Source organism: Micromys minutus (genome assembly GCF_963924665.1).
Source record: "Micromys minutus genome assembly, chromosome: 31".
NCBI classification, from domain to species: domain Eukaryota; kingdom Metazoa; phylum Chordata; class Mammalia; order Rodentia; family Muridae; genus Micromys; species Micromys minutus.
The window spans coordinates 2,401,727-2,532,723 of record NC_137966.1 but is presented as its reverse complement, the minus strand read 5'-3'; the positions used below and the strand labels follow the sequence as shown (position 1 = coordinate 2,532,723).

Here is a 130,997-nt window from a genome sequence, read left to right as displayed (position 1 = left end):
CCACAACCAGCTAAAATAACAAGATTTTTAAAAGAAGGTGAAGGAAGAAGAGGAGAAGGAAGAAAAGAGGGGGAAGAAGAAAAGAACAAGCAGAAGGAGGAGGAGGGGGAGGAGGAAGAGAAGATGAAGAGGACTACTGAATTGTAATATCTTCCCTGAAGGGATATTAGTAAGAATTATGCCAGTGAACTTTTCTATTGATTTAAAATGTTCTTCTGTCTGTCTGTCCATCTTTCTGTCCCTCCCTCCCTCTCCCTCTCTCTCTCCTTCCGTCCCTCCCACCCTCCCTCTCTCTCTCTCTCCTTCCCTCTCTCCCTCTGCTTCTCTCCTTTTTTCCCTCCCTTTTCCCATTTCTCCCTCTCTCTTTCTTCCTTCCCTTATCCTTTCCAGCCTATGTACTCCAGATTGGCTTCACACTTGCTATGGAGGTTAGGATGGCTTCGAACCCCTGATCTGCCTGCCTCCACTGATCAAGTGCTAAAATTACAGACATGGACCACTTTCTATAGGTGTCTAGCATTTCTATAAATACCTTACTGTATCATCCCAACCCCCTTACCACATGGTCTATTAGGTACTTAATTCAGCTGTCTATGCTGGGGCTTTCAGGGCATTTGCTTAAAAGATACTCTGTCCAGGTTCTAAGAGGACACATGCATGTGCCACTGCACACACAAAGGACAACCTTGGGTATTAAGCTTTTTTTGACACCAGGTTTGAGACATGTTCTTATTGTTTGCTATAGACTAGGCTATCTGACCCGTGAGCCTCCAGGAATTCTACTTCTGAACTCTATCTTGAGTCAAGTGAGCAGGTGAGGCAGGTGGACACGTGTTATCCATATCCATTTTCACATAAGTTCTTGGGATGCAAACTCTGGTCTTTGTGTTTACACAGCAAGCCTCATACACAATGAGCCATTTCCCAGCTCTTTTATTTTCTTACCTTGGGAAATTTTGCAAAGGGGTAACTATAACAAATTATTTTTTGTCATTCTTCATAATTAATAGCCCTTTAGATATTGTTTTTTTTTTGTTATCACTGTGTGTGTGTGTGTGTGTGTGTGTGTGTGTGTGTGTGTGTGTACATGTGCATGCCATGAGGAGTGTGTGTAGAAAAGAAGACATCTTGGAGACACTGGCTCTCTCCTACCATGAAGGTCCTGGAAACTGACTTCAGATCATGAGAGTTACCCGAAAACTCCATTGCCTGCTGAGACATCTCATCAGCTGGCCCATTAGATCTGTAGAGCTCAGGCCTGGGGGTGCATTTCTTACAAATCTCCACTCTGAGTGGCCCCTAGAAAGGGCAAGAAGAAATCGAAATGTATTTGGACTCTTGGGTCATTTCTGCCACACCTGATTTTCACAGGAACCAACTCCATCGGCATCCTCCTCCTGCAGGAGGAACAGACCAGCAGTGTGAGTCAATATCTGGAAACACTCTTTCTGGAGCATTCTCTCACCTCGGGAGCATGAAGCAGAAGCTGAGAGGTTGTGGCATCCACTCTCTTGGAATCCTTTTTGTGATGGAGTCACCTCAAAGTCCAGATTTTTCCTCAAAATCAGCACAAAAGTTCTTGGAGCTGAAGCCAGCTCCTCCCTCTCAGTGATGATTTCCAGACCACGGGCCTCTTTTTGGATCACCATGATGGTGACATAGTGACAGAGCTAGGAGTCTTAGCCAAAACTCCATCCACAGAATATAACTTTTGCAATCTTGAGGGCTCCAGCTCCTGTTTTCAACTCCTGGGAAGTAACCCCAGTAACACTCTGCTTAGTAACAGTGTAGCGTCCTCAGACTTCCCAGTCAGCTTTCCCACAGCAGGGCCTTTCCTGTCCCTACTGCCCTCTGCTACTTAATTATGTCTCATCAGTTTTCCATTGAGTACAATTTATTTCTTTATTTGAATTCTGAAGTTAGGTCTAGCTGGGTAGCCCACACTGGCCTAGAGTTCACTTATAGCCCAGGCTGGCCTTAAATGATCCTCTCATCTTAACCTCTCAAATACAAGGATTATAGGCAAGCCAATAGCCTCCTCTGGCCCCTTCACTCACATGCACCTATGACTCTAGCTTTGGAGATTCACACCTTGTTGAGGTAGGGTTTACATGCGAGCGTGCATGCGTGCACACACACACACACACACACACACACACACACACAGTTAGCCTTTTCTCTATTCACCAAATCAATACGGATATCTTTCTGCACATCTGGACCACCGCCAAGCTTCTGACCTTTGTAATGTCCACGTACAATCTTAACTTCACCATCCTTCGGAAGGTGCACAGATTGAACATGATGCTTCTATCTCAGCGTTTTGGGAAGAGGGGAAGACATGATCTTCCTCCCAATGTGAGAAAATGCGTTGAAATGTCCTACATAATTCTTGCTTGTCAAGGGGGTCAGACATCTGGGCAGCTGTTGCTCCATTGATGGACGCTAGGAAAAAAAACCTGTTTTTCTTTTTAAATTAAAAGTACATAGGTAAGTGGTGATAAACAGCATCAGCCAAAAATAGAGGTATTAATAAATTACACTTTGTTGGAATTAAATATTCCTGCATTTTAAAGGTCACAATTAAGGAATTCAAATACACGGTATCAGCTAAGAGAAAAGAATGTATACATAAAAGGAATTGCATGTTATGTAAATAAAAGGAAAACTTAAAACACGATTGGAAAAAAAAGACAAAAAAATTGGATGTGTGTGTGTGTGTGTGTGTGTGTGTGTGTATCCACAATTCATGGCATTATTAGACTCAGGAAAACTACTTTTCCAGAAAAATAACCAACCCTGAATAATATTTGGAGGGTTCCTAGGCTCGTTGAAGCCAACACACAGATTTCAGGTTAAGTACCCTTAACCTAGAATTCCAGAACATTCCCCAATTGAGAGCCAGGGGAAGGGCCTGCAGAGGAGATCCAGGCTGAACTGCGAAGCAACGTTTTTTTTTCATTCGCGTGGTTTTTTCGAATTGGACAGCAGGTGGCGCGCCCGCCTGCCCGAACGCCCGGCTGTTTGCACTCTAAGAACCGGCTGGCGCGCGAGGGGGCGTGGCGCAGTACCGGGCCACCTCCTCGTTCAAGAACCAGCTTTCCAGTGTCGCATGCTCCTAGGAAGGACCCCAGATTGCAGGTGGCTAGGAGCAGCCCCAAGAGGTCCTCCGTATTTCTTCCTAGCGTTGAGCTGTAGATGTGGCGTAGCCTGCTGAGCGCCGTGGAGAGAAGCTCGCAGCCGGGCGCGCAGGGTGCTTGGATTGCGGTGTGCAAGCTGAGCTCCGGGCAATAGCACAAACCACAGAAACCTGACTGCAAATACTTCCACATGCAAAGGAGGAAACCGAAACCTTCCTGCGTCATTTAAAAGGCACGAAATCTGGACATGCAGTTCAGTGGTAAACTGACTAGTGTGTGAGGACTAGGTTCAGTTCCCTGTACTGGCAAATTCAAATAAAATAAAGCAAAAAGAAAAGCATCAAAACAACTACGGTTTGGTTTTTTGGAAACCCTCATTTTCTTACAGAACGATCTTTCGCCTGCACACCACACTTTTCCCTCATTGTGGGCAATGAGGTACGTGTAAACTAACTGCGAGGCCTTTGTAGGGCTTCTCAGACACAATCCTTGACTCTTCAAAGCCGGAGGCTAGAAGTTAGAGCCTGAAAGGCAGCGAAGCTCAGCCTGGGGAGAGGAGAGACCCCTCCAACACAGTACTGGGGAAAGCGAGTACCAGAAGGCAGTAGGCATTGTAAGGATGAGAGTGTCTGGGGCAGGCCAAATAGTGCTTTGTAACAGGATTAGGGTTTCCAAAAGCCAAACACCAGTTGTTTTTATGGGAGCGCAACGCAACCCAGCCCCGCTCCAGCAGAGGTTCTCAACCTGTGTGCCGCCACCTCACCACGAGTTTGACTGACGTTTTTCCACAAGGGTTGAATATCCAGCTATCTTGCACATCAGATACTTACATCACGATTCAGAACAGCAGCAAAACTGCAGTTCTGAAGTAGCAACAAAAATAATTTTATGGTTGGGGTCATCGTAACATGAAAAACTGTACCAAAGGGTCACAGCATCAGGAAGGTTGAGGAACACCACTATAGTGCAAGCCTGTGATTTCAGCAGCAGGGAGGCAGACGCAGGAGGACCAGCCGGCGTTCAAGGCTAGCCTGGGGTGAGTTCCAGGTTCACTTGTGCAAAGGTGTGATACCTTGTTTCTGTCAGGGAAAATAATTATTTTTTGGGGGGGGGGGCTCATGATCAACCGAGCTGAAGAATAAAGATATGCAAACTACCTGCCTGGGTCTTCCATTTGCTAACCCAGTTGGGAAGAATGGGAGGTGGGATATGTCTCTCACATTCTGAATAATCCTTCCACTCTCCCCGTTTTTGCTTATTGTTTTGTTTGAGGCAGGGTCTTGCTATGTAGCTCAACTGACCTGGAACTCACCATGAAAGCCATGCTGGCCTTGGACCTCTGTCTGATTCTCCCATCTCCCACGGGCTGCCACAGTGGGTCTGTACCACTACACCTGGAAACGTGGCGTCGGAGAACAATGGATTTTGGTAGTTTAGATCAAAGAGCCAGGTTCCAAGTGCACAACTCCTTGAAAAGTTGATTTTCTGCTACAAATGGCTACTTGTGATCCTGTAATCCTGGCATTTGGGAGGCTGAAGCAGGGGGGCTTTTGTGAGCTGGAGGCTAACATGGGCCATATAGTAAGTACCAGACCTTTGCCCAAGGTGGCTCAGTCACCACACTTGATGGTTTAAATTCCATCTCTGTGACCTACATGGCAGAAGAAGAGAGCCAATTCTTATGGTGGCATATGGGATGTTCCCCTAGATTTAAATAAATAAATAAATAAATAAATAAATAAATAAATAAATAAAGTACAAAAATCACAAATAAAGAAAAAAAAAAAAAAAAAAAAAGAAAGAAAACAAAACAGGGCCAGGATTGGCTACGTTAGTAGAGAGGTTGCTAGTAAGTATGAAGCCCTGGGTTCTGTCTCAGTCCTAAATAAACCAGACCTGGTGGTATTAACCTCTAATTTTGGGAAGGGGGAGACAGAAAAATCAGTAGTCCAAGGGCTTTTTCCATTACACAGTGAGTACCAAGCCAGCCTGGGTTACTTGAAAACGTGTCTCAACACCCCTGTCGCCATGTTGTTACTGTTGATAGCACTGACCTATCTTAATAACATCAGCTGTGTGTTTCTTATATGTCTCATATCTCTCTATTTCCTGCATTGGCTCCTTGACCCTTCTTGTCAATGGCGTATAGGCGATTCTAATTTTATCTGAGAGGCATCAGGGGCTCAGGAGCATCAAACCTCAACAGAAGCCAAAGCCAAAATCAGCTAGCCAGCCATACCAGAAACCACTGAGACCTGGGAAGGCTATCCTGTCTAGATTTGCGACTTAAAAGCTTTGAAAGATAGGTGCACGTATAGCATGGGGAATCTTTTAGTCACCTTCCTCTTCACGGTGACCTGATGTTCGGTAGAAGCAACTTAGGGGAGGGGCATTTCTCTTGGCTTATGGGTTCAGAGGTTAGTTCATGGCTTCATGTACTCAGTCAGAAGCCACTGTGGTATGGGTGTGTATTGAGGCTGCTATTCACTCCCGATAAACGGGAAGTAGCGAAAAGGGAAGCCAGGGAGAACCTGAGTCAAGATGCAGCCCCTCCTCACATGCCCCCAGTGATCTAGGTCCTGCCTCCTAATACTCACTACATTTTTTTTTTTTTATCCATCCATTTATTTCTGACAGTGTTGGGAAAGGAACCCAGGGTCACACCTAGTGAACGAGTGCTCTCTGAGTCATACCTCAGTCCGCAGCTGCATTCAAAGCAGACATCTGTCCTTATATGCATGGGTGCACCTGTTCTAAGAGTTGTCAGGTAAGTCCATAAAGTTCACTGGTCACTGTACCTGTTGCTAGCCAGAAAAGCTGCTGGCAGGACAGTGGGAAGATGCTTTCACCAATGCTGTTCCAGGTGGTACCTGTGCCCCAAGGATCACCCCAAGGTCTGTTTGGAGAACACCATACTGGACATTGGCATTTTAGAACAACTCTGGGCCAAGCAAAGGACATATGGGTGAGAAAGTACTTCCAGCTCAGTGGCTTTAAGAAAATCCTCAATGGGCAGTTGCTGTGCTGGCCAGATTGCTTTGCGGCAGGCTGAACGCCCTTAGCCTGGATCCCTTAGATCCAGCAGAGCTTATCCCCTTATCTACAAGAGAAGACGCTTCCAGCTCCTAAGTGCCCTAGCTGAAACCAGCTATGCTCATTGTTAAGTGGTAGTACAGGTGGTCAGCAGACATAAACTCTGCAGCGCACTCATCCAATCCAGTGATGCTCTCCTTCCTCTGAACCTGCACGGGACTTCTCCCAGTACCTGCCCAGTCTACAACAACACACAGGTGCAGGGCCAGGCCCTGGTAGTCTAGGAGGATGTTCTAGCAGCTCACATGTCACAGGCCCACAGCCATGGGTCTGAGAAAGCTCACCAAAGACAGAGTCCCTGCTGTGCAGATCTGACAGGCCTCATAACCCCATCCCACTGCCCCGGACTGAGGAGTCTCTGCAGGATGGGTGGTGGCGATAGCAGTTGGATGGTGCTAAGCATACTCGCTGCAGTGGTGTGGAGTGGCAGCTGGGGCACGCCGGTCTGCAGCAATGCTCTCCCATTCCCATTTTACCATGATGTAAAGCCTCATCGCTGCCTGGGCATCCTGCACTGAACAATGCTCTGCCTGCTGGACCTTGATCCCCAGAATTTTCTCAGAAAGTTGTTTCAGAGATGGTCGTCCGCTCTTTACTTGACCCCTGAATGGCTTGAATTTTTGGGTGTCCCTGATTTTCTTTTTTGGATGGTCAAGGAACAGAACCTTTAAATCATTGTGTAGCGCATGCCCCACCAGGATTCTGCCCTTCAACATTTCTGCCACTTCCTTCTTTACAACTTCAAACTCTTCTCCCTGCTTCAGGTTCTCAGGCCGGATCCCACTGACGGCTGTCCTGTAGTCAGTCACTGGCTCAGTTGGCTTGACGTACTTGTCATAAACACACTTCCCATACTGGTTCACGATCGACACGCGGGCTGCGATGCTCTCTTCCCCTTTGGGACCCACGCCTACCATCTCACAATCCAGGGCCAAGGCTTTTGTCAGGCCGCCAAAAGCCTGTTCCTTCACCAGGGAGACAGTACTCTTGCTCTGTCCCAGTCTCTTCCGTACCAGCATGGCTGCCTCTGGGCCTATGGCAGCCTCAATATCATCTGGATCCACATCATCAAACCAGATGTCTTCCTCAGTGGGCGTGGGCTGATCCAAGATGACAGCTGCCTCCTTAGCTTTCCACTTATGCTTGGTGTCTCTTTGATGAGAAGGGATGTCACTGTATGTCCTCTTCTTGGCTCCTTTCTTCTGCTCTGTTCCAGAGGTATTTGTGGAAGGTACTAGTATCTGCCTATCCTTCTTAGGTTCTGATGTAACAGAACCCCTAGCGGTCTTGTCTTTTTCTGTCCTCTTGACGTCCTCTGACTTATCTGAGGTTTTTTTCCTGTTCTCCTGGATGATTTGGGGATGTATTTTGTCATCCATCTTAGAGATGAGAGGTTTTTCTGGGGCCTGTGACTTTTGTTTCAGCAACTCTTGCAGCGCCTTCCAATTTTGAGAAAAGTTCTCTGGGGCCTTCGGTGGTTGGCCTGCGACAGCTACCCGGCGGCTTCCCGGAGTCCCACTTCCTCCCAGAGCTTTGCTCTTTCTGAACTTCTTCTTGACTTTCTTCCTAGCGAGTTTCCTGACAGGCCCAGGTTGGGGCACCGGCGCGGTGGCTTTCGTCTTCATCTTCTGGCTCTCCACAGCATGAGCCAGGTCGAGCCAGCAAGGATGAGAATCTCTACATCTTTTTTTAAATTAGATAGTCTCTGTATTTACATTTGAAATGTTATCCCCTTCCCCCACCCTGATCTATTTCCCATCCCCCTCCACTTGTCTTCAGGAAGGTGCACTAGCTCCCAATCACCCTCTCCACCCCACTGCCTTGGCATTTCCCCACACTGGAAAAACGTGCCCTCCCTGGACCAAAGACCTTTTCTCTCATTGACACCAGACACTGCTATCTTCAGCTGCATATGCAACTGAAGCTATAGGTCTCTAAGATCAAAAACTCAGATGACAGCCGATGCTGGCAAGGATGTAGAGAAAGAGGAACACTTCATCATTGTTGCTGGCATTGCAAGCTGGTACAACCACTCTGGAAATCAGTCTGGAGGTTCCTCAGAAAGTTGGACATAGTACTACCTGAAGACCCAGGTATTTCATTTCTGAGTATGTACCCCAGAGATGCTCCAGCATACAACAAGGACACATGCTCCACCATGTTCATAGCAGCCTTATTTATAATAGCCAGAAGCTGGAAAGAACCCAGATGTCCTTCAACAGAGGAATGGGTACAGAAAATGTGGTGCAGTTACACAATGGAGCACTACTCAGCTATTAAAAAAATGATTTCATGAAATTCCTAGGGAAATGGATGGAACTAGAGACTATTCACTACATCTTAACACTGCCATGTATTAAGAATCTATCAAAGGATGAAACCACCTACTATGGCAGAATCCTTATGGTCTAATTGTCCTGGGATGCCAGAGATGTGTCTCTAATCTTTTAATTGTTTCTTAGTTTCCATAACCCCTGTATAAAGGTGCAAATTCTTCCTAACCCCCAGCAATGGGGCCAGTCCTCTCTCAGAGCCCACAGTACTGCACCGTCTCCAGCTCTGATGGAAGATGGTGCTTGATGCTGAGGCTTAATCCACAGAGAATGGTAGTGGACGGAGTACCTGCCCCTCCCCTACAATTGGTGTATGTTCCAGTCAGACAGACTTCCCTGCACAAGGACCTTGGTCTTCCTCTGTATTGTTATTTTCACATCTGATATTTGAAAACCTCCAATCCATCACTTCTATTGCCCGCCTTCGTAGACTTAGCTTCTTCTGTATTGTGATGGAATTATATTTGCTGAGAAATATATGAGCTGATCTTCACGTGTTTCTGTCAAAAGATTTTACACAAAACTAGGATTATTTTTCATTAGCTGTCATGAGACTTTAAAGTCAAATCTTTTTTAGATTTATTGATTTTATCTGTATGAAAGTTTTGCTTGCATTACACATGTGTATCATGTATGTATGTGAATCACATACATTCCTGGTGCTCTTGGAAGTCAAAAGAGAGGGCTATATCAGATAGGCTGGAGTTTGGGATGGTTGAGAGCGATGGTGTAGATTCTAGGAAATGAACCAGGTTCTCTAAAAGAGCCACAAGTGCTCTTAACTATGGAGCCATCTCTCTAGCTCTATTGAATTATTTTTTTAAAATAATATTTACTTATTATTTATTATTTTCAGCGTATGTGCATATGCATGTGTGTGTATGTTCTTATTCAGGGTTTCTATTCCTGCACAAACATCATGACCAAGAAGCAAGTTGGGGAGGAAAGGGTTTATTCAGCTCACACTTCCACATCACTGTTCATCACCAAAGGAAGTCAGGACTAGAACCCAAGCAGGTCAGGAAGCAGGATCTGATGCAGAGGCCATGGAAGGATGTAACTTACTGGCTTGCTTCCCCTGGCTTGCTCAGCCTGCTTTCTTATAGAACCAGGTCTACCAGCCCAGGGATGGCTCCACCCACAATGGGCGGGGCCCTCCCCCCTTATCACTAGTTGAGAAAATGCCTTACAGCTGGATCTCATGGAGGCATTTCCTCAACTGAGGCTCCTTTTTCTATAATAACTCCAGTTTGTGTCAAGTTGACACAAAACCAGCTAGTACAGTGTATAAAGGTACATATATAAAAGCCAGAAAACATTTTTTGGAAGACGATTCTATTCTCCCACTGTAAATTTAGGAGACTGAATTCATGTAATCAGGCTTGTATAGAAACCGTATGTACTATCTGCTGGCACATCTTTTGAGATAAGAGGCCAAGCAGCTCAGGCTGGTTTTGAACGCCTGATCTTTCTGTCTACAGATCCTAAGTGCTAGGATCAGCCTGTGCCGCCATGCCTAGATAAGTCACCAGCTAATTAAAGAAGATGGTGATCCTGGAAATATTGAAAATGTCTGGCTGGAGGGCATGGGGGTACATGCATGTAATTCCATCACGTGAGAGACTGAGGCAGAGGGATTGTTGTGAATTTGAGGTTCATTTCGGGTACATAAGTAAGTTCAAGGCAACTTGGATATGTAGTAAACCTCTGTCTCCCAAACCAAACCAAACCAAACCAAACAAGATAGTGTGGATCTGTGCAAACTTCTTCATGGTTTCTGTTACTTATTCCTCATCTTTACCTTAGAAGGTCAGTACTAAACAGGTCCTCTGCTCACATGCAAGACTTTCAAGCCCAGCGCATGAGGTGCCTGGTCTGGGTAGGAACACTGACTTGAAGGCCAAGTTCAGACTTGCAGCTGTTCTGTGCCTTGTCTCTAGCTCCTCAGTCAGAGAATGTGCTGTCTGAGACACCATATGTTTTCTTTTCCCAATCATAGTCTATTGTGTGTGCGTGTATGTGTGTGTATGTGTATGTATGCACATATGTGAGCAGCCGTGCTCATCTGATATGTGTTCATGTGGAGGCCAATGCCAACTCGGGCATCTTCTCAATCATTCCCTACTTTGTTTGTTGAGACATGATCTCACAATGGAGCCATAGGTTGTGGTTTTGGCCTGGCTGACCGGCCAGTGAGCCCCAGGATCTACCTGTCTCCGTTTCTCCAGTGCGGGGGCTACGGATGAGCAGTATCATGCTTGGCTTCAAAATCTGTGTGCTATTTATGTCTTTCCCACCCATCTCTCTCCATCCACCCAACTCCTCCAGTATTCCTTTTTCTCACTCATGTTTCAAACCCATGACCTTTTCTATAATTATTGTGTCAGTCTGTCTGTCTGTCTGTCCCACTGTCTGTCTATGTCTCTCTCTTTCCCATTTAGTGTTGCTCTGGCATGTGTGTGCTTAGGGCTGAGCACGTAGGCTTAGATAGTGTGTCAGGGGCTTGATCCCTAGAGACGATGGATTACCACCCTCTCAGCAGCCATGGGTTGACTGTAGCTCTTGATCTAGGGGTGGGACCTTGTGAACTCCCCCTTGAGTTGGCATGTGGGCCAGTGTTACCACTATGCAGGCCTTATTCAGGTGACCACACGGTTGAGAGTCCGTGGGTACAGCATCCCTGTCTGGTGTAGAAGACATTGCATAGCAGCAGGCATCCTGGTCCTCTGGCTCCTGCGGTCACTCCACATCCTCTTCTTTGAGGTCCCCTGAGCCTTAGGTATAGGCTTGCACTGTAGATATGGATTGAGAATGGTGTTCTGCTTCCTATATGGGCGTGCGAGAAAAGCACTTTATCCATCGAGACACCTCTTCAGTCCACTTGCAGTGCTTTATTAACTTAAAAAGACAGATTATCTTGAGAAAGGGTCTTATGTAGCCCAGGGTTGCAGAGGCTGGCCTTGAACTCCCGATCCTCATTCTTCACCTCCGGAATGCTTAGAGGGATTACAGGTGTGCTATACTAGTCCAGTGTTTATTACTCTCCTAAAACCTTGTTTTTCTTTTGGCCCGGTCTCTTTAGTAATCTTTCTTTGGGCTTCGGGAAGCCATATTCTTTTCTGACTTGTCTTATGACAGGATCACACTCAGAGCTCAGGCTGGCCTGAAACTGGCCCAGTCTGGCCTTAAGCCAGCCTCAACCTCCTGAAGCTGCAGAGAGAAGGTACCGGTTCTGACCCGCAGCATTCTGTGACTCTGTGATGAAACTGTGCCTTTCTTTTTAAACATGAACTCTGGCAAGGCATGGTGACACATTACCTATATACTTGGTGAACACTCGGGAGGTTGAGGCAGGAGGATACTCCTGGACTTATGACAAGACTTATCTCAAGAAAGAAGCAAGCCAAAGGAACCCCTGGAGAGAAGTGAATCCTGAGGCCCAAGGCCCTGAATTCTATGAGCAACTTGAAGCCCCTTTGGTCTACATATTCAGATTTTCTAAATTTCATATATCCATGTAGATGACTGAATAATGGATGCCTCTGTCTATAGCTGCTATTTGCCGACTGTTTATCAGTGTCTGGCATGGTGGCCTTCTACATTATGCCAACCTTCAACCCTCACCGTCTCCTTCCATCTTCTCAGTGTTAAAAGCACACACTATGATTCATCGTCCATTTTTCATAGTACGAGAAATTGAGGTTAGACTTGCGCGACGAAAGCTGCTGAAGGTGACAAGCTGCTGCGCGGCGGCAGCGGGATTTGATCCCGGGTCTGGAGGGGGAGCCATCGATTCAGCTTGTCAAGCCACTTGCTTCTTTACTTGGGTTGACAGAGTTACTCTGCTGCATGTCTGAGCAGTGAGTGACAGATGATCCGACAAGCGTCTGGATGGCTGGAGGGGGTAGTGTGGCCCTGCTCTGTGCTAGGCTGGAGTTCACATCAGACAGACCTGCCTATCTCCAGAGCTCTGGTAAACCCTGCCTTCCCTGGGCCTGGACACAGCGAGGGACACGGAGAGGTCAGTATCATGCTGGCTTGGGCTTGTGGCTGATCTGGAGCCCAGTACTCTCTGGGGTGGGGGTGGAGGGGCAGGGTGCTAGCTACTACTTGGCCAATGCTCACTCTGGAAGGAGGCGGGCAGCTGCCACCACTCCCCAACAGCTCCCCCCAAAACTCCCAGCCCTGGGTGACCTCCAGATACCGGAGACTGATGAACTAACTATGTCCAAGCAGAACAGGAAATGCCTTTGGTGCCTGTGGTTTCAGATTTCCAAGATCAGAATTGTGAGTCTAATCTGTCCAGACACTTGAATGCCAGTGATTGCACTGGGGAACAACCTCAGAGAACCTTGCTCACTCTTGGTGGGCTGCAGGGAGAGTTCTATTTGTGAGGTGACAAACAAGGTCAGAGGCAGCAACATGAAGTGCCCAAGGCCATGCAGAGCTTGGCCCCAGACCCTGCTGCTTCAAATTGCTTTCCCTCTACCGTGAGGGCCCAGGGTGACTGGGACAGGCCCGGGGAACGAACTGAAGGGAGGAAGAAGACAGCCACCCTCTGTCCTCTCTGTGTGCTGTCTTGTACTAGGATTCTGTAGAAGAACAATTTTAAACAAGGTTTGCATTGCCAATCAAGTAATTTTGGAGGGCCAAGTTACTTCTTCTTCCCTGGGAATAAGGTCTAAGCATCCCCCGCAGGTCCCAATTGGGTCTCCTGGTCTATGTAGGAACAAGAAGAGGCATTTGGGAGAATGTTGTCAGGACTGAAACACGCAGTCCTGGAGGCACAGGCAAAAAAGGTGGTGCTGTAACGACACTTTGCCAAGTTCTTTAAAAAAAAAACTTTGTTATTATATTGGTGTATGTGTCTGTGTGTTTGTGCGTGTCTGTGTGTGTGTCTGTGTGCATGTGTGTATGTGTGTGTCTGTGTGTGTGTGTCTGTGTGCATGTGTGTATGTGTGTGTCTGTGTGTTTGTGTGTGCACATAAGCCGTGTGGCATAGTGCATGGGAGGAGGTCAGAGGCTAACTTGCCAGAGTCAGTCCTCTGCTTTATCTTGTGTGTCCCAGAGATCGAAGTCAGGTCCTCAGGCTTGGCAGTGAACACCTTCACCTGCTCAGTGGTCTTGCTGGCCCTGGCCAAATTCTTAACCTCAGTCACCCATCTATAAAAACAATTAAGGGTTCTAAATTGTCTGCAAATGATGGTGTGTGTGTGTGTGTGTGTGTGTGTGTGTGTGTGTGTGTACCTTTTGGAATGGCCTTGTCTATAGTTTTGTGGTATTGACTCCTGCAAGTTGTCCTTTGGCTTCCACATTGGTTGTGGCACCTGCTCACCTCTTTATAAGTACATTAGATATATAATAATAAATATATAAAATAAAGTAATAAATATTGTAATAATAAATATTATAATAACAACAATGCCACTAATAATAATAGTCTACCCTCCCCCTGTCTGCCCCAAAAGAAAAGTCCTAGGAGATTTGGTCAGACCCGAAGGAAGAGGAAGCACAAGGCTCTCCTACACAGATCACTCGAAGTCGTACAGGAGAAATGATCTTTAATATCGGACTTTTTTTCCGACCCTATCAAAGTGTCAGCATTGACCAGAGAACAGGGAGGGGCTTGAGAGGTACAAAGTCAAAAGACAAACAACACAACTGAATATCACCAGGGGGCACACTCGCTCTGCCCCCGGCACGCGCGTGCGGGCAGGCCTCACACACGCACCCATGCAGCCCACGCGTACACCGAACAGACACACGTACGTGTACCCACAGATAAATACGAATAGAGAAACCCATTTTATGTATATACAGAGAGAGAAGAGAGAGAGACTTAAGTCCCGGCGTGGGGGGGGGGGGGCAGGCTCTCAGCATGCTCAGCCCAGCTCTTCGCTGTACCTGGCACCCATGCCCCTGCCAGAAAAGCAGCTGCCCCTCTCCCCGCCCCCCTCCCCATTGTCCCCTTGCGACCCTGTGTCTACCTAGGGCTGACATTCCCCCCATTCGCCCTCCCGCCCCCACGATGGTGTTCTCCCTCCCATGATGTGTGTGTGTTTTGGGGGGGCGTTGATGGAAAGGGACCCTAAAGGTGCCCGGGCGCCAGGGGCATGTTGCTCTTGAAGCCCGGCTGCCCGTTGGCCAGGTCAGTCGTGGTGTCGCAGCCCCCGTTGCTGGTGTCGCCTTCGGTGCCCGGGCTCTCAGGCTCCCCCAGGAGCTTGAAGGTGAAGAGTGGCCCAGAGTCGAGGCGGCCTCGGCGGCCAGGAGGCTCTGGCAGGCTGAGCAGCGCCCCGGGTTTCCACTCGGGGAAGGCGCACAGCTCCACGGATGGCTGCGTTCCTCGACCCAGATAGCCCGGGCTGGGCGACGCCGAGGGCAGGGTCCGCTGGCTGCCGCTCATGCAGCTGCCGCTGTCATCCAGAGAGTCCTTCCGCGACTGCGACCTCTCCAGCGAGCCGCCGCGGGTCCAGGGCCGGTAGGTGTAAGCGCAGCCGCCTAGACGGCGACGGCGGCGGCGGCGGCGGCCACCGCGGCACTGGCACCCAAGGATCCGCATGAAGGCGCGCTTGAACTCCTTGCTGGAGCACGGGTAGATGATGGGGTTGAGGCAGCTATTGAAGTAGCCCAGCCAGAACACCACCTTGAACACGGCGTCCGGGGGCTTTAGGGTGGAGAACAGGGAGCCTGCAGGGGTGCAGACAGAAAGACAGCGGTTGGTTAGTACCGTCTCTGCTCAGTGGCTCTCCTAAGCTGTGCGCAATGGTAGCTTTTCCTCTGGGCCCAGTCCCAGGTGATTTTGAAACGAGTGAATTACTCATGGGTTGCGAGGTCTTGCGGCTTTATTGCAAAGACCAGAGTTTGGATCCCAGCATTCCCATGGAGAAATTCCCAATTTTCCGCATCTCCAGCTCTAATGGAGCTGACATCCTCTTCTGGCCTCTTTGAGCACTACACATACACGAGCACATACACTCACACATAGACACACATTTAAAAAAAATAGATGAACCAGGTATGTTCACTTTTAATACCAGCATTTGGGAGACAGAGGTTATGTGGATCTCTGTGAGTTCGAGACTAGCCTGGTCCTATAGTGAGTTTCAGATTTACCAACAAACACACAAATAAGCGAATGAAAGAAAAAATGAATGAATTCCAACTCAGTAACTTCCCTCTCTATACGAAATATCTCCTGATTTAGATAAACAGCCACCGCAGCCCTGACTGTTAGGTTTCATCCCTTAGCATTCACTCCTTCGCCCCATGAGATCTTAACAAAATTAATACCACACGCCTTTAGTCTAGGCTGCCCGTGTGAGGTGCTTTACCTATACAGTGTCTTATCTTTCTCAAAAGCTTGGGAAACAGGCACCAATTTGTTCCCTTGGCAAGTAGGAGCCACGTTAAAGACCAAAACGCAAACAGGCCTTTAACAAGAAATGAAAACGACTTAAAAGACTTTAAGAAAATCTTGGAATGAAGAAAAATGACTCAGTGCCCAGGCAACAATAAGAGAGGTTATTTATTTTCTCTCAAACAGCTTAAAGGTTATTTAGAATATTAGAAATGCTCGAACAGGAAAGAAAGGGGTGAACATATATCTTAGTAGTGGAGTCATTGTGTTCGAGGCCTTGGGTTCATTTCACTAAGCCAAGCAACGTAAGTCTGAGTCTTGGAACGGACCTGGTGAAAGGAGACATTGAATTCCTAGTGTGACCTCTGACCTCCATGTCTGCAATACCTCAAATAAATTAAAAAACATTAAGTAAAGTTAAAATATCTATATGGTGTCTCATACCTATAATCCGAGTGCTCAGGGGGCTGAGGCAGGAGGATTGCTAGAAATCTGAGGTTGTGCTGGAGTACATATTTTTAGTCCAGCTTGGGTTTTACAGTCAGGTACAAAATGAGAGTCTGTCTAAAAGCAAGCAGATAAACAATGCCCTTCCACCCCCCAAAAACCAACCACAAAAATCTCCCAATCAACCAGGTAACCAGTCAAAGGAGCAAAACATCTCCCCCACCTCAAAACCGAAACAAAATAAGAAATCAAGAAGAACACAGAATTCCCAGTAGCGTATACTCAGGGGGAAGAAGTGGATAAAGAAAATAGGCAATTCACGTGAATGAAGACAAGATGCTCAAAGTGCCAGGCAGTCAAATACACTGAAGTGGAAGTCATAAAGAGACAAGCCGTGGCTTCTAAGATGATGGAAAACATTAGAAAGCTGCCAAGAAAGGCTGTGGGGACAGGAGGAGGCCCTGGCTTTGGCTGCTAAGGGCATAGGCTGTTGAGACATTTAGAAGACACTGGCACTGTGTGTGCACAGTTGAGCTGGGCCATTTTGTTCCAGGCCAAACCACTCAAAGGATTTCACATAGGACCATAAGGTGTCACACAGGGGGATGCTTTTGGTAGCGTTGCTTGTGGTCACAGAGAATAGGAGAAAGCACGGGGTAAAGGAGGAAGAAGGCATATGTAATTCTGGATAAGGGTAGCCCTTATGTCCCAGGGTATCAAACCTTTTGGCAACTTGGAAAGAGTCTAGGTACAGAATTTCTTTCCATGGAAAAACATGGAAAACAGGAGTGAGATTTATGAATGATTTTATTTAAGTAATCCGCCAAACAACCATATGTGTTTTGCAGAAACATTTTCAAAAAAAAAAAAAAAAAAAAAAAAAAAGCCACGTCAGAAAATGATATGAGACGCTCAGTGTTTGCCTAGGGGTGAAGGCAGACACACACAGACGAGGAGCTGGGAACAGAAGGACATAAATCAGGAGAACAAGAGATCACTTGGCAGGGACAATGACGGCGAGATGCCATGATCTGTACACTTGATTAACTCGCCCTCTGAATGTGAGACCCTAAATCATTTCACGGCAATACCAAACTAAAACAATTTCTAATTTAAATATTAGGGAACTGAGACCTGGATCGGGTTAGTGTGTTGTCCCTGGCCACACAGCACACCTGTAATTTAGCAGGCATGGAACCTACATTTAACCTAAACCCACGCCATATTCTTAAATAAAAAAGATGCTATCACTAACGCTCCTTTTAGAAGAATGAGAAGATATTTTTAAAAAGACAAGAAAAGCTTAAGTATTAAAAAAAAACAAGCAAACCCTTATAATGCAGAAAAAAATCACACTTAAAATTATTTTTGAGACAGGATCTTGGAATATAGTCAGGCTGGATTCAAACTTGTAATCCGCATTGCTGTCCATTTCCAGGATTTTCTATTGCATTTATTTATCGAAAGCGACATAGCCATAGTTTGCAGACCATTTTGCACTTTCAGTGTGCACTAACCCCACTGCCCAGCCTGTGGTATATCATCTTTCATGTTCTGTCTTCGGTGCCCAGCCACACTGTGAGCCCGACCTCTGGGTAATCTAGTAATCTTTATATTTGATAAAGATATATGGATAGAGTACTTTCTAGTGGTGTGGATGCTTCTAGAATTCCCGCTCTTGGGCTGGTGAGATTGCTCAGTAGGTAAGGCTGTTTGCTACCAAGTCTTAGAACGTGACTTTCTTCTTTAGGGATAAAGGAGAGGACCAACTCCTGAAAATTGTTCTCTGGCCTCCATTTGCATGCTGGGCACTGCTACTCAAACAAAATGTAGTTTAAAAAAAAATCCCATCTTTAAGGTTGGGTTATGCTTGCATTCCTTCTGGGGACACTTCACCTTCTTGGTCATTTGATGCGGAAGTAACTCTTACTCTCCTGTACTAATTGTCTCTGGGGCTTGGTCCCTCAGCCTGTTAACTTAGGCCTAACTCCTGGAAGCTTCCAGCCTCCGAACAATCTTATCTAGCCTAGACTATCTTCAGCTTCTGAGATTTGCTGCTGAATAAATCCCCCGCCCCTTCCTAGTTCTTTTTGAACTCTGGCTGGCTGATTCGGCTCAGCTGTTCTAGCTCCAACTCCTCTCCAAGCTGACTGATTCAATTGAACTTCTCTCTCAGCTCCTGACTGAATTGCTCTGTCACCTCAAACACACTCTAGCAATCTGTTCTCATTTTCTGGCTCATCCTGTCTTCACCCGTGATGAGCTTTTTCACTCTTCAACCTGTCTCTGTAAAACTCCCAGTAAAAACTGCCTCCTGCCGCTCTCCCTTTGGGCTGCTTCCTCTTACATTGCCTGTCTTTCTAGTCTTGCGAGAGTTGGGCGTATCCATTCTGTCAAATCTTTCTCTGATTCGTCACTTCGTCTGCCACTCAATTAGACATCCCCCTTCAAGCACGGGTGCTTCCTTCTCCAACTTCACCTTCATTGTTTTGGGATCAAAGGTGTGTACTAAGAATGTGTCTGTATCCCAGGCAGAGGGATTAAAGTTGTGTGCTAAGTCACACCACAACTAGAAGCAGTTTTATTTTTTTTTTCCCCAGTAAATAACACAATCCCAGGGTTCAAATATCATGCAACAATTTGAAGTTCACCCTTTGTTGTGGGGGATTCCAATATTTCTCTGTTCAGCAAATCAGTAGTGCTGGCTGCTGTGGGATTAGTTGGGCTTCTGGAGCAGGACTAAGCCAGCCAGGAGTTTCTACTTGGAAAGAGTGCTCGGCATACCTGTGTGTCAATGCTGACTGACATCTTCTTTAAACTCAGGGGAAACATGGAAGTAGGCTACATTCTAGCTATGTGGTACTAAAACCAACAAAGTGCTACTTCATGTTTTTTTTTAAAAATTATTTTTAAAGACTTGTTTATTATATACACTGTAGCTGTCTTCAGACACACCAGAAGAGGGCATTAGATCTCATTACAGATGTTTGTGAGCTGCCATGTGGTTGCTGAGACTTGAACTCAGGACCTCTGGAAGAGCAGCCAGTGCTCTTAACCACTGCGCCGTCTCTCCAGCCTGCTACTTCATGTTTTAATTCTGACAAATATTACACCAAAAAGGCTTGTGTCCCATCACTTAATCTAAAGATAGGACTTTGGATTAAGACTCTGTACACAGGGCTCCTAGTGAAATGTAGCTTATAGTAAGTGAACAGGAAGCATCCTGGCAGAATGAACTTAGGCTGTGGGCTCCTTTCCTGGTGTGAGGGGTCTAGGAAACAGGTCTTGACTGAGTAGGAAGAGGAACAAGAACGGTGAATATCGGTGGCCCATGTTCTCCCCTGGGAGGGATGTGCTGATGAGGACAAAGACAGGCAACATACCTTGTTGCATGGGGACATATAGAGACACGTGTGGTGGCTGTGGACACAATGTGACCTACGATGGGAAGGACCGAGAGCAACACAGTCTAACTTCTGAGGATGGACACACAACCTTGCCTGGCGTCAAGCCTGTAGAACGGCGCTGAACGGAGCAGTAAACAGATTGTTCTTTTTAAGGTCTGCACAGAGCACACTAACGCCAAAGGCTAGTGTTTGTCATCTGCACTGTGAGCACTGTGTCCAAGGCCCCGTGCCGACACTTCATTACAAAGCACCCGCCTACGGCCATGGCCTTGTACAGTCTAGGCCAGGACCTGAGGATGGGTTTTTCTCACGCAGATCTGTAGTCTTGGGCTATTCATTCCTGTGAGTGGAGAGCATTCTTTCCTCTGCAGACAGTTCGGCAGTGTGAGAGGTTGACAGGAAGGCTGAATTCAAATGACCTGGCCTGGTGTTAGAAACTGGCTGCTGGATTCTAGAAGGGTTAATGAACCCTCAGTTTCTCATTTATAAAATGGGGACAGTAACTGTTTCACAGTTTTGTCTTGTTTGTTGGTTGTTTTGGCTACATGAGAGTATGTATGTACACTGGGTGTGGTGTGGTGGCACACACTGAAAACTGAGTAGGGGCTCAAGGTCATTGTGAGCTACAGATTCAGTTTCAAAGCCAGCCTGGGCCACAGGAAGCCCTGTTTCAAAACAATTACAACAGCAACATCATTATCAACAACAACATAATAATAATAATACATAATGATAAAAAGGAAGAAATACACGAGAAAGAGAAGAAAAGAAAGTAGCCATGTATAAAGTCTTTAATATACCACCTGGTACTTTAAACTAATAACAAATGTCGGGGCCTTTTGAATGCACAAACAACTCATGTCAGCAGGAGGCGAGTTTCAGTGCCTGCAAATATACAAATCTGTGGCTTTATGCTTCTATAAGGAGGCTCGAGATTTGCATGTGACCTTTCTGTAGCCCTGCGCCATGCATTTTGTAGCACCCTTAGGTGACTGATAACCAATCAATAACTTAGAATATCTAGTGTGATCTAAGTGAACCTAAGTGGCTGTTATGCCGCACAGTGTTTCGGGAGCAGCAAGGGGGAAAGAGCCACACGTCTCGGGAGCGGTTCTAGTGTTTCCTCTCAAATATCTGTGCACATTTATTATGTATGTATGTATTTATTTATTTACTTACTTATTTTTGTGGTAGGGGCCACATGCCAAGGAGTAGCTATACAGTTCAAAGGACACCTTTGAGGAGTCAGCTCTCTCCTTCTATGCATATCTGGGGACTGAACTCCTGTAATCATGCTTGGCGGCAACCCCCTGTGCCTGCTGATCCATCTTCCTGCTCTAGCTCTTGGTGCTTTTAATTTGGAGTTGGTTAAACCCTTGGGTGCAGAACTGGAAGACACAGAGGGCCAACACAGCCTGCCTAGTCTTCAGTCTCTACCAGGAACTCTGCTCTGGTCTGCCCCGCCAAGTGTGGCTTCTTTACCCTGCGCCCTGCAGAGCACATACAGGTAGGTCCCATTTTGACACTTAGTTGCTTGTTAATATTAAGCCATGTCCCAGGGCTAGATCGTAAATTCCTCCTTCGTAGGAAACATTATTTTCATTTCCCCTCAAAATTTATATATTTTATTATAAAAATGATAACGCAGAGGTAAAAATGACCGATCACAAGAATAAATGTATAAAGGAATTAAAAAAAAAAATCTTTCTCCGGCCAAGTACGGAGGAGCAGGTTTAACAGCTGCGGTTTTCTTCTGGGAATTTTTAAATGGGGTCCTACTCCATGTCTCTTTCCCTAAATTGCTTTGCTCAGCCACTTCTTCTCTGTCTGGGTCTATACCATTACTTTACCCCCTCTACTGCCACACCACATTCCGATCTGAATGCATAGTAATTCATTTAACTTGTTCCCTGGTGCCGGTCAAGCTGGTGATTGATTTCCAATATTTACCTGCTCCAGCCTGTGGTGATTAAAAAGCCTTAGGCACTTGCTCTCCCCACATCTGTTTCTGTAGGCTAACCTTCCCTGGGAGGAACTGGAGGAACCGCTGGTCCAACAGCACTGTAAGCGCTGACAGCTAGCTGAATTGGCTTCTTAAGGGCTGTCCCCAGTTTCCCTTCCGCTGGACTGTGTGGTGTGGCATCCTCTATACAGGGATACTCCAGGTACCGGTAGCCATTCTGGTTCTTCTTGTCCTATTTGTACTGAGTACTGTTTTATTTTCTCTTCCTTCAGACCTTAGCAGGCTACCACCCTGATTCTGAGACAGAGCCTTCACTATTCGACTCTGGCTGTCCTCCAGCTTGCTAGGAAGCACACAGACCGGCTTGAAATACACCGTCCTTAGTCTCCACAGTGGAGATGTACAGGCGTTCGCCAGCATGCTTGAGTCCTGTAGTAATTGCTTTTGTTGTTTGTTAAGCAGTGAATGCAGTCTCATGTAGCCTAAGCTCATTATGCAACTGAGGGTGACCTTTCTGGATCCTTCTGTGTTTACCTCTCAAGTGCTGGGGTTGCAGGTATGTGCCACCTGTGTGTCCCGTGTGTGTGTGTGTGTGTGTGTGTGTGTGTGTGTGTGTGGTAGGACCCTGAATATCATGCTTGATAGGTCAACTTTTCACACCGTCCCTAGGAACCTCAAGCTCTCACCAGTAAGATGGAGCTAGTAGCAGCAGCTGTACCCAGTGTTGTTTAGGATTAAACCAGATGCAACTTGTTAAGTCTGTAGGGGTTACACTGTAAACCAGGTCTCTGCCCCACAATCATCTTCACAGTAATAGTCATTTGCCACATGGTAATTATTCCTGCATGGAGTGCATGGGTCTAAGAATTTCACCAAAAACAAACAAACAAACAAACAATAAATAAAAACCCCTTGGAACCTATGTTTGATATCGTTACAGATAATTTTGGCTTGATTATTTTCCCATCTGGAGCTTCAATTTTTTTCTTCGATTTAGTAGCTTTAGCTGAGTCCTTAGCATCCTCGAAGTTCAGCATCTCTGAGGGCACATACTACTAATCCTTCTTGGGGTTGGGGTGGGTATGGGCTTCCCTTGGCCCACCACAAGGGGGCACTGTGAGTCTGGGACTGCTTGGACCCTGGAACAGATTCCAGGAATATTTTGACTGCTTCCCTCATAATATTCACCCCCAAGCCCTGCACCCCACCTCTACCCTAACACCCAGGAGGACTAAGGCTCTATTTAGTGGGGCAGCCCGTGTCCTGGTAGGATGCAGAAAACCATAGTTAATTGGAGAAGGTGCTAAGCCTCTTTGGCACGAGAGAAGATGGGCCATGTGGTTCTCTTCCTCTGGCCACCCAAACAGATCCTTCCCCGGAATAGACTGCCAGGAGACAGGAATAAACACATCAGGAGAAGTAGGTTCCTGGAAGGCGGGTGCCGTGTGCTGTGGGTCAGGCTGCAGAGGGTTCTCTGACAATGTCGCCAACTCCCTGTGAACGTCCCCTGCTCTCTGAGCCTGGCTCTTCTGCTTCTCCTGCTCGTGAAGGGGTTCCCGTGCTCCAGGCTCTGCACCTTAGCTTGCTGCGCCTTGGCAAGTCCGCTAAGTATGTCTTCTAAGGGAAGGAGAGTGGCTCACTCGAGGCCACGCAGCCCACGCAGCTTGGTGAACAGCAGATAGCCACTAGAACCTGCCCCCGTTGATTGAATCCAAGACATGTTTAGGAAGCAGCGGAGTCAGGGATTTGAGGTTCTTTTCCGAGGTCTGCATCCTCAGGAAGGGGTGAGAGGAGCTCCCTGAGAGTGAGCTGGAAAATGGGAGTTGCTTTCTGCAGGGATACGTCACTTAATATTTGCTGCGGGCCGGGTGCACTGAAAGCTCTCCATTAAGTTCCACTCTCATGGATGCTGTGAGCACACTGACACACAGTTTTCATTCTGATATTAGGCTGCCACCAGGAAGGTGACAGTGGTCGCAGTCCACAGGCAAGGCTTCTCACCATACTGCTTTTACAAACTTAGGCTCAAGGCTGGGTTCGTGTGATCTCTGACCTGCACGAAAACTTCCTGAATTTTTCTCAGAAAACAGTCTGTGGCTGACATGGTAGTTGTAAAAGGACCAGGCACTCTCCAAAGCCAAAGACTCCTGACCTCAAGACTAGGTTTACTAATTAATGTCAGTCTGAGCTACCACTTACATAATACGTTTCTTTAAACCCATTCACTTTTGGTACCCAAACTACAGGGTACAAGAAGAAGGCTGGAAGATTAATTTAAAAACAACAACAGCAACAAGGAAATCTATTATTTTATAGAATAATTAAAAAAATATATAGTCTAATAGGTGCATGCCACAGATATGTTTGAGTAAACATTTGTAAGTGCTTAATTGTTACTCTAATGAGACATAAATTCGTAAACTCTGCTTTTGTGTTTGTGCTGTGTGTACTCTATGTGTCTCACTGTGGATGCCTGTGAAGGCTAGTGGGGGGCGTGTGCTATCCTCATTGTTCACTTTATACCTTATTCTATCAAGACAACATTCCGCGGAGAACCCGGGACTAGGCCGGTGACCAGTAAGCCCCAGGAAATTTGTCTCTGCCCTTCTCATCAAGAAGAGGGGTTAAAGGTGTGTGGGACCATGGTTGGACTTGTTCCATGGCTGCTGGGGATTTGAACTCAGGTCTTCATGCTTGCACGACAAACACTCTTACCCACTGAACCATCTCCCCAGCTCAGAACTAGATTCTCGAGAGAAGCTTTAATTGCTAGTTGAAAACGGGATTCATTTGCTATAAATAGAAAGCCATAGTTAGAAAAAATAAGATAGAAACACAGCACTCTTAGTACCCTTTGGATTGCTCCAGACTGGCAGGCCTCAGGCCTGCTCTCCCTCAGAAAGCAGAGGTTAGTACAGGTAGAGATGAGTTGACATTTTGACCTTAAAGCGAGAGGCATTCCTTTTTGAGGGACCTAAAGTATTGAAAGATGTGAACTGAGAATCCCTTTCTCCTTGGGGAGCTCAGTCCCTAGCACATAGTAGATGTTTCATAAATATTTGATCAGTGACTGAATATGTAATTCAGAGGTTCTTGTGCCATTTATAGCTGTAATTTGAAGCCATCACATAAAGCACACAAACCTACATTCGATTTGATTTGACCAGCAGCAGAGATGTCCCTGGGAAGCACTGTGTTAGTGACCCCACGACCCACACTGATTTACTTGTCAGTCTTAGGATCAGGCTTATTAAAAAGATCTAATGAGACAGCCTTCTAAAAGGGCTGAGGGTTGAGACCTTACCACTTGTGTGAGGCATTTCTATTATTTTCCTCTACCTTCTGTTGGGTGCTAGGAGGAGGAGGTGAGGCTTAGATAAGAAGGGATAAAGTTAGGGAACAGATGTTATAGTAAACCCACCAACGTCAATAGGCTCTTAAGGGGCTTTGAGTGATTTAGGGGGCTTGTGAAGTGTAAGGATCAGAGGCTAACACCCAACAGGGCCAGGACAGAGAGAAGCATTTGTTGGTTGGACATGTTCCAAGGAGGTCATCCTGTAGGGTCTATTCCACAACTCTGAAGAGTAAACATTGAACATTCAATTTGCTGTGAGCCAACAACACTCACCACAGCCACAGGGCATCCTTGTAGAATCACAGCTACTCTTTAACAAAATTCTCTTTGTACCAATCACTGGGCTAAAATGCATGGCCCCTTTTTGCCTGTGTGGTGGTTAGTTTTAATTGTCAGCTTGATGCAATCAATGAGGGGACTGTGTAGAGAAGGTTGCTCTATTGGCGTCTGCACAGTCTGTGCAGGATTGTCTTGATTACGTTAGTTGAGGTAGGCCCACTGTGAGTGTCACCATTCCCTTGGTAGAGGCGTGTGAACATTGTAAGAGTGGAGAAAGCAGCTGAGCCCAAGTGTGCATGTGTTCATTATCTCTCTACTTTTGACTGTGAGTGTGGATAGCTGCTTCATGTTCCTGCTGCTTTGGCTTCCCCTGCAATGATGGATTGATTTTATGGAGCTCGGAACTGTGAGCTGAAATAAACCTCTCTTTCCATTAAGTTACTTTTGTCAATGTAATTTTCCATGGCAACTGGATAAGAACCTAGAATAGATTTCCTGTACCTGTTCTTAGGACAGCTCCACTTATCTTTGTGATGATAAACCCCAAAGGGCATTATTTATGTTAATGTATAATTCTCCAGCCTGTGTTTCTGGCCTAGAGATCATGATTGTTCCATGCTGACAGACAGAAGCCCAGATTCTACAAATAAGTTAGTTCACAAAGGTAACAGGGCAGGTGGGAAGTAGAGTATAGAAGGTGAATCTTTGAATCGAGGTGCCCTCAAGTAAAGGACTCGGAACCAGCCGTGCAGCACAGGGAAACAGAATGGATATATTGATATATAAAGATGGGAAGAATGGACGATGAGCGCCTGTCAACACCGCTTACCTCAGGCAGGGGGATTGTGGGTAAACTTTCCTCTTGGTGCTTTTTGGTGTTTTCCAATTCCTCCCCCATACAAACCAATTACGGACTTGGTTAAAATTCAGAAAAAAAAAAACCAAACAGGGCCAGGAAATATGACGTTAAACCACACACTAGCCAGTTTAAAAAAAAAATCTTACCCTGTGCAATTCCCATGTTAGCTTGATGATCAAGCTGGATTTGTTGCCGTGTTAAAGATAGTGTCACAGATGTAGTGCTTTACCTTTGGAGCCTGTAGGAGATTCGCAGGTGAGGGACAGAGACACTGAAAGGAAGTCTTTCACTGATGACACCAGAAACCTTCTCTGTTCATCCCAATGTGCCTCTAGCCTGCTGACCTCACACTATCACTGTGGGGATAAAGGGGGTGTCTTTCTCATTCTCCCCACACTGCTCGCTGTGCACACCCCATAAGCCTTTACTTTACACTGATACAAAAAGAATCAGCAAGCATGCTTGCAGACTGCTATGAGGAGCCATCAGAGCCTGTGAATTCATGTGTTTGGTGCTCGGAGCACCAATATTGAGCTCTGGTTTGTAGCATCCCACTAGGCTGTGACATTCAGAGGCTCTTAGATTATAGATTCAGATTTGACTTATTTCACAGTTATTATTGGGTAAAACCTCGATCTCAGGGGAGCCAGTGGGTGGTGAGACCAGTTTGATCAACTTGTAAATGGAGTGGGGCTCTTCCTTCTCCCCCATCACCATCCTCTTATTGGCAGTGTGTGGCTACACTTTCAGCCAAACTGAGTCTCCCTAGCAGAAAAGGTCCGGCCCAAATAAAAGCTAGAAAACTATAAAAGCACTTGCTAATTCTTTCGGCACTGGCTCTGTCAAAGGAAGCCCTCCTGGATTTGGAAAGCCCTTGTGCAGTTTTTTCCCATCTCCATTTTCGGAGATCATAAACTCGTCCGGCAAATATAACATCTTCGGGGCCAACAGACTCACGTTAAAGTTTTAAAGCAAACTGGAGATACATAGCTGTTTACAGTAACTGGTTCCTAAAGCAACCGTTGACTACCATGTTCACAGACATCCTCTGTGGAGATCCCTCTGATGGCTCAGCATTTCATTCGTGCCTGCTTCTGTTCCAGTTCTTAAATACTACATGGGTCCCCTTTAACCAAAAATTCTTTACCACCCAAGTGCTCTTTTTGTACCTACGATATGTCCTCTGTCCCTCTCCCCTGCCATTGCAGTTTTCTGGTCTATGCCTCATCTTTTTCTCTAATTAGAAAGTGAATTTCTAGAAAAAAGAGTTTGGGCTTGACTCTTCTGTCTCTGTCCAGAGCCTAATATAGGGCCCGACAGGTTACGATAGGCACTTAGCCTATACATACACCACACAGATAATAGTCGAGATTAAACATAATGATATAGAAGCATGTTAGCCCTTAGCTATTGAATGAAGTGAAATTTCTGGATGAGCAACACCCAGGCCTGTGTTAGACGTGAATATCTGGCCAGGTGGAGGTGGCGCACACCTTTAATCACAGCCCTCAGAGGCAGAGGCAAATAAACACTGTCTCAAAACAACCAAAACCAAAAGCACAATGTACTGGCTGGTTTTGTGTCAACTTGACACAAACTGGAGTTATCACAGAGAAAGGAGCCTCAGTTGAGGAAATGCCTCCATGAGATCCAGCTGTAAGGCATTTTCTCAACTAGTGATCAAGGGGGGAGGGCCCAGCCCATTGTGGGTGGTGCCATCCCTGGGCTGGTAGACCTGGTTCTATAAGAAAGCAGGCTGAGCAAGCCAAGGGGAGCAAGCCAGTAAGTAACATCCCTCCATGGCCTCTGCATCAGCTCCTGCTTCCTGACCTGCTTGGGTTCCAGTCCTGACTTCCTTTGGTGATGAACAGCGATATGGAAGTGTAAGCTGAACAAACCCTTTCCTAGTCAGACTAGCCATGAGTAAGCTAATGGTTTGGTCACGTTACGTTACACCACCTCAATGAGTAAATCAGAAGAGTGATGGAGATTAATTCCCAGCATCAATCTTGTGTCTCTATATGTTCTTGTACACACATGTATGCATTCTCACATACATGCCCATGCCCACCTGCCCACATACTCTTGCACGTACAAATACACACATACTCACACAACACGCACACACATACACACACATGCCTGCATGTGTGCTTGTACACATACTCTCACACATACAAATACATACATACATACACACACAATGACATAATACATACATACATACATACATACATACACACACGGGAACAAACCCAAAACATAGAATCTTTGATCCAGTGCCTCAGATCTGCTTCTGAGCAAGACTCTGAGGTGAGAAATATCGCCCCATGCCACAATGATGTGGTCATTTAATTGTGCGAGTACACACAGGAACTCAGTTGTTAAGAGCAATAGGTGCTGTTCATAGGGGTCATCCATTTACTTTTTTGTGATCAGATCTCTCACTGGGACCTGCCTCTCGACTAGACTGTCCACCAGCCAGTGGGCTCCAGGGATCCTTCTCTCCCCACCTCCCCAGCAAGCACACACAACCACACCTGACTCTTTAGCGTGTGTGATGGGCCTCACACTAAGCTCCTTATGCTTGTATAGCCAGCGCACTGCTGGCTGAGGCATTCCTCTGCATGTATTGTATTTCATTTTAAAGACACAGTCTCACGCAGTCCAGGCTGGCTGTAAACTCAATTTGTAAACCAGAGCTTGAGGAAGGACATGAAGCTGGGAAGAAGTTTGAGAAGGGGTCGGGGAGGTTAGAAAGCAGTAGATGGATATGATCAATACATATATAAATGTATAAAATGACAAAACATAACATTATTTCAACAGTAATAGCAACATCCACACCCCACCTTCAGTATGTAGCTAAGGATGGCCTTGAACTTTTGACCCCTCCATTCTCACCTTCTGAATCCTAGGATTATAGGTAGGCAGGCCACACCCGTGTGTCCAGATGGAACTGGTATTTTCCTGCATACCCGGCAAGCACTCTGCCAACTGGGATATAGCCCCAGGCATACAAATTTATTTTTAAAATTTGTTGTCTTGAGCCTCTTGGTTCTCAGGGACAAGCGTGGGGTTGGTTCCCTTGTATTCGGTTCTCTTATGGCCCCTGCCATTAGTAGGATAAAGTTCAAACTGCTTGGGCTGGAATTTACGACCCATTGAACTTGGCTGCAGCATTCCCTGGCCTCTTTCCTTCTACTGACGCCTGCTGCCCTGCTGTCCGCTGGCCTGAGATGGCGCTCCTTTCCCGCCCCTCCTTTCCAGACCTGGCTCTGATGGATTCCTCCTCCTTACAACTACTTTCTTCTGGGGAGTGTAAACAGAGGAGGAAACTAGCACAGAGAAACTCTGCTAAGATCTGGGTGGTACCGGCAGCATCCGGCAGCAGTCAGACAGGAGGGATGGCTCTGTCGTCTCAACTTACACAGATACATATTGGGCTCTGGGTGTATGGGACTCACTCCTAACTGATGGAACTAAGACTCCATTTCGAGCATCTCTGGCCACAAAGCTGGACACACTTCCGTAACCCATAATAGTTATTTTTCTACTGTAACACTTTTCTGGGATAAGGGAAAGCCAATATTGGTTACTTATGTCTTTGTTTGTTTGTTTTGTTTTACTCTTTTTTAAAACTTGGGTCTTTTTAATGTTGTATTCATTATACCTCTTCTGTTCAGCTATTAAAACCTTTGCATGTACCTGGAAACTAAGAGGGTTCTTCTTAGCTGGCAATACTGGTTAAGCAGAGAACTTAGCATCATACTGTTTCAGAGACCCACAGGCCTACCAAGTCTCCTCCTTGGCTACTCAAAAAACACGGAGTCCCCAGATTAAATATATCTGCTGCTTCTGCAAGAATACTTGAGTGCAAGTACTCTTGGGGGGCAGAGGCATCAGATACCCTAAAGCTGGAGTTAGAGCTCACTGTGAGGCACTGTAAAGGTACTGGGAATTGGACCTGGGTCCTCTGGAAGAGCTGCAATTGCTCTCAACCACTAAGTAATCTCTCTAGCCCCACCTATGTTTGCTTGTTTGTTTGAGTCTTGAGCTTACTCTGGGATATCTTGGCTGTTACTACATAGCTCAGGTTGTCCTTAAACTCATGGCAGCTTGCCTGCCACAGCCTCTTGAATGCTGGAGTCATAGTCAGGCTCCATCAGATCTATCTTTATTTCTCTTCTTTACTTCTCCAACAAGATCCACTTACTTACCTAACTGAACCCAGCTCATCTCTGCCTCGAGAGCTTTCCTGACTGCTCCAGATTCTCACAAGGAGAGCCCATAGTGCACAGGCCAAAGCAAGACTATTGTTTATAGGTGATACGTCCGATCTCTTTAGGCATCTTAGAGACTCTTTATAAGATGGGGGTCTGTGTTTTACACCACTACCACGGGGCTGGACAAACAGTCAATTCCTATTGATTAACTGTTGATTAATTGATGTGCCTATTCCAATGTCCAAGGGTGATTTTCGTGATGGCATCACCCCAAAGTAGGGAGTAAGCAGGCAGAGTGTCACAACAGCATGGAAGGGGGACCCTTTCATATCCTGTGAAGGTTCTACGCTTTGGCTTCATGGGAAATCGAGATCTGCCTGGCAGAGGCTTTCATAGACCGAGCATTGGTGAGATTTATAGGGAGGCAGCTATAAAACTTTATAAAGGGGTATAAAAAGAAGACATGTATAAATGGTGAGACATAGCTTGCTTTTGAACAGAAGTCCCTATCCATTATCAATCCATTTCTCCCCAGATTCTTCTGAAGGTCCAAAACAACCTTATTAAAACCCCAACAAGTTTTTTTCCCCCCTGGGGAGAGGTAGTTTTTTTTTTAATTCAAAATGAAATATATGCATAATTATGAAATATAAGAGAATAATTATGAGAAGATGTCCAGGAAATTTGAAAAATAAAACTGATGGGGTGACTATAGAGGAGATGAGTTAGCTCGTCGCCTGTGTATATTAATTAATACTGTCCATGAAACAATAGGGCAGGAAATAGGGAAAAGATAGAAAGTTCCATAAAGTTACATAGTTTAGGTAAAGAACCAAACACCAGTGAAATTTTATGTCATCTCAATGCTTTCAGGAAAAATAGGTTATTTGTAAACAATGTTGGGGCAGTTAGAAAGAAATGAAGTCGGATCCTTCATCCATTTCTTAAGCATGAACTTGTAACAACTTTAAGGTTGTAAGTCTTCAAGAACACCATTGACATACTAGAGGAGAGCTGGGCCTGCAGCCATAGATCTGCCATGCTGAGCACTACGGAGGCAGAGGAATTAGGAGTCGGGTCACAAGTTGTAGGTTTACCTGGGCCTGTGGAGGGAACTTAATTATAATTCTAGCTTAGGCAACTTAGCCCCTGTTTCAAAATCATCATCATTGTCAGCAGCAACAGCAACAATAGCAGCAACAACAAAAACCACAACAACAGAAAAGGAAAACTGAGCTTGGGACTGACAATTTAACTCAGAGGTAGTATGCATGAGGCCCTAGGGTGATGGTTGGTATATGCTCTGCTCAGGGAGTTGCACTATGAGAAAGCGTGGCCTTGTTAGAGTAGGTGTGGACTTGTTGGAGTAGGTGTGTCACTGTGGGTGTGTGCAGTGCCTGGAAGTGAGTATTCTGCTAGCAGCCTTCAGATAAAGATGTAGAACTCTCAGTTCTGCCAGCCTGGACACTGCCTTGATCCCACCTTGGTGATAATGGCCTGAACCTCTGAACCTGTAAGCCAGTCCCAATTAAATGTTGTCCTTTATAAGACTTGCATTGGTCGTGGTGTCTGTTCACAGCAGTTATACCCTAGGACACCTAGTTTAGTCCTCAGTACTGAAACAAGAAATAAGAGAATATGCATAAATATTTTAATGGTTTGGAGAAAAGAAAGATTTTCAGGTGTGGCAGATTCAGGACTGCTAAGGAAGAAATGTAGATGATGAATTAGTTGAGGTATGTTTATAAAGTCCCAGATTTGTCTTTTTGCTTTCTTACTTTGAGGGACAAGATATGGCTTTGAACTTGTGTCTAGCCAATGATGGCCTTGAACTTCCCTTCCCATGTTTCCATCTCTCTGAGTGCTTTAGATTATAGGCACACACGACCACATATGGTCTAAGTGGTACAAGGGGAAGAGCCAGGACTTCATGCTTTCTAGGCAAGCAGTCTATCAACTATCAACTGAATGATATCTCTATTCCATAGGCTGCAAACCCTGAAACCAAAGATGTAAGAAGAATTGAGAGAAATACTAATTTAGTTTTTCTCTTTGAGTTGCGGGGGTTGAACCCAGGGCCTTGCACATGTGAGTCAAATATTCTACCACTGAGCTACATTTTGGGCCCAAGAGAAATATCTGTAACTTCAGTGACAGCAGAAAGGAATGGCATCCTCTCTTTGAAATCGACCATAGAAAACACCTAATCAGCAGAACGCCAAGCAAATCAGACGGATAAACGGATCAGGACAGCGGTCAGCTCAGGAGTTTGTGAAAAGTAAAATCCTTCTTCGAATCAACAATATGAAATGTTTGAGCACTGACAGCTAAGATGAGAGCTTAAAGAGCACTAGGGGAGGGGGAGGGGAGGAAAAAGGGGAGGGGGTTGGAGTGGTGACTTGGATAGTAGAGCATTTACTGTCCTTGTAGAGGACCAGAGTCAACTGATACTCCAGGGGATCTATTGCCCTCTTCTCAACTCATATGGTACACACACACACACACACACACACACACACACACACACGGTCACACGCAAATCTTACTGGGAAAAATCGCCAATGTTTAGTTTGCCTAGGGCATAGGAGAGAAGACATCTTTTTGTGCTCCGGTGGAGAGAGCGACTTTGGGGCAGAAAGGTGGCATTACCTAATCAACATGATCAAATGACCACGGTGTTTGACTTACGTATGACACCCAGGAACTTGTCCCCTAGAAGTGTTCTTGAAAGAGAGCAAGATGAAAAGAGTAGGGAACCAAAGCAGTGTTCCTCCAAACTGAGAAATAACCTAGATTCCCAACAATAGGGGACTGTAAAACAAACCATTCAGCACCCATGCCGTGAAGAACCCCATATTTACCAAAATGGCAAGCTTAGTCTAAAGGCACTTACGTAACTGTTAAAAAGAAAGAAGTAGCAAGTTCCAGGAGATCAGCCTACAACCTACTTTTTAAAAGGTTTATCTATTTTATATTTTATTTTATGCGTGCGACAGTTTTGTGTGCGTGTATGTGTGTTGCCCTGTGTTCTTGCCTGGTGCTACCAAGGACAGAAGATGGTGTCGGCTCCCCTAGAATTGGAGTTAGAGAAGTTAATAGGCAACCAAGGGGATTCGAGGAGTAGAACTTGGATCCTCCATAAGGATGACAAGCGTTCTTCATGGCTGAGCTATCTCTCCACCCCCATCTGATTTCTATATAAAAACTCTCCCCTTCTCTCTCTTCCCCCTCTCTCTTGTGCATACAGTGTTAGAGTTATAACAAAGACAATCCGAGTGAATAAATGCTGAATTGTTGATAGTGTTTACTTCTGAAAGATGGGTTGTATGAAAATTTTCACTGTTCATCTATTTCTTTTTTTAAAAAATATACTGCTTTGCTGGAGTGTAAGAGATAGGTTGAAAACATAGTGTGTGTGTGTGTGTGTGTGTGTGTGTGTCTGTTGAAGTCTACACAGAAAGAGCACAGAGTGGACACCAAAGCCTGACCTTGCTTATGGGGTATAAAGGGGTTGATAAACTCCCAGGGTCTCTTCTCACTCTGACTCTGAGCCTCAAGCCCACCATTTTGAAATGGGTCTGGAGTTAGGGGAGAAAGTCTCTTTGGCCCGAGTTTCTTTGAGCCCAGAACAAACAGGCCACCCAGCACGTGATTCTTCCTTACAAGGTGGTAGATGAGCCTGTCGGCGGGCTGAAAGGCCCACGCGTCTCTGATGAAAGGCTCCACGACAGAACAGGGGCAATTACTGGCCTTGGGGAGCCAGATGGGAAACCAGCCAGATTGGACCACTTAGACCATTAGGCTCCACAAGATGTCTTTCATCCCGTCTCCCAGCAGCTGTTGGCTCATTTGAGTTTTCTTTCTGACTCATCCCTTTGTTCCATCATTTGGCTGGTGGAATCTAACTTTTCCTATCTCCAAACTAGCCTTCCATGTTTAGCTTGGCTCTGGACCCCCACGCGGCGCTGCAGATCTCCTTCTCACCTGTTTGGCACCATCTGGGACACACTGTTCCCTCAGGGGCTATGTCTGGGGACTGGGATGACTTTTTCATCTGGAGCCCGCTGTGGTCTTTGACTGCGGTGTGGGTGATGCCAGCCCCAGCTCCAGGGTGCCCGTCTTCTCTCCAGAGCCCCCTCTCGTCTTCCCATGTCCCTAGAGCCAAGCACGTCGCTTGGTGTTGTGAAATTTTCTGTGATGAAATGACTGTTTTTGGTTGTTGACTGACAGTCACTCTCATGGTTCTAGAGAGAAAGAGCTCACTCTGGCTCTTAGGCTAAGTCTGCGAGCACGCCCTAAAATGACTCTGGATACTGTGTCAGTGAGAGAGGGCCAAGAAGTTCTGGGTGCTGCTTCACGGCTGTGGATGACTAGAATGCACGGTGCATTTCAAAAACCTGGAAGAAAGGGGTTTTTGAAAGTTTTTACGGAAAAAAAAAGAAATGATGGAAATCATAGACGATGGTTTGTGCTTGTGACTTTGGTGCTCTGACGACAGAGGTGGGTAGATTTGTGAGTTCTAGGCTGGGGTGGGGTACTTAGTGAGTTTCTATGCAAAAATGGAAGATCTCAGGGGAGGGAGAGGTGACACATCAGTGGAAAGCACTTGCTGCTCTTGCAAAGGACCCAGGTTCTGATTCCGGCACCCATAGGTTATAAAAATAAATTATAAAAATATGCAAGTGAGGAGAGAGAGAAAGACAGACAGAGAGAGAGAGAGAGAGAGAGAGAGAGAGAGAGAGAGAGAGAGAGAGGGCTAATTCTGTCTTCGAGGAGATAAACATGTTCACTACAATTTAGAGATTATGTGATGTATTAGTGTGTCAAAGAATCACATTGTATCTCAGACTTTATGCTTTTGTTTCATTAAAAAAAAATCAATTAAAAAGCTCCTGAAATTTCTGATTTTTATCATGGTTGAGGTTGCTCACAGATGGGCAGTGTTCTGGAGGGAGGAGGCTGGGAAACAATTCCTTGCTCAGCTGGCAGATGCCCTGTAGGATAGATGCAGAGGTGGGTGGGTTTGCTATGGCCACCCGAGAAGACTTTCTGAGGGTTTCAATGAGAAATCTGAATGTGTTCCACTTGTGTTATAAATAAATGTGTTATTTATAAATGTGTCACTCAGACATCAGCAGGGGGCGCTCCTCTTGAAAAGTAGGTGAGATTGTCTCCTAGGTCCCTTCTCCAGTCTTTCAATTTAAACCCTGCCCCCGCCCCCTTCCCCAACCATTGCTATTCCATTGGAGTATCAGGATTCCTGGGGGTTGTCTGACTTCAAACCTTAGCCTGACCTTTCCTGCCTCTTTGTTTCCAGTTTCTTGATGATTTTTCTTGCTTATATCCCATGTGGCAATGATCCCTTGAGGGAGGAATCTCTTACACCCTGTTCAGTGTATGAATCCTGAACTTAATATCTTACAGCTATGACTCTTGGTGTGATGGAATTTAGAGGTGGGGTCTTTGTGGATGCAGTCTTGAAGGTGGAACCCTCAAAAAATAGGAATAATATCTTTAAAAAAAAGACTCTAGAGGGGGCAGGAAAGTGCTTGCTTAGTATATAAAACAGCCTGGTTTCTATCACAAGCATATCAAAAACCATCGGGTGCTCCAGAGAACTCTCCATATGAGAAGAGAACAGTCAACCTGTTATCTGGAGGAGGCCAATAGAAAGAACTGAACAGTACTGATGAAATGAAAACCAGAAACTAGAGAGATGGCTCAGTGGTCAAGAGCACTTGCTGCTCTTGTAGAGGACCCAAGTGTAGTATGCATGTGGTAGCTCATAACCTTCTGTAACTCTAGTTCCAAGGGATCTGATGCCCTCTTCGTACCCCATGGGCAACGGACATGCATGTGATGTAAGTATATATGTACATGCAGGCAAAACACACATAAGATGAAATAAATAATCAAAAAGAGAAACAGAAACCCATCTTTACTAAAGATAGATCAACCTAACAGTTCTGGCCTATGGTTCTTTCTTGGAGCAGCCTCAGGGGACTAAAACACCAAACATACAGAGAAGATGCTGGATGCTGGACTCCCTGACCTGCTCAGTTCATCCCCTCCCGTCTCTGTTCCTCTGTTGTCTCTGGAAGAGTTGAATTATTATTATTTTTTGAGACAGGGTTCTTTGTAGCTCAGGCTGGCCCCAAACTTACTGTATGGCTAAGAATGGCCTTGAACTCCTGATCCTCCTTCCCCGCCCCTATAAGCACTGGAATTCTATTCTCAAATGAGCTTTTGGATGTTGTCTTTCGGACCGTCATTGTCAGCAGGAAGTCCCCAAGCTTTGCCCCACTTTGCAGTGAGCCTCAATCGAACATCTCCTTGATGCCTGCAGCTGGTTGAGCATTTAATCAGGGAGATTAGTATTGATCCTGGAATCAAGGAGACTTGGCTGATTATTTCTGTTCAGCATTCCCAGGCTTAGGAGGAGGGCACCATAATTAAGTGTAGTTTACATATTAACAACAACAACAATAGAAAACATCAGCTCAGCTCTTAAGCAAGTTGTTCAAAACTGCACAGTGGCAAACATTAGCTTCAGTTCTAGGTATGACCCCTTCTACCCTTGTCTCCTTTAGTTGAGAGCAGTAGTTTCCAACCTTCCTCACGCTTTGATCCTTTAAAACAGTTCCTCAAGTTGTGGTGATGCCCAACTATAAATCCTTTTTTTTTTTTTTTTTTTTTTTTTTTTTTTTTTTTTTTTTTTTGCTGCTACTTCAGAACTGTAAATTTGCTACTTTTACAAAACACAATGTAGATAGATATCTATGCATTATATTGATACTTGACCTCCGTGAAAGGGTTGTTCAACGCCCAAAGGAGTTGTGACCCACAGGTTGAGATCCACTGCTCTAGAGAATTGTATGCCCCATGGAACATCTGGTATGGGGGTGTCTGGGAGAAAACCAGAGGTACTGGTTACTCATAGGGAAGGAGAGACTTACGGAAGATTGTTTGGGAGTGAGGCATTATTTGATACTATTGCTTTCAAAACCCGTTCAGTCTTTGAAAATGTTGTCGAGATGGGTTGGAACAGTAGGGCAGAGTACCTGCTTCACCTGAGGAGGTGTAAGAGCAACTGAGTAAGGGTGTTTCAGTCAAGCCTATAGAGCAGGAAGGCTATTTAGCTCCTGAGAGGAGTCTGAGTTCCTGATTTCAGAGGCAGAGAACAGATACAGACTCTCACACTACTTAGAAATGGACTCATTCTTTGTGATGGTTAATGTTGCTTATCAACCTGACAGAGGAAATTGGTCTCTGGGCATGCCTGAATGGGGTCATCTGGACTGCTAACTGGTGAGAATACCCACCCTAACTGGCGGCAACACTATTCTTGGATTTTGGGCCGAGTGAGATGGAGAAAAGGAAGCTGAGCAACAATACCCATCACTCTCTGCTTCCTGCCTGTGGATGCAGTGTGACTAAGCTGCCCCAAGATACCTGGCACCGTGAGTCAGAACAAACCACCCCAACATCCAGTTGCTTTTGTCAGGTGTGTTGTCATAGCAACGTTTGTCAGGTGTGTTGTCATAGCAACATTTGTCAGGTGTGTTGTCATAGCAACGGGACAAGTAACTGGTACAGTTTTCATGATGAGAAGGCGCTGCTCTGATCCAAATAACAATAAGACAACAATAAAATCAGCTACCATCGACTGTTAGCAGGCAGGTGGCAGGTGCTCTAACTCACCCCGTTGTGCATTACCCTGTTCAGTGCTCAAAAAGCTGTATGTGGGAGCTACCATTAATTGCCCCATGTCACAGATTTTTTTTGTTGGTTTCTTTGTGATATGAGGAAGTGGACTTAGGGATTCATACACTCTTCTTGACTGGCAGAGATTTACAGGCCTATGTGACCAGGCTCAGCCCATTTCACAGATGTGAAAAGCTGAGGTCTAGTAGAGAGGTAATTTCTGCAGACCGAACCAAACAATCTTCGGTTCCTGTCTTCTGTGGTTTCAGTGTATGGTTCGAGTACTAAGGTATCAGGTTCCCCAAAGAAGTTTTAAGAAGTAGTGTGAATTGGTGTAAGCACTGTAGGAGTCAGTGTGAAGATTCCTCAAAGCACTAGAAATAGGTGAATCACACGACTGAGCTATACCTCTTGTGGTGGTTTGCATATACTTGGCCAAGGGAGTGACTCTGTTAGAAGAAGGTTTGGCCCTGTTGGAGTAGGTGTGTCACTGTGAGTGTGGGCTTAAGACCCTCATCCTAGCTGCCTGGAAGCCAGTATTCTTCCAGAAGCCTTCAGCTGAAGATGCAGAACTCTCAGCTCCTGTACCATGCCTGCCTGGATGCTGCCTTGCTCCTGCCTTGATTATAATGGGCTGCACCTCTGAACCTGTAAGCCAGCCCCAATGAAATGTTGTCTTTACAAGAGTTGGCTTGGTCATGGTGTCTGTTTGCAGCAGTAAAACCCTGACTAAGGTACCTCTCTTGGGCATAGACCTAAAGGACTCTATTTTTCTGATACAGAGAAACATGTTCATTCATGTTCATAGCCTGTTTCATAATATCTAGGACATGAAAACAGCCTAGACATCCAGCAGCTGAAGAACAGAAAATAGTGAAATCATATTCAGCTGCAAAAATACAAATAAGTAAAGTTGTGGAACTTGTAGGTAAATGAACAGAACGGGGAGACATTATACTGTGTGAGTTCATCCAGACCCAGAAAGACAAACATCCCATGCTCTCGAACTCATGTGAGCATCCTAGTGTGGGATCTTTAGATTGTGTGTTTGGCTCGGGGTGTGCGTTGAACCAAAGGGGATGAGAGATGAGAGAGAGAGAGAGAGCTTAAGGGAGGTGGGGGATGGTAGGACACGTGGAAGGAGGGAGGTTTAAGTAGGGAGAGTGATGGAGGGTAGGATACAGAAAAGGGGACTAGGGAGGGGTAACTCACACTAGGGATGTCTTAAAAAGCCAGACAGAAACCTCCTATTTTAAAAGCTGGCTGCCCTCTTCCTTTCCAAATATTCAGATTTGCACAAAAGAGTTGAAATGGAGTGACCCTACTCAAAGGACACTACTCCTTCCGGAGGTGTAGGGTGACAAATAGAAAGCCCACCACCAAGTGCGGAATGGCATCCCTTGAGCTGTGGTTAGGAGGGTCCTGGAGAACATGCCCCCACCCCCCAAAACACAACAACCATATAGACAATTAGCACGGCTCTTGGCTGCCCACTGGAACGCTATGGTGAAACTCTATGTTGAAGAGTCACACACTTTGCACTTGTAGAGAGCACAGTGGGCAAAGAGGAAGGAGAGAGAACAGGGCGGACATGGGAGGTGGAAGCAGGAGGGTTAGGAGCTGGAGGCTTTCAAAAAAACCCAAAACAAAATGTAGAATAGAACCCACAAGGGAGTGTATATAAAGAAGTGGGGGGCATGTTAGGGTACGACTCCGTTAGTTTTCAGCTAACCTTTCTTCTCAAGCAAGTCGGGAGACACTATTTAGAACTGAAAAGTCATCTTTCCCCCTGTCTGGACCTCACAGACTGAGGTGTATGAGAAGGTAGAGAGATGAGGGAGATAAAGGATGCTTACGTCACAGATTTTCCTGCAGAATGTGGCAAATGCCATGAAAGAGAACCAGAGGATAGCATGGGGTGTGTGGGTAGGATGGAGAAACCAAAGACAGAAATAAAGTCAGAACTAAGGTGGTGTTAAAAAGGCCCCCAAACCTTTGTTCCCATCACTTTCTTCTCATATTTTTTGACTCAGATGAAAGGGTCTTGAGTACAATGAGACCTGAATGATGGCTGTGGTTGTGTGGTGAAGCCAGGCCATTTTGGATTTCAGGCTGAGAAGTTACTGTACCATTTGCTGGTGGTCCTTCCTGTTCAAATGTAGCATAACTCTGCTTTAGGTCACCCCAAAGGGCTTACTGTGGCTAATTCTTCTGTCTGCTTCCTTCCTTGCAGCTTCAACCTGATGCTCAACCCCAAACCTGGCAGTGTCATAGAACCTCCATGGCTCATTCTGAAAAATGGCCCTATTTCTTCCAGAGGTGCATGCTTACAATGAGGGCACACAGAAAATGCACCCGGCTGAGTAGCAGTGAGGACAGGTGGCTGGCTGACTTCTGGTCTTCATTTTTCCTTGTGCCTCTATTCCATGTTCTAACCCATGGACCATCCTAGAAGAGTGGATGCAGTCTCTGATGGCTTGAGGTTTTGCAAATGCCAAAAGAGTAGATTGTGAGGAGGGGCCAGCTAAAAGTCCAGCCTGTGAGCAAACAAGTTTGGCAAGAACGCCTCAGATTCATTCTTCCGAGGTGGCTGACACACATGAGTGGGGGCAGGCTAGCCCATCTGCTCTGAGCTCTGGCTGGCTTAGGAGAGGACAGTATGACCTTAGGAAAAATCCTTGACCTGGCCACCTGCCTCTGCATGGCTAGCGCTCTTTTACAGAGCCAGGCACTTTATTCTAGTCTCTTTTGATCTGTATCTTTACCCTATGGACTTGTTAAAAGAAAAGGACAGTCCAGCAAACCCAGCATTTGAAGATCGGGTTTATTAGCCCCACTTTCTGTGATGTTAATGCATCAAGCCTCCAAAAACAGTGTCTATGAACCACTGAGAAAAAAGCGTCACCAGATGCTCGGATGTACAATTTCTTTGCAACTGTTTTATATCTTCTAAAGAGCCCTGTACTAAAAAAAGAAAGGGGGGGGGGTAAGGACCATCGATTTAAAGAAAATCACTGTTTCAATCAAGAGCCAGGTTGTCCACACGCAGGAGGACCATGCTCTAAGAAGCCTGGTTTCCATTTCTCTAACGACTAATTCGGAGTTAATAGTGTTGGTTAGGATGCGGGTGAAGGTGATTATTCTGCCCTGATTGTCAGAGTATAAATCGGTTCATGATTTCTGGAGGGAAATTGCGTGATGGCTGAAAAGCTTTCAACTATGATGTATTTGAGTTCTCTGGAATGGAGGTTCTGAGATCCCATCTTAGCGGCTACTGTTGTTAATTCTGGAATCAGACTGACAGGTTGAAATTTAGAGTTATTGTCTCTATCTCTGTAGGGGACTCAGTCCCTCTAAGCTACAGATTACTCATCTGTGGAATGGAGATATTATCTATTTGTAGAGTTCTTTGGAGGGTTAAGTGAAAACATACATGTGAAACATGTCATATGCATCTGAAGTATGAAAACCTAACAAATAAAAACCCATGTAAAGGCACTTGTGACCAAGCCTGGTGACCTCAGTTCAATATCTGGGACCCACGCAATGAAGGAGAGACTCAATAAGTATTAATTACTATTTGCATACAGTGATTTGATTGCCATATTGCTTATAATGACTGAAGTTAGAACCAACCTCAAGTATGTAACATGAGTAATTGGCCTAAAGATATATGGCATTTAACCAGTTAAGATTAATGAAGTGAGTATAAGAAAAGTGTTTGCATATTTGTAAGCTTTCTACATATGCACACACACAAATATATACATATGCATATGTATGAATATACTCATACAGAGGGAAATTTCCTCAGCAAGTTGCTAAACAAGAGCCTAGTGCCAGGCGTGAGATACCTTGTCTTAAGTTGTTTGTGAAGATATCCTGGAGACCCTCCAAACAGTCTAGGCACTGGTCTTGGTTGCCAACTAGAACCTGATGATAAAATCCTATTGCTGAAGACACCACATGCATTGTTCACTGGGCACAGAAGAATGAAGTCATTATTAACAAGGAAGCTTTCTATTTGCTGGCGAGCTATCGTTGACTGAAAGGTTCTATCTAGGCAGTTGTGGGGAAAAGTTACCAACAGTTGTGTCCCTCTCTGAACCCTGGGGACTGCAGCGATGACCAGGGTGTCATGAGCACACAAGTGGCACAGATGTTAAGGAGGTGACCAACTGCTTTCTGAATCGAAGTCCATTCCACCGGAGGACATTGTGCGTGGTGCTGTAAATCTGGCCAGATCCCATGGAGAAGGCGCTAACAGGCCTTAGCAGTGAGCCTTCTATTTTCTTAACTACATATTCCAAACTGATTCCTACAGTTATATTTCTGTACTCATGAATAAATGCAGCCCCCAGACCTCATTAGAGGAATTTCTTTGTTCGGGGAGGTGATTAGTACAGAAACACACAGTTGATCAAAGTTCGGAGAGCAAATGTGAGTGTCGTACACAACCACAAATGGGACTTCTCCTACCACAAAAGTTCAGGGACTGTTGTGTAAGAGGTAGGAAGAAAGATTGTAGGAGCCAGAGGTCAGGGAGGACTGGAGTTAAACAGTGTCTTCTGTATATGAACTCAACAGCTGTTGTTGCTTGCACATGACTAGCACAAGATCGAGCCAGTCATCCCTATAGCACGGAGCAGGAGGGGCTCATGAACTGTTCCCCTATCGAGGGACTATTGGTTCAGCTTCTAGAGGAGGAAATTCAGTTTTCTTGAAGGGCATGGCCCTGTCGGATCAACAACACGTTCGTGAGTATGTGGGGAACTGGTGGGTTATTAAAGATAAATTATAAAAAGGGTCGTGAAATCAGGAGTTGGTAGTGAGGTGGGGTGGATATGAGGGGGAGTTAGAGGAAGAATTCAGGGGTGCATATAGTAAAAATACGATGTATGAAATTCTCAAAGACTTGGTAAATATATTGTATTAAAATGTTTGCAGTGCGGGAAGACACTAGGGAGGTTACAAAACCATCTGGGTTGTGAGCCCATGCACTGTGGAGTCCGAGCTAGCTGGACTTTGAAAAGGTGCCCCCAGCCCTGGGCTAGAGAGCCGTCGGAATGACTCTAGGGGACTTCCTATGGGCTGAAGATGTCAGGGACTGGCCTGCAGTCGGGATTCCAAGTTTAATCTCTGCGAAAGTGATGCAGGAGCGTGGCTATGCTTGCTAATTAAACAGCAGCGGGATAATTGATCAAACCGGTTCCTTTCATGACGCAAAGCCAGAGAACTCAGAAACAGCTTGCGCCAGCTTCCAGATAACCACCAAGCAGGACTCCTCCCTGAGAAGATGCTGTGGCCGGTCTTGCTAACTGCTGGCTCCTTCCTCAGGGACAGACAACACGGTGCTTTTGCATGCCTCTCTCACGTGGTCCAGCTCCAGGCTCGGACCATTTAAATAGCTCTCGTTCATTCCTTTCCTGGATTTATGGCAAGCATTAAACTTCATCAGTTTTAAAGAGCCATTGCACTCGGAAAGGAAGCGCTGGGGTTCCCTACTGCATTTATGAACGGCTCTGCAGTTAATTAGAAAGCCAACGTGTAGAAAAGAGAGCAAAGATGGAAAACACCGGAGAATGTTCTTATCACGGAAGCCAAGCATCAGAACCTGCGTTGCTTGTCTGGTTTTTGGGCAGCTCAAAGGAAGAAATGCACAAGAGGGGGCTTTGGTTGAGTTACGTGAGGCATGTATTCGGGGGACCCAGAAGCTGGCTGCATGCTCAGCCTTGTTTGTGAGCCCCGAGAACCCAGGGCCATGACCTTACCTGTTAGAACGTTGGTTTTCTTATAGGTAGAACAGAGAGTTAAATCAACCTCTAATGTTGCGGAGACCAGTAAGATAACAGAGAAACAGCCAGCTCACACCTCAGGATGTCGTTAGGGCTCTGTATATTAGCTTTCCACCCAAGTCTTGCCCTCCGAAGACAGCCCTGCAATCCTGTCTTCATTCTGAGTTACAGGCTCATGGTTCACTGCCCACACTGTTGGAGTTCCTGGTTTTTGGTTATTCCTCTACAAGGGTCCACATTTATGTGAGCTCTGACTTTTTCCTTTGAAACGTGGTCTCATGGGGTATCTGAGTCTGGCCTTCAACTTCCTGGACAGCCCAAGCTAGACTTGAACTCACAAACCTACCTATTTGGTTTCCTTAGTGATGGGATTCTGGTATGTTCCACCCACCAGGATGAGTTCTGAATCTTAGGACAGGGTTAAGCAGAATCATGGAGTAGGATCGCGTGCAAGGTTTGAGAATAGCATAATACTTGGTATTTTTAATAAGACAGTATATATGTCTCTGTGTGTGTGTGTGTGTGTGTGTGTGTGTGTGTGTGTGTGTGAATGCAAAGTTAAAATGCTTTTGGATGGCAGTACATGAGAATCCCTCCAGGAAAGGCAAGTTAGTTTTCATTGTAGAATGGGGGGCATGGGGATGGGTTAAGCAAGGTGAACAGAACAAGTTTGCAGAAAGTTCTTGGAACCTTGTGCAGACGCGGTAATGCTAGAGATTGGCCTGAGGAGGACACTGTTGGGTACTGACACCCTTTTCTGTCTCATTTTGGGTGTTATTTCCAGGGATGTGTTCACTTGGTAAAAGTGATAACCTATGATCAATATACTTTCCTGCAGGCATTCCCACTGCAATATGTTAACCTAAGGGGTAGGGGGAGGTTGGAATGTCTCACAAATCCTGGATCATACTTTCTCCTTAGTGACCCAGATTTTTCTATTCGAGCACAACAGGCCACCTTACGCTGCCATCTCTTCTGCTTGGACCATGTCTACAGCTTTTCCTCATCTGCTCTGAAGCCTCTACCACCCAATTCTCCGCTATCCTGTGAGAAAAGTTTGTGGTCCCTCCTCTCCCTCCACCCCCTTAGCTTTCATAGCTCAGACTGGTCAAACTCATGCAGGCTAGATTGATGTTTGGTTTCTCATTCTCCTGCTTCTATGTCTTGAGTGCTAGATTTATAGATGTGCACCAACACATCTGGTTTATGTATGTCACCAACACATATGGTTTATGTATATCAGAGATCAGACTTGAGGGTCTGTGTATCCTAGACAGACACTCCATCACTAACCCGGTTACATTCCTAGTCACCACATGTTAATGGTTTTTGATAGCAGGTCTGTATTGTAGTTCCAGTGTAAAATGTCCCTCGTATGCACACGTGTCTGAACACTTGTGCATTAGCTAGTGTTACTGTTTTGGAAGACTGTGGAACTGTTAGGAGGTGGAGAGTTATCAGAGGAAGTGGGCCAATGAGGGTAGGCCTTAAGGTTTGATACTCATCATCACTTCCTTTGATACCAAGAGGTGAGAAGGTGGGGAGTCCTGGTAGCACATTCCTGTCACCTTGGAGATACCTGTCACCATGCCTTTCTCTCCATTAGGGAATGTATTACCTCAAACTTGTAAACTAAAGAAAGCCCTCTCTCTTTCCTTCCTCCTCCTTCCCTCCCTCCCTCCTTCCTTTCCTCTAGTCTCTTTTTGTTAAATATTTACTCACACTAATGATAGAAGTAACTCACACAGCACCTCATATAGCCCAGGCTATAATTTATGATCTTCCTGCCTCTACCTCCCGAATGCTGGGACTAGGCACTAGCCATCCCCAGCTCAACGAGGTCTTTATGAATAGAAGCCAGATCACATTGTTTTGCCTTTCAAGAACAACTTCGTTTCCAGCAACTTTTCTCATTTCCTTAGACAAAGACGGTTAGGCATTGTGAGATGTCCCTGGCACCTGCCTGTCTGACTCAATCTGTCCTCTTTCTCTGTCTCTCTCCTCTCCCACTCTGCTGCGATTTTATATGACAGCCACCTGGAACACAAACTCCTTTTTGGACTTTTGTATCAGTGGTGTGGTGTCTGATGCCTGGGATACTGTCCCCTAGGTCCCCGCACAACAGCTCTTTGTCACCCCCCACTCTGCCCCTCTGCGTTTTCTTACTTAGGTTTTCAGCATTCGGCTCTCCTCTGGCTCATCAGTTCATTCTTTGTTTGTTTGTTTTTCTAGACAGGGTTTCTCTATGTAGCCCTGGCTGTTCTGGAACTCTTCTGTCGATCAGGCTGGCCTTGAACTCAGAGATATGCCTGCTTCTGCCTCCTGAGTGCTGAGATCAAAGGAGTGAACTACCAGTGCCCAGCTTCCCTTTTGAGTTTTTCAAGTCAGGTCTCAGAATGTATATAACCCAGCATGACAAGGAACTCAGTATTTCTTTTTCTTTTGGTTGCTTTCTCTTTGTCTCATATCACCAAGGCTTTGACCTGCTGATCCTCCTTTTTCCACCTCACCAATGCCTTTTGATTTATTTGTTTCACAGTTGTTTTTGAGGCAGGGTCAGCTCAGGCTAACTTTGCACTTACGGAGTAGTCTTGTTCTTTCCTCACTAAGGCTTATGGGCACCCAATATGTGTCTGTCTGAATCTTCACTAGATCAAAGTGGGGGAGGGAAAGGGGCTGTGATTCTTCTGTTCATCCCAACTCTATAGCACCTCAACATCTCGATAGAGCTCTGACTGTGAGGTCCTCAACACTTCTCACTCTCTGAACTTCAGCTTCCACATCTGGAAAATAAGGCTGGCGAAAAGCCTCTCCCATGCCCCCTGGAGTCTTATGAACTTTAAAGACAATGAAGTAGATGTGCTCCTCAGCCCAGGACGTGGCCAGGTGCCTTCAGTGTTAACACTGAGCCCACATCCACTGGATACCTCTCTAATTCAGCTGTCACAGGCTCAGAATCACCTGCAATTAAGGGCATTGTGACAAAATGGTAACAGGACCCATGGAGAGACAAGATTTATCAGCATTATCCTCACATTTCTTTGGCTAGGCATCAGGCACAGTGCGGTACTGTGTGATGTGTAACTGTTGATGGATAAGAGGCCTCTGCTACTTGGGGTCATCGTTTGGAAGATAGGGGATCTGGATGTGGGATAAGCAGCCCTGGAGCACTGCACGGTGGACGTGTGTGTGTGTGTGTGTGTGTGTGTGTGTGTGTGTGTGTGTGGTATTAGCATAACACAAGCTTCTGTCCAGGAGATGGAATGAAGACCCAGCCCCCTGACCAGGAGATGTCAATCACAAGGAGGCACAGAGATAGAGCTGTAAAAATAAAAATGGGGCTGCTTGTTCCTGGGGCATCCTAAATAAATTGTTATCTATAGAAATGTCCTACTAACCAAAAGAAAACAGGACCCATCTCCTACACAAATAGGAGTTTGCAAAGGTAAAAGCATATACCAAGAGATGCCAAAGCAAACCAGCAAGTCTTGGACAAAGACTTGACTCAAGGACCTCAGGATTGGCTCAGTAGTAAGGGAGCTACCAAGCCTGAAGAAGAGCAATGATTCCTGAGAGTTGTCCTCTGACTCATGCGTGCATGGGATGCATGTACACACACACACATACATACACATACATACACACACATACACACACATACACATACATACACACACATACACACACATACACACACATACACATACATACACACACATACACACACATACACATACATACACACACATACACACATACACACACATACACACATACACACACATACACACATACACACACATACACACACATACACACACACACACACACACACACACACACACACACACACACACACAGAGAGAGAGAGAGAGAGAGAGAGAGAGAGAGAGAGAGAGAGAGATATGGGGAGTCTGAGTAGTACCCTCCTGCTACCTGTTACTGTGTCTTCTCCATGATGAATGTAGCTCTTAACACTGTAAGCCAAAGTAAGACATCCTTCTTTTCCTTCTTGTCCTTCCTGTCTCCCTCCTTCCCTCCCCTTCCCTCCCCCTCTCCATTTCTGAATGCCTTTTTTTGGTTAGGTATTTAGTTCATTAATGAGAGAAGTAGTTGACAGTGTGTCTCATAGTAGTTGGGATGTTAGTTACTTAAGATGCCCAGGAACAAACAGTCCTATGTTAAGAAGGGGAGGGGAGGGGTCGAGGGCATACAGATGTAGCCAGCTGTGGTAGTCATTCAGTTGTTCATGATGGAAGAAAACCATCATGGAACTTCAGCTACATGAGAAAGTTGTCTGCTGTGTTCGTTTAAAAATATTCCTTTCTTCCCTTATAACAGAATAAAAAACCGAGGGGTAAAAGAAGCTGCTGACAAATCAGAAGACAGACAAAGCTCTTCCCAGGCATGAAAAAGAGAAAGTCTTTCCTAAGTATGTCACATGATAGACCCTCAATCCTCTTTGAGTTCAAGGTGCCAGAAACACAAACAAATTGGAGCAGGTGCTCCAAGGGTAGGGAAAGGTGACAGCCGGCCACACGGACAGGAAACCAAAGCCCAACTCACCACCTAGAATGTCCGGAGTTAGGGCTTTAGAGCGGTTTGGGTCTGGACTCCTTCGGCAGAGAGCTGACCCTCCCTATGAGTATGTTTTCAGCTCTAGAGAATTCTAGGCTAAGTGAAATTTAAGAGATAAGTCTGAAACCAGGTACAGTGGTTCATGCGTGGAATCACTGCAGTTGGGAGGCAGAGGCAGGAGAATTGCTACTTCTTGCCAGCCTGGGCTACAAAATGAGTTCAGGGCTGACATGGGCTATTTTTGGGCCATTGAGGGAAATCCTCAGCTAACAACCGTTAGTTGTGCTTAGGTACTTTTGTTCTTTGAAATATTTCTTTATTATATTTCTGCACCAGAGGTGATCTAATGTATATTCTTACTCTAATAAGAATTCTTTAAATGTTATTAATTATAATGCAATAAATCAATTCTTCCTTTAAAATGAAGATGGGAGGTACCTTGTAACTTGTATTCTTAATTCCACAGCAGTAGTTCCTGTTTTAGATGACACACTACTGATGCTCCTGTTTGTAAGACTTGTATTCACTAAAGAGGTCATCATGACTGACATGGAGGGAGGGATTGGTCACCAGCTTTCCTGCATGAACTTCCAGCTAAAAAGAAGCTTTTGTCACAGATGGCACAGGAAATAAAACCAAAGAGCGCTAGGCCTCCAGCCGGAGCTGCACCGCAGTCAGATTCAGGGACTCCTGCATCAGCAGAGGTATGTTTGGCAAAGTTGTCAAGCGATGTAGCTCTCTCAAGCCTACCTGTTTATTCTCCTCGAAGGCATTTATTTTTATTATTGTATGCATGTGGATGGTGTGTGTGTGTGTGTGTGTGTGTGTGTGTGTGAGTGTGTGAGTTTGTGTGTGTGTGTGTGTGTGTGAGTTTGTGTGTGTGTGTGTGTGTGTGAGTGTGTGAGTTTGTGTGTGTGTGTGTGTGTGAGTGTGTGTGTGTGTGAGTGTGTGTGTGTGTGTGTGTGTGAGTGTGTGTGAGTTTGTGTGTGTGTGTGTGTGTGTGTGTGTGTGTGTGTATGCACGTGCCACAGGACACATGGAGAAGTCAGAGGTCAATTCTGCAGAGTCTGCTCTCTCCTTCCAGGTTTTAGATAGACAGGTTCCTCAGGTCACAGACTTGCATGGCCTTTACTGGCTGAGGCATTGTGCTGGCCCTAGCTTACCTTCTTAAATAACCATCTTTGCTGTTTTGTTTCTTATGATCAAAACAATATACATGTTTGACCGAGAAGCATGAAAGGAGAATAAGGACTATAGATGCTTGTAGCCATGGTCATACATGTTGTATACCCATGTATATATTATTCCATAATTAGAGAGTTGGGGGGGCAAGCTTTGGAGAGGGGCTTGGAGGAGAGGAGGGAGGGGAACCTGCAGTTGGGATACTAACAAAAATAAATAAATAAAGAGATTGCAAGAGCCAGAAGACCAGCACACCTGCTTGAGGTCGGGTCTTCCAGACTTGGCAAATAAGCTGCACCTGTGAAATCTCAACACTATGGTTGCTTAAAGACCTGCCTAAATGACATCATCCGCTGACATGCCATGTGGATGGAATGAAGTTCTCAAGTCCCCACTCCTAAATGAAGGCAATTAATGGCGAGAGAGAGAGAGAGAGAGAGAGAGAGAGAGAGAGAGAGAGAGAGAGAGAGAGAATCAGTTTCCTAAGGACAAGCTCCATGACAGGTTATTCAATAGTAAGTGGTTATCCTTAAGCACTTGCGTGTGTGTGTGTGTGTGTGTGTGTGTGTGTGTGTGTGTGTGTGTGTGTGTAGCAATAACAATTAAATAAGAAGAGGTTGGGCTGGAGAGATGGCTCAGTGGTTAAGAGCACTGATTGCTCTTCCAAAGGCACTGAGTTCAATTCCCAGGCAACCACATGGTGACTCACAACCATCTGTAATGAGATCTGATGCCCTCTTCTGGTGTTTCTGAAAACAGCTACAGTTTCACTCACATATATGAAATAAATCCTTTTTTTTCTTTTTTAAAGAAGAGGTCATAAATTTTAGAGGAAGCAGAAGAAGGCATGGGAGGAGTTGAAGAGGGAGAGAAAAAGTTGTAAATTATGAACATTAAATTATTATTAAATCACCACTAAATCATTAATCATACATTTATTAAACATTTAGTCACATACATTAAATTATCAAAACAATAAAAATGAAACAAAATGAATATAATTCAACGGTATTGTTAAAGCCTGAGGGGAACAGGAATGGCTGCCTTAGGATTTCGAGGTGGGGAGAGACATGGTTCTACTTCAAACACAGCATGGGAGTACATAGCCAGGGTGAGGTCCGTGGGAGGGGGACTGAAAGGAAGTCATCAGGAGGAAATGTCAGGCGGATGGAGTGGTGCTGCACTAGCCTATATAAGACTCTTGTTGAAGTCAGACCAGAGTAATGGCGTCCCCGGAGCTGGTGGAGGATGGATGTCCGGTTAGGCAGATACAGAGACTTGTGTAGAGTTTGCTTTTTCACTGATTATCTAGATTCTTGCTATAAGTGCCAAGGTCAGTCTAAGAGAAGGTCTAGGAGAGACTGAGTGAAATTTGATCCAGTACGAAATCTGTCAAAATACTCTGTGCATCTACACTGCAGCTGTCTCGAAGGCTGGGCAGATGACCAAACTGGTCTTGCCTCTTCCTTACAGCTCTTTTGATTTCCTTCCTTTTATGTCATGAGTCCTTACAGTGGGCTTCTGTGAGGTGAGACCCTGTCTCCTAAGAAAGATGGACATTAGAGCTGATCTAAGCCCTGAATGTGTCACTGGGCAGAGAAAGCACAGGGGAGATAGAGACCCCTCCATGGGGCATTGTGGCAGCCTTGCAAAGGAGAATCCCCATTTGAGCTGCAGGAAGTCAGAGTGCAGGGCTGGGTGTGGAGGTGCATGCTTGCAATCCCAGCTTACGGGAGGCGGAGGCAGAGGGATCGGGAGGCTCAGGCCAAATCAAGAGCAAACAAAAATAGAATGTATAGCAGAGAGGGAGAAGGGTGTTATGTGCCCCAGGTGTAGAAGATTAGGGGATACCACTGCTCCTCTGGATGGACGGGTGTAAGTGTAAGCCATTCATAGGTTACCTGACTTAAAATCTTCTAAATTCTCTTATTGACACAGTGAGGTAAGTAAAGTGCCACCCCATTGATAGGCAAGGAGTGGAAGCTAAGAGAGATGAAGTAATGTGCCCGAGGGGCCCAGGAGGGACCAAAAACAATGGACTCTAACAGTACGGACAGCAAGGGACAAAGCACAAGGGCTGGAGACACAAGGTAGGTGTGAGGCTTAATTTTGTCAATTTGATAGGCTCTAGAATCACTGAGAAGATAAGCGATTTTCTGGACTACATTAGCTGACGTGAGAAGATGCATGGCACGTGTGGGCGGTACAGTGGCTGCAGCCCTAGGCGGAAAGCAACGGGGAAGGCCGGTGGGCCGCACCGTTCGTCTGTTTCCTGTCTGCGGACACCTCAAGCTGGGAGTCAAAATAAGTCTTCCTTAGCTCAACTCACTTTACTCGGTCTTTAAAAAAATCACAGCAACGAGAAAAAATAAGTGATATCGTAGGTTAGACCCCAAATGTGGACAGATGCTCCTACAAGCACAGGACTTCGGCAGTCACCTGTGAGAGCACAGCAGGGCACTAGCCAGACTACAGTTATGTCCCAGGAAGGATGTGGTGGCCTCAGTGAGCAGACTGCTTCAAAGCAACTCAGCAGTGTATCTTGTGCAAAGACTACATGACACATGTAAGCACATACACATACAGAGACATAGTCTTATTTTCTCTCTCTCTCCAACCAACCAATCACTAACCAACCAACCAACCAACCAACCAACAACCCACCCACCCACCCACCCTCCCACCTACCCACCAACCAGCCAGCCAGAGCCTCTGAGAATCCATCCCTTCTTGTTTTACTCTCATTTCTCAAGTGGAGGTCAGCATGGGAGTCCCTGCTCTGTCCTAGTTCCAGAAGACAGGACAGAAGGATATTCTCATTTCACAAGAGTCCAGTTTTCTCATCTACTAGTGGAGCCCTGGCATTTTTCTTTAACTGTCTTTACAATCAGTTCTACAGAGGATTAGGCTCACTCTGGTCTAGCAGCATGATTTTCTGGGAGCCGCTCGAAGCGTGGTTGTTCCAAAATGCATGGCCTCTCTGTGTGTCTCTTTACTCATTCGCTTCGAAGGAGGGTCTCATACAACAGAGGAGGGCTTCAAATTTCCACATAGCTGAGGATGGCCATGAACTTCCTTTCTAATTTTTCTGCCTTCATCTCCAGAGTGCTAGGATTATACACATGTACCACTATGCCCAGTTTATGCAGTATTAGGGATTTAACCCAGGACCTCATGCATGCTGGGCAAGCAATCTACCAGTGGAGCCACATTCCCAGCCAATAATGGCTTCCTCACTGTTTCTTACACAGCCTGATGCCCAGCTTCCCAAGCATCACTGAAGGCACAACACAGCCATCTTTTCTCTTCAGGCGCAGCCAATGGCAGCAAATAACCTAATTAGGCCAGCACAAGCAGCTTGCCCAGTGAAAGCTAATTTAATTAGGGTCTTATTAGTTGTTATAACTACTTTTTAATGAAGTCTTATTACATCCAACTCCACAGATCTCAAGCAATTGTACTAAACGCTGGCAAATGACCCATCAGTCTTTGATTTCAATCTGGTGTTGTTCACACCTATCCTGAGACTCAGATGCCTGAGGTTCTTCTTATCACATTTTTTTTTTTTTTAAAATAGTCACTCGCAGCTTTAAAGGCATATTCCCTTTCTTGTCTAGTTGCTAATTCCTGGGGATTCTCTCACTCTGACTCTGGCAACCTAATGGCTAATGATTAGAAGTGGGGGACAGTCTCTCTGTGCAGAAGAGTCTTTTTGAATTGGCCCCTCCTTTTATTCCCATCCTTAATCATGCCTTAATGGTAAAACTGTAAGGCCTCAGGTTGTGAGGCAAATGGTATTTTCGAGGCTAAAACAGAAAGTCATTATCATAAATTCACAAGTCTGTGAGGATTAACTCATCATATTAGCTAATTGGCCAATAAACAGGACTCCCAGAGAATCAACCCTGGACGGGGTAGTTTTGATAGTGGAGGAGAAAGAAGAAAACCAACAGCCCATTAGTCTTTACTGTGCTCTAGGGACTGGGTTAGAGATGTTTGTCTTTGGTATCCTGATTAACTCTCACAACAAGCTTCATATGAACGCATCATTATTATTGGCTTACAGGTAAGAAATGGTAGCCCAGGAATGTCCAAGGAACACTAAATGATAACAAGACTCACAGTTTGGCCCCTGGGGAGTGCTGGTTTATTGATTCGTGCTCCCCCATCTCTGTTACAGGGCAACTTGCAAGACTCAGTTCTCTCCTTCTACCATGTGGGTCATGAGGACTGAACTCAGGCCATCAGAGTTGATGGTAGGTGCCATTACCCAATGAGGCATCTCACTGCCTCGCTCTGTTGTCTAGTTTTATGTCAATTGGAGACATACTGGTGTCATCAGAGAGGAAGGAGAGAGCCTCAATTGAGAAGATGCCTCCATAAGACTGGGCTGTGGGCAAGCTTATAGAGTTTTCTTTATTAGTGATCTGATGTGAGAGCAGATGGTACCTCCATGAGCTGGCAATCCTATGGTTCCTTAAGAAAGCTGGTTGAGCAAGGCATGAGGAGCAAGTCACTAAGTAGCATCCCTCCATGTCTTCCAAATCAGTTCCCACCTACAGTTTACTACTTTTATTTTTTTTTTAAATGATGATGAGCAATGATATGAAAGTATAAGTCAAATAAATCCTTTTTTTTCCCCAACTTAGTTTTGGGCATGGCTTCATCACTGAAATAATAACCCGAACGAGGACATTCACTTTTTGTGTTTTCTACCATTACCGATGTTATTATTAAGAGGTGGAATTCAGTATCAGGCTGGTGCAATTCAAGCTTTGCTCCCAGTCATTTTCTGTAGTGATGACACAGGGAACATGGTTTAAATGCTAAACAACGTTTTCCTCATCTTATGAAGAACTTAATATTCATGTTGGAACAATAAAGGAGTATGGGTCAACTGCAGTAATGCCAATATGATCCCTCAGCTTCTGGACTGTGTTGGATGGCTGTGAGCAGGAGAAGATTCAGGGGGTGTAGTCTAACCATATTCCGCCGTTGGTTCTTGAGCCTGTATCAATATAGCCTGGAAGGTGAGGAACTCAGATATTATTGGCTGCACCTGCAGTTCTGACTCAGTTTCTTTGGAGCGGGCCTCAGCAACCAGCACAGGAACAAGTTACTGGCGATGCTGTTGAATCTCAGAGGAGATTGCTCAAGGCTAGAATTCCTGGGACAGCCAGAGGCCGACTATTCTGGGTCCTGCTAAGCCTGGAGTGATACAGAGAGGCCGAGTTTTTTCTTCTTCACTCTCCCCCATTTTCTACCTCACTGCTCTGACTTCCTAAGTTGTTGGAAGCCAGGCCTTGAAATCAGGAGTCAAGAAGTTGACTTAATTAAAATACCTTATTTATTTACACACCACCATGCCTGACCCTGGGCTCGTTCGAGTTGGAGGAATATTTGTGGCTTAAGTGAACCAGTTCTGAGGGTGAAAATGATGATACAATTACTTTTGTACAAAGAGTAAGAAGCAGACAGATGCTGAGGGGGAAGTTTCCTGTTAATTTATTAGCCTGCAATTCGATGTTTCTAGGAGAGGATTATTCTTTGATTTAACAAATAGAATATACCTTAGACATGAGGAAGAAATGGCACCAGACTTCTGCCATTCTTTGCCAAGAAGGATCACCTGGCTGATACCATTGAAATAATATGTGTGAAACATCTCAGACAGATTAGACTAATTTATGGCACTAAGGGTTTTCTTTTGCTGTAATATCAATTAATTAGTTTAATGTGTGTGTGTGCACACATGAGGATGTGCACACACACATAAGTACAAACATGGAGATTAGAGGGCACCTTGCAGTAGTAGGTCCCCTCCCCCGCACCCATGTAGGCTCTACGGATCCAACTTGGTACCTTTACCTGCTGAACCTCTAGTGTTGAGACTATGGGTTTGAAACACCACCATTTACCCCCCTTTTTGTCAAAAGATGTCTTCCTTTTATAGGATCCATGGTGGTCACAGCAACATGGACGGGTTGTGACCATCTTTCCTAGGACTGAGGCTATTTACTAGTGCTTGTGGCCTGACTGAATCCTGCCTGTATATTTCTCACCAATTCCTCACAGCACTCCTACAAGGGGGATGATTCAGTCTCCTCCAATAGATGAACTAGTCAAGGTTCAGTGAGATCGGGCGGAGCCAGGCCTAAAGACCTGGATTTGTTTGACTTTAGCACTCTGGCTTCAATACTACTCTAAGCAACCAGGGACCTTGAAGAACCTGAGCGGCTGTCTCTGAGGAGGGGGCACTGCCCCCTTCACCAAGACTAGGAGTGTCAGGACAGCAATGGTGACAATGACAAGACTGGCTTCCCAGTTTGGGTCTGAGTCTCCATTGACTGAGCTCTTGCTTGAAATCCTGGTTTTGTGGAAGTGTGTCAAAGTTTACCTCTTCCCGGTCCGTCTCGCAGCTGGTCCTAACAACTCCAGATTTAGTACAAGCTGAAAATAACTCAGCCTCTCTTTCCAGACCAGCAGTTCAAGGTCAAGATCAAATTATGCCCTTGCCCAGCCAGAGCCCACCCACTTCTTGAAAAGCCCCCCTTTCAGGGAGCAGAGCTGTGTTTTAAGTGAGTGTCCAGCACATGAGGCTGAGCTCTTCAGGGGACAGTTTATCTACTGAGACTGAAATGTGGAGTGCATGTCATCCTCCTGCCTTAATATAGACAATCCACCACCTTCCAGCCGCTCTAAGTCTTTTCTTACTGACACAGCCCTATGATACCTGGGGCTACAAATACAGCATTTTCTTATTCTGGGCTCTCTAGAACCAGCCTCAAACTCCCTGTGTAGTTGACTGATTTCTTTGCCCCTACCTCCCTGGTATTAGCATTAGAGACATGAACTACTACTCTTGGGCCATTTGGTACTGGGACAGAACTCAGGGCTTTGTGCATATGAGGCAAACACTCTGCTAACTCAGGAAGAGCATCAACCCAGGACCATACCTTTTTTTTTTTTTTTTTTTTAATTTCTTCATGTTATTAAAATGGGACACCACTCTCGGAGACCACCGGTGTGGACCATGATGGACTTGGTGTGCCAAGTGGACGATTGAATCTGATTTATGCCATAGGCAGCTGCTTTCCCCCTCCCAGCTTTTGGGTGAAATACACACACCCCAGGCCTCTGATTCCCTGGCAGATGGTTGCTGCATTCCAAGAGGGCGGCACCAAGTCCTGCTTAAACTCTGGGAAGCTGTCCTGACTTAGCTGGAGGGATTTGAGGCATTTTAGCTGTCTGGGATCCTCAGTGAGGATGCTGACTCGTTACTTTGACACCTGAAATTTTCTGGGCCCCAGAGCAGCAAGGAAGTTCAGTTTCATATCAAGTTCAAGGTCAGCCTGGACTTCGAGAGATCCTTTCTCACTTCTGCCCCCCTCCCTAAATATTTCCATTTCCACGTGAAGAATTTTATAGTATACAGACTTACCAAGGTAGAAGATGGGAAGTATGTGTGGAACTAAGAGTATGATTTTGTATAGGCACCGAAATGCCTTTCTGCAGGGATCTACTGGAAGAAAAAGAGGGTCGTGCGCAGCAACGAGCAAGGCTGTTCTGGTTATACTAGAGTGGAAAGATCTGCCTCATATTCTGTTCCGTGAAGAAAGCAGGTGTGACATAGTGCTTATAGAATGCTATTCCCATGGGGAGGAACATATGAATACATTTTATGCATATACATAGAATAATTCTGAAAAGATAGACCAGAGACCATGACAGTAGTTGTCTCCAAGGAGGAAAGGGATGATCGGGGCCAGGGATGTGAGAAGGGTGTGAGAGGGACATCTGCTTACTGTACACGAGTACCTTGTGAGTGAGTAGCCTGTGTGTACATTGCTTATTTATTTAAATGGTCTGTTTATGTAATCACGATGGCTAGGCACATTGTGGTATCTTTTGTTATCTGACCCGTTGGCACACTGAAAAGATGAGGAAAAACAAAAGGAAAGAAAACTGAGGATTTATTGGTATAGAGAGAAGTCTGTTTGATGAGTGTTGAAAAAAGCCTGGGGTGATGCAATTTGTGTCACATACATGCAGACACACATGGACACACATACATAGACACATATACATGGACTCACACATACATACACACGGACACACACATGAACACACACATGGACACACACACATACATGGACACACACATACAGACACACATGGATACACAGAGATACACACAAACACACACACATGGGCAAACACACATATTAACACATACACACACATAGACACACACATATTAACACACACACACATGAACACACACATACAGACACACACATACAGACACACATATACAGAGACACACATACAGACACACATATATAGACACACACATACACACACATATTAACACAGACACACCCATACACACATATTAACACATACACACACATACAGACACACACATACACACACAGACACATATTAACACACAGACACACACATATTAACACACACATATTAACACACAGACACACAGATACAAACACAGATACACACACACATATTAACACACAGACACACAGATACAAACACAGATACACACACACACATTAACACACAGACACACACACACACACACAGGAGCACACAATCCTGGAAAGTCCATATAAAAATATGATACTGCAGTCTGGATGGTGAGTTCTGCTATTTTCATATTTGCATGTTAAAAGCTCCTGTCAGTAACACTGGGAGGGGTGGCTGGGAAGAGCAGGTCACAGGAACAAAGCCTTTATGGCTAGGATTAGTCTCCTCATGGAAGAGGCCTGGGGGAGCTCCCTGGTGCTCTACCTCATGGAAGTTGCTATCTGTGAGGACTGGGAGTGAATCCACAGTAATCTTGACCTTGGACTCTCCCAGCCCCTAAAACCATGAGCAAGAAATTCCCATTGTTTATTAATGACCAAAGGTTGAACCATTTTATGAGAAAGTCTACTTTTCTTGTCTTTTTTACTTATGGTATTATGTATGAATGAATGGCTACTTGCTGTTGAGAATAATAAAAAGAATTCTTATTTTGAAAAGAATACAAGAGGGAAAACAAAAATCGAAACAATCTGGCGTGTTTTTGAAAGGAAGAGTGGACAGGTTTGTAGCAGCCTCAGGAAGAATCAGGAGAATTTGTGAGTGTTCCCAGGGCTGAGAATCAGGGAGCAGGATATGAGCAAAATTATAGTAAAAAGGATGAGCTAATGTTTGCTGTCCAAGGATCTGAGTTCAAATCCGCAGTACCCATATCAAGGTGGCTGAGCCATCTATGAGCTGTTATCACAGGGATCCTCCGACAAGATAGGAGATGGAGAGGAAATCCTCAGACACTTGGAGGACCAGCAGCCTGAGTACACAACTGTGAACAAGATCAACCCAGTCTCAAATGAGGTGAAGTGTGAACACACACATGCTTGTGATTAAACAAACAGCCAAGGATAGATAGATACCTTCTCTTTTGATGTTTTTTCCCCCCTGAACTCATTAAACAGCATGGAAGTCTAAACAATAACTCTATGAAAACCCCGATTTCCATTCTGTTAATGTCGTTAATCTGATGTCATTAATTACAAATGGAGTGTTTCCTTTTCGCAGTATGTGGACTCGTAAGAGACTAGAAAAAGTTAATAATCTACTCCTACTCCTCTTTGAAGTGGTCCCTGGAAGTGAGTAAGCGAAAGCCTTAATTTTTGTTTCTCGGGTGTGTATGTGTGCATGTTCATGACTGAGTGACTGAGTGAATGAGTGTGTGTCTGTGTGTCTGTGTGTGTGTGTGTAGGTCTGAAAACAACCTCCGGCATGGTCCTCTCCCTCCACATCTTGTTTGAGGCAGGGTCTCTTGCTAAGTACTGTGTACCCCAGGCTAGCCCGCCTATGATTCTTGTGCCCCCACTGCCTACCTTACTGCACAAGCAATGGATGATAGGCAAGAAGTACGGAGTCTGGCTTCATATGGGTTCTAGGCTCCTAAACCCACATTCTCACTCTTCCTCAGCAAGCACTTCACCCACTGAGTCATCCCCACAGACCTCCACAGACCAGTTCATTGCTTTTGAAAGTGGGATTGCTGGTTGACCAGATGGCTCAGTGGGTAAAGTGCCTTCTGCAAGGGCTGATCCCTGCCGCCCGAGTGGTGGAAGGAATTAACTGACAACTGTGGTTGACCTGTAACCTCTGCTCCCTAGCCCATATATGCAATCCCCTCTCACACACAAAATAAGTAAAATTTAACAAAAATAAAAGTGAGGTTGCATATTAATCAAAGGCTTGCCTTTCTTGTTCAGGTATCATGTCCTATACCGTCATAGATGAATGGACCTATATTTAACCAACTTTGTTCATAACATCACATTATATTTTCCTATGCTTTAAATTGATTGCTTAATAAAACCGAACCTATCAAAGGCTAAATACCTGTAGTAAATTTACCGGTGACTTCACCACAGAGGGGAGAGTGTATGTGAACTCTTGCATTGGAAAAAGCTGATTTCGTTCTTTTTTTTCATTTCTTTCTTTTTTTTCTGACTTAATTAAAATTAAGAGCAGCCAATGAAATCATTGCTAATGATATTCTGCTGTACTGATGGACCAGAGCCTAGCATGATTGTCATCAGAGAGGCTTCATTCAGTAGTTGATAGGAACAGATGCAGAGATCCACAGCCAAACACTAGCCAGAGATTAGGAATCATGAAGAAGAGGGGAAGGAAGGATTATAGGAGCCAGAGGGGGTCAAGGATATCTAAGGACAAGGTTCACAGAATCAACTAAATAGTGCTTAGAGAACCAACAACCACAGAGCCTGTCTGGGTTTGACCTTGGTCCTCTCTCTCTATATTATGGTTGGGTAGCTTGGTGTTCCTGACAGTGGGAATAGGGGCTGTCTCTGACTTTTTTTACCTGAGCTTGGAACCCCTTTCCTCCTCCTGGGTTACCCTTGCTCTAATGGTTTGTGCCTAGCCTTATTCAACCTTGTTGTGCCCTGCTTAGTTGGTATTTCTGGGGGTGTCCTGCTCTTTTCTGAAGGGAAATAAAGCAGGAGAGACTGAGAGGAATGGAGTGAGGGGAAACTGTGGTCAGGATGTAGTATATGTAATGTATGAGAGAAAAAGATTAGCCTATCAAATCAATTGCCAAAAATCATACAACAGAAAGTGCAATGACACAGCCTAAATTGTCTGTGGTCCACATCTACAACATCTACATCAACACCTACATCTACAACATCTACATCAATACCTACATCAACATCTATATCAACACCTACATCAACATCTACATCAACACCCACATCAACACCTACATTTATAACAACATCTACAACAACATCTATGTCAACATCTACATCAATATCTACATCAACAGCATCTACATCAACATGTACATCAACATCTACAACATCTACACCAACATCTACATCAATACCTACATCTACAACAACATCTACATTAACATCTATATCAATATCAAAGCATACACACACACACACACACACACACACACACACACACACACACACACACAAGGAATGCAGGTCAGGGGCCACAGACAACTCTTGAGATGTTGTCACCAAAAGAAGTCAGGTCTACACCATCCTGTTCTATTTGCTGCAGAGCTCATGAAATGTTTCCACTTGTCACCACTTCAAAATTACAGGCCTTGCTTATTTGACTGGCTGCCAGACCTTGTTTATTTAATATGCTAAGGAGCACCTTTCCTACTCAACAATCAATTTGCTTTTCAACATAATAATAACTGCATTTCAGAATAATCGGTTAGCTTTGACTTCCTACCCACGTGCCTGCTTTGAGGAAGGGTTTTGTTTGATTGCCAAACCTGGCCAATGGAAGGATGAAACCCTTAAGAACACTTGCGTTCAGGTAAATTCTGGAGAGATGAATTTTTTTCCCCTAAAACCTAGGAAGAAACCTCGGGGACCTGAGACCATTATGTGGTTTTCCAAAGTGAGGCCTGTTAACAGAGATCAGCAGAGACCCCTCTACATCCATGCTGATTTGCTGAGTGGTATTTTTTGCTGCTTTGCCTTTCCTTTTGCAGGTGTTGCTGAAAGGGCCATTAGACTCTGGGGTTGGGCTACATTCTGTTCCGTTGAGATTCTCCTCACTCCGTGTATGTACTTCATAGCCTTTCCTTCTGCGTAGCTAGGTCATCACTAGTCAGTTGCTGTGGAACACAATGTCTAGAAATACCCCTGTCCACAATTCCAGCTTGCCTGGCTGTGACATCAAGGGAACGGCATAGGATGACCTGTGATGGGGAAGTGTCCTGCAGTGCAGGCACCATTTGAAAATGGATGGAGGTGGTGAATCCAGTCTCAAAGGTAAAGAAGCCAGAAACAACACTGGGGAAACGTTTTCTAAATATGTCTTTTCTAAAAGTTGCTAGAAATCTGATCACATGTGCTTGTCATTAGCAGCAATAAGTCATGAAGTTAAAAAGTCTTCCAAAAGTGTCAACAGTAAAAAAGATGTTTCAGTTCATCTTGCCAGGAAACTACCCAATTATTTTTATGATCTTTATATCTTTGTGAGGTTGTGACCAGTGGCCACCTGCCCTTTCTTTCCTCCTTCTAAGAATAGAGGTTTCTGTGTTTTTGTCATACAATTCCATCCAACATCTCATCTTTAATGAGAACCCCATCTGATGACTTGGATTTGGATTCATGGTCAGCCACTTGTCTGAAGCAAAGCTCCCCCATCTGTCTTAAGTTCGCATCCCTAACTGCAATAACAAAAGTATCACAAGCTACCTCACAAACCCATGGAGAGAGGACAGAGCAGAGGCTGTGGGGTAGCCATCCCTGCCAGCCACCAAGTGGCAAGGTCTGATGTATGGGAGTCAGGCTATCATCTGAGGTGGTCAGGGAGCACAATGACTGAAGACAAGACCTGCAGATATGGGAGAAAGCAATTTCCAGATGGAGGCTGGCAGCTATCTGTGATTTTTACAGCTTCACACATACTCACACAAAGCTTTCATGAGGCCCTGGGGGACCCTCTGGTACCAGGTGTGGTCCTCTGTGTCCCAGCAGACTTGGCCACCTCCACCATTGGCTCCTGTCCACCAGTGTACCTGGCCTATTCTCATGCACAGGCTTTTCCTCTTTCCTGGCTCCTCTGTCCCAGCCCACTTGGTTTCTTTGGAAGGCTGAAGTTGGCTTGTTTCTCCAGCCCTCCTTTCTTTCTCCCTTCTTTCCCTTGTTTCCCTCCATTAATCTTTATGTATTGTCTGTGTCTCCAAAATCTTAGGAAATTCAAATTTCAGATATATTTTTTAGAGGCAACTGACAAAGGGTCGCTATTTTTTAAAAAAAATGTTATCAAACAGGACATTACCATACACACACACACACACACACACACACACACACACACACACACACACTAACACACAACTATTACCATTCATTATCATCATTCCATCTAAAAATGCTATTTTGGTGTCTTAAAATAGAAAGGATATAGTCTTCAGATTGAAAGGACAGTCATTTAGATTGAATGCATTTCAGTTTTGAAAGAACAGAATGTTTTTCTCATTTTGTCATGAGCCAGTGGAAACTTTGGGCATCGGATCTCTGACAAATTTGGAGGAAGCAGTATACCAACAATAGGGCGAGCACAATGAGTGTGTACTGATTACCAGTGCAGAGTCTGATGGATTCTACCACTTACTAGGTATGTGACCTTGGGCAAGTTATTGAGCCTCTCTGAACTTGGTGTTTTCATCTGTGGACACAAGGATGAGAGGGCTCTACATGCTATGCACCAATGACACGGCTCTACATGCTATGCACCGATGACACAGCTCTACATGCTATGCACCGATGACACGGCTCTACATGCTATGCCCTGTGTGGTGAGGACGCTTCCTTAGTGATCATTCTGTTTCCATAGTCAGGGGGCTCCGGTTCAAAGACACCACCGTTCCTCCTGCCTTTCCTCCTCCCCATGGGTTGGACCAGAGGCCTGGGTAGGACTGAGAATACTTCTGGTGATACAATGGAAGTTTAACCATGATTTCTTGGATTTCCATTTCTGATCCAAGGCTGCTTAGGCATAAGGAGGAGTAGGTTGTGCTGCCTGCATGAGAATTCACCCAGGAAAACTTATTAAGGTTAAAGATTCTTGGCCTCACAAGAGATTCTGGTAAGATGTGTTTGTGCTGGGACCCGAAGGCTTGGGCTGTCAAAAGTCTTCCTGTCAGATGCCCCTTATGGGTATCTGGAGCTACTTACAGGGAGTCCTTAGGTCATAAGTGTTCTTCCCAAATCATAATAAGATCCTGCCCACTGTGATGCTTTATGAAGCCTGGAGGATGTCTGAGAAAGACCCTGGAAGAAATCCCAGCCCTTCCCACTGCCCACATTCCACAGCTTAACAAGCGATGCCCAGGTGGCTCTCTGCCAACATCCAGGTTATTTTGGACGTACTTTTCCCATTAACCTTCCTGTGCTATCCCAAACCGAGTCCTCAAATCTGTCTGCTTCTTGCTACTTCCATTGCCATCAGCAAGGTCTAAACCACTGTTTCCGTTCACAGTATGTTCGAGACCTTCTACTGGTTGCAATTCAGTCTGCTTTATATGTTGGTCAGAGTGACCATTTCCAAAACCTTTGCATGTGCACGCGCGTGTGCACACATACACCCCCCCCACACACATGTAGATGCTCATGAAGCCAGAAGCACATCAGATCACCCGGCTGGAATTATATGTAGTTTGAGCTGCTCCATGTGAGTCAGTGCTGGGACTCAAACTATGGTCCTGTGTAAGAGCAGCAAGTGCTCTTAACTGCGGAACCATCTCTTCAGCCCTGCAGTATTCAGATAGAGTCTCTGTATGCTTCAACCCCTCCCATACTGGCCAACACAGTTAAGACAAAATCTAGGGCTGAAGATGTAGCTCCGTTAGTGCCTGCCTGGTGTTCGCAAAGCCCCAGGTTTCATCCCAAGCAGTGTACAAGCCAGGCATGGTGGTGCATGTCTATAACATCAGCATTTGGGAAATGAAGGCAGGAAGATCAAGAGTTCAAGGTCATCCTCAGCTACATGGCCAGGTTTTGGCCAGAATGGGCTACCTGAGATGCTGTTTCATAGAACAAACCAAAAACAAACAAACAAACACAACCAACTAATACAAAAATCCCAAGTTTAAATTCTATCATATGGCCCAAAAGTCCCATCATGGCCAGTGTCCATGTCTGTAGTCTTCTTATCCTAAACTCTGGGAATTCACCATCATTCCCTACCCCAAAAATTCCTGCTGCATTGTTGATCTCTCTCCTACCATCATTACCAAAGTAGCTACTCTAAGCTGTGCTGTTAGCCGTCTGTCTCCATGTAACTCCCCTGGGACCTCATGATGGACTGATCCCTATTAGAAAATTCTAGTCTCTCACACAGATGTGTTTGTGTTTCTTTTGTGCATTTTTAAAAAATACCTGTTTACCTCATTATAAGTAAGTTCCTGGTGCTTAATTGTCTTCCTTACCATAGTTTCTCTAGAACAATTGTGGACACTGTAGCCATGCGGTACATTCATATTTACTTGGTGGATGCATGCATTAAAAATGATACCCACAGACCTAGAAGGAAGGCAGGTTTCCTCCCACCTTTTCCTCCAGCTTAGCTGAATGATGGGTAAGAGCCTTGTTCTTAGGGATACTCAACACCCACAGTGCAGTAGGCTCGGAGAAAAATCTAGCTCTTAACTTTGAACATGGATGGTCTGCTCTGACACTTCATCAGTTGGATTTTTTTTCTTTCCCTCATCAGGGATGGGCAGGATTTTACAATGACATTTTCCTTCCTATTTTCTGACAGGGTGGTTTACAGTTTCCTGGAGAACATTTACTATGAGGGCCAGTTGCCACCGGTGAACAGAAAGGGCCAGGTGCAGTGTATGAGGTATGGTCTTTCCTGACAGAGCTGGAATCAGTCCTTGGACCTATCACTGACGTGCTGTGTGACCCTGGGTAAGAATCTAACAGTATTGAGCTTTAGTGTATTCATCTAGGAAGAGGCAGCAGTTACCACACACTGCATCTCTGCCAGGGTTATTGGGGGTAATGTCATAGGATGCCCAGTAGAATGACTATACAAAGTATGTACTCAACCATATGTTGAGTAGGCACATAGAGTTCGTGTTTAGTTTTAATTTGACAATCCAGCTTCTAGTACAGAATCAAGGACACAGCAGGTACTTTAAGAAGTCTTTGGTTAAATATTCAATACATGGCCAAAAGTATGTTACTTCAGTAATATTTCCTCCTGTTGGGAAGGATTCTGCTTTTAATGTTTTTCTCCTCACCAAGTTCTCAAAGCAATTGTTTTCCTTGAAGGAATCTCAAAGGCTGAATTGGAGGACCCACACACAATTGTGGGGGTGACTCTGTCCTAGGCTTGAGACCCTCATTGTCACTTGCACTCATAATGGGTGGAAATCCCCCAGCTCCCATTTGAATGGGAAGAGAACCCAATCAGGGGCTATTTGGTCAGTACTGTACAGAGCACAACCATTTCTTTGAAACTGACCTTCATTTATTTAGAGGGGAGAGCAGTTAGTTCAATAATGGCTTCCTAGTGCCTTTCAGCATTTTTAAGAGGCGGAAGAAAAATTTGGAGCAAGGCAAGTTTCCAGTGTTTTCTAAACAGCTCACCAGTCCCAGCCGCTTGTTGGCTGCCTGGCACTTCCGACCGCCTTGCCTCACATCCCGAAATATACACTCCCTCAAGCATCCTGCCACTTTGTCAGACCTTGACCAGGCGGTTTCCCCTCTGCTGGGAGCTGGTCTTTGTCATCATCCCAAGCAGTTAGGGGGGGGGGGTCTCATGGCCTATGAGATAAAAATCCTTCTATATTCTAGTCCAGATTCTCTGTCACTCCCTGGCTCATTTCCAGGGGCCAAAGAAAGAGGTTCTTGTTTGGTGACATGCATCTCTGATCCTGAATAAGTGAGCACAGGTCTCTGGTGCAACTTAGTCTGAAGCCACGGGGAGAGGGTGGAGAGAGACGAGGGGGTAGTGCACGTGGAGAGGGCTCCACAGGAGTCTTTGCTGCAGGTGGTCCAGCACTGCTCCCAAAAATAAAAATAAGGGAGGAAGAAAAACAATAGGGCCTCAGAGCAGGGTCCTGTAGGGCCACATCTATTTTCCCTTCTTCTAGAAGGAATCCCAACCCTTCTCTCCTATGGAGAAAACAAACACAGCTATGGAAATCTCAGGGCACCCAGGCACCTGAGAGTCTAGCTGGATTGGAAGATACTCCTACCTAGACTTCCCAGCTTGTTGAGCCTAGCCTTCTGCAATCTGCTTCTGACTTCTCTGAGTAAAAAGCCCTTGATGGAAAATTTAGAATTTGGAGTCATCTTCAGATGCCAATAACAACACAAAAAGCTCCTATTGCCTAACATACTGCTACTCACAGGATGTTGTTACCTGGAGGAACTACAGCTCCATCTTGCTGTGGTGTTCTTAAATTATTAAGAAAGCAAGCACTGACTGTGTACCTTCTGACTGAGTTTTTGGTTACCTGTCTGCCACCATTGTAAACCCACAGCTCACCTACATGGCTCACCTCATCTGTTGGCTTTCGTGGAAGAAGGATGCTCACTGGGCGCATTCAGGGACGGCATATTGGATGGTTCCCAGGGGATCATGGCGTAGATGATCAGAGTTTCCAATGGTAGGAGAGGAGCCCTGAGAACACCATGGGCTGGGGACATGGATGGCCTCTCACTGCCATTGCATGGACATGAAGAACCCCAGAGCCTAGGAGGGCAGGGTCTTAAAAGGCTTGAGCAGAAAGCCAAGGAAGGCCCTGATGACAGGCTTAGCAACTTGCAGCATACTTGAAGAGAGAAGTCATGCTATCTCACACCACTGGTAGCTGGGGAAGATCCAAACTAACAACATTTAAGGATGCTGGCTCTAAAGGGGGCTGAGAGATGCTCTGACCAATGACTTTCAAAGTTTCAGTTGTGATCCACCTCTTCAGAATCTCCAGGGGTCTGATTAAACATGTAGGTTTTGGGTCCATCCGATTTACTGAATCAGAGCCTGTGTAGGTTGGACCCAGGGGGCTCAGTTACTAAGGAGTTTCTCGGGTGCTCATTGTATTCAGTTTGTCTCCCTATTCATCTCATTTAACCATCTGTACATGATATCTGAAGCCCAGAGAAGCACAGCAACAAGCCCAGGGTCACAAAGCTAACCGATAGCCAAGATCAAAGATGAACTTAGTAGCCTGTGCTACCCGAGTCTCTTCTTTCCAACCTGTTGGGAGCTTTTTATTTCCCTTGGGTCTCAGAGCCAAGGATTGTGACAGTGATGGTTTCTGAGGAAGACTGGGCTATTTTTCTTCTTAAACACTCTCTGGACATAGCCTCTGTATGTTGGTGGGCAGATCTGAGAGGAAGTTAACAGGTGCTGGACTGGCAAGAGTAAACACAGGAAACTCACGACTGCTTCCGATAGAGTGGGGCTTGGCTTAGAGTACTCATACCTCATCTTGATTAAATGCTTACTGTGGCTCAGACTCTACACTGTCTTCTCCTCGCATCAGCACAACTCCTTGGAGTGAATACTAATTAGTCCCCTTTGTAGATGAAGAAACCGAGGCTCACACAGGAGCAATACTTACTTCAAGGTCATATGGCTGATAAGAGACCAAATCACACTGCCACAGGGCTATGATCTCTGTGATGGTCTGGCACAGTGCAAACTGTCACCCATTGTTAACAGAACAAGACTGCCAAAGGTCCCAAGACCTGGAGATGGCAAATCATTCTCCTCTGCAGTGGGATGCAGGCACTGCTAGGACAGAATTTTAAGCTCTTTCTATCTAACAACACTGAAAACAATTTTTTTTTTCTGAATGGCAGTAGTCTGCCAGACTTCCTTAGAAAAGATCACACAGACAGTATGTTGGATAGATTTTTTTTCCTTAAAAAAAAAAAAAAAAAAAAAAAGGAAACTCTTGGTAAACATTTACTTCCTTTTCATTCATCTTTTTTTTTTCTCTCAGAAGCAGTGTGACTTTGGAGTCTAGATGCTGGAGGGGTTTGGCCTCCTCTGAGACCCTGCAGGCATGACTGATACATGAGGTCTGAGGTATTCAATAGTGCCCCCTCTTCTGATAGAATGCCCTGAGCACATCCCTCCATTCATTTCTCTCCAGTTCTCATCAGGGATAGGAGAAGAAATCAAAGCAGATCAATGCACCAGAGAAGGAACAAGGATTTCCCAAGCCATGTGAACAGCATGTTACCGCACCTTTCTCTCTGTTTACCATTTAGCCAGACCTTGTTTTTCCCTCCCTAGCAGGAATCAAACAGCCGTTTGAACAATTCAGTTATCAGGACCACCAAGCCAAATCAGATGGACATGTTTTTGTAGATGGGGGTGGGAGGGGGGCAGAAAGCACTGAGTTCCATCTTGCCTGGGTTTGGCATCTTATCGCTGAAGGTGAGGGTCAGCTATAATTAAATTCTGAACATTTCATAAATCGCCAGAGTTCGGGAGCATTTTGGAGGTGAAAACTGAGAATGCTTCTCTTTGAAATCCCAAGCTTCAGAAACTTAAAAGGCCTTTTGGAAGCTGTGTGGCTGTAAGGTGCTCCTGTTAGCCGGTGAGACCGGCGCAAAGGGGAGAGCCAGCAGGGAGGGAGGAGGGAGAGACCGCAGCCTCTGCAAGGCTGAGAAACGTGGTCCCTGCAAATACTGAATGGACACTGTGTCTCTGTAGGAGCCGCCTCCCTGCTTCCCCAACGCCGCGTCTGCAGTAACTACAAACTATTTGGTATGCCGCGTTAGTGACGCTGCCTTCTCAGACACATCGTTACTACCGAAATAACACCGGCGTGATGTTGGAGCCCAGTGTCCTTTTTAATTATTAAACTGAGACCAGTGACTGAGTCATCCCACATTCCAGATTCTCCTGTGCTTCTATTTCAAGTGCCTAGTATCTTGGCTTTTATGTTCACCAACACCTGAGTTGGTTCTTAGCCAGTTCCCCAATCTGCAGAGCCCTTGCAGAACAAATAGTATTATCCAGTCTCCAAACACACACCGATGGCATTAAAAATAACCACCCCCCCCATAAAAAAACTTTAGGGTGAGATCATCAGGGAAATCAAGATAGGAAAAGGTCTATCTCCCCTCTGCTAGCCCCCGACTTACCAAGCGGGAGGGCGATGAAGAAGGGAAGCCAACACAAGATGAACATTCCGACCACAATGCCCAAGGTTTTGGCTGCTTTCTTTTCCCTGGAGAACTTAAAAAGTTTGACAGCTATGGAACTCCTGGGGTTGTGGCCCTTGGCCTTGGTGCTGCTGAGGGTGTCCTCATGAAAGTTCTTGGAGTGGATCCTCAGGGTCAGCTCCTTGGAGTTGGACATTTCCTTCATGACTCCCGCCTCCAGATTCTTGGTGGTCCTCTTGGCCACGATGTAGACCCGGCAATACATAACGAGGATGACCGCCAGTGGGATGTAGAAGGAGCCCAGGGAAGAAAAGAGGGCGTAGAAGGGTTCTTCCGTGACCCCGCATTCTTTGTCGTCATTGGGCGCAGGTTCTTTCCATCCAAGCAGAGGCCCGATGGAGATGACCGTGGACAAGACCCACACACTGAGGAGCGCCAAGATGGCCTTCCTGCGGGTGACCAGAGTGGGGTACTGCAGAGAGTATCGCACCCCAATGTAGCGATCAATGGAGATGGCACATAGGCTCAGGATGGAGGCCGTGCAGCACAGGACATCCACCGCTGCCCAGATGTCACAGAAGATGCGCCCCAGCACCCAGTAGCCGAGCACTTCTAGGGTAGCGGAGAAGGGCAGAACTGTGAAGCTCAACAGCAGGTCAGCAATGGCCAGGTTGACGATGAAGTAGTTGGTGGGCGTCCGCAGGTGCCGGTTGCAGGCCACCGACAGGATGACCAAGATGTTGCCCACGATGGCAAAGAGGATGAAGGCGCCCAGCACCAGGCCCACAGAGATGGCCCTGGTGACGTCCAGCTGGGGCAGCGTGGAGTTGCTCGAGGTCTGGTTGGGGCCAGTGAAGTTGGCATCTTTCAACTCTCCCCAGTGGGCAGGTGCTGATGTGTTGTGGCCGGTGTCCAGATCGGGATTCATTTTAAAGTCCGCCCTCCATAGCCAGGGAGGAGATTGGGCTCGGAAGGGCTGCGACCAAGGCTCCTCAGCTACCCTGAAACTTTGCTCCCTCCGTGGTCTTCTTTCCAGAGGCGTCCTCCTGGCGAGAAGTCATCTCCCCCGGGCAGCTTAGCCCGGCAGCACGTCGCCTGCCTGCACCCAGCGGCTCGCTCGCCTGTCAGAGGGAGGAGGAGGAAAGAGGGGACGAGGCGGCAGCTCCAAGTTTAATGGTCCACGTCAGGCGCGCCTGGCCGGGCTGGCGCGGGAGCGCGGGGAGGAGCGGGCGCGGGGCCGGGGGGTGCCCGGCTGTGCCCGGCCCGCTGCGGGTCTGCGGACCGCGGTGCCTTCTCCGCCCAGCGATCTCGAGGAGGGTCTGCTTTCAATGAGCCGCCTCTGGGCTGACTGCACGGTGGTGACATCAGGCGGGGAAGCCCGGGCGCCCTGACTCTGTGCGGCACTAGGGGGCAATGCGGGTCCAGCCAAGGCGCGCAGCCCCGACGCCAGCGCCAGCCGGGTCGGCCTGGAGACCAGCCGCGCCCGGCACCGCTCCCTCTGCGGGGATGGGGCAGGGAGCCGAGCAGGGGATCCGGGTGTGGGCATCCCGGTTTATACACCCATGGGGCCCGCTGGGATTATTTTCCCTCCTGTTCACGCTTCAGTTAAAAGGTAGGGCGGGGATGCTTACCTCTAATGGGGGCTCCTGGAATCAAGCCATGGGTTCAGAGAGATGTGCAACTTCTATATAACTGGCTTCTACAAAAGGAAGAAAATCCCTGAGTTAGGCAGGTGGCAGAGATTTGAGTCACATCTGAGACCTGAGATACACTTTAGTTCCTCCTTGCAACCTCTTTGGCCTTGAGAAAACCTAGAAACTTCTGTTTGCTCCTTCATTCATTCATTCATTCTGTTGTTCATTTATTCACTGCACACGTTCCGTTAGTGGGTTGTTCATGTCTACTTCCAGACAGCCGCTCCGCTCTAGGCACTGTTCTCCAGCAGTTGGAGGGGTAGCCAGATTCCTTACCTGCAAATGAGTGCTTACCAAACACGCAAAATCTGAAGCATGGCATCTACGGCAGGAGTTAAGGGGAAGACGAATTGAGGACAGGGAAATGCAGACAGGGTATGGAGGACTATGGATTGGATTTTTTTTTTTTTTTTTAAACGACAGAGTATGATGTAGCTCAGGCTGCCCTCCAGGTCACTGGGCAGCATGAGGATAATCTTGAACTCTTGATTTTCCTGTGGCCACCTCGCAAGTGCTGGAATGACAGGCACGTACCGCCATTGCTGGTTTAGTTAATACTGGGGTTGGAACTCAGGGCTTCACGCATTCTAGACAAACACATCCTCCACCAACTGTGCAGTGTCTCCCGAACCTGACCTTTTAAGTAGGGGCCTGGGGTGTCACTAAAGGGCTAGCTGAGGGTGGGAAGGAGGGAGGGAAAGGGGAGAGGGAGTTAGTTGGCCCTCTGGGAGTAGAAACTGAGGGTAAACAGATTACCAAACCCCGGGGAAGGGGCTTGGGAGATCTTGTCTCTTGCCTCCTTTCTTGTATTGCCTGTGTTCACGTAGAATATTATGCTACAAGACCTATTTCCAGAGGTGGGTAATGTTAGGTAATTATAAAAAGGACAAAAAAACTTGTTAAGCCAGGGAAGAATTTTTTGATAGTTTTTTTTTTTTTTGTTGTTGTTGTTGTTTTGTTTTTGGAACAAGGTCTTCAGGTTGGTTTCTAACTCGAGATTCTCTGTCTCCTAATGCTTAGATACTAGACCATGTGCTAAGTTCATGTTGTCTTTTCTCATGACTCGATGAGAGAAGTCTCATTTTGATTTCTGTTTTGAGGATGGGACCCAGGTTACAAGGGAAGTTGAACCCCTTTTCAAGTACATCTGGCTATTGAGGGAAGGAACTGTGAGTTGGAGTTGAACCCTGTTAGTGGGTCTCCCAATTCCAGCACCGAGTACTGAGCTATAGAAGAGTTGGGGTTTCTACGGGAGCAAAATAGGGGTCAGGGTGGATGTTATAGGTGGGGAATCTTTTTACATTACTGCTCCTGGGAAGGGACCCACATTTGCTGAGCTCCTGATGATAGTCAAACATTTACTTATTTCCTTCCCCCCCCCTTCTTTTCTCTTCCTGACTGGGTTTTGCTGTGTAGCTCACACTGGCCTTGAGCTCACTATGTGGACCAAGCCTGCCCTAAACTCTAAATCCTCTGGCCCTGCCTCCTTAAGGCTGCTTGGATTACAGGCATACAACACCATACCCGGCTTGCCCATTTTCTTTTATTCCTCGGCAGGTCTTTGAGAGAGACATAACTGCTCCCCGTGGACACACGAGAAAATAGTGGATTAGAGTTAGTCATATGCTGGTGACATGAGGCAGGGGACAGAGCAGTGGCTGCCGAATTAGACACCTGATACCCATCTTTCCCAGTCCACAAGGTATGACCTAGGCTTCTCATTTCTGCTCCTGATCATCACTGTAGTTTGATTAAGGGGTGAGAAAGCTGGAGCCACGCATGGCGGTTCCTTTGCAGGTTCTTCAACCTAAAGTTGTTTTCCTTTCTTTCTTTCTTCCTTCCTTCCTTCCTTCCTTCCTTCCTTCCTTCCTTCCTTTCTTTCTTTCTACTTTTGGAGAAGATTAAGGTTTTTGTTTATTTTTCTAAATTGTATTATTATTATTATTATTATTATTATTATTATTATTATTATTATTATTATTATTATTATTATTTTGTATGTGTGAGTACTTTTGACACATGCACACCTGTGTGTTACATTCATGCCCACTGCCTGTGAAGGTCAAGAGATAGCATGGGGTCCTCTAGAGCCACCATTTGGGTGGTAGGAACTGGCATTGAGTCCAAATGCTCTTAACTACTAAGTCAATTCTCCAGCCTCTGATTGCTTGTTTGAGAGCTGATCTTACTGGTGGCCCAGGCTGACCTAGAATGTCTTGTTAGCCCAGGCTGGTCCCCAAATCATGGTAATCTTCTCCTCACCTCAGCCTCTTAAGTGTTGCTGTTACAAGCAGGTATCACCCACTATAGGTTTAAGGTCTTAATCTCCTACAGAGATGCACAGGCTCTCCAGTTGCACAACATATACGATTTAAAGGCGTTTCTTTGAGACAACAAATAGTGACACAGACAGCCCTGAAAACAGTCCCTGCCTCCATTTCAATTACCTGACCTAAGCTGCCTTTAGACTGAAAAATAACAGATGTCTATTTTTAAGGTTTGTGGTAGTGTAGACCTGTAGGAGCTCCTGGTACCTTAACTCCTTGATTTTGCCATCAAAGAGATGGCACTGGGCAGCTGCCACAGGTAGTTAGGCCATTGACCCCTTTTTTTCTGGCCCACAGAATGGGCCTTCTTCTGGTGTAGGAAAGAAAAAAACCACCAACACGGCCACTACTGACTTACACAGTGCGGTGTGGACCAGGTCAGTGCTTGCCTACAGCCATCTGCCAAAGATTGTGATAGGAAGGAGAACCTATCCTAGGTTTCAGAGTCCTCTCATACATGGAGATAGAAGCCGGTCCAGATGACATTTTGAGACAGCCTCGAGTGCCAACTGGTTAGACTAGCCCCCAAATGCTCTCTGGTGCTCTCCCTTTAGAGCATCTTCCATGCTGGGGTGTGGCAGTAGGAGAGCATCCCGTTTCCTACACAACTCGAGGGCTAGGAGGATGGTGCTTTCCTGGAGGGCCTTCCTCTCAGGGATGGTATGTGGCAAGAGGAGAACACAGATGAACTTCGGGGAAACTGATGGTTTGTACAGATTCAGGGATGTGGAGACAGGAAGTGAGAGGCAGAAGGAAGAACAAGCTCCCGGTCCGTGTGCTGAGTTTGTTGGCCCTTCTCTCACTTCCTTGGGCATTAATTAACAGCCAACAGCACATCACAGAATCCGAGGCTGTGTCCACATAGTCACAGACAGTGTCTGCAATGTGAAAGCCTGCTATATCCAGTATCTTTTTTTCTTAGGAAGGAAAAGGGCCAAAGGGAAGAAACACACACACACACACACACACAGTGTGTGTGTGCATGCACGCATGGGTCATAAAGAGCAAATCTGAGGTTCAAAGTTGGTTTATCTTTGTTACCAAAGAGAATAATTTGAGAAACTGTGTCTCCACTCGGGTGTCAGGATGTGGAAGAACTTATTGAGGTACTGAAGGAAGTCAAAGATCCTTGCAGATTTCTGACATGCTCTCATTTGCCTGCATCTTTCACACAGGCAAACAAACACGTCCCACCACAAAGCAGACAGGTAGCTGCCTTAATAGCAGCCACGAGGCATGGCCTCCCACTAATCAAGCCCTGCTCTTGGCTACTTCTTTGCTTCCCTCTGTCCCTAACCTCACTGAAGATGCCTGTTTGCCCTTCTAGCTGAGTTTGGACCCATAGAATTGTTTAGGTGTCATGAGGATACAGACAATATTTCATTTTCTCGGTACTCCCTGGGGCAAAGCCAAGCACAGAGCTCTGACTCACTTGAGGCTTGGAGAAGAAGAATCTTTTCATTACCCATCTTATTACATTAGAAACCTCTGATGTTGCAGACTTCCATTTATGTGAGCCCTCTGGGAGAAGCTGCCACTGAATCTGAACAGAGGGGAAACTGAGGCTGGCAGTGATTTTTTTTACTTAGGACATTTATGGGAGGTGATCTCTTTTCTGGAATTATACATTCTACCCATCTATCATCTATCTATCTATCATCTATCTATCTATCTATCTATCTATCTATCTATCTATCTATCTATCTATCTATCTATTGATCTATCTATTATCTCTCTCTATCATCCATCTCTCTCAATCATCTATCTATCATATTATCTATCTATCTATCTATCTATCTATCTATCTATCTATCAATCATCTTTCTTTCTTTCTTCCTTTCTTTCTTTCTTTCTTTCTTCCTTCCTTCCTTTCTAGTTTACTCTGTCTAGCTCTTTCCAGTTGCAATCCAAACAGATATTGCCTGGTGTAACTGTTTCATGAGGGGAACCACATTAAGTGCTGTGGGTTATCAGAGATCAAATCAAATAAAACAATTAAAGATCAGCTAACTAAGCCACTGATAACCTGGAACTCACCATCCGCTGAGCATAAGGGAAGAAGGAAAATACCTTTTAGAGAGAACCTTCCATGTGTCAGACACTTCTCATCAAATGAGGAAGCTAAGGCTCAGAGAGTTTCTGGATATGAACAAGGCTATGCAGTGTGCAGTTGGCCTCTGTATTCACAACATTATCATCTGCTTTGAAAGCTGCAGTGCGACCTTTTCTCTTCATTAGGCTAAAATTGGGGGGGGGGGGAGAAGTAGCCACAGGCTCCATGTTAACCTGGAGGAAATTACAGCAGAAACTAGAATGTGACCAGGGTTGTGAGTAAGCAGAGGTCAGGGAGGTGGGAAGACAGAATCATTTCCCCCAGGAGGTTTTGCAGAGGCAGTCCTCAGGCCAGCCTGCCCAGGAGTCGGTCTGCAAGGGAGTCCAGGGCTGGCTGGGATTCATTATAGTCCCACTCTATCCTTTAAGAGAAACTACTGTTGCCTTGGGTAGGGAGATGAAGTATGAAGAGCCAGAAGCTTGGCATCCCATGACCTGGGTTTCTGACCTACTTTCATAGATTATGATCTTGGGCAAATCACATAACCACTTTGGGCTTCCAGCTTCCCTACCAGTGAGAGGAAGGTCAGCACAGTTCCTGCTTCACAAGGCCACGGTTAAGATTATGATATCACGTGAGAAGTGCCAAATGCTGGATGATAGTGACCATCTATCAGCCAGGGATTGCAAGGCATGTAGGAAGTACTCGGCATGGGGCCAAAATGCTCCACACACTAGATCTTATTTAATCTTGATTAGGCAGGTGCTGCTGTTGTAGAAATTAGATAGATAGGGAAACTGAAGTTTAGTGTTTAAATGACCTGCCCAAGGCAATAGGACTAGCATAGACAGTCTGCAAAGCACCCCATAAACGAAGCTAAAAAGAAACAGGTGCTGATGGTGTGAGGAGTTTAGTCTACTAGGCAGCCAGGGGCTGTGGACCCTCAAAGGAGAATTTTTGTTCCTTTGTACCTCTAGGTCAGAGGGCCAAATACTGTCCGGTCTTTTCTTCTGGGTGGGGGATGCTGGCTGTTGCAAGAATACCTGCTACTTCTAAAGACAGCGTGAATGTCAAAGACTCCCAAGAATGAGGAATCTTGGGACCCCCTGTGCAGAACTGCTTTTGTCTATGATAAGCTTTGGTGAGTTTAGATTCCCCTAATCCGGCACAGGCATCCAGTCCTGGTAAGCTGGGAGGGCTCTTTAGCAACTCGCAGCATCTATCAGATGAAGATTAACTGCCAAGTCACCCAGGGGATAAATTCACACCCCACGTTGGGAGAGAGTCTGGGAGCCCAGGGTGTAAGCCTAAGAGGGTGTGTGTATGTGAGATGACAGTTCTTTCTGTATGTTTGAAGAACATGCCCATTTTCTTTTATGCCAACTAGCTACTGTGCTAGAAAACAAGCCAGGGTCACTCAAACAAAATGTGCTGCAGACTTATATCAAAGATGAAGGCAACAGGCTCCTTACAGCTGCCTCTTCATTGCCCTGAATGAAGCTCTCTGAGCTCTACCTCTCTGAGCTCTACCACCACAATCCAAGACCAGGAACTTCTAAAATGTCACAACAACAACAACAACAACCCTAAACAAAACAAAACATTAAACTATGCAAACTATAGCCTGTGGATTACATTAACCTTTTGTGCCTGTGTTTTATTTGATTTTACCTTTATAATAAAGCTTCATTGCAATCCAGCCAATGTCTGTTTTGTTTGTGTGGCAGTTTCCCTACTATAGTGGGGAAGCCAAGTTGTTACAACATTTGGGTCATCTGGTCTATACAGCCTTAAGTATTTACTTTGTGAAATTTTGTAGGAAACCTTTAATCTAGTCTGACTTTCTATTTTACGTGTGGGGACACAAAGGCCCTGGAAGAGCGTGGTGCTTGCCTGAGGCAGAGCCAGTGTCGGTAACCAAGAGAACTGACTTCTTGTTCATAACTCTTTTGCCATGGATGTCATGTTCCTGCATCCTGCCACAGGCTCCGAGTTTGAATCCCAGTTTTAGTCGCTCAGCTGGGTGACCTTTGGATAAGCTATGTAAGTCGTTTCCTTCCTTTAACTCACTTAGTGCCCTAGAAATAATACTTTCTATTTCCCGAGACAACGCACATCCAAGGTGGTCGCACAGATGCAAGAGGCTATGGTCTGTAATGTTTAGGCTGAAAGCTGGCTGCACCCCTCCCCCAACAAAAGGCTGCCACTGCTATTACATTAATTTTCTCCATATTTTTATATCTATAATCTAAGTATGCATGTATGTATTCTAACATGTTCACCTATGCATCTGTGTACTTACCATTTGTCTGTCAATTACCTATCACGTGTGTCTGTATGTATGCCATTATCTACAGATCATATATGTATGTATGCGTGTATGGATGTATGTGTCTATTTATCTACTGCTTTGTCCTATGATTTTCTTTAACCTATAATGTTTCTTCCCTCACCTACCCTCGACCCCCCGGGAACTGTTTCTCTCTGTGGCCCTGGCTGTCCTGAACTCAATTCTTTAGAGCTGGTTGGCCTCAAACTTAAGGATCCACCTGCCTCTGCCTCCCAAGTGCTGGGATTAAAGGCGTGTGCCACCACTACCTGGCTCCTTAATTCTTTATTGTGGCTTCCTCAGGGTCAGATTCTTGTTAGGACCCTCGACCAATATTTTTATCCTATTACTTATGACTGTGAGTCTCTCCTAGTCTCTGTCTCTGTTTCCTTTCCTTTTCTCTCTCTTACTTTGGGGCATCAGAATGAGTCCACTGTTTTACTATTACAATTTCCCACAGAACACAGCTTGCACTGAATCAAGTGAAGGGACACCAGCCTCCCTTGTCTTTTCGGACTTTGCCATCTGAGATGAACAATGAGGATGCAGAGGATTTCGCCTGACACCGAACAAGGGTGTGAGTTCAAGAAGGAAAGAAAGAAATACAGAATAAGAGGCTCAAATTTCTCTATCTTTCCTCTTCTTCCTCTTTTGTACTTTCTGATCCAAACCACACAAGCCTTTGGGGGGGGGTTCACTTGTGGTCACCAACTTCAAAGAGTTCTAAAGGAAGTGGTGGGAATCTTTTCCTTGGAGGCATCTAAAATTGTATTTGGACAAAGTGTTAAGGCCTAGCTTTAGAGGGGACAGACCAGGCCCCAAGGGATCAAGACAGAGAAGAGGACTCTGAATGTTTTCTGCCTTTTTCTCTCTATGTGTGAGCAGAAGTGTCTCACTGTGGGACCTTGGGATAAGTATGGGCAAACTTGGCAATTGTGTGTGGCATCACTTTGGGTTCAGGGACATGGTGGCGGGGAAATGGGCAAGAACAAGACCATTTCTTCTGCAGCATCGGGTAATGATGCTGAAGCACTGAGCAATGAGACAGGAAATGCCCAGAGATTCTCAGCTGTTTACTGGACACCAAATTAAAAGATTTGGAAACGTGCCAGAAGAGTCTTTATAAGATGAGAGGAGGAAGAAGAGGCATCCCGGTCCTTCTGCTTCTTATGGGGACTGTACTTGTGAGTAGAAACTGTTTTGGAAACTCCAGACAAGAGCAATCTGGGATAATGGAAATTCACTCCACGATGCACATTCCCAGGGGTACCCTGTCTATCTCCTTGGCCCACTAGAAGCATGACATTGTGGGTGTTGCTTGCTTTCTTTTGCCTCGTTTACATAAACTGTGACTTTGTTGGCACTAGCAATGCGCAGAGGTCATCTACATGAGCCACCTCACCTAATCCCCAACATCACTTTTCAATGACAAATATTATTAGCTCTGTTTCATAGGTTAAAGGAACCGAGAATGGGAGAGATTCAGTAGCTTGCCTGGAATTATTCAAACATAGGATTGGATTACAGGCCATCTGATGAGAGAGCTGATACTTTCCATCTTGGTGGTACCCCATATTTGGTTGCAGTTTAATGTTGGTGCTGACAAAAAAAATCAATAGCAAGAACACTACAGAAAGTTCTGGGCGAGTTTCAGTAGACCAGGGACACTGATGTACAGAAGCAGAAGTATTTGGGGTTGTGTTACAGTAAAGCAGAAATACAGACCCTTCTTTAAAGGACCTAAGGATTAAATCTTTTCACCTATAAAGAAAATGTGTTATTTGTACAAATAAAATCTTGGGCCAAGTGTGGTGATGCCTGCCAGCCATTCCCACACTAAGAATGAAGAGGCAGGAGGATCAGGAGTTCAAGGCTTGCCTCTCCTACAAAGCAAGGTAGAAGCTGGTCTGGAATACGTACAACAACAACAATGACGCATGACAACGATGACAAATGAATAAAAATGGAGATTTGAAATCTGGGGCAGAAGAGATGGCTCAGTCATTAGAAGTACTTGATGCTTCATTGGAATGCCTAGTTTAGGTCCCAGAACCCATGATGTAGTATACAAGTGTAATTCCAGTTTCAAGGGATCTGATCCCCCTTTCTGTCTCTATGGGAAGTAGGCACATACTCAGTGTACATACACAAGGGAAAAACACTCAGAATGAAAAGAAGCAAATCTTAAAAAAAATTATACAGAAAATTGAAATCTCATTATATGGACAACATAGATGGAGCTGGATGATTTTATGTTAAGCAAACTAAACCAGGCATAGAAGAGTTAAAAAGCAGTGACATCACTCATCTGTGGAAGAAGAGAGCAGCAGAGTAGTCACTAGGGACCAGGAAAGACAGAGGGAGTCTGGGTAGCAGGAGCTGAAGTAGGAGGAAGTAATTCTAGGGCACAGTAGAGTTTGTACAGTGAGTAACAATGTATCATAACCAGCAGTGTCTGAAGCCTGTCAGGGCACAATAGAGTTTGTACGGCTAGCAACAATGTATCATAACTAGAAGTCTCTGAAGCCTTTCAGGGCACAGTAGAGTTTTATGGCTAGCAACAATGTATCATAACCAGGAGAGTCTGAAACCTTTCAGGGCACAGTGGAGTTTGTATGGCTAGCAACAACGTATCTAACCAGCAGTCTGAAGCCTTTCAGGGCACAATAGAGCTTGTATGGTTAGCAACAGTGTACCATAACCAGGAGTGTCTGAAGACTTTCAGGGCATAATAGAGTTTGTATGACTAGCATCAGTGTATCATAACCAGCAGTGTCTGAAGCCTTTCAGGGCACAGTAGAGTTTGTTTGGGTAGCAACAATGTATCATAACTAGGAGTTTGAAGCCTTTCACACAGACTAGGACAGATGATTCAGGAGGTAGAGATACTAGTTGTCATGATTAGGTCATCACACTGGGTATGTATGCACTAGATTATCACAGTGTGCCCGAGAAATAGCATGTACTTGAAAATATTCTTCTCTAATCCTTCTGGGCACCTCAAGTGAGCTTATATCAGGCTCCTGCTTCAACATCTCCAAGAATTGTGGGAGACAGTGGTGGCTAATTTTGTTTGTCAGCTTGACAGAAACCTGGAACCCATGAAAAAGGAAGCCACTGTGAACTTCCATGAGAGACTTTCTTGATTAGAGTATTTGAAGTGTGAGGACCCTCCATAAATGTGTGTGGCACCTTCTGGTGTCAGCATAGATAGAAGCATATGGAAGTAGGGAACTTTCGCTGACTTGCCTTCACTCTTATGGGGAAATCCATCCATTCTGATGCTACTACTGGTACTAGAATTAGTTTCTTCTAGTTCCCAACATACATTGATGACAAGCAGTTTACCAAGTATCTTTCAAGCTTTCTGTACCTGATTGGGGCTGCTGAGATATCTGGCCTTTTGGACTGACCAACTACCAGATTATTGGATTCTCTAGAATGAGACAGCCATTGTTGGACTACCCAGATACTATTTTGTAAGCCAATCTAACAAATCCCTTTAATATATAATATATCTATAAAATCTACAATCTATAACCTCTATCATCTATCTATCTATCTATCTATCTATCTATCTATCTATCTATCTATCTATCTATCTATCTATCTACCTACCTACCTAACTATCTATCATCTATCTTATATCCATTCTATCAATTCTTCTTATCCAAAGAACCCTTACTAATATAAGAGACTGCACTAAGTAATTGTCTTTTTGAGGACTGTAAAGATTGCTTGTTATGTTTCTAACTAGCAAGAGTGATTGAGCAAGAGAGCATAAGAGAGTATGAGGAAAGAGGGAGGAAGGGAGGAGGGAGGGAGAGTGAGAGCAAGAGTAGAGCAAGAGAGAGAGAGCAAGAGGAGGGGGAGGGGGGTAGGGAGGAGAGAGAGAGAGAGAGAGAGAGAGAGAGAGAGAGAGAGAGAGAGAGAGAGAGAGAGAAGAACAGATACTGTCTCCAGTGACAGCACAAGATGCCAGTTAGCCTTAAGGAAGTAGCTGGTTACACAGCAGACTGGTTTCATCTGGACAGATCACAGTCTCACTCCTGCCTCTTCTGGGCTTTGTGATCTGGAAAAGCTCCTTCATTTGTTTAACCTCCCATCTGTTTGTCTATAAAATGGGGGTTTTTAAATAATATTTACCACATCAAGTTGTTGAGAGGATTAGATGGAACTGTGCCTGGAACCTAGAAAGCTTTCAACAAATGTTAGTTGTTGTTGATACTTTTGTATAATCTGAAAAGTACACAGCAGCTTTCCCTGTCCTGAATGCTTTAAGTGTGCACTCTCTGAGCCAGTCTCTCTGCTGTCTTCTGATTCTTGATTGCCAATTGATATAACTGATGTATTCTTTCTTTTTGTTTATTTTTCTTCTGAGACAAATTCCCATGAAGAAACAGTAGCTGAAGAAACAAGAACACAGGGAATAGATGACAATTGTTGAAAACTTGTATCCTAGGATATATACACTGTATGCTTTACAAAGATTACCTCCCTCCATGTGTTTGTATAGGTAATTGTGTATATACAGTATATATGTATATATATATATGTAAATGGGTAGTGTGTGTGTGTGTGTGTGTGTGTGTGTGTGTGTGTGTGTGTATGAAGGACAGTTTCTGACATCATTTATTTTCAGGTACCATTCACCTGTTCTTTTGAAACAAGATCTCTCACTGGGATTTGGGGCTCACAAGGCCAGCCACTGAGTCCCAGGGATCGCTCTGTTTTCAGGTTGCAGTACTTTTGATTAGAAGCACGTGCCACCATACCCAGCACACCCGACATTTTTATGTGTGTGTAGGGATTCAACTCAGCTCCTCTTTTTTTTTTTTTTTTCCGGGTAGATACATTACCAATGGAACTATCATTGCAGGCCACGATGCCTCTCATTTTAAGACAAGAACCCTACTAGATATCCAGAAATAACCTATCTGCCTTTGCTTTTCAAATAGCCATATTCAGAGAGCCCAGAGCTCTCTGGGCATTACTCTGCACGCAGAAAGAATTCCTGGATTGGAGGCAAAGCCAGTGTGGGTGTTGGCAATCTCAGGGAGTGGAGTGTGGTGGGCAGTTGGCCTAATGGAGCTTGCTGTGCAGAGAGAAAGAGAAACCCAGCTCAACTCCGCAAGCAGGGCAGCAAGCTCTCAGCTTGTGATTCTTGGCCACTGGAACAATTATGTCAACAGGAATTTTCCTTGTGTACCAGGCCAAAGAGGCTCATAGATAATAACCCTTCAGTCTGGGAGACCATTCACACCCTAGGAACACAGGAAAGAAGGGAAGGAGATGGCCATGTGTACACTGCCTGGTTCCAGACCTTGAGAGGACCAGGACCCTGAGGAAAGGGGCCAAGAAGAAGGGAAAGAAGAGCAGAAAATAAATGCTGTGAATATGTACTTTCAGTTAAATTCCAGGGACTGAGTGGAGTTCTCTAGTCAAGCTGGGAACTGACTTAACACTGATGGGGCATTTGTGGAGCATGAAAGACTGGCTCTTTGTTATCACCCCAAGACTATAATCTCCTCTCTGCTCAATCTGGGGCGGTGCCAATGCTGTAGGGATCTAGAAAATGAAAAGAAGAATTACAGATAGAGTCTCTGGAAAAGTTTGACAGTGTAGGCACTGTGGCTCAAACTTCACAGCCACAACTCACCCACAATAAGGCCTAAACTCAGATTTCTGGGCATTCTGATTCTGAACCTCTAATGTTTGTCCAGGAGTTTGTGTTTTGTACAGAGATGTGGGGTTCAGGAGTTTGTGCATAGATAACCCAAATGGTTCTTTGACAATGGATTGGTGGAGCATGTTTGGAAGACATCATTTAGTCAAATGTACCCATTTTACAGATAATATGATAGAGGCTCAGAAAGTACACATGACTTTGCTGAGGGTCTTTGACACAGGGATTTTGAAGGACCAGAGTCTTAAACCTGGGTAATCTGATTGACAGTCTTAGTACTTTTGTCTCTGGGGAGCCCACGACAGATGGCCTTGCTCTTCACTCCTATCACACACCCGTCCTTCATCCAGCTCACAGACCACTCATTCAGGGATAGCTACTTTTCATTGTTTTCTACTTAATTTTTTTTAAATTAAATTTTTAGTGTATAAAATACTAGATTCCATTATGCCATTGTCACACATATTGACATTGTGCTTCATCTTTACCCACTCAGACAACCATCTCATCCACCCCTCCCATTACTTTTGTGGTCCTTCTCTTCTGTTTCTTGCCCTCTTTCTAACACTGCTCCTCCTGTTTCACAATGCTTGTGCCCTTTTATGATGCTACCATGACCTTCGGATGTCTGCCTTTCCCTCCCTCCTGACTCCAGGCTAGGGTAGGTTTCTCTGTTCTTGGTCTGTGGTCACACACTCCTCCATTTATTTATTTCGGCACCACTCTCCTCTCTCCCTAGTCTCAGGCTCCACTTCTCCATAGAGAAGTGTTTCTGGTCGTTCATCCAGGGGTCTAGTTGAGCTCCAGATAGACAGGAAATGGTCAGTAAGTGAATGAAAGGATTTGAGACAATGATCTGAGGTTATTATTAGCCTTAACTGAGAATTAAAATACATCAAGGTACATGTGAAAACTTCTGACTTTCAGTGGCTTCCGACTTATAAATATTTTATCCATGTTTATTTATTTTTTTAAAGATTTGTTTATTTATTTTATATATGTCAGTAAACTGTAGCTGTCTTCAGACACACCAGAAGAGGGCGTCGGATTCCATTACCATGTGGTTGCTGGGATTTGAACTCAGGACCTCTGGAAGAGCAGTCAGTGCTCTTAATCACTGAGCCATCTCTCCAGCCCATTCATTTTTATTTTTATATTTTAGATTCACGTAATTAATATTTTTTTTTGAGACAAGGTCTATGTATTACAGCCTTCTTCTTTATTTTTTAGATTTATTTATTTTTATTTATGAGTACACTGCAGCTGTCTTCAGACACACACCAGAAGAGGGCTTTGGATCCCATTACAGATGGCTGTGAGCCACCATGTGGTTGCTGGGAATTGAACTCAGGACCTCTGCAAAGGCAGTCAGTGCTCTTAACCACTGAGCCATCTCCAGGCTTCTTACTCATGAGGACCCTGAGGATGACCTTGAATTTGTGATCGTCCTGCCTTACCTTCTGAATGCTGGGATCACAGTGTTCACCACTGTGCTTGGTTTAAGCTGTGCTGTGGATCAAACCCCAGGTTTTTAAACCAGACAATCACGTTATCCACTGTGTTACATCCTCAGCCCATTTTTTTTTTTTTTTCTGGAGACAGTGCTGTACCTAACATAGTCTGTTCTCACTATACAACAAAGGATGGCCTTAAATTTATACTGCCTGCTTCCTCGGCCATCTAACCACTGAGACTACGGGTATGAGCCACCATGTCTCAATGTATGTAGATATTTTTAAGATTTATTTATTTTATGGGTATGCATATGTGTCTGCATATATATGTCTGGGTACCTTGCATGTGTCTGATGCCCATGGGTTTTCTGGAACTCGAGTTACTGATAGTTGATAGCAGCCATGTATGGCAGCCAGAAACTGAACCCCACTTGTCTGTATGCAGCAAGTACTTTTAAGCACCAAGTAATCTCTCCAGCGCCCCATGTGTAGATTTTTTTTTTTCTGGCCCAGTGCTTTTATGCCACCCTGTTCCTGAAGCCAGAGTTTGTTAAATGTAAAATTGGACAGGAGAATGCTTGCTTAGCTTGGCTCGCCATAAACTTTGCTTTTCTGTGGTGAAATCTTGTGTTGGGAATCAATTCTGCTCTCTGGAACCTTCCCTCCTATCACTTGCAAGAGCCAGGGAATCCAAAGGTCTCCCTCATGCTTCCAGCATGAGTCACATGACCTCTACTAACCTGTCCCTAGATAAGTAGGCCAGCCTAGCGAGCGTCCCCTGTTCCCAAGGCTCGGGGAGTGTCAGGGACCCTTTATAAGCTTGGATCCTTGCTAGTGACAGACAACACTTTTTTATGGCTCCCCTTTCTCACTTATTAATCTGGACTGAAATGATTCTTTGTAAAAGAATCATGTGCACCAATGACTCTACACAGCCTAAGAGACACTGGCTATAGAATGCTGGTGACTGATTATCCACACGGGCACCTCCATAGGCTTCTCTAAGGACTTCCATATCAAACAGTCGTGAAGATAGCAAGAGCTATGAAGTATTAGAATGTGGGTAGTTTACCCTCTGCCAGCCTGAACCCCACTGTAGCCCCATCAGCAACGTTCATTCTTCCCTCCTCTAAAGGAACTGAGAGATTTCCTGGAGTGAATGGTCAGCCAATCTTCACTGAGAAACTAATCTCTTTGAGTTCTGGGGAGCACATTCAACTTCAGATGAAATCTTTAGGGCTTGCAAATGAGCCCATTTACATTCAGGTGCGATTTCTTATGTATGCGTTTTACTTTGCTTGGGTGTCTATAGGTTAGAAGTACTCAGAATCACAGCTGGTGGGGATCGTGCGGCCCTTCCTTTATGTCGCAGGCCAGAAAATTGAGGCTTGACAAATGCCTTGACCATGGTCACCCAGAGCCAAACTAAGGTTACTGATGTCCAGTCAATAGCCATGAAAATAAGTGTATCCAAATTAACACCAAGACATCCTCATTATTTAGATACCAAATAAACAGCAGCAGATTCATCAGGGCAGGTTGTAGCTACAGTGCGCTGTGAGAAGGCAGAGGAAGATGATAGGAAGCCGTCAGCCTCCACTCTGAGAATACCACTGCTAACATTTCAAAGGATGGTTTCTAGGCTACACACACACACACACACACACACACACACACACACACTCTCTTAAAAAACAAAGATACATGCACAGATGCACACTCATTTTTATGCAAACATACACAAACATACACAAACTCTCTCTCTCTCTCTGTCTTTGTCTCTCTCTCTCTCTCTCTCTCTCTCTCTCTCTCTCTCTCTCTCTCTCACACACACACACACACACCCCTTAGACCTAGGGGTGAATACATGACTAACCCAGAGCTCACCAGTGCCCAAGATTTTATTAATGAGGAATTTGAGGATAGAGAAGATGTGTTTGAAACAAGCCCTGGAGGTGTGTAATACGTGGCCCATTTGGGTGAGTGGAGCTGACTGCATGTGAGATTCTGGCTGTTACCCCAACCCCTTCTATCAGGAGTTATCAATAAACTCAATCCTTTAAAACTGGCTATTATTACCAGATCTGCTTCTTAGCCGAAGACCTTTGAGCAAATTGCTCATCCTCTCTGATCCTGTTTTCTTCCTCTGTAACGTGAGCTAACGCATGTGAGAGTGTGGTGAGGGGTCTGCTCACCATTATTACCGGGTCTGTGAACAACTCCAATAATTACATTTACAGCTATGTCTGTTAACTACGTGCTCTCTGTCAGGACTCAGGCCAAGCAGCTTATAAACGTTCCACTTGCTCTTCACACCCACGGCAAGTGGATGAAAAAGGATCTGCCTCCACGTCCTGACAGAAGACAGCCAGGCAGAAGCAGACCCCCGCAGCCCTGCGGCCTAGTGCTATCATTTTGCTAACTGATTGCTTTGCGTCCTTTGTCGTTTGGAATAGAGACCTTGGCACTTTTCAGGGCCTCTTGGCTTTCACAGGGACAGGACTCTGACTGATGCAGAGGGAGGAAGCGCCCGTCCGACTGTCGTGGGTGAGAGCTGAGACACTGGCCAGAACCCTCTGTGTCTGAAGAACCCCCCTGTTGGCTGTGCCTTGGTGTTCCCTAGGTAACAGTGGGGGACATAGCGGAGATTTATGTGCCTGCTGCTCCCGGTAGCTGCTTGACATGCTCTGTCCAAGAGAGACAGTGTCTGGTCCCAGGTGACTCATCAGGATGGAAGCAGACACAAGCTGGTGGTGTGGGAGAAAGGATGCCCTCCACATTCTCACTTCCCACCATCAAAGGGCCCCCGAGGGGATTTCTCCAGCACATGGATTTTTTTTTTTTTAAATAAAGGCAGGCATTCAAGATTCTTTTTAAACATGGAGAAACTGAGGTCTCCCCATTTCTAAAGCCCCTTCATTTTTAAAATAATACTTCATTTATTTATTTTGAGGAACATTGATGGGACGGTAGCTTTGTGCCAGGCACAGCGTTAGACTGTGGGCAGAAGGCAGGCTGAGCATCAGCAGTGCTGCTGACTGGGTGGGGAGGGAGGAAGACGCAGCGACAGTAGATTCTGAAGAATGGTGCAGGCCCCAAGAGTGGACCTGTCAGTGGGCTGTGTGTGAATACCTCCATCTTCCCTGCAGTGTCACCATTCTCTCTCTCTTCCTCCTACTTCTCTTCTTTCATTCCTTTTCTTCCTCCCTATCCCTTTCAACCTCTTCCCCTCCCCTCCCCTTCCCTTCCTCCTCCCCTTCTTCTCCTCTCCCTCCTCCCCTTCTCCTCCTCTTCCTCCTCCCCTTCTCCTCCTCTCTCTCCTCCTCTTCTCCTCCTCTCCCTCCTCTCCTCCCCTTCCCTTCCTCCTCCCCCTCTTCTCCTCTCCCTCTCCCCCTCTTCTTTTCTCCCTCCTCCCCTTCTTCTCCTCTCCATCCTGCCCTTCTCCTCTTCTCCCTCCTCCTCTCCCTCCTCCTCTCCCTCCTCCCCCCTCTTCTCCTCTCCCTCCTCCCCTTCTTCTCCTCTCCCTCTTGCCCTTCTCCTCCTCTGCCTCCTCCTCTCCCTCCTCCCCTTCTCCTCCTCTCCCTCCTCCCCCTCTTCTCCTCTCCCTCCTCCCCTTCTTCTGCTCTCCATCCTGCCCTTCTCCTCCTCTCCCTCCTCCTCTCCCTCCTCCTCTCCCTCTTCCTCCCCTTCTCCTCCTTTCCCTCCTCCCCCTCTTCTCCTCTTCCTCCTCCCCTTCTCCTCCTCTCCCTCCTCTCCTTCACTCATAGCACACAGCACAAAACTACCCTCCAGATTTACAAACAGTCAAAGCAGCCCTGTGAACTGTACGTCCTAGAATTTCCCATCTGATTTAACAGAAACTCTGTGCCTATTAATTGATTTTTGATATGTTCTTCCTGGTGGTCAGTGGAACTCATCACTCTCCCACCCTCCGTTCCCGTGACCTCACATGAGCAAACGGTGTGACATTTCTCGCTTTCTTGCCACTGGAGTACTACATTTCCACAGCATCCCTGAGGCTCATGTGCTTTGCATCATCTGGGCATCTCCCTTTTTAAGGATCAGTAATACTTTATTGTCGGTAAACATGCCCTTCTCTTTATCCAGCTATGCACGGATAAACATTTAGGTTGCTCCCACTGCTTGGCTGTTGTGAACAAGACTAGTGCAAATATCTCCCTGGGATCTCATACCCATAGGGAGGAGTGCTTGCTTTTATGATAGCTTCAGTTTTTTGAGGAACTTCCACAGTGTGTTCCACAGCAGTGGTTGTTATGAAATACAATGTGGAGGCAGCGGTGGGGTTACCGGTGAGGCCCACAGCAAGGTGTCCCCCTGAGAAATCATGCCAGGTAACAGACATTATATAAAGGAGGCTTATTTGGGGGAAGGGAGGGAGTAAGGATCTGGAGACAAGGCGGAGGCAGACAGATGGGAACAGAGTCATGACGGCAGAGAAGGGGGAAGAGAGGACAGAAAGAAGGACTTAAAGGGGGGAGAGAGAGACCCGTCGGGAACATGTGGGAGCAGAGAGAGAGAACTGGGGTGTCAAGGTGTTCTTTTATACTCTACACTACCTGCATCTGGCAGTGCCAGGTAACGGTGACATGTAATGATGGAAGTTATTGTTAGATCCCTGGGAGGAGCCTCACAGTGCCTGTAAAGCTGACCATGGTGTCCTTGTTACAATCCCACCGACAATGAAGAGGAATTCCTGTCACCCCCCCCATCATCACCAACACTTCTTATTTTTTGTTTTATTCCCCCTGTGGGTTTAAACATTTATTTACTTCTTGTGTGTGTGTGTGTGTGTGTGTGTGTGTGTGTGTGTGCATGCACACATGTACGTGCATGTTAGTAGAGGCCAGATGTCAGCCTTGTTGTTTCTCAAGATACTGTTGATAACATGGTTGGTCTCACACTGTTCTAGAACTCACTAACTTAGGTATGTTGTCTGGCCAGTGAGCCCCAGAGATTTGTCTTTCTCTATTTTCACAGTGCTGAGATCATGTGGGCTACCACACCTAGACTTAAAAAAAAGGTTTATTCATTTTCATTTTATTTTATGGATATAGGTATTTTTACCTGCATGTGTGTTTGTGCATTGCAGGTGTGCAGTGCCCATGAAGTCCCTAAGAGGGCATTGGACCTATGGAACTGGGTTACAGATGGCTGTGAGCCAACATGTGGGGCTGAGCCTAGGTTCCCTGCAAGAGCAGCAAGTGCCCTTAAACACTGAGCCATCTCGCAAGCCCTGGTACCCAGAATTCTTTTCAAATACAGGTTTTGGATGAGCCATCTCGCAAGCCCTGGTACCCAGAATTCTTTTCAAATACAGGTTTTGGAGATTGAACTCAGATCCTGAGGCTTTTGTGTAGCATTTTACAAGTTCTGCAGCCTTTAAAAAATTAGTTTTTAGTCATTATGGTGCTTCTCTAATAGGTGTGTGTTGATACCTCAAGGCTTTTCTGGTGATTAGTGAGAGCGGGCATCTTTTAATCATTGGTCATCTATGTATCATCTTTGAATAACTAAAACTGAGTTATCTGTTATCACACATATTTTTTTTGACTATTTACTTCTGAGGAGAGTTGGGATGATTTTGAAATTCCCAGGAGTCCTTTAAGATGGCCTTTGTTAGCAGTGTAGGTGGGGAGGTGGGGAGGTGGGGGGGGGTGGGGAGATGTCTTCCTCAATGGGATGTAACTAATTGTGCCATATAGTATTAAAATTACATATTAGGAGTTTTATCGGTTTACAGTGGTGTTCAGAAAGACTTTGAAAACAGTATTGATCCTGTTGGGGAGTTCTTGTCTGGCTGCCTAGGATGAGTGCTGTAAGGAGGTTCTCCTGCTGAGAATCTCCCTCCCCAGCCTTTATCCTCTGAGGAATGTGACCCTGTGACTCTAAGGTGGAAAGGAAGGAAATCAAATTCACCAGGCTTTTCCAGAATAAGCCCTCTGAGGTCTCCAGTCTTTGGGGGAAACTATTGACCACCATTTTTTTTAACACAGTAAATAACTCCATTTCTGTTTCTACCTAATAATCATATTAATACACCCAGAAGCAAGTTTTCCCCTGGACGGGATAAGTGTACTCCAGTCATTCCATTATGCACCTTTTGATATTCTTGAATCAGTGCACATTCTGGTAGCCATTCTGTGGAGACAGTGCTGGCACTGAGAGCAGGTGTAATCTTTAGAGGCATCAGGAGTCTTTACAGAGACAAATTGGGCCTTGGGTCTGTCCCAGATCTGTCTTATGGCCTCCCTTACTTATATGTTTGAGGATTTCTATAATTCTTCTGCCTCCCTTGCATCAGCTTCGACTAGGGTTTCACTGGGGGCACAGCAGCGAAAATACAGAAGTGATGTCCTCATCCTCATCTCCTCCTCCTTCTGCTTTCCTTCTCTATCCCACCCTTTTCTCTCTGCTTTGGGCTAGTCTGATGTAGCTCCACCACCTCCATAGCTCTATCTATCTATATATCTATCTGTCATCTATCTACCTACCTATCTATCTATCTATCTATCTATCTATCTATCTATCTATCTACCTACCTATCTATCTGTCATCTGTCTGTCTGTCTGTCTGTCTACCTATCTATCCATCCATCTATCTATCTATCTATCTATCTATCTATCTATCTATCTATCTATCTACCTATCAATCATCTATCTATGATATGCAGAAATAATTGTAATAAAGGATATAAAGAACCTATATGATAAAACTTTACTAAGAGACATAAAAGAAGACTTGAGCAAATGAAAAGACACATTATGGAGGCATTGGGAAGATGTCAATGGCTGACAATTCGATTTATCCATTTATTGCAGCTCCATAGGAAACATTAGAAGAATTTGGAAGGAGCTTAGCAAAACAATTCCAAAATGCTTCTGCAATAAATGCTTAAAGAGAGAACATAAAATTTGGGGAAAAAGGTTAGAGAGGAAATATCCTACTGGATTAGAAATTTGATAACCTGAAGTCCTGAGACAGTAGGGCTGAGAGGCTAGCTTAGTGGCTGGAATGGACAGGCTATCTAAATGGCTAGCTGTTGGTGAGGTGTAACATGTGTATATAGGAAACATCTGTTTGCTATAATGATACTGATTTTGGATACTTGAAGAGGATAAAGTCAAGGCCCTACTTGCTTCCTACTCTGTACAAACTGTGAAGCCCAGGCTGTGTGTGTTGCTTAGCCACAGAGCTTAGTTATGTGTATGATCCTGACATTATTTTTCATGTGTGTATATACACACACAGACACACACACATACACATTACACATATATACACACACATACATACACACATATACATTACACATATATGCATACATATACACATATACATACACATACATGCACATACATATAAATACACACATACAGACATACACACATGTACACATAACACACATATTCACACATCTACACATACATATATTTTATATAAATTAGAGATTTAACTATAAACAAAGATATCATAAAAGTAAGAAAGTATAGGTAAATATTTTTTAAATTCAGAAAACCACTTTTTAAATAAAAATCATGGCACCAACAATAAAAAGCCAAAAATCCAAATAAAAATTAGTATTTTTATTTGTAATTCAGGCTGGAGAGCTAGTTCAGTAGTTAAGAGAACTGGCTTCTCTTGCAGAGGACCTGGGGACCTGGGTTCAGTTCCTAGCACCCATATAATGATTCAAAACAGTCTGTAATTCCAGTTGCAAGGCATCTGATGCCCTCTTCTGTCCTTTGAGGACACTGCATAAAGGTAGTGCACAGGCATGTATGCAAACTCTCAAACAGAAACACAAAATAAATCTTAAAAATATAAGCCTCATATTTCAAAACTCTCCCATTACCAGGTTAAAGCACAAAGGTTATATTAAAGTATGTCTTGAGCAGCGTGACTCATATTGTGATATTAGAAAATCCTTAAAGATCAACCATGAAAAAAGAGAATAAAGACCCAAACAAAAATGTGAAAAATATTCACAGCTACATAAAAACAAAACAAAACAAAACAGAAAAACAGTACAGTAGATGGGAACCACATGCCAGAGATGTCTGTGTTTTTTAATTCACAGAGAGAACGGAACGAGATGCTATCTGCAAGAAGTCGATGGCAGAGACGATCGGTCCCATGGGGTTGCCAGAGAACTGAAAAGTCTCTATCGTCTAGTGTGTTGGCTTAGAACTGTCTTCTGTGCATTTAGATACTCACACACTAATTGTTCTGCTACAATAAGTTACTTAGTCAGGGCAGCCGCGTGCTGTATATTTTTGTAGCCTAGAAGCAGCAATGGGCCACACTGAGCCCTCCATGTGGGGTAGCAGGCAAGATCCTAAAGGTTTGTATTAGTCAACCTCTATGATACTCAAACAGTAATTACCAGACGATGCCTTTATCAGAACATATTTCCGCCTCTAAGTGATGCACGCATGGGCACATTAGCTAAAATCATGTCTGGGGAGGTAAATTAGGGTTCTAAGTGATTTTATGCTTTTCTGTATTTTATGTATTTTTCCGAATAAGAATTTATTTTAAGTCAATGGTGGATAATGTGCAGTTTGAAGGCTATTGGATATCTGGGCTTGCTTAGCAGCAGAAACCTAGGACTTCAAGAAGACCCTTGGCAAACAAACCTCACATAGATAGATGCCTTTTTTTTTCTGTCTTTTGTTTTCATGGTACAGAACAAAACCTTCCCTGGTTCGCGTATTGAGAATAAAGATCACAAAAGTTCCACGCTGTACCTCTCAGAATGGAAGGAGACACCGAAAGCCCACCTCTTTTCTCCACATTCCCACTGAAGTGTGTATACATGCATGAGGAATTGGATAAATCTGATTGATCTAGGGTTGGCCACACAGACCAGTCAACGGACAAAGTGGACCTGTTCTCCCCACCCATCTCTGTAAATAGAACCTTGCACTTGATAGGTAGTCATAAGGGTTGGCTGTAATTTTGGTTTAGACTTTGCACTGTGAGGGTCTCATGTATGCTAGTGTGCACATATATTAGAGGGCAGGGGTCTCCTTGGGTGTTGATCTTCGGTAGCTGTTCGATTTGCATTTTAGGAAGGGTTTTCTCTATGTTCTGGAGCTTAGCAATTAGGCTAGACTGGCTATTGAGGAAGCCCCAGGGATCCACTGGTCATTACTTTCCCAGCCCTGGGATTATAAGCATGCCTCTCCATGCCTGGCTTTTGATCTACAGTTTTCTATTGGCTGGTTCTGCAGACTAGATCTGAAGGCCTCCCAGAGAGTACTGTGTAATAAGGAAATTTAAATTTATAGTCCCCTTCCCAGTGACACCTTTGATGGCATTTGGAAATGAAAGTCTTGGTCACTGGGAAGTGTGCATTTCATTCCCAGCCTCATTACACAGCACAGGAAGATCTGAGTTGTGTCTGGGTGGCACAGAGCAGGCACCTCACACACTTTCCCTCTGTGTGGCTCTTGTCGGTGATGGCAAGGTCACATTTCATCAGGAGTTAGAAATTCACTCTTTAGATCATGCCTGAATACGTAGCACCCAAAACCAATGAAGCGAGAGGACCAAGGTTGCTTATGTTAGAGACTGCCTGGTGTAGATGAAACTGGGCACACAGCTTGCATGCGTGGCCAGGATATGTTTTCTCTATTTGTGGACCGTGACTCTTTGATCAGGCTCCTATTTTCAGACTTTTTGTTCATGGTCACCTGAAGTACTGTCCACACTTCTTGGGGGCTTCATCCTCCCAGATCCTCAGCCAGTGGGAGATATTAAATCCTTTTCTAAGCATTAAGAAAATTCCCAGGCTGTGTATCTCCCTGGGTCTGATTGGGTGGTGGGTCTGACTCTAAGAGGCTCTGTGGTCAGGGGTGGTTGAGTCACACAGCTTGATCTAGCTGGCCACATGGTCAACACTGGGAAAAGACTGAAACATTGAGGGTAGAGAGGGCAACTCTTCATACAGAGGTGATGACATAGTGGTGGGGACTGTGTGGTGGCAATGCCCATGTCAAAGTTCATCACGTACATGTTTGGCAGCAATTCCGAGGACACTGTTGTCTAAGTAATTCCACAGCCTATAAAACTGAGGTCCAGAAAGGGGAAGAAACTTTCTCGAAGACAGAAAACACATTAAGTGAGGACAACAGTCCCACAGTTTTTATTTTAGGCTCTTTGCACAAAGTGTGTCCCTCGATGGCAGTGGGTCACAACCTTCCTAATGCTGTGACCCTTTAATACAGTTCCTCATGTTATGGTGACCCCAGACTGTGAAATTATTTTTGTTGCTACTTCATAACTGCGACTTTTTTGCTACTGTTAAGAATCACAACATAAATGTCTGCGTTTTCCGATGGTCTTAGGTGACCCCCGTGAAAAGGTAGGTTGACTCCTCAAGGGGTCACAACCCACGGGTTGAGAACTGCTTCTTCAAGAGCTCGTCTCTACAGCCCAGTTCACTGTTTCCTAGACCAGGTTTGACTTTCCTGCGGGATCATGAGAGCAGGACCGACATGCACAGATGTGTAGATACAAGTCCCGGAATTTTTATAGCTGTCAAGCTCTGTATGAATGGCATCCGCTAAAACTGTGCCGCACGTAGCCCATGTGAGCACCCTTAGGCATTCTGGAAGATGGGTCAGTTTTTCAGTTAGGATGGCAAATGCTTGTTACACTTTAGTGACACTTTTGCCTCTAGTACGATGCAAGCCATCACCTATCAATCACAGAACTCTTTCCTGTTGGTCCAGGCGTGGTCTCAAGACCTTTCTGATCTAGTTCTCTGGCTACTTGCCAGGGTTTAGCCATGGCAGGGCCCCGAGCCTAAACCTAGTCACCCTATTGCTGTCAGTAAGCTGAGCCTGTCCTCAGAATGATCTTCTTCTGGGTCTCTACATATTTCTTAGGGTTATAGGAGATGAAACAAATTAAGTCTGTAGAAAATGATTAGTGCCTTGTACATGACCAATGATTGGTATTTTAAAATAGCAGACATCTAAAAAATCCCAGCGTCTTTAAAGTCACCTCGTTAGAAGTTGTAAGCATGCTTATCTCCTAGCATCTATAGTCTCAGGCTATCCCCTAAGTTACAAAAATAAATATACTGGCAGTTAGATGTTTATTGGTATTTCAGTTTACTTTCAGACACACACTGACCCTTACCATCCCCTCCCTTACAGGCCTCCCCCCACACTCACACAGCTATGCTAGGAGTCTCTTTGTCTCTCTTTCTGTCTCTGTCCCTTGGTCTTCCTTCTGATGTCTGGGTTCACAGAACATCAGATGGTGGTGTCAGGTTGTCAGGTGGTTGACACTGAAGTTTAGGAGACAGCCCATTGGCTGAACTTGGCAGCCCCTGGAGTCCCTGGCTAAGTAAATGAGAGTCGGAGGCAGCGGAGTGCCTTGGATCAGCTCTGTCTGGGGCTTCTCTGCCTGGGGTCCCCCACAAGCCAGGCTGATATGGGGAAGATAGGAGGGAAAGAGTCAGCTTATGGCGTGGAGGAGTAGGGTGTGGCTCACAGCTAGCTTTGCGACATTAGGCTCACCTTGGCCCAATCACTTGCTGGCCTGCCAGGAGTTCTCACAGTGTGGTCTGCATTGATAACTCGGAGGCAATGCCAGGAAAGGACTGAAGTTTTAACAAGGCTGTGTGTATTTTTAAGTGTTTTGCAAAGATAACCATCTTTCAATTTGCGGCATTTCTTTCAGTCCTATTTCCCTTTTAAAACAAATTTTGTAAATTGGGAAAGAAAAAAAAAGATTTAATTTAAAAGGGAATTAAGCTTTTTAGGTCAGAGCACTAAGTAATGGGTTCGGTCATGGTGTCACCACGTGCACACACGTGTCATTGTATGTTCTTCTCTTCCCTCCTGCCCTGCACAGAAGACTTCCCTGCTCTAGCTGACTCTCCTTGGAATCGTGACGCTTAGCAAAGAGCTGCATGTGGGTGTGTCATGGGGCACGTGGTTGATGGAGGCTTAGGGAATGCTGACTTAGAATGAGGTTCTGAGTAGTATCGGCTCTTTCCGATGCTGCAGGTCCACCGGGAGGGAGACCCGAGGGGAGCATGCTGCACGGTGATTCTAGTTTTCACCTCATGCTCGACCGAGTTACCTTCTCATACTGTCTTCATTTCTTGTACCGCTACCTAAAATCACCTTTGTTTACAGCGTGCTTCATGATGCTGAGAAATTCCAAACACCTTGAAAACTAGATGTTAAGAGTACAAATATGACATGAATATAAATTTCATGGTTTTTGATGTATGTATGTGTTCAATTGTGTGTGTGTGTGTGTGTGTGTGTGTGTGTGTGTGTGTGTGTGTGTGTGAGAGAGAGAGAGAGAGAGAGAGAGAGAGAGAGAGAGAGAGAGAGAGAGAGAGATAGAGATATCTGTGGGTGTGTGCATTAATGCACAGAGGGAATTTGGAAGTCAGAGGACAACCTTGGGCATTTCTTCTCAGGCCCCTTTTGGTTTGAGTCAGGGTTTCTCACTGGAGACTTTGTCACACAGCCCAGACTACCTGGCACATACACTTCTAGAGACCCTCCTGTCTCTGCCTACTTCCTCTGGGCCTCACTTTATTCACAAGTTCTGGATATTTGAACTCAGATTCTCACACATGCAAGGCGAGCACTTTATCAACTGAGCTGTCTCTCCAGCCCATCTATCTGCAGTCTTTGTAGCAAAATCAGACCTCCATAGATGTGAGACTCTCTGCTTTCTGAATGTATTCTTTGCAGGGTAAACATGTCCACGCACAGTCACAGAACCGTCAACACAGCTGACTGCGGTGTAGAACACACGGGTTGTTACTGGACTTATCAGGCAGAGTCTCTCAAAGGCTAGAAAAAGTCTTTATCTCCCAAACAACTGGCCTCCAGATAAGACACTGCAGCCTCTTCTTAGTTGTTTGTTGTCCCAGACCAGTGCCTGAAGATGGCAGAGGTCTTGTTTGCTGGCCTGAAGCAGGCACTTTGCGTTTGTGACTGGAGCCGTTCAGTAGGCATGTTTCTAAGGAGCAGGAAGTCCGGTGGTGGTAAAGGGGACTAATCCTGTCCATCTGTCTCTGAGGGTTCCCATTCTTAGTGCAGATTCTGTGCCCACTGAGGTGTTACAACTGTAGGAAACTGAAAGTCCCCAGCCTGCCTTCTGACCCGTAAGTACGCCCTCCAGTTCTCTGGACCTGTATTTTCAGAACTTTCTTTCTGGAATGATTGTTGTGCTATCTGCCAGTCTGCCCAACTTTCTTTGACAATCCTGCCCCCATACCTTATTCAGTACAGCAGGGTGTCTTGTATGGAGCAAGGACTTGGGAAATATTTACTGAATAGAAGGATGTATAGGTGGATGAATGGATTAAGTTCATCTCTCTTGATGTTTAATGTTATGTCTTTCTGGCTTTGTATAATCCTTAGTCTTTATCTCTGAAATGTTTTTGTTTTGTAATAAACAGATACTCCACAGTTCAGAGTGGGGTTACATAAAAAAAACCCCAAAAAACAGCAACAACAACAAAAATCCGACCTTGAATTAGAACTATTGTAAGTTGTAAATGCATCTGATACACGTAACCTATAGACCACCATTACTTATCAATAGGGTGTGTGCAGAAGTTCAGTGGCTTCACTCCTTGACACAAAGAGACTGAGTTCTGGGTAGTTCCAAGTATCAAGAGAGCATTAGCTACTATATCATCATCCCAAGAAATGACTGCAAGTAAAAATCAAAGTACAATTTCTGCTGAACTTTTCTCACTCAATATTACCATAAAGAAAAATATTTGTTAAGTCAAAGACTGTGATGGTTGGTGTGAATTGTCAGCTTGACAGGACCTAGAATCGTCTGGGAGATAGCCCTCTGGGCACGCCTATGAGGGTTATGATGATCATATTAACGAATGTGGGAAGAGCTGCCCACTGTGAGCAGAGTCATTCCCTGATCAGAATTCTTACCTATAAAAATGGAGGAGTGCTGGTAGTTGCTTGCATTTATCACTCACTTCTGATATATAACATGACTAGCTAATTTTCTCATTGTTATGGGATTGTGTGCCAAAAAGCTGCCTTGGTCTGGGTGTTCTGTTACAACACCAGGAAAAGACCCTAAGGCAGGTATTGCTTTCAGTTAGCACCCAACCTCTTCCTCTTTATCTTTTCCCTTAGTCAGCATCGAGTATCTACTTCCTGTGGCCAGAAGCATGAGTGAGGAGATCATCATCTCACAAATCATTTCTTCTTCTCAGAGAGGCAAAGTAACTCTCCCAAAGACACACAGCTGTGAAATAGCAGAGCTGGATGTAAAACTCAGGCCTGATGTTTCTCTGCATAGCTTGGGTACTTTCAAACCCCACCCCTTTTCTCTTTCAAGTTAGTCCACAGATTACCAAAGCATACACCAAACTCTTAGCTTGGCCTGCTGAACCCTGCAATGCAATGTCGACCCTTGGACATGCATTAGTACCTCAAGTCACCAAAGACACTAGAATTACCACCGTGGCATTCTGTGACCGTGCCCGGCTCTGAAACACCCCTACAACTATTTCTCTGTCACATTTCTGATAGCATTAAGCAATACATCAAATAATAATCTTGGTAGGCATTCAAAGACATGTGTTTGCTTAGTTAATTCTTCTCAGAACAAACAATGCTTGCCGGAGGAGCCCTCCGTTCAGTGATGGGCCCACACCAGGCATGCTCAGGGAATACTATTTGTGTTACTGGAAGGAACCTCTTTCAAATGCTTAAGCTCTTAGGCAAGTAAGTGAGACCCAAAGCTGCTCTTCCCCACACAATCAGGACCTGGTGTGTCTACACTGGCTGAAAAGTCTGGAGTCAGTTCAGTTCTGGGTCTCCTGAGCACAGCTTTGCCTTTGTCTTCCTGGGAGGCAGGCCTGGTCTGAAGCGAAAGGACTGAGCGTCTGAGACTGCAGAGAGACTTCCGAACCCCCTAAGTAATGAATCACCAATGCCTTTGCCTGAGGGCTAAAAGAGAAGTCAATTTATTTGGTGCTTTTCCACCTTCAAATTATCCAGTTCCTGTGGGATTTGTAGCTCAGGAGCATTAGCTGTACTGTGGCCAAACCACCCCTTTGAGGTAGTATAAGCCACCTACTTGCTTGGTTCCCTCCCCTTTTCAGCAAAGTTGTTGGAACTGTTTATACTAAGGTGCACAACCCTGAGGGATTGGGTCTTAACGAATACAACTTGGAAGGCAGAAGTTGAGCAGAGGAAGTATAGTGTGAGCGCTTTTTGGGCCGCATTTCTACTTAATACCACATGCATTTTTATTTACTTACCTTTCCATCAGAAAAGTCATCTTGGAGTTTATTGATTGAAGGGGCCCAGGCAAGCTGAAATGCGGTGTGAGCAGCGTATGGCTCGGAGGTTATTGAAGTGAGGATTGTTGAGTTAATGCTTGTAACAGGGAGCCCTTTGAGATGACATTTGCTTTATGACATTTATTTGTTTTTGTTCAGAAGAAGCCAGGAGACCGAATGAATCTCACCGAGCAGAACCCCACCCCCACCCCCACCATGTAGAAGGCGGTTAAGTATCGGGGATTCTGGACTCTGGTAGTGAGGTGCATATGTAAAGACAGGTAAGAATGAATTGTTACATGAGCCAAGGACAGAAAGTTCAAAATGGTCCTTTCAGCCCGGAGATTACCAACACTGATTATGGCAGAAATAACTAGCCAAGATGGTGACATTGACTGTCTCCCACCCTAAAGGCTTGTTTTGATCTCATGACTTGCACTCTGCCAGAGAGGCAGGGGTCTCCGTTCTCTCAAATAAGGGCAGATCTTTGCAACTGGCTTGACTACTAGAAGCTACAGAAGTAATGTCATGCAGCTTCTGAGGGCAGACTTTAAAAAGAAATGCAGCTTCTATTGGCTCTTAGAAGCCAGTAGCCATCTTGTAGAGAAACCAGGGCTCATATGTGGGTGTTGCTCCCAGACAGCATAAGCTACTGGATATATAAATGATGGATATATAAATGAATGAGCTGTAGGCGAGTGCAGCTTCTAGCCCTTGAGTCTTCTGTTGAGACCTCAAAGTATCACGTGTGGATTGGAGACAGATTATCTCGCTAGGGCCATGGCTGGCTTCCTGACCCCTAGATAGTCATCGTGATGATAATGAGCTATTGCTATAAGTCATTAAGTTTTGGGATGACTTGTTATGCAACCACAAAGAACCAATTTAATAGATGAATCTTAGAACAGGTTGGGGGGGGATCTTGTTCCTCAAACAATCCTTGGTTGATACTGGAAGGAGTTTGGTGTTTAGAGTTTGAAACAATTAGTTTGTGGCCAGATAGGGTCTGGGAGAGAGGCAGGAGTACAGTTAAGAACTTTCTGGGTGGGTTAAATCCTTATGAACTAGACAGGAAGACAACTCAAGAGTGCCATTACATTTTGAGCTGACTCTCAAGGTCCTAACTAAGCACCCTTCCCTGTGATTACGGCTGGAATAGCACGTGCTTAGAATCCTGATGCTTAAAGAAACCAGCACATTCCCATAGCTTTAACTTCTGTAAATTCCATGGCAGTACCTACATATTTGCTACTGCTCATTTGTCTTGGCTAGAGTTAGAGATGAATCATCATTATCCCTTAGGTAACCACAGCTTTGGAGTTCAAGATGCAATCTGTGTGGTCAGAAACAAAGACTTCATGCTGGGAAAGGTTCTTGGTTGTAAATAACACACAGTTCTCTACGATTCAGGCAGAAGATGAGGTTATTGAAATGCTTATCTTTGGGAAAATTAGAGAACAAAAGCCTGCCCACAGAAAGAGTCAGCAGGTTCAATTTTCATAGACCTAGAATGTGTGTATCTCTGAGCCCCAGATGGAGCCACTGGAATGACCGCCATTGTGGTCCTAAGAACCTGGGTGCGACTTCATGGTTGGGACAAAACTTCCCCATCTCTATTACTTTTGGTCACCAGGGAGAGATGCACATGATTGATGAAACACAGGTTATGTGCCATTCCCTGGCTGTAAGAAGGCTGGGGAATGGACATACTGAAACATCCCATGTTCACTTCCGGGTTGTTCTGCACTTGCGATTTTGGGTACATTTGTCTATTGTTGTTCAGTTGTGAGGTGAAATAGAAATCAGGCCTTGAATTTGAGAACTCCAAGGACAGTGCTAAAAGGAAGGTCAAATTTAGAAAACATGGATGTGTTGGTTAGCTGTTTAATTATTCCCAGTGTTTTTCTTGCCTTCCGTGTCTCGTGCTGTATTGAGGCGTGCATTACTACAAACCACAGATTCCCAGAAAGCTGAAGGGTGGAAGGAGAGAGAAGGCTCTCTTTCTGTGTTGCTGTTTCTTCTGTGGGCTCTGGGAGTGACTGACTCTGATAATTTCAGTGTTAGCCACAAGGACTCAATGCTGGTCCAAGAAGCCATGATTATTGACCTTTGACCTGACTCTCCTGCTCCATCTCCCCTTCTGATATCATAAGCTGTGCCTCTGGGCATGCGAATATGTTCTCACGTTTATTCAAGCTCTGGCTGCATTCTGGGCACCCCAGTCTCTGGTTCCTGATCCTCTCCTTTTATGTTCTTATGTTCAAGACTTTCAACTAGTTACTTAGAACAAATCCCCTCTACTTGAAATTCCTCACATGGTTCCAGTATCCTGAGTACACTCTGATATCTGATATTAAAAACAATATCCATATGTAGCAAAATACCGAAAGGTTATGTGTAGAATTGTGGGTTATGAAGACTACAAGTGTATGTGTGAAAGAAGACGCACTGAATAGCATTTCCTTTCTCTTATCTATCTATCTATCTATCTATCTATCTATCTATCTATCTATCTATCTATCTATCTATCTACCTATCTATCTATCTATCTATCTATCTATCTATCTATCACCTATCTACCAATCTACCTATCTACCTACCTACCTACCTATCCATCTATCTTCTACCTACCTACCTATCTATCTATCTATCTATCTATCTATCTATCTATCTATCTATATATCATCTATCATATACTTACCTGCCTATTTATCTGTGTGTATATGTGAGCACACATGTCAAGGTCCATACAAATTGGTACCAGCATAGTGGGGAATTTTTGTGACAACCTGACCATGTTTTGTGGAGGACTGTGGAAGGACTTTGGAACTTTGAACTAGAAGAGCCATTAGCATATTAAGAGCTTGGTGAGATGTTCTGTAGGAGCTTGGAAGATAATGTTAAGAACAGTACAGAAGATGGAGGCCTGGCTTGTGAAAATTTTCAGAGGGAAGATTCAAGATTCTTATCAGGGCTGTTGCTGTTTTGATTGTGAAGATTCTGTGGTTTTGGTTAGCTGGGGCTGAAGAATCAGCTGTGATTAACAAGATACCAGAACTACTAAAGCAAAATCTTTCCATTACTGGAACTACTGATGCTGGTCAGCTGGAGCTAAGAAATTAGTGGCAATTAAGAAGAGACCAGCATCATTGAGGTAAAATCTTCTGGGAAGTGTTTTCTGAGAGCAAAAAGAAGCTGTGTTCCAGAGATAGCCAAGGTTGTACCTCATGCTGTGGCTGGACTTGGTAATGTGTAAGAGTCACCCAGGTGGTACTGGTTTTGAAGGCATGAGAGGGTCACGGAGAGAAGCCGAGGTTTGTCACTGTGAGAGGCCATGAAAGGCCATTGGTGAAAGTGCAGCCTCAGATACAATTAGTGCCCCAGGACTGACAGGCCTGTTTTGGAGATTCCAGTGCCATGAGATGACCACCAAGAGCAGTAGAGGCAGTGGAGAACAGGCAACTATAACCTAGAAGACAAAGTTTGTGCTACAAAGGGCAGAGCTGGAGAAGTGACCCAAGCCCTTGGAGGAGCCCAGAAGTTTGTAAGTGTATTCCCAGACATTGGATGGTTAGAGATTGATTTTGTTTTTGATTGTGACTATTTCCTGCTGTTTTCTCCTCTTGAAGGAAGAAGTAAAGTCCACAGTTAAGAGATTTTGAACTGAAAAAAGACTTTAAATTTTAAAAGAGATTGGATATTTTAAAGGGATTACAATTTTAATATCTAAGATTTCTTTTAAAGACTGTGGGACTCCTAAGGTTATTTAGATCTTGGAGATGAATAAGAAAGTAAGGGTTGAGGCTTAACAGTGATGTGTTTGTGTGTCAATTATACTGGCTGGTTTTGTGTCAACTTGACAAAAGCTGGAGTTATCACAAAGAAAGGAGCCTAGGTTGAGGAAATGCCTCCATGAGATCCAGCTGTAAGGCATTTTCTCAACTAGGGATCTAGGTGGGAAGGTCCAGCCCATTGTGGGTAGTGCCATCCCTGGGCTGGTAGACCTGGGTTCTATAAGAAAGCAAGCTGAGAAGTCAGGGGAAGCAAGCCAGTAAGTAACATCCCTCCATGGCCTCTGCATCAGCTCCTGCTTTCTGACCTGCTTGGGTTCCAGTCCTGACTTTCTTTGGTGATGAACAGCGATATGGAAGTGTAAGCTGAACAAACCTTTTTCTCCCCAACTTGCTTCTTGGTCATGATGTTTGTGCAGGAATAGAAACCATGACTAAGACAAAGTCAGAGAACAACTTGTGGGAGTCAGTGTTCTCTTTTGATTGTGTGAGTTTTAAGGATTGAACTTACTCAGGCTTGGTGGCAATCATCTTTATCCTCTGAGCCATCTTGTCAGGCCCCTGGTAGCTTTCCTTAGGCTATCGTGTTAATATTGAGATCTGAGGTTCTAGCTAACATTTGGTTAGAATTTAGCTCTATAATCTTGGGCAAGTAAGTTGACTCCTCTGGGGTGCAGGAATTAGTGTTTCATTAGAATGGTGATTTCTAAACTTTTAAAAGTTGCACATTAGAATGACTTGAGTGGTCAGTTTGGAAAATGGAAATAGATAGGCTGGTTACTGTGAAGCATGGACATTAACCCCAATGATACCTAACTCCCAAGTATTTGCTGACATGCCAGCCAAATCTCAAGGTCTGTCTCCCCAGAGGATGGGGACAACTATGTTACATGGCCTTTTCAAAACATCTCAGTCATACGAAGTGAGGATGAAACCATTCAATATGTTGCTATCATTGCTCAAACTGTAGTTGGAACACGGCCCTATAACTATTATTAGTTGATTTATAAATCTACCTGCAAATTTTCCTCAACATCATGTTAAAAAAGACACACATGCACAATTTCTTCCTCTAAGTGCCATACCAACTCAGTGATGGGTGTGAATGAGATGCTGGGGAATATCCAAGTAAGAGGAACACATCTTTTCTCCATGAACTTGAGAGAATCATGAGTGTCTTTGAACCTACATAGTCTCTTGAAATGAGCCCTATCTGGGTTGGCTCATCAGCTGACTGATTGTCTCCTTCCAGTGCTGATGAGAGATCATCATCTCAGTGTGACACAGTGGGACATTATCTTTTCAGGCAGCCACAGAGGAGACATTTGACTTTTTTAGGGGGGGAGGGGTAGAAAAGTTTCTGTACTAGATTGTGTTTTCATTAAGGAGTGAGGAAATATGAGACACAGGGACAAATGAGAGACAGAATCTCTTCTAATGAGGCCAAGACTTGATCTGGGTTTTGAATAAGGAGAAATGTTGACCATGTGAACTATCACTTGTTTTCCAGTGCATTAAATTTATCATCACCACCACTACGATTATCTTTCTCATCATTTAGTTAATACTGCTATCTTTGAAGACGCCGTACATTACTGTGTCATATAGTACACTTAGAGGTAATATTCACTATCCCACTACTATTATAATTGTTAATCCTCATGTAGCCAAGGCTGGTCTCAAACTAACTATACAGCTGTAAATGACCTTGAGTCTCTCATCTTTCTCCTTTTGCTTCCTGAACAAAGGAGTTACCAACATGCACCACCATACTGGTTCATGTGGAAGTGCTTCCTTCAAGCTAGGAAAGCTTTCTACCAGCCAAGCTACATTCCCCAGATCCTCCCTCATTCAGACAAAAAAGTAGGCTTAGAGAATTGCATGTGTGTGTGTGTGTGTGTGGGCGTGTGCATGAGCTCACAGACATATGTATGTGTATATGCCTGTTGCAGGACAAGGACACCTTCAGATATAATTTTAAGGAATGTCATCCACCTTCTATGAGACAAGGTCTCTCACTGGTCTGGAGCTTGCTGCTTAGGATAGACATCTGGCCCTAGAATCCTAGATCTATTTGTCTCAGCCTCCTACCACTGAGGACTACAAGCTGTGTGCTACCATCTTGGCATTTTCACATGGCTTCTGGGGATAGAACTCCAGTCCTCATGTTTTAGTAATGGAGTCATCTCTCCAGCCCTATTTCTCACTGCTTTGGAGTTATCATCTACCCAGTAGCTGAACTGGAAGCAGACATGAAAATTGAGCCATGCCTCAATTATAAACCCTACTACTCTACCACGATCTCAGGAACCTCACAATGCAAGGTATTGCACTATGCTTTTATCATATTTTCATGGTGATAGTGCCAACGTCAGTCTGTCCCCTCTCTCAGGAACAACCCAAGGTCCATGAGGTTTTCAGGATGGAACTCTTGTTTTCTTTCTATATTTGAGAAGGTTGGGCTGTTTGTTGGACAGCTCAGGAGACCCACTGAATCAAGACCAAAGCCAATTAGCACGATAAACTTGACAGCTTCTCTTCCAGTTTCTAGCTGGTCAGAACTTCCCATAGGCAGTAAGCTCAACCCTCTAGGAAACGCTCTAGAAAGAGCAACATGTCTGCCCACTAGCCTCCAAAATTCAACGAATAGTTGGAGAGACAGAAGTATAAAAGATGGTGGAAGAGAGATGAACTCAGAACAAGGAAATGTAGAAATGACAGCAGAGCAGGCTAAATCATGAAGCTCTGGGCCTCATGAAAAGGGATGCTTAGGCTACAGTGTAGGGCCTGTCACAGTAAGATCATAGTTACAGGAACATTAGAGAAACACGGCATCTTGGTTTCTATCCTCAGATAACGTTGACTAATAGTGCTTTATGCAGCAAGGTCCCCCTCCCCCACTTTGTGGTTGTGTAGAATTGAGGCTAAGAGTGGGATTGATTTTCATTCTTCTGCCAGTTGAACCAGCACCATTTGTTGAAGAGGCTGTTCTTGTCCCATTGAATGTTTTTAGCTCCTTCGTCAAAGATCAAGCAACTGTAGGTGTGTGACTTTATTTCTGGGTCTTCAGTTTTATTCCATTGGTCTACCTGCCTGTCTCTGTATCAATACCATGCAGTTTTTATCACAATCGACTTGTAATACAGCTTGGGATCAGGGATGGTGATTCTTTTGGAAGATTTTTTTATTGTTGAGAATAGTTTTTGCTATCCTGTGTTTTTATTATTCCAAATGAATTTGCAAATTTCTCTTTTTTAATTCTATGAAGAATTGAGTTGGGATTTTGATGGGGATTACATTGAATCTGTAGATTGCTTTAGGCAAGATGGCCATTTTTACTATGTTGATCCTTCCAACCCATGAACATGGGAGATCTTTCCACCTTCTGAGGTCTTCTTCAATTTTCTCCTTCAGAGACTTAAACTTCTTATCATACAGATCCTTCACTTGCTTGGTTGGGTCACCCCAAGGAATTTCATATTCTTTGTGACTATTGTGAAGGGTATATATTTTCTAATTTCTTTATCAGCCTGTTTATCCTTTGAGTAGAGGAAGGCTACTGATTTGAGTTAATTTGATATCCAGCCACTTTGCTGAAGTTGTTTATCAGCTGAAGTTCTGTGGTAGAATTTTTGGGGTCACTTAAGTATACTATCATAGCATCTGCAAATAGTGATATTTTGATTTCTTCCTTTCCAATTTGTATCCTTTTGACCTCTTTTTGCTGACTGATTTCTCTGGCTAGTACTTCCAGTACTATATTGAATAGATAGGGAGAGAGTGAGCAGCCTTGTCTAGTCCCTGATTTTAGTGGGATTGCTTCAAATTTCTCACCATTTAGATACTGGCTACTGGTTTGCTGTATATTCCTTTTACTATGTTTAAGTATTGGCCTTGAATTCCTGATCTTTCCAAGACTTTTAACATGAAGGGGTGTTGAATTTTGTTAAATGCTTTCTCACTATCTAAAGAGATGATCGTGTTTTTTTTTTTTTTTTTTTTTTTTTTCTTTTTTTTTCCCTTTGAGTTTGTTCATATAGTGGATTGCATTAATGGATTTCCATATATTGAACCAAACTTGCATCCCTGGAATGAAGCCTACTTGATCATGGTGAATGATCATTTTGATGTGTTCTTTGATTCAGTTTGCAACAATTTTATTGAGTATTTTTGCATCAATGTTTGTGAGAAAAATTGGTCTAAAGTTCTTTTTTTTTGGTAGGGTCTTGTGTGGTTTCTGAATGAGCATAATTGTGGCTTCAAAGAATGAGTTGGGTAGTGTTCCCTCTGTTTCTATTTTGTGGAATAATTTGGAGAGTACTAAGTATTAAGGAATAGTGATTGTTATTTACTGCTGTTTTTGTTCTTAGAGGTAAAATTATGTTTGTGTCCTTTTTTTCTTTGGGGTTTGTTCCAAGGATATTAATTTCTTGCCTTTTGAAGGGTGAAGTTTCCCTCTTTGTGGTGAAGTTTTTCATCTATTATCCTTTGTAGGGCTGGATTTGTGGACAGATGTTGTGTAAATTTGTTTTTATCTTGGAATATCTTTTATGATTTCTGTTGAGGAGTTTGGTGTAATTCTGATCAGTCTGCCTTTCTATATTACCTGTCCTTTTTTTCTTACTGCTTTTAGTATTCTTTCTTTGTTTTGAACATTTGTTGTTTTGACTACTATGTGTTGGAAAGAATTTCTTTTCTGGTCCAATATATTTGGGGTTCTGTAGGCCTCTTGTATATGCATGAACAATATATATCTCTTTCTTTAGGTTAGGGAAGTTTTCTTCTGTAATTTTGTTGAAGATATTTACTGGGCAGTTTAAGTGGGAGTCTTTGCTTCCTTTTACAACTATCATCCTTAGGTTTGGTCTTCTCATCATGTCCTGTATTTCCTGGATGTTTTGGGTGAGAAGCTTTTTGATTTTTGCATTTTCTCTGACTGTTGTGTCAATGTTTTCTATGGTATCTTCTGTCCCTGAGATTCTCTCTTCCATCTCTTGTATTTGATTGGTAAATTTTGATTCTATGACTCTTAATGTCTTTCCTAGGTTTTCCAACTTCAGGGTTGTCTCCCTTTTTGATTTCTTCATTGTTTCTATTTCTGTTTTCAATTCCTTCACCTGTTTGGTTGTGCTTTCCTGTAGCTGTTTAGGTAATTTTTGTGTTTCTTATTTAAGAGCTTCAACTTGTGTATGTGTGTGTGTGTGTGTGTGTGTGTGTGTGTGTTCTCCTGGCTTTCCTGTACTTCTTTAAGTATGTTATTTATGCACTTCTCGAGGATCTCCATCATCTTCATGAAGTATGGTTTTAAGTCTAAATCTTGTTTTTCTGGTGAGTTGGGATATCCACTATTTGCAATGGTGGGAGAACTGGGTTGTGATGTTGCCAGGTTGTCTTGGTTTCAGTTTCTTAGATTCTTGTGCTTGCCTCTTGCTCTCTTGTTGTTGGTGATGCTTGTCTCTAACGGAAGCTTGTCTCGCCTATGGGTCTGTGAGCTGGTGGGTTCCAGTGGGAGAGTGTTCCTTGGTGTTTGGCTTTCCAGGTAGGCTGTGAGTTCTAATGGCTTTGGGCCAGTTCTGGGTTTTGTCCCAAACAGTCCGTTCCCAATCAGCACCAAGCTACCTGTGCCCTGAGAGTTCTGGGCAGTCTCTTGACAGATAGTCACAGGAGAGGGAGTGTGGACTCACCCCAGTGCTCAGGAGTGAGAGCACTCCTGCGGTTTCTCCGGTTGCCCAGCAATCTGTGGACAGGCCGCCAGTCTTGATGAAACTGGGTCAGCTCTGGTCTTGGGCTAGAAGTCACAGTGATGCTATTAAGAGCCTGGGTCTGACCTGGGGAGATGGCTTAAGGGTAAAGTACTTGTGAAGACCTAAGTTCAAATCCCCGTGATCCATGTAAATCTGGATTCTATGAGGTCATTGTGCCCACAATCCTAGTACTTCTACAGCAAGATGGGAGGCAAGACAGGAGTTCTTTGGATGCTTGCAGATTAGCTGACCTGCTCTACACAGTGACAAGCAACAGAGAGACCTAATTTCAAATAATGTGGAAAGTGAGGACAAACACCCAACAATGGGCAAATGCTCTGAATGCCAAACGGGTGCTGTGGTGCACGCATTCCCACTCTTTTCCATGCCTACATGAACACACACGCACACGAACATGCACATCCCCACCCTACCCCTTGCACACATGACCACACACATACATGGAGCCTGCGTCTTTCTCTGTTTCTATTTTACAATCCAGAGACTCAGCAACACAACTTTAGTTGATAGCAGGATGCTCACATGAGTCCTAAACATGGCTTTTAGACATGTCAGTGTAGATTGGAAGAGGCAGGATGCCTCTCTTAGGACTCTACTTGGAAGAAAGAAACATCTAAAAAATAGGGTTTCCAACCACAAGTACCTTCCTGTGCCTCATTGGACAGAGGTGTGTCATGTGCTTATCACTGGCAAGAGATGTTTGAGCAACGGTGCTCACCCTGGACTTAGAGACTGCCATCTTCTCGCCAGAGGTTTCTGTAGAGGGAAGTTGGAGGCCTAAAGAAAACAACGAGCTTTTAGGAACTAGATTAGGATATGGATGCTGGCTAGACACGTGATAGAAATCTCTACAATCAATAAATGAAACCGATATAACTCTTGTAAGGTGTCTCTGAAGACAGTATTCTATATACATAAAGACTTTCTTGCTGTTACTGTGTCTCTGAAGAGAGTGTTTTCAAGACTTTCTCTGTTGGGCTAACTTGGTGGTGAAGTGGTGGTGACAGATTACGTGGGGGAACACAGAGTGGTGGAACACAGATTGGGGGAACACAGATTGGGGGAACACAGAGTGGGGGAAACACAGAGTGGGGGAACACAGAGTGGGGAAACACAGAGTTGAGGAACACAGAGTGGGGAAACACAGAGTTGGGGAACACAGAGTGGGGGAACACAGAATGTTGGAATTGCCACTGGCTTCACCTCACCGCCTTGTGGAGCATCCCCTGCACGCTGTCCCAGTTGTCATGCTGTCCCAGTTGTCATGCTGTCCCAGTTGACACTTACAGCTCTTTGTCATGTTGGGAAAAAAATGAGCTTCTAATTGGACTCACACCACACTCAATAGATGATGTGGGAGGAAACAGATTTCTTTAAAATTGAGTCTTCCTATACAACCTGGGGAATGTGGACTACATATCATCCAAGAGAGTGTTATGCAACTGTAGCCCAGGCTACCCCGGAGCTGACCACAGGAGGGCAACAAGGGTGAAGTCAACTTGGCGCCGACACCGAGCTACCTTTCTGTCTTGATAACAGAAAAGGCTTCTGTAAACATCTGCTACAGGTGGTGGCCCTCTTGACAATGCATCAAATGTACCCTCTGAAGAGGTTTTGTCATCAGCATCTCTCAAACAGCAATTACTAATTCTTTCCAGGGTGCTATTCTATCCATTTATGACTTCCAGGAAATGGAAATGACACACTTTGGCAAGTTCTTCTGTTGTCACTGTATCTTGTATTCCACATCGTATGTCACCCGTTGTGTGTTTAGTCACATTTTACTTTGCAAATGGAAGAGACTTTTATGTGTTCGTAGCACAGTTAACATATACAGATACTTTTATGAAACCTCAGAGGATAACAAGGTTTTCTGACGGAGTCTCCCTGTGTGCCAGTTTTATTATCTTCTGAGAGATAGTTTCTTCCTACTCTTAACATGAATCTCAATTTTTTAGGCAGGCCCTCAAATAGTCTTATATACTAGTGTTGTTTAGATGAGAGCCTCCGGTTGCTGTTTTTGCAGATATTACTGGCCTCTGTTTGGGGAGGAATATGAGACTCTGTGGTTTGTCTTTTCTCTAGCTACCAACTTCAGACTTTGATTTCATTGCAATTGTGAGTATATAGAAGTCACCCCTGCACTGATAAGAAGGGTTTGGGGGAATGTGTGGCACTATTATAAGTTTAATGGTATCACCAATAGTTTTTTTTTTTTTTCAGTTGATGTACAACTCATTACATCAAAGAGATCTCAGTTTGTTTCACAAAGTATGGATTTTCTCTTGTTTCTGTTTAAATGAAGTGAAGCCAATATAATGTTAAATTTAAATATTAGCTGCCTGTTTCTAGACTGTAAACCGTAGCACTCGCCAGGAAACTGTGTTGCATTTCTCAACTTGTTTTAGTAATTGTTAATAGTAGGAACAGTTGCTAAGAGTTTTTAAAGGGTGCATGCATGCGTGTCTCTCTGTGTGTTTATGTGAATGCCTGTATGTGGGTGTGTGCACATCAGGTGCCTAAGAGGTCAGAAGAGGAAGTTGGATCCCCTGGAGCTGGGGTTATAGGTGAGCCATTATTACTCAAGCCCTGGCTATTTAAAAATTATGAAATAATCCCCACCTTTGAGAATCTGTGTGGTTCACCAGTATATCATTTCCTAGGGCCAGCAAGATGGCTCAGTGGAAAAAGGAGGTTGCCATACAACCCTGACAACCCTAGCTGGGCCTCTGGAACCCAACCTAAAGGTAGAAGCAAAAAAGTAAAGACTTTATAGATTTAAAAAATCGTAAATTTGTAGTACAGCCCATGTCTCATTGTATTATTATTATTGCACTTAAGCTAGATTCTGAGGTGTGAGCTGTGCTCTTTCTTACAATACCTATTTATTTTACATGCAGTGGAGTTCCTTTCATGATGGCAAGAATAAATTAACACATCTCAGTGAATCTCTTACACTAACATTGGCTCTAATCAGACACAGCAAGAGCGCATGAAGCAGAAGGTAATAATACAACTCATCAGTTGGTATAGGAGTCAGAAATCTTTGTAAGGCCCTGAACTTACAGACCATATTTTTACAGCTAAGGACCTGTGCCTAAAGTGCAACAGCATCTGTAAGTAATAACAGTAATAAGTAATGACACACTTATATGTCATATAATGACCTCATAAGTAATGACCGTCTATAGATATTGGCCATATTTGAATTCCAGCATATAGTCAACCCCCATCCTACTGCCCAGGTTTAGTTTCATCCAGAGGATATCATTAGTGGGATAAATATTTAAAATATATTTCTTTTTTTTTTTTAGGTACGAGGCTGATGCCAGATACGTTTTTATTATATTAGAACAAAAAACAGTGGAACTGGAAGAAGTAAGGGTAAGTTGTTCGAGTGGAGTGAGAGTTGAAAGGCCTCCCATTCCTCAGTGGCAGGATCTGGACCCACAGCTTAGGCCAGACATAATCCAGCCCAGATGCTGGAAGGCAGAGCATACAGCTGTGCCTATCAAGGCCAAGAGGGCAAGAGAGCCCACAGCTCCTCAGTACCGCTTGCTAGGGTCTCCTGTGTAGTAGCCATATGCGTATAGAACTCGCCCAATAATCCAGGCCAGGGCCAGGCAAGAAGCTATCTATGTGAGGGTGGTAAACACCTCCCACGGTTAGGAAAAATAGGAAGGGAGGGTACACCCCCAACATGTTCTGGTGGGCGCGCTGAATGCTGTTGAGCACATGCCCATTCTCAGGATCTGTGCTATACATGACAGGGTGGAACACCTTCACAAAGCTGGCAGCACCAGAGAGAAGCACAAATCCATAGTCCTTAGAGAGGACAGCCATCTTGGCTCTGGCTCACCTTGGTGCACCTGGTACAGACCCGAGAGGCGCAGCCCTGCCTGGGTGCGGCTCTCTAGAACCTCCTTTACAGTTCAGTATTTTGGCATATTGAAATGTGACCATCAGCAGCGATTAAAGCATGCCCACCCCACGGTACTGATGAGTTAAGTGTTCATTTGTATATAGTACTAGTAACTTTTCTATGCTTTTCCAGATGTAGGTGAAATTTGTACATGTTTAGTCTTTGTATTAATATTTTTAAGCATTCTATTTAATATATCATGGGGGTATCCACAAACTAATAACTATAACTTACAGACTTTATATTAGATATAAATTATGCACTAAAATATAATGAGCTATTTATTTTGAATAATTTAAGTCAATAAAAAATGTACTTTTCTCCTACATGTGATGCTGTTGTGGATAATTATAAAACTATGATATTTATGTTCCTACTTACATGATTGTACAGTAATATAAGTTCATTGTCTGTGGGTACCTTCGGTTTCTGTAAGTAATGTGAGATTAATCTTAAATGATTTATCGGCTAACCCAGGGCAGTGGTTCAGTGACAGTGCTGGTTTCCATAGACCTGTGTTTGCTGGCTTTAACAGCCCACTAGTTAATCTAATAGATGAAGTACTATTCTAAAAACTTAAGCCTAAGTTCAATGTTACGTGACCATGGATTTATAAATTTAAGAAAGTTTTCAGGTTCTTCATGATGGAAGGGGTACTTGCATTTCTTCAAGAACTGTCCAAGAACTTTTTAATAACTAGAAATCACCAAGTGTTTCCAAATTTAAAACATCTTCATGAACTCTTTAGGCATATATTAGGATAATGATTTTCCTGTTCATTTTGACATGATTTCAGAACCATATAAATAATCTCATATGCTCTTCATCCAGGTTGATGGGCTCTCCGCATTTCTCTCTCCTGTTTCTGTTCCCTTCCTTTCCTCTTCTCTCCTCTCATTTCTGTTTATCTATGTCACTCATTTTCTGAACTACACATTAGTTACATACATGATGTGCACATTGGCCAATGTCTAACTACATGTACTTTTCACAGGCTTGAGGATGTTCCTTTAAGTCTGGTTTAAAATGTAAGAACATCACACACGTCATCACTAGTTAAAGTATGCCATACATATTGCAGATTCCTACATTGCACTAATTGCTTTAGTCAGAGTCCATACATTCTTCCCTTCCATGGGATCAAACAGTGTTTACAGAAGACATCTCTCTTTCATACTAGTTAACCAAAATCAATTCTTTAGTCTGTCTTTGATGACATTGGTATTCTTGAGAGGTAACACCTTTCAGGTTTTGAGATTCCTCATTTTCTGATTTTTTTTTTTTTTCCTTTGTGAAAGCGTTGAGGGCATGCTTGTGTGGTAGAAATGCTTTAAATTGTGCATTGTCTTCAATAAAAATTACTTATATTATTGTTTTTATTACTACTATGTTTTGACTCAAGCTCTCACAGTCTATTCCAAACTGTATAATATTGCTATGTAGACCAGGCTTGCCTCAAACTCAAGGCATTCCACATTTCTCAGCCTCCCAAGTGCTAGAATACAGGTATCTTGGACTACATTGTTGACTATTATTTTATTATTACTGTTAGTATAACCAATTTATACATTAGTCTGTGCTTTAGTTTAATTTTTCATTGCTTTGATAAAACAGTCTGAATAGCTTAGTGAGAACAAGTTTATTTGGCTTGTCCTTTCATGTTATAGTCCATCACAGCAGGGAAAATCACAATGGCAGAAGATTCATAGAAATAATCACTTGGCATTCATAATCAAGAATGGGATGGTAAATGGTGCTCAACTTGCTTTCTTTTATGCAATCCAAGATCTTGCCTAAGGAATGGCACCACCCACAATGCACATGCTTTCCCACCTCTGTTAGTGCAAGAATTATAATCCTTCTTAAATATGCTTATAAGTCTCATCACCCCAGTGATTCTAGATTTTATCAAATTGATAGTTCACACTAACCATCACAGATGGCTTGCTTTTTAGTCTCTTTTCACTTTCAAAAGTCCGTGATTCGGATCTTACTCAGAGTTCTCAGTGTGGGCTGGGCTAATTTTGGTCCCTGCCTCTTCTCATGAGAAAAGACTTGAAATGTACCATTTTTGCTTCCAAGTTTCTTATCCCCTTAGAAATACCTTAGGTGGAATATCCAAGTACTCAAGAAACAGCCAAAGGAAATTAATTTTAAGATTTCAACATCCGTCACTCACACCAGTGTCTTGTGTAACCGAGTTGATGACACTGTTGGCTATGTGACAAACTCTCTTTCCCCACCTTAGCTTGCAAATCTGCCCTATACCCAGATGACAGCCTAGCCCCAAATAGTTCTGGTTGCAGGAGTATGTATTTGAACATTTGTAGCTTGTTGAACTAGTTCCTCCGTGTTCTATGGACACAGATTGTATAGTTAACACATTTTTTCTTCTTTTTTAAAATTACTTTTTATATAGTTTTAAGAAGGATCAATGTAGATGGCTTGATGAAAAATCATCCCCATTTTGCTTAAAAACTTCTAAACATAACAGGATACCATTTGAGGGTTAAATAAATACTCCTTAGTTACATGGAATAACCTATTTGTTTTTGCTACCCTACCCTGAGATATAACTTAGATCCACACTGATAACTGAATTGATTTTTTTCTTTTTAATTTATCATTAGCTTTCAGCCACAGGGAAAGCTGTTTGGTGAACAGATGGCTGAGACCACTTCTGTCTGTGGCAGCAGCCCAGTCAGCTACGAAGAACCCCATCATCTGCTCTTCAATTGGCCTGGCCCACCCAAAAAGGGATGCTTGGCTTTCAGGGTAGATGGGATTATATTGCCTCATAGTTTAGATAACGTTTTCCCTCATAGGGTCAGGTCAGACCCTGCACTCTGATGTCATAAACTTCCAGACAAGTGGCAGAAATTCAGCACCATGGGATTACTTGGAAGAATTATCCAGGAGTCTCCAGAATACGGTGGAATGAATTATAAGTCATTGAGTAAGATGCTCACTTACCTCTTTTTGGAAACAAATTCCACTTGCTTCATCAGAGAATTGTGAACTTTTAAAACAAGGAGTGACTTTGGGGGTTACACATTTGAATGATTTTATAGCCAAGTCCACTAAGTGTACCTAATTCTTGTTCCACTGCAGGGACTCTGAGACAGAGATTCTGTTTATATGAAGTCCCCATGGCACTTTAAAGAGAACTGGTAAGGAAATATATTAGAGCTGAGTGTTGGCTCTAGCTAAAATTCTTCAACCACAATGGAGGTAAGGATTACTTAGATTGGGTCCATTTCTTGGATGGCATGTCAGAGAAATTATAATTTTATAGGCTACACTTTCTGCATCTTTCCTTTAATTCCAACCCCCAAAGATAACGCTCAAAAACTCCCAGGAAAAAAGTCTCCTGCTAAGAAATTGCACATTCAAGTCAAATATAAGAATCCTAATACCAGCTGAAAAGATCCTACGAATGCAAAGAAGCTTGGGGGATTCATAGGAGGTGGGTCTTATGATGCTGAAGTGGAGGTCTGAGAAGACACAGGTGGGGCTGGGAGTGAAGCCTCTGATTGACAGCCTTTGGTAGTCATGACATCCAAGACCTGGCTCAAGAGTGACAGTAAACAAGATGGTCCAGAGAACCTAAATCCAACAGCAGCCAATCCAACAGAGAATATGTGTCTACTAGGAAGTGGCCATGGGTATGAGTTCAACTAGTCCGTCTCCCTCTCTCAATACTTTAAATCTCTGCAGTGTTACCTTGATGTCATCACTTCTTCCAGCTATGGGGACTGGAGAGCTCCTTGACACTTCCTCTTAGTTCATGGGTTTTTCCATCGTTCCCCTTGTTAGAGTTGAAATCGGCTCATCGCAGTGATCCTGTTACCTCTTTTACCAATTAGCTAGTAACTGCAAGATGAACAGATCCTCAAGAAGCAAGCTTGATGGTTTAGGGAGACAAAGACTTATGGCCATCAATTCCTCACTGTTCAGCAGCTTGGACACTGCCAAGTACAGCTGCACGCTCAGGCTATCGAACCACGGAAGCATCAGTAGTAAATGCCCGGTACCTCGCTGCAGGTGGAAGGCACAGATGGTTAGCTGTCATGACACTTGTCCTTGTCAAAAATCACTGTTCTCTTTCTTGTCTCAGTATGACCTGTGCTAGCATAAAAGGAGCTCTGGGAGCTGGCGCAGATGGGAAGCAATGCCACCCAGAGTCTAGTTAGCTGTGACTATGCTTACGCTCCTTCATTTCTCCAGTCAGTTGCTTTGCCTATAAACTAGCAAAACCACACATAGGAACCACAGATGTAGACCAACAACAGGACAGCCAGAAGGATGCTTCAGGGTAGAAAACTGCATCCCTACTGACTGCAGTCTCCTTCACTTTTGGTCCTGATGGTCATCCTGTGAGATTCCAAAGCATTTGATGTTTTGGTGACAGCATAACCTGTAATGCCTAAGGTATCATAGTATAATTTGATTAATTTCTTTGATGGTGAAGTCATATATTCATTGTCTCTTACATAATACACCCCCTCCCCGCATGAGTGCACCCACACTGTTTATAAATCTAGAAAAGAAGAACGTGGGGAGGACTTTGTATTCACTGATTGATAATTTGATCTTGTGTTTCTGGGGATTCCTGTGATTATGGATAAGATGCTAAAAGGCTATAAACAAGTCCAGAAGACTGTAATCCTGGAAGAGGGGAAACCTAGCACAGCTCTAGGCTACCTAATGGCCATCAGTAAAGTTTTTTTTTTTTTTTTTTTTTTTTTTTTTTTTTTCATGGCCCTGTGGCCTCTGAATGTAAATCTGAGAAACATAAGAGGTTTGGACAGTTCCTAATCCCCATGGTTTATGTCTGGGTATGCTAAAGAAAAATGCTTCTCCAAGTGCATCCTAAGACTCAGTTGCAGTAATAAGCTCTCCAGAACAATTTATAATGCTGGGATTTAAAAAATACACAAAGACCTAAATATGAGGTGCACTTCTGAAATCTTTGTACTCAAGAGGTTCAGACAGGGGGATCTTGAAGTAGAGGCCAACCTGGATAATGTAGTGAGACTATCTTAAAAGAAACTTTCTGTAACGTGGGACAGTGGACTGTCCCCAGCATCCAGCCACCCACCTGAGATAGTCGATGTCGCCCTGCTCCCTACTAGATTCCTGTTCTGGAATACATGATCACATTCCCTACATAGGTCATGTAGCCCAGAACAGATAAGCTATCTAGATGTCTTGAGGGTTTAGCCGACAAATGTCCTTTCTCAGACATTCCTTCCTGGAAAAGGTATTTAATCTCTGGCCCACCCTGAGGTGGTGGTATTTTCCCGTTTTCCACAATAAATAATCAATAAACAGTTTGGAACCAAGGACTGTCTCTTCCATCAAGATCTGACATGGGGAACCATGGAGAAGGCCTTTGTCTATAGATCCACAGCCTAAGCCTCCTGAAAAAGGCCCCTCTGTGCTCCCAGAAAACTTCTGCTAAGCGAAGGACCATCACAAATGAACTAAGCTCGAATTCCCCATTCCCCTAGCCCTGATCTTTGTTTTCAGCCAGCATGGCAGGCCCATGGGTTCCCAGACCTTTCACTCCTTACTGCCCTATATAATTTCTAGCCATGCCTGAATGCCTGGGCACATGGAAACCCCAGCCTCCCACATCCTAGGCTGCAGTTTCCCACCCCCCTGAGTAGTGTATTCACCCAAGCCCCATCACTCAACAGTGGCAGCTCACAGTAAAGCAGTCTAGTACTCCACATTTCATCTGTCCAGCACCCCAGCAGCTTGGCAAAACGTGGACCCATATTATAAGAATTTTTTTTTTCATCCATACATGCCTTACTGAAAACTTTTCTCCTCTTGTAACACAGCCAGTCTTGCTAACGAGGTAAGTCATGTTTTTATTTTGTTTTTTTTCTAGGTCATTTCTTCCCACCTTACTGGTCTAGGAGTCGTCATCTGGGTCATGTCTGGCTAAAGAATGCGTTCTCCCACCTAGGACACAGAGCTTCTGGCTTTCAGATCTGGGTGAGCATGCAGCTGTGTGGGCAGATGGCTCTTGGACAGCCGCCATGTTGGACAGGGAGCAGCAGAGGAAAGCAGCATGCCAAGAGACAGACACACAGAGTCAGGGAAAGGGGGAGGATAGTTAGGAATGGGGAAGAGGGAGGGAGAGTGGTAAAGGAAACAGAGGCAACTTTTCCTGCTGATTTCATTCTGCAAGCCTCTGGAATCTTCTCACATAGAGCTTTCTTTTGAGCTTGATGTACCCTTCCACCCCAACCTGAACTTTTTCCTGAACAAGCCAGGACAGACTTTTCTTCTTCTGGCATCTGGCCAGCACTTAATTAAGACAAAAGACTTCATGCAGTCAGTCATGGCACCGTCTCCCCCTGAAAGGTCTCATTGTCCCCTTCATCCTCCCAACTGGCATTTATCTAACCTAAGCTGGACAGCAGTGTGGCTAACAGCCCAAGGGATGCAGGGATGAGCGAATACATTTGGGGATTTGAAATTTTTTCAAGTGTGAAATGGTTGAGAGTCTGGTTCAGGGAGAAAGTAGCACAGTGGCTGTCACTGGCCGTTTGAAAAGCAATGATAAGAGGAGGAAATTAGAGTTGGCGCCTCTCTTGCTAGAGGACATGAGAAAGCTTATGGGTAGAGATGAAAAGGGGCAGATTGGGAGTCACCACTTCCGGGAGTTTGGCAATGAGTTGATAGAGGAGTGGTGCAGTTTGGGTATTGTTCGACGGTTCCCTATTGATTCCTGGAGAGAAAGCCCGTGTCTTTCTAGTTTTGGAGATGTGGTACCTTTAAGAGGAGGAGCTTGGAGGAAGGTCCTCAAGTCAAGAGGGGAAACACTCTTTATGGGGACACTCACAGTTTCAGGAGAACGAGTTACTGGCAGTGGTGCCTGCTAGTCCCCCTTTGCTTGCTTCTGCATATGTGAACCCCCATTGTCCACCATGAGACCAAGCTGACATACCACTAGTTAGAGTTGAGCCACCACAGGTGTCATGCTCTCTAAAACTGTGAGCGGAATTAACCCCTATGCTTCCTGACTAGCATGCCTCAGGCATCCCACCCCAGTGTCAGGAAGCTGCTGATGCTAGCAGCTTGCCTTGAGCTTTGCATTTTTTTTCCTATCCTGGAACAGAATGACTGGTGTCCACAGGTCTGAGGGGTACAGAAAGCATTCGTTGAACACTGAGAGGAAGAGGTCACTTGGACTCTGCCCCAAATTTGTGTTTGGAGAGTTCACCACAAACCCTCACATCTTGAGTGATTTTAGGAAGGTTGTTTAGCTTCTCTGGGGTGGGTTTGCCATCTTTGGACACTGGGATAAGGCACAGGTTATAGCTGGGCAGGGCTCAATGAAAGCCTGGCTGGAAGAAGAAGGCTCCAAGAATCAATGCCTTCCTTGTTCTCTTTCAGAAGAGGCTCTGCTTTTTTATGAAGTATTGCTTTCTCGAGCTCTGCTGCATAATCATGGGTTTTATTTGCTTTAAGCAACAGCAGTCCGCAGAGACACAAGAGAATGCGTCCCGTTCACCTTGCTTAGTATAGGGCTGTTCTGCAGAGATGGTCCTGAGATACAGCAGGGAGTCCTAGCTAATGGTTGTCATCCTGGATCTGTGTGAGAGATGCTTTTTTAAAATTAAACAACCTGTCACAGGAGACAATGATGTGCGCACATGCATGCACACACACGCACACACACACACACACACACACACACACACACACAGAATTTACATGGATGCTCATGGGATGCAGTGACAAAGGACACATGTGGCTCTGACCTCCACACCTGCCTAGACTCACTCTCCCCTCAGGATCAGGGGGATGGATGAAGAACTGCCTTGTGGGATGAGTCACAGAGGCAGCCAGAATGAAGGGCAGGATTCAGTCTCTCTGGGGATCTTTATTTATAGCTCTGACTGTTCAAGAGGGAGGCTGAAATCATTCCCAAGGAGTACTACCAATGAAGAGTGATTGGAGAACCAAAAGATGTCACTCCCACTGCTGTGCTCTCCCGCAGGAAGGTGCCCATGGCTCTAGGAGCTGGAACCTGGAGAAGTGCTGTGTCACTCCAGGGCTGTGGGGCTAAGGGGAGGACCTGAGCTGTCTGCCAGCTGCTCCTTCATCAGCTGTTGGACCCCTGTCCCCAGAGTCCAGGCAATCTCTATGCTAATCTGAGTAAATCTTCCCCAACCCCAAACAGTAGAATCTTTCTAGGCTGACAGAGGCCATGGATCATGAAGGATGCTACTTTGATTCAAAATGACACAGTTTAATCCTACATCCAGATGTCCCTACCCCAGTCATGCTTCTGTAAGAAACAGAACACGTGACACAGGAAATATGCACCCAGGGACCCCACCCTGCTTTCCTGAGGAGGTGGTGCCTTTTTGCTGGGTTTTGTGTGTGTGTGTGTGTGTGTGTGTGTGTGTTCGTGTGTGTGTGTTCATGTGTGTGTGTGTATATATGTACATATGTGTGTACATGAAGGCAGAGGTCAGAGAATAACCATGTCTGTCACTCGCAGATGCCAATTACCTTATATTTTGAGACAAGGTTTCTCATTGGACTGAACCTTGCCAAGCTGGCTGGGTTATCTGGCCAGTGGGTGCTCCTCTCAGGGATGGATTCACAAATGTGTGTCACCATGCCCAGTTTTTCTTTTATTTGGATTCTGGGGATGCATCTCAGATTTTTGTGCTTTTAAGGCAAGTGCTTTGCTAGCTGAGCTATGTCCCCAGCCCTTTGCCAGATGTTGAATGACACTAGAAAATCAGGAGTGGGCTGTTGAGCATCGAACAACACTGTGGGTAGGCCATGGGCCTCATGCATTATGGCTTACAAGTGCTTAGGACTCTTCCTGACACAGGCGATACTCAAGAGATTACCTGAGAAAGGGTCATATGTGATCTTGTCAACTTCTTAGTTACAAAGACCTCATAGCTCCAGCTCTTAGGTAGGGTACAGAGAAAAAAATTTTCTCTCAGGACACAGACAGCCCAAGGTTCTAATCTCGCCTCTTTCACTGGAAGACCTTCAGCAGATCACCCAGTCCCTCAAGCCTCATTTGTCCATCTATAAAATGGACTCGTGGCTACCTATTGATTTCTGAGGATCATGGTGAAGATTACAGATGGTGCCAGCATGGGTATCTTACCATGACATATGCTGCCTAAGAGGAGAAAGATGCTACTGTCATCCAGAAACAATATGGCTGAGTTTACTTCAGCTCTTATTTGGTGGGACTTCAGGAGTTCTATGGTGTCTGGTCCATTGGTTTCAATGACAGTTACTCATTGTCTACTTCACAAGATATGGAATTACCTAGGAGACAAACTTCTGGGCATGTTAATGAGGGAGTTTCTATACTGGGATAATTGAGTTGAGAAAACCCACTCTGACTGGGGTTGGTACATTCCATGGGGTAGGATCCTGGACTGTAGGAAAATGGGGAAAGAGAGAGAGCTGAGTGCCGTTTCTTTACTGTGGTTGCAATGTGGTTAAGCTCTTTAAGCTCCCACTGCCATGCCTCCTCTACCAGGATGGACTGTATCCCCAAACTGTGGGCCCCAATAAACCTTCCTTCTTTAAAACTCTTCCCTAAATTCCCATGTATGTTGTCTTAGCAATGAGAAGAAACCGCTCAGAGTGTGCGTGCTTGCCCCTTCACTGCTGCCAGTTGGTTCAAGTGTACCATGAACTGTGCTCTGAGCTGAGATAGGAAACTCTTGGACTGGACACCATCTGCTCAGTGCAAACCTCAAGCTGTGACCCTGGACCATGACTTTGGCTGCAAGCCATGAACATGGCTTAGGCAACACTTGGCTACTTACTCTGGACTGTTGATCCCAATGGGTAACTCTGAGCCTGATGGCCCTGACCCAGAGATCACCCTGGCATTTGGTCTTGCCTGGTAGTTTCCGCCTTTAATTTTAGTGACTAATGAAGCCCTAGGATCCTGGTAATATTGTCTAATAATACCCGAAGCCACTCATCTGTGGTACAGGATACTCAGTTCATTCCATGTGTTTAAGGTTGTTCCCAAGGGAGAACAGAGAACAAAGAGAACCAGAAAGGTAAGCTCTAGGGGACAGGGAGAATCAGGAGGTGAAGAATAATCACCTTTCCAAAAATGAATCAATCAGTTTTTTTTCTCCAAGGAATACACACACACACACACACACACACACACACACACACACACACACACATATTTTGATCCAGGATTATGTAGCACAGGCTAGCCTCAGACTTGCTAGGCAGCTGAATCTGGAGCTATGTAGTTGAACATGATCTATCTTCTGAACCTCAGTTTCCACCTTCCTAGTGTTGGGATTACAGTCATGTATCACTATGTCTAGTTTATGTATTTCTGGGAGACCATACTCAGGGCTTTTTACATGGGCAAACAGTCTCTCTATTGAGTCGTGTGCTTAGCCAGAGATTAATGACCTTAATGACACAGTTCCCATTATTTGTCTTCAGGGTTTCAAAAACACTTCATTTGTGCTTTTCTTAGACTGAGAAGAATGCAGCTCAGATTTTGTGCTGGGAGGATCTGAACTTACAACATGGTTTGGCTCCTGGTGACTTTGGGCATCGTTGGGTGAGCTGTAACACCTTTGGGTCCGTGCTTACAAAGTAGAGTTACTATGGGGCCTACAGGAGAGTGTTAATGAGAGTCCTAAACAGGTTCATGAATCCAAGTGTCTAGTAAAGAATTATGACTGGATTCCATTTTTTTGGCCCTTGTGGCTGCGTGTTTGTCAAGAGGGTTTGATGAGATGAAGGATTTAAATCCTGGAAGCTGGAGACCATGGTGCCGACACAGGGCATGGAAACATTGGGTTTTTTCAGTTTTTTGAAATTTGATGGATGTGCTGTTAGCTTGGGTGCATAGCAACCAGAGAGTCTGGAGGATTCCCTAAGGACAGCCTCCTGGGGCAACATTCCAGTTCGGTGCAGTGTGAAGAAGGGGTTCAGAATGAGTCCTCCTGCTGCCCAGGGTCTTGCATAGCCACCAGCTTTGCTGGGTTCTTCCATCTTAGCAGGGTGACTTGATAAGGGAATGTGTGACATGTAGTGTCAGGTGTGACATCTTTATATGACAACTGTTTCCCAGGATACACTGCTCTGGGTTGCTTGAGGGTGAGTGAGCTGAGGTATGATTCAGGGCCAGACATTGAGTCCCAATGAATGACTTAGCCCCCTCTTCTAGCACATCTGCAGTATTTTCAGAAAGGCATTTTAAGCAGTCAAACTGACCTTTAGGCCATGACACTGAGTCTCAGGCTTACTCCAAAGGACAATGTCTTCTACCTATTAGGGGAAGAGAAAACATGGAAAGTTCTAGAACTGGGGTCAGAGTGGGGAGATGCTTTCTACTGGCTGGTAGACATCTGAGACAGACATCAGACCTCAAGGATATAAGGGAGGGTGGGCAAACTCCTTAAGAAAAGATTATGCTAACAGCAGTCCATATAGAAAGTCACATAGAAAAGGCAGAGAGGCCTTAACTCTGTGACACACCTTGTCTCTCCACCTCTGCAGACTTCCCCCAGGATCCCAATTGCTATAGAATGTTAAGACATCTTATATGGCTATGCCTTCCCCATAGGGTAGGTTCATATACACCTGCTACTTTCCACATTCCACCATTGTATATGTACAGCTATGTACCCCTCTGTCAGATCCAAGGGATGGACTCTGTGTGTTTTCATTCAAAAAATGACAGTCCTGTTTTTATTTACTAGTTATTGGCTTAGGGATAGCTTAGGAATAGCTGCTATCCTAAATTCTGGCCAATGGGACCTGAGTCAAAGCCTTCTAGAATCTTCTGGAAAACTTTGCTTCCAGAGAAAAGAAAGGCATGGCAAGAGATATTCTGTTCTTTTCTGTCATACATCATCATATAAGGATATAGGGTTTGGAGCTATGGCAGCTGCTTTGTCAGTCAAGGGAAAGACAAAGGCATAGAGAAGTAGATTAGAACTTTGGAATTCTCAAGCCCTGCTCCAACCCTGTAATCATCAATGTGTTGACTTTCGTTAAATAAAACAACAAAAATTCCATATTCACACTGGTCCCAAAGCAGCTAAACTGAAACATGAGAAAACCTTTCCTTATTTGGCTTCCCTCTTTCCCCCCTTCCTGCCTTGCTTCAGAGGACCCAAACTCACCCATTTGTAGGGTCAAGGCACTGTCTGAAAGTGTATAGAAGAGGCTAGTTGGAGATTGAGAGTCACTTATAAAAGAGTGCCTATAGCTGGTGGGTTCGATTCTGACTCTGGAATGCTACACCACTGAGAGCAGATGATCTTAGTTTCTAGAAGAAGCTGGAAGCTAAATTTTTGCAAGGTAACTCCCAACTTTGAGGTGTGTGTTTAAATTATCAAGGAAGAGGTACCATAGGCACCAAACCAACACATCCATGTACTGTTAGCCTAAGGCTCACACAGTTATACTCAGCTTTTTCTGCATAAACCCAAACCCATGAATAGTCATCCTCTGCCATAAATAGACTTTATCCATGTAAACTATGCCTCCACCGAACAAAGTAATAGGATAAATAACAGTGTATTGAAACCATGAGCCAGACAAACCTTTCATCTGTGTAAATTCTTATTTTAGGTGTTTTGTTGTAGAGCCAGAAGGCTGAGTAACACCCATGGGTTAGAGAGAATGTATCTCCACTCCAACAGTGCTCTGACACAATTGACTGACAAGAAGCAACTCAAGGAAGAAAGGAATTCACAGTGTGAGGGTCTAGCCTAGCATGGAGGGAAAGCATGGAAGTAGGAGCTCGATTGAGGTATCTGGTCACATTGCATCCAACAGTCAGAAAAAAAGAAAGAAATGGATGCTGGTGTGCAGCTGTTTTTCTCCTCTGCATTCAGTTGGAGATCCCAGGCTAAGGTATGGTGCCATCCACCTTCAACAGAGATCATCTTAGTTAGGGCTTTACTGCTATGAACAGATGCCATGACCAAGGCAACCCTTTTAAGGACAACATTAAATTGGGGCTGGCTTACAGGTTCAAAAGTTGAGACCATTATCATCAAGGTGGAAACATGACAGCATCCAGGTAGGCATGGTTCATGAGATGCTGAGAGTTCTTCCTCTTCATCTGAAGGTCACTAGGAGAAGACTGGCTTCACTTTGTGACACACTTTGTCCAACAAGGCCACATCTACTCCAACAATGCCATATCACTGATTAGTGCCACTTCCTGGGCCAAGCATATTCAATCTACCACAGAGGTCCTCCCACCCTAGTCACCTCTCTGGGAAAATCTTCATACCAACATCCAGAGGTATGTTTCCATGAGTAGACTAGACCCAGTCAAATTGACAATGAAGATTAACCACAGCAGCCGTGAAGCTAGGACATTGAATGCGATTTCTCAGACTTTGCTATTTCATACAGCTCTTTCAGTTGCCAGGAAGGCACATGGTATTTTTCTTACAGCAACTTTCTGAATTTCTATTCATCCTAGTGAATGATCATGTTTTTTTTTTTTCTTGTCAAAAAAATTAAAAACATTCTCAGGGAATGTAGGGACACTGCAGGAAGAGGCTTGCATTGAACAGCCATATGTGTCAATAGCACTTTGGTGGGAAAGTTCAACCAGGTCCCACTGAGGAAAGGCCTGTGTAGCTAGGGACATGATGCCTCCTTACCCAAATGAATGTTCTATGACTCAGAAAAATGGCTCCCTCTCAAGAGGGGCCAAACAGGTTGTCTAATTTAATCCTGCCAATTATATAAACTGGAGACCATCAGGTTTGCCTCTGGGTCATCAAATGCCGTCTTCAGAGCCCTTTGATGGCACTTTGTGTCAGAGAACAGCTAACAGGAACCTTCTATAGAGCACAGTGTACGGCGCAGTGATGGTCTTGGATGACAAGAGAGAATGAGTCACTGGCAGCTTCAGGAATTTGGAAGGAATGCCAATGAATCTATGAATAATGGGTGCAGTTCTGACACTATAGAAGGCAAAGGGCAGGTATTAGTTGTCAGGGAGGAAACGTGGGGGTAGAGGAGGCCAGCTCCCCTACACTGCTATAGAGATTGAGCAGCTTATACCCATCTGATAGGAATCATGGGGAGCTGGAATAGTGAAGGAAATGAAGATGTTTTCCATTGGAAAGGAATATTATGTGCAGGAGCTGGTGATGAATCCTTTTTGAGGGGCAAAAGAGTAGTTTTGACAGCTTTTAGGCGATCTGTCAGGCTCTGGGCTTTTAATCATGGATATAGGAGATGACAGTTACCAGTGAATCTGAGCACTTTTGAAAGCATCCTGGAATCTTAGGATGGAACATTCTACAGAAGTTCAGGAACAACTCAGCTATGTTTAGAGGGCATGTCAGAGTTGCCAAGGAGCACAAGAATGCATCTGTATCAGTCATGTGTCATTGTGGCAAGGTAACTGAGAGAAAAGACATACTAGAGGAAAGATTTATTCTGACTCTGTTTCTGAGGCTTCAATCCATGGTCATTTGTTGCTTGCGGGACTGTACACTGTGAGACAGAACATTGCATTAAGGAGCATGTGGTAGAGCATTCTGGCTCTCTTGGTGGGAGGGAAGGGAGGAGTGAGAGAATTGAGGACAGAGAGGAAGATGAGGAGAAGGGAGGAGAACAAGAAAGACCTTTAAAAAGTCAAGTTCCCAACAACCTGCTTCCTCCCACTAGAACTCAGCCATTCAGGTCTGACTTCATCAGTGGGCATGTAAGAAGTCCTTGTGATGTCATCATGACTCAGCATTGTCACCTGAGGACCGAATGGTCATTTTACACCTAGACTACAGTGTTTTCAATTTTAGTGAAGTGCCATCAGGGCAGTAAGTTGCTCAGAAGACAAGTTTTCTTTCTCCATAAAACAACAAGTGGTAATGTCAACAAGCCTGCAGGTTTTCAGCTCTGTACTTCTTAGTGATTTGTTCATGACAGAAGGCAGTAGGGAACAATCATCAAGAATATAAGCCATCTGATGGTATTCATTCGTCTGTGTAAGTCAACCTAAAAATCAGTGTAGAGATGAAAGCTGGTGAAACTATGTCCACCATGGTCACCACCATAGGGGGTACCATTTGTAACTATATGTGGATGAAAGGGTCTTAGGCTAAGATGGGAACAGTGAAATTACCAAAGCTTGCTGTAAGCAGGGTTTGGTTTTAGTGATGGATGCCTGGAGGACAGGGAGGAAGCAAAAGAGGACAGAGGAAGACGTTAAGACAGCATCCTCACTAGAATTGTCTCCTAGTGGGCTTCTGTGATGAAATCTTTAGCAGTTACTGACTCCAGCCAGTGTGAAATGGTCCCCATTCTGGCCCTGTCTGCAGCTGGTGAGACTAAATTCAAACTGCCCCAGGTGTTTCTGTCTGAAATTTTACCTGTGCTCCTTTCTGAAGGGAGTTATGAGCGGCGGGTCCCTATGTCCTGTGCAGAGTCCGTGTCCTGAATCCAGAGAAGGTTTCTCTGCTAGTTATTTGTGTAACTGTCTCTTAGCACTTTGGGCTAATTCCTGACCACAGATGTTGGACAAAGTCAGTGAAATCCTCACGATAGTTGAGAGAGTGTGGCAAGATTGCAGATCTCAGATCAATAGACAACCGTGATGGTCAATCACACTTGTCAACTTGACATGCTCTAGAACCATATACGGGACAAGCCTCTGGGAAGGTCCATGAAAGGCTCATCTTGAGTATGTTGATTGAGGTAAGAAAAGCCACCCTGGGGCAGCCTCACTTCTTTGACTTAGGTCCTGGACCTAAGGTTCTTCATGGAAAGGAGAAGGACTAAATAGCAGTTCCTTAATGAGGTCTTCTTATTCCTCCCAATTTGGAGGAGCCTGCCCCTCCTTTGTCATGTCCTGTCATGGAATCTTTTCCTTTCACAGTGACAATCAAAATGGGAAGTTCTACTTTGTGTGTGTGTGTGTGTGTGTGTGTGTGTGTGTGTGTGTGCATGTGCCATTTTTCCAATCCCCTTTATGCCCTTTTATCTTTTGACTGTGACTGACTATAACCCTGAAAAGGTGATATTCCTGCCTATGGTCTTGATTCTGGTGATCCAGTGTCTAGCTCAGACACACTGCTGTTATCTATTTCAGTGGTCACAGGTCACGTGATACTGCTGTGAGCACACTGGATTGTGTACCATGCTCCCAAACTGCTTTTCACAGATCACCTTTCTTCAGCACTGCAACAACACATTGAAGCCAGAACTGCTATTTCTACATTTTAAAGATAAGAGGGTCGAGTGTGTCAGTCAGCATGTTCCTAGTATGTATGAGGCTCTGGTTTCAGCCCCAGAACTGCCCCCCACCCCACGGAACACATTTTACAGATTTAAAAAAAATCAAGATATGGAGAAGCTACCTCATTTCTGATTTTATAGCTGGGAAAGTTTGAAAAGAAGTTGGTATTTAAACCTAGGCATGAAGGCTCCTAAGTCAAAAAGTGTTTGTTGAATGAGCCCATGCAGTTCACGGTAGATTGGAATTAGGTCCCTGGATGTTTCCTTACCTGAGAGATAAGGACACCTGCTGTCTACACAGAAGTGCTGAGGAACTTGGGAAACTTAGAATGGAGGGATACTTACATATAACCCCTAGTGCAGAATAAACATATCCTCTATAGAATTCTAGGATAGATTTTATACGTTCATCCATTCATGCATGCATGCATGTATGTATGCATCCATC

At 44.7% G+C, this 130,997-nt stretch overlaps 2 protein-coding genes and 1 pseudogene across 3 annotated transcripts; all 3 read right to left on the bottom strand.

Annotated features, from left to right (window-relative positions):
- Positions 1–6,535: 6,535 nt before the first annotated feature.
- On the bottom strand, positions 6,536–7,858 carry LOC308413187 (RNA exonuclease 4-like; the record flags this gene model as incomplete). The annotated part of the gene is made up of 1 exon (XM_080908059.1): positions 6,536–7,858. The coding sequence occupies one exon, from the start codon at positions 7,856–7,858 to the stop codon at positions 6,629–6,631; it is 1,230 nt and encodes a 409-aa protein (XP_080764185.1). The 3' UTR covers positions 6,536–6,628.
- Positions 7,859–14,628: 6,770 nt separating this feature from the next.
- On the bottom strand, positions 14,629–70,868 carry ADRA1B (adrenoceptor alpha 1B; the record flags this gene model as incomplete). The annotated part of the gene is made up of 2 exons (XM_080942083.1): positions 14,629–15,253; positions 69,920–70,868. The coding sequence occupies 2 exons, from the start codon at positions 70,866–70,868 to the stop codon at positions 14,655–14,657; spliced, it is 1,548 nt and encodes a 515-aa protein (XP_080798209.1). The 3' UTR covers positions 14,629–14,654.
- Positions 70,869–113,792: 42,924 nt separating this feature from the next.
- LOC308440410 (glutathione S-transferase 3, mitochondrial-like) lies at positions 113,793–114,207 on the bottom strand (annotated as a pseudogene). The gene has a single exon. The product of its transcript is annotated as a glutathione S-transferase 3, mitochondrial-like (transcript).
- Between the last annotated feature and the right edge of the window lie 16,790 nt (positions 114,208–130,997).